Consider the following 138,630-nt stretch of genomic DNA (forward strand, 5'->3'; position numbering starts at 1 on the left):
TGACTCATAAACGCCTTTAAGATCAGACCATTCATTAGACAAGTCAGCTCAAAAGGTTATTTTTTAATACATAAATGTCTAGTTTACCAGACCAACTAATATGGACATCATAAATATATCCTTTTTGAGCAAATTGTATGACTCTGACAAAACAAAGATTTGAATCAATATAATTGAAATATGTGCAAAGCTTTTGTTTTAATGATACCTATTTAAAACACATATCTACAAGACTAACAAATATTTTAAAATACGACTTTAAAAATGTTTTTTATATGCTTGAAGTGATGATTTTGTATTACAATTAAAGGTAGCAGAATTATGTTAGCTAACAAAATAAAACATATACATCACAAATATGTTTTCTGCGTTCATAATAAACAAAGCAAGAGCAGTTTGTCTCTCGTTGCATCTACAGCAATTCACTTTCTACCGATTGAAAGTTTTACAAATAAGGTTATTATTAGGATCAAAACCTGTGATACTGCCTTCAACGCCTTTCTGCGCAGGCATGGCTGTTGAATGTGTTGCCCCAGTCCCAGTCCTGTGTGTACGGCGTAAGGTAGCGCATGCCAGCCGCTGCGCCGGGGTATCCAGCAACAACAACGGTATCGTACAGTCGGTGTTATGGTCGGACACTGTGTGTGCGGTCTCCGTGGCGACTCAACAATGGGACATAACGCCGCTGCCTTATAGATCGTTTGGGCAGGAGGTTAGTAGTCACTTTAAAATTTGACAATATCCTGATTTTAACGCCAATTTCAGGAGTTCGGCCCTCTAAATTGTATTATCAATCTAGGTGTGCTGAGTCGAAACATTAATTTATTAATTTGTGAACTTTAAGAGATCTTAAAACAAATTAATTCATTAATTAATCTTAATAAGGTCATTGATCTGCTCAAACGTAATTAATCTGTATTTTCCTTAACATAAGGAGCTCCATCAAAATCTTGATTCTAGTAAAGCCCAAAGAAAATTAATATATTTTAGTTTAATTTAGAACAATTAAAATTATATGAAATATATGATGTTTAGAAAAATGACATTAATTGATGTCCAGATTGTACCTGGAATAGATGAAGACATATTCTTGAACTAAGTAAAACTCAGCGAAAGCCCATAGGCTCTTGTGCTTTCGCCCCTTATTTTCCGTTCAACAGTTTTGAAGGAGTTGAAATAAAAACAAATTCCGTTCCGTTTAATGCAACGTTTTAAATACAGTTAGAAATCAAATAATTGTAAACATTTATCAATTTTTATAGGAGTACTTGTTTAATTTAATGATACAAACATCAAGGCAATGGTAATTATTTAGGAAAAATCCAAATCCAAATTGTATTAGACTGTAAGCTGGTACCCGCGATTTCGCACATGTATTTGACAATCGAAATCCTTATACTACTTATGAAAATCGCTTAATGTTATATAATGGTGTCCTATGACATTTTTCAAACGTAATTAAGCATACATCAGGTTTATATTATTTTAATAATCATGGTTAAGAAGAGAATCATAGTTTAACCTTATTCTGATATCATGTTTTGCAAGTATAGGAGCATTTCTGGTTAGAAGTAATTATATTTCCGTCGCTATAGCTGAATCCTTATTACCCCGACCAAGAAAATACAAATACATAAGTCTCGAAATTTACTTCGAATAAAAAGCATTTAATTCAAAATGCTTGGGGCATTTTGCCCTTGTCATATTCTAATCTAAGATATTTCCAGTGTTATAGTTCAGTTTGCCTCGTTGTCTCGACAAAGAAAAAAATCTATACAAACTTAAGTTTGAGAAGCCTACTTAGGTTAAAAGGTGTCCGGCCGTTGTGTCATCCACAGTTGTTTCAGTGGGTGCCTTATTGCCCCGATCAAAAAACTATATACTTATGTAGCTCTCGGAAATCTACTTCGGCCAGAAAGCGTCTACTTCCTGCCCTTGTATCTACTTACGGTCTAAGATATTTCAAGTGCCACGGTTGAGTTTACATTTTTATCCTGATGAAGAAAATACGATACATACATAGGCTACTTAGGACTGAACAGCCTAGTTCAGTCTGGAGGTAAATCCTTCATAACGCCTATCTGTTTTCTGTATAAGGGGGAAATCCTTATTAAGTTCATGTAACGTTTTAAAATAATCGCTTATAAGGGTTTTTATGAGGTAGAAGTTTTGTTTTTTTCCGAACTGTAGTCTGGGACTGAATGGATCGTTGAGGCATTTCTATTTTTTCTTTAAGTCACTGTTAATATGTCATATCACAATTTCAAAGAAGTCCACCACTTGGGAGTATCTTATGTGAAAACATTCATAGCTTTGCTTATTGAGATTTATAACAGCGTTTATAATAGTATTTGCAATTCATTAGATGTTTTTAATTCGTCACTGGCTCTATCTGAAGTAAAAGTTAAAAATTATCTTTAACTTTGTTATTTGCATTAAAGCTATGTTAACAGCTGTTTAGGGTCAGTTAGATTTGGATTATGGAACATAAATATTGTTATTTTTTCCAAATTCCGATAAAGATTTCAACAATAATTTACTAAAATAATTAGCCGAATTGGATGGACATCCGTTCTCAATATTAGCGCTTAGGAACACATTTTATATCACATTTAGCAATTAATTTGTATTTATAAGAAGACAGATTGGAAGGATAAGATTTATGTTGCATCTTTCAAATCCGAAACACGCTTAAACTGCCTCACAAGTGATTTATAATCACCACCATGCTGCTTTAAACTGTCCTATTGCTCTATTAATATTATTGCAGTAAAATAGTTAATTGGTCCTCATATATTGCATATAACTATCAATAATAACAATAATTGTATGCAATGCTGTATTCTATGACTGCCGGTTCTGACAGAGTGCAGGAATCATAGGTTACGCATAATACCTTGCGCACACATAATAGTATATTGGAATAAGTGATATATTTATATTTCCTCTAACGTCAATTCAGCAAATACTCATGGAATTAGTAAAGAATTTTGAGTTGATATATTACTATGAATAGGAAACTCTACGTTCTCTTTACTTAGATCCACAAAAGATGTAGTATCGCAGGTAACACTCGAGCACTCAACAATTTAAATTCAGTTATACCTACTTTTGAACTTTAATGGAATCCTTCCAATTTTCACATTCTATATTTACCTTTATTCTTCGTAAACATAACCTATATGACTTTCGCAAATTCCTGTTTTTGTTTCCTTACATTTCAAATTGTACACAGATTTACGGAAGTCTACATCTGTTTAGGACTTTCCGCAGCGAGGATCTCTGCTTTTGAGTTTTAAAAGGGCCACTCAAAGGAAAAAGGGCTAAAGAACATAAGTGGGACATCGTCAACCTACTGATAGTCCCCCCTAATGTATACAGGAGAGTCACTAAACTCGGGAGTTGTATCAGTTGGTGTCTGTCGGACCAGACAATACTACGACAGTCGATACCTACCCGCGACCCGCGTCCTGGTAATTGGCACTTGAATAGGTAATGAGTGAATGACAATCATACTAATTGACTCTGTGCTATACACCTGTAATTTAACGAGTTGGCTATTAATTTTACAACTTCACTACTGAATACTCTTCGTTACCTATGGTGATGAGTCGTAATGAACTGACCTTGAGTTTGTCCTTTAAGAATTATATGGAGCCTTAAATCATTTTATTCCTCTTTTTGTAGTAAGACTTTGTGAGATGTTTAACTTTAGGTGCAACTTAAACTGCATGCAGTTTTTTCTGGGAATTTGTTACGTATTTTCACAATCGATAAAATTAAAAGACACAAAAGATACATATTTGAATTTTGAATTTTGACAATATTTTGTTGTATAACCAATCATAATACAGAGAAAACTGAGATTCAAACTTCTAACATATTTTGTTTTCTTAACTAACGTATTAACTTCATAAAATTGTTATAGAGGTCGTAAAAAGCTTAAAATTTATTGAAATGAAAAAATAATTTTAAATTTATCTCCAACATTTCCAGGCGTGAATACAACTTTTTAAATAATACAAATGTTATTGTAACATGTTAGTTAAAAATTTATCATTAGAAAAATTACTTAATAGGTAATATGTTTCCGTCTGAAAAGCTATGATATGGTAAATTTTATAATTATACAATAGTGTATAAAGAATTTAGTTGTTTTTTTTAAGACAAGTGAATTTCGAATTGGTCCTAAGTCGTTGGTCACTATTTTATATTATTTTTTAATATATAACGTTTTTATAAGCAACTAAGTTCTTCTTTACAAAACCTATTTTAATAATTTGAGTCTTGAATATATTGTTAAATTCAAAGCACATTCGGCAATAGCTTTACTAATATTAGTTTAAGTAACAGTTTAAGTTCTCTATTACAATTATTAGAAGATGATAATAAGTAAGACGAACTCCTCCAACAAGAAATTAGTTCCCTATTTCTGGGTTCTATAATACTTTTGTTTAAAATTAAATTAAATTTTAATGAATTCCTAAAACAATATGGTTTGTAAAGCGTTTGATATTAATTGGTAGTTTATTACATATTCCAGCAAATATTTTGCATTTTTTCTGTAAGAATTAGCTAGAGGATGGGTTGTTGTGCAATATTAAATGTTATTATTAGTCTCGAAAGTGACCTACTGCGGGGTGGGATTTAATTTACGCGCGTTGTGAAGTCGAGCGTGGGAAATGCTATCGATCCCCGTAATAGAACTTTCCAGACAAGTATCAAACAATAATTTACATCACGATGAAAAAATCACACGTAATCTTTTAAAAATATTATCTGAAATTTTATAGCCTACTAATAACATAAGCCCATAAGGAAATGCAACGCTATTTTATATCTCATTTTGGTATTAAATCAGGAGTTTGAACTTGGAACTGTCAAAACAAATAACTGAATCACACTGATATTTATACAGGGAAGGAGACGTTTACATAAGGAAAGAATAATGTTTGGGAGAGGGTAAATCAGTATTGGAATGTGGTCCGTTACCGTACAGAGTGATGAAAAGAGTATATATCTGGATGGGTATGTGTATGAGTTTCCCCCCTATCAGAATTGTCTCTATCCTCATTATCCTAAGAATATAAAAGTGTCAAGGAAAGATTTAAGACCAAAAACTGCATAAAAAGCGAATTCAAGTGAGCGAATTATCCCACTATAGAATTGGCATAGCGATTACGACTGCTGCTCTTCCAAGAGTAGCCTATTACTATAAATAGTACTAATACCGTTTGTACTAAATATTATTTTCAAAACACCGAATAACTTCATCCTCCTCCTAATTCATAAAATTCTACTCCATGTGAACTATAAAACAGATTTTTGCACTGTTAACAAAGTGGCTTGATCCAACAATGAAGAAAACGTTCGTAAAATTAAACTAGCTGTCAGTCAACTTCGATTTCATCTTCTCGCTGGGAGAATTAAACAGTTACGATTGATTTTTGTGTTAAATTTGAAACAAAAGAACCTAGTTACGAAATCTTTCCTAATAAACAAAGTTTGAAAAAGTTAATGCTTCTGTATTTAGTTGTAATATTAGTAACTATAGAAAGTTTTATTTTGTTGAAGAGAGATCTTGAAATATTACTCTATTATGAAAAACATACATTTGTAACTGGATACTGCTGTTAGAAAGCTTATAATCCAAGTCTTTTGATAAACAACTGGAAGGAACGTGAACACATACTATACCATATGAACATTGTTTGGTGTGATAAACATGGCAACCTAGTAACTGATAAGAACAACTGATTATTGTCTTCAACATATCAGGCATGTTGTGGAATGCTTCTTCAGACAACGTATTTTACACCAAAATTGACAAAATCAGCAATGCACATCCAGTTGTGAGTACAAGAGGCTGAGCATTATCATGATTAGCCGAAAATTAACCGATAAATTTGACCAACTAGACTTGGATAATGAGAGAACCCTTAGAAATAGTTAAGAAGATAAATAACTAACAGAAAAGACACCGTTATATAATAGAAAATCTTGCAGACTATTACAAAAATATTGAAGGCTGATTAGTCAGATTGATTCAGCCAATCATAATGTAGCTCTGCAACCTTCCCTAACCAGTAGATGTGCATAACTGGTCCTACCTCTATTGGTTTAACAACTGTTAATAGAAAAAAGCTTTTCACAGTGAAAACAAAATATTAAAAGATTTCAATTTTGTGAGATATTTTCAAATCGGCGTGAACTGGAAATTTGATTGATTGTGTAATGTTTTATTCTTAGATGTCCACTAACAGGCATGAGCGTACAACTCCATCTCTGGATTATCTTCCACTAATTCACTGCTAGGGTACTATTGTGCTGCTCGATGTAATACATCGCTATGAGCGTATTGTACGTGTTGTTACCTAGATATACGCGGACACAGACAAGTCTATGATCATGCTGCAGGCTATTGATCACTTTGTACATGTTTAATGACGATCGGTGGCCTGATTCATGCACTGTACAGTGTACACCTCAGGAGACACGCGCTCACTCAAACTACTTAAGTCAAACATTGTTCAGTTTTCAAAAATGCACTATTCTTTATAATTCTATTAATATTATAGTGCGAATGTTTGTTATGATGTCTGCATATTTGGATGTTTATCATTTAACACCCAAAAATACTATTGGATAGATTTGGACGAAATTAGGCACGTATATTATTTAGGTTTAAGAATAAATTATAGCATTGTATCAATAACTATTCCAAATCAATTAGTTTATTCCAGACAATTCCAGATTTTGTGTTAATTAACAAAATTGTGAATGTGTACAGGTAGTGTACTCGAAATTGGTTTCCTTTGACGTGGTGGGACGGCATATTTACAATAACCGAAGGAACAAAAATCAGTGGGACCCTACGCTAACGTGATTCAATTAACCATTCGTTCCTTGAATACAATTTTAAGAAACAAGCGAGTGCAGTGAACCCAGCATTATACCAAACAGAATCACAAAACAATACATAGGCATTAAGTGCAATCTTCATGACAGAATACCGTCGAGGGTACATCGCGTTCGTTTTTTACGCATGAGGGATACGAAATGAATAGGGGTATAAATATTGATGTAATACCAAGACTAAACCAAGGAAATAGGTTGATAAACCGAACAGGGATTCGGAAGCAAGAGCATATACTAAATAAGGTTTACTGATATACGTACCTCAGAGAAAAACTAATATCGAGTGTACAGACATACATTTAATTTTAGAGAATTAAACTAATCGTAAATATTATTAGTATATTGGGACAGTTTGAGAAGTTCATGCCTTTGTGTGTATCCCTACGTAGGTTTTATACTCATTACATCGAAAACGGTTTTGTCTTACAGTGAAGATATATAGTACTAACCTACATAAATAATTTATACCATGATAAAGGTTGTAAGATAAAGGTTGGGCTGGCTATCTATTTTCAAATTCTGTGTGTGATTCTAAGCAAAACATGAAGAATAACTCTTTCCAAATTTACAATTTGTTTAGCAGCGAGCCGGTAGCCTGCGAAGTAGACATACATTTAATTTTAGAGAATTAAACTAATCGTAATAAATATTATTAGTATATTGGGACAGTTTGAGAAGTTCATGCCTTTGTGTGTATCCCTACGTAGGTTTTATACTCATTACATCGAAAACGGTTTGTCTTACAGTGAAGATATATAGTACTAACCTACATAAATAATTTATACCATGATAAAGGTTGTAAGATAAAGGTTGGGCTGGCTATCTATTTTCAAATTCTGTGTGTGATTCTAAGCAAAACATGAAGAATAACTCTTTCCAAATTTACACTTTGTTTAGCAGCTAGCCGCCATTTTGTATGTTTATTAACAAATTATTAATTTAGTAAAGCTAAAGATACCAAATTGGACACTTAGCTTTGAATAGGTAGGAGAAAATTAAAAAAATAATTGTGTTATTTTCTTCAATATTTACAAAATTGCGTCTGAGTATAAAATAAATAACTAAGGTACTTCTTTATTGTCTTTGTCGAAATTTACAAATATTCTACATAACAGCCGATGGCACGTTTGTTGTTTATGACATTCATTAGTTTACTATTATAATTGTCTACATAATTTGTTAAGTTTGAGTTCTGTTTAATATTCTTTTATTCGGCGGCAAATTTTGTTTAAAGTAATTTATTATTACTTTTAATGTAGGGAATCGGCTAAAGAATTGTTTAGATCCTTTAATATGCTATAAGTGGACTACGTGGATTGTTATGAGATATGTGTTATAAAATTATGTAAGAATGTTATGTTATATTGAAGACTAAGAATATGATAACAACGATTATAAAATAAATTTATGGTTATAAATTATGACAATCTACATTGAAACAACTATGTTTGGTAATATAATATAATTTATTTGGCCAATCACAAAAAGTACTGCTCTTAGAGATTTTCAATTTTGCTCTTTCTTTGGCGAGTAAGTAATCAGATAAGGTTCGAAACAATGACACTGTAATGTTATGTAAAAAAACGTTAACTTTCAGAAACAAATAACGTAAAACAAATACAGCCAGACAACCTATAGCCTACCATGTCAAAAACAAACAATCATACAATGATATAAACGAACAATCATACTATGGCATAAATAAACAATGGAGACTATGGCTCAAGGAGACAACCGACTCCATGCTACAAGCAAATAACCGAGACTATGGCACAGGCAGACAGAGTTTTCAGTAACAAAATTGTTTGTTTAACTTTTGTAGTCGAGCAGCCATAAAAGTAAAAGGGATTGCGTCCATAAAAGTAAAAGCCACCAAACAAGAATAATTTTAACAACTTAACCTTCATAGTTTCTTGGTAGAATATGTAAGAGATTTGATGTAACATTTCATCGGCAACAGATTAGTGTTAAGCCGAGTGAAAATCACGGGTAACGTAAATGTTTTTATTTCGCTCTCTTCAATTAATGGTTAGTTAATGGGATAATATAATTTTTTATGTCTATAGGTAGCATTGTACTATAACTGTCAAAACAGTTGCAATATCAAGAATAGTTACAATTAGAAAAGAAACAACATTTTTCTTATCTTTTAATAACTAAGGACAGGTAAATGAATCGCTGTAAAATGTTTAATTATAAAAACATGAAAGTGGGGTACATTGTCAAGTGTCAGAATGATGTCTCTTGGTCAACTTTGAAGTCCAGAAGCGGAGTTTAAATTACAAGCATTGTGAAATACTTGTTACAGTTATATGGCGCTTATATTAATGAGACTTAAAACACGCAAAGAAAACTGAAACACTCGCTTGAAGCGTTGCGGTGCCCAAAACATTTTGGAGAGTACCATTTATATTATAAAACACAAAATTGTTAGTAATAATGTCACTTTCTTTTAATCAGGGAAAAATTTAATAAGTATTTTATTTTTTAGCGTACGGTTACATAACATACTTGTTTTGTATGTTTTACTGCTGTGTTAAGTTATTAGAATGGTAATCAGTTAGAATATGTATCAATTTTAGTGCTCAACCTCTCCATTTTACCACGGTATAATAAACAAAAATTCATCTAATTTAACTAACCGTTAGGATGTTCTGTTTAAATAAAATTACCAAAATAGTACACGAATAACCGTTGTCTAACTGTATGAGATGTTTCGCTACTGAAAAACATAAAACCGTAAACAACTAAAGAATTATTGATTATACGAGTGCACCTTCAAAATACAAAATATTAACTGCAATATAGTTTAAACACTGTATTGTACTAATAAACAAAGACATACTCGTCTTTGAATTACACCAACATGTGTTAGCAAGGAGGAGGAGGATGAAACTATGTAATACTTATTGACCGATTAAAATAGACCACTGTGATTGACGCTCCTTGCAGGAAGAAGGAAGGTAGTAGGCTCTCCCCGGGAGTGGCAAAGGTTCAATGGTAGAGTTGCAAGATTGATGGTGCCTCGCGAAGGCAATTACAGTTCAGGGTCGGGGGAGGGTTGAAGGTTGTGTGCGGCGCTTGGTATTTGGCGAACGAGTGACTGGTCAAGCGTCGCTTGGCAACTCAGTTATGATATTGCCGTGTTTCATACATTGATTAATTGAACGGGAAATGGACACGAAGAGTTGCGTGCTGAAGCACTGTCCATTTATCTAATACAGGACATCAGCATTTTGTAGAGTATCTATAGAAATGGCGTTGTATAATCATAGCCTAATATCAACTCATATGTTTGCATAGCGTGACGATAACTACAATGTGCAGTTCCTACTATTGGATTTCCTAATAGGACAAGAGAATTCGGCTGCATAAACACACTTAACAATTTAAATTGTATTTTAAACAATTTAAAAATACTAAGATTAGGTTAATTTATATGATAGCTGGATTGGTGGTCCTGACGTAACGGATAAAATGTTACATTGTAATAATTTTAGCTAGTTTAGATGTTAGGAATACTCTCATTCTTCCTGTAACAGGACGACTGAAAGTATAATAAACCATAAAGCATTAATAAACCTACATAAGTTAATAACCAGTTTGGTTTGTTGCCCATAAGCACATTACACAATGCAGTGTACTTTTAAATTTTAATAAAAAATTATGAAAACCCATACTACATAAATACGAGTTATAATACAATTTATGCACTATTGATTGAGAGCATTGAAAATTGCATTTTCATGGAACAACCTGTTTATATGATTTATAAAGTGATAACGTTATGTAGTTAAACGATCTTAATCTACTATTAAGATTAATCTTCGAAAATACGTTTATATAACTCACTGTGAACATAAAGTATTAAAACTTTTATGAGTCACTTAGTAAACACTATGTAAAATATAGTACAACTGGCAATCTTCAAAATGACACCAGTTTCATATTTTTGTATGGACAAGAACCGAAGCACATGGAGTTTACAGTTGTGATATGTAACAAGATGCTATTGGTTTAAAGTCTTCCTATAGTAAAACAGTATATTGGAGTAAATAGTAACAGTAAATAGCAACCTTTAAAATCCCATTCAATACACGTTTATGTGTTAATAGAAACAAAATAAAGTTTTTTTGTAAAGAAAACATATATCTTGGGTTTATTGTTAGTTAGTTAAATAGTAGGCAATGAATAACTCGTCCAAAACTTACCATTAATAAATGTAAATGTAGTTTATTCCCGACTAATTTCAAATTATTAAGTCTCAACATTATTAATTATGGTAATTCAGTTTTCTAGCATCGTGGTGGACCGCCTAGTATAATCTTGAATTAAAGGGGGAAACGACCCCATAATCTTTGAAGTTATGGAGATTTCTTTAAATATATGGTTATTTAGAGACATCTCAGTTTGTGCACTGTGTCATGTTCAGATGCTCAAGAACATATTCAACATAAACTCATAAATTGTGGTGTCATACCGAAACCTAAAATAGTGAGTAATTCCTTAGCACAAGACAAGTGTGGAAAGTCGAGCCCATTCTAAGAAAAGCACATCTCTGCGCTCTGTCTGATTTTCTACGTTGGTTTAAGTTTCCAAAAATGGAACATCATCTATAATTGTGAAATGCACGGCTAATTGAGCCCTAACTAGTAGGCTATTACTTCCCAGTCCAGTGCTGATAACTCACAGAAACTGTTCTCTTCTCTGATTCACTGCTCTAGGACAGAATGCAAATATGTAGTACCCATTCCATGAGTCACGTAATTTGGTACCTTATATTGAAAAGCATCTTTTCCCAGAAAACCTCACCTCTAGACTCTCTTTCCTTGTTAGTAATTGGTAGAAATTTCTAAAAGTCCTCCAAGAGGAACTTTGCTTAAATCCTAACCAGAATCGCGAAATGTCCACATTCTCACATAATCAATTACTTTCAACATTCTTTCATTTAGATGTATTTGTTAGATTTTATGGAATAAAGTACCGGTATGTAGTTTTAAATTTTTATGTCAAAGTATATTTTGACGTAAAATATATTTTGCTACGTAAAAGAATATTATTATAATTAGAGATATAGATTGGTCAATGTTTAATTCACTTAGTTTCTTTTAATTTACGCGTCACTCAATACTACAAATAAAAAGTATTATGCTCTCTACTGGTTTTCTAGGACATTTTCTATTCTAGGAATTTATATATATACTAGACAATAGTAATATTTTAAAACAGAACTATTCATTTTTAAATTATGTGATATTTGTGTACAAGAGTACTACAATATAGCTTAAGTTCTGAGCATCTCATTATAGGAGAATTAGAGAGTACCAGAAACCTCAGGTGGTTTCCTCACATCAAAATTATGAAAAAGTTCATATAAACATATAAACGCTTTGCTAGCAGTTACGGCTAACGAAGAATTTCGCCTGATTTTCTAGGACGGAAGTAAAGCGAAACTGATGCGTTTAGGGCTTATTGAATAAAATACGTCTCAGACCTGTAAGATCACCCATTTCTGAGATATACGAGGTATGGCTATTAAATAACGGGACTGACGCTGCAGTGGAACGAGTGCGCATGCGCCATCCAACAATGACCAACAGCTGTGTAGTTTGAGACTTCCTCTTCAGAATGCAGTTAGTCTCGTTTCTGTAAACAACATCGTTGTGTCATAACCTTCATTTATGTGAGTGTTGTTATTTTGTTTTGCCGGAAAACTGGTTAGCGTAATAATAGAGCAACGAATTGTTATTAAATTTCACGTTAAACTTGGAAAAACCGCTACCGAAACCTATAATTTACTAAAAGAAGTGTATGTCAGTGAATGTTTATCGCGGACGCGTGTTTTTTGAATGGTTTAAGCGTTTTCAAGATGGTTGACAAGACGTGGAAGATGATTCGCGGCCAGGTCGTCCTTCAACATCAAAAACGGAAGACAATGTCGAAAAAGTTGCTAATTTGATTCGGTCTGACCGACGATTAAGCATTCGTGCAGTTGCTGAATCTGTAGGCATTGATAAAGAATGTGTACGGCAAATTTTACATGACAATTTGAACATGCGAAAAGTGTGTGCAAAAATAGTACAAAAAATTCTTACGATTGATCAACAAGCAGCTCGTAAAAATGTTTGTACTGACACTTTGAATGCCATTCCCAAATTTATTGGAAAGAATAATAACATGTGATGAATCGTGGTTTTTTTACTTATGATCCGGAAACGAAGCGCTAATCCATGCATTGGAAGACCTCAACTTCACCGAGAGCCAAAAAAGCAAGAATGAGCAAGTCAAAATTTAAAGCAATGATGATTGTTTTTTTTTTTTCGACATTCGTGGGATTGTGTACCTTCACTGGATTCCTGAAGGTCAAACAATTAATCAAAATTACTATCTTGAGGTACTTAATAAACTACGTGAAAGAGTAAGAAAAAAACGACCCGAAATGTGGAATGACAAATCATGGATTTTGCACCAAGACAATGCGCCAGCTCATTCCACGTTATCTGTCAAGCGGTTCCTGACCAAGTATAGCATCCCAGTGTTAGAACATCCACCTTACTCGCCAGACCTAGCACCATGCGACTTTTATCTTTTCCCTAAGGTGAAATCTGCATTGAAAGGTACGAGATTTGAATCCGTAGAAGCTGTTGAAGAAAAAGCGGCAAGACTCCTGAAAGAGTTGACAGAAGATGACTTTCAGCATTGTTTTCAACAATGGAAAATTCGCATGGAGCGTTGCAGGGATAGAGAAGGGATGTATATTGAAGGTGATAATAAGTAATTATGTTTAAAATGAAAATAAATTTTTTTACAATATCAGTCCCGTTATTTAATAGCCATACCTCGTAAGACAAAATATGCAAAATTCGGTGTCGAAAAAACATGCTTTGTTTAGATTTGTAGTACATTAAATTCATAAAATAGGTAATAAACACGTAAACTTTTTAGCAAAAACTTTTAGAGAAATTAATTCTAAAGAGAATGATGTAAAATAGGCCAATAAAAAACAAACAAAAACTTTAAAAACTCATGCTTAATTAAATCAAAACATACCAAAACTAAGACAGAAAATGCAATATCTGTTTATTAAATGAACGTTCTTCATAAAAACCAAAAATTTTGATTGCTGATTTTTGCTAATCTTTTATTCCAATTTCCATACCTTATAAATGTTGTTCAAAATGATTTCCTTAATAATTTATTCACAGTCTAGTGCGTTTAACTAAACCACGTGTATAGCTTTTCTGGTAGCATCTCGGTCTTTCTTAAGTAAACGTTTCTTTCGGCGTTCATTTTTTAAACTTTGTGTTTATTTATTATTAACCTATATTAACATCATTCTCTTTAGAATTAATTTCTCTAAAAGTTTTGACTAAGAAGTTTGCGTGTTTATTACCTATTTAATGAAGTTAATGTACTGCAAATCTAAACAAAGCATGTTTTTTCGAGACCGAATTTTGCATATTTTGTCTGGCATTTCAGAAATGTGTGGTCTAACAGGTTTGGGACGTATTTTATTCAATTTTTCAGTTCTTTTACATAAAAACCTATTGATTTTAACAATACATAATAATATAATGAATAATAATACCAAAAATGATAAGTGTGGGAAAAACAGGGTGTCGGACTTTAGCTATTTTTGTATATTGTAAGGATAAAACACAACACGTACGAGTGTTATACCTCGTATAACATGACGATCTCAAATTTTTGAAATCCTGTTAAATTTTTAAATAAACAATAGTCAATAATATATATTTCAAAGAAGTAAGTCTTTAATGACATTACATGGCTAGATATTTTACGTAAAGTGAACCAACACTTTTCAAGCCCCCAATGTATTATCTCACATTAGTAGCTTACGTTTGGCTAAAACGTAAAACCGAGTTGCAACAAGCACGCGAGGGGTTTCTATTATTCACATACTCTATTTGAGAACTAAAAAGGACTATTTTTATTTTTCTAATAATCAATTAAATTAAAAAATATTAAATGTACATATATTCTCTCTATACAACATTTCGTCTACTCCAAACTTGGTCTGTTGGCAGTTTTAAAATAATAATGTAAAGTAAGGCTAAAGTAATAAGAGTTCACTCCCTGGCAACAGTAAGAGGGATGGAGAGTCAGCATTGGCAGTTGGCACAGGTCATACAATGAATAATGCGTGTAGTATTGACGTCTTGAAGTGATTGGTTGCGTGGAAACTAAGTGAGGATGGTCACAACCGGAAACACTCGGACTTTCACCTATTGATTCGGCAATTTGCGCTGATGGCATACATTACACCGAATTCAGGTCGCCTGTGTTATTCATATACAAATAGATTTGGACGACTGGTAATCAATAGACAACAATGCTACATGTTTATTAATGCTTAAGTTTAGGCTAATATTATGTTTTTATAAAACCAAGCGCAAGTATACCTTATATGGTTTTGAGAATAAATAATTAAATTTCAGTAAAACGTAACATATATTCAGATTGGGTACGATATTCTACACATAATTAAGATAAGACACAAACTTACATTTTTAGGCGAAATTTTTGTATTTCAAGTGTTGGTTGCCTTTAATTTTATATACTTAGTAAGTAAGATATGTCTTACTAACATTAATAAACATTAATCTCATTCTGCCAATTGCAAGTTTTATTCCGTATATAAAAAAATATATCATAGCTTAATCAAGTTAAATTATTCTTGATCTTAAGAGGTCTCATTGATACAGTCAGCCAGGAAGGGTATGGGCTGCCCGTGTATAAAATCTACCCCACGGTGAATTTTGATATCATGTAGCAAATTGGATGACTTAAACTGCTAATAGTTCCTCCTTTCATCCAATTGCCAGGAGGAAAATCATTTGGATTTATACTGCCGCCTTTAATGTTATACCTCAGGTGATATACATATATCCTGTTTTATTTATTCTGCTTTTAATTCTTTATTATCAGTTGTGTCTAGAGACGTAATATACTCACGAAGTGGAAGAGAGGTTTTAGATTAGCGATGTATTTTTAGCAAACTTGATCACTTCTTTAACCGGAAGCGCTATACCTATAACAAATTCGAGAGGTCTGTAATTGTTATGAACTATGTTCTAGTCCAAAATGAGAGGTAACAGTGAAACTGGATCGCTTTGTAAGAGATGATACTATAAATCAAACTCTTGAAAGTTTTTTAATAGATTTTGGGAGTATATCTTTCGATCACAACATCCCATTTAAGCATTCCATCATACTAGGTGTCAATATTCTCAGTGAGGTTGTTAGTGAAGCTGCTATGCAGACTTGAAGGTTTGGGGAGCACGTGAAGAGTATCCACGTCAATTTAAAAAAAGCTTTTTTAATTTTCTGTACTTTAGTTAAATTTTTGTTATAATGTGATTTGAAGGAAGGAAGGAAGGAACCATGTTATCAAACATTTTTAATTGAAGGGGTCTGTATGCAGTTTTCTTTTTGGGAGAGCTGGTTATCGTATAAATTATTTCTCAAAGTCAACAAAGATTTTACAAACAACAACTTTGATTTTAAATACCATTGTCAGTTACAGTTTTTAAATTAAACAAAGAATTTCAGAAAATCCTACAAAATGGAACTAATTTATGAGTTAATCCTATAACATATTGAAGATCTATTATTCATCAATGAAAACAATGAGACAACTTACAAGTGTTAGTACAATAAAGTATACAGCAAATATATGTCCCTATATACATATCTGGGAATCACATATTTTGTATCTGTAACAGTAAAAATATTATCTAATACAATTTTACAGATCCAAAGATGGCGGAAGCGGTGAAGGTAATCGTGAGGTGCCGGCCCATGAACAGCCGAGAGATCCAAATGAAGAGCAAGGTGAGTTCAGGCATATTTATGTGGTTCACTTTTATTTTGAAACATTTGCTTTTACCATTATATTTAGGATATGCTGTAAATAACACTGTTCTTTTTCAAACCAAGAATGTGCAATGCAAAAAGTTAGCAATGAACGATTTAGATTCCCGTGGTTTTAAATTATTGTACAAGGTTGGCGCCATGAGGCAGGAATTCACACCACATTTGCGATGTTTAAATATAGATACAAATACAATATAAAGCAACTTTTCAACAAAAGGTTTTGTGTTTTAAATAAATATTTATTAGTATTTTTTTTATAACAGTAGTCCTAAATCCGAAAGTTAATTTGTTTCTGAATTTTAATGCTCTACCAAGTCCTTCATAGACTTAAAGAACGGAACCGTTTAAGTTAATTGAATGCTTATAAAAGTTTGAATTAATTTAAAGACAGTGTGAACAGATAATTTGTTCCGTTAGAGAAAAAAAAACACATTACAAACAATTCCGAGCAGGGAGAAAGCCTTTAGAATAAGTACAAATTAGAATAAGAAACTTAAATACTTTCTTATTTATCTCAGTTCAATGCCACTAAAAAGTGGTAAAAATCAGGCCGCGCAGAAAGGTATAAAGGATACGTTAAACAAATAATTTAAACACAAGAATTTTCCAAAGAAGCTCTCTTTCTCAAATAAAGTCAATTTTTACATATGCACAGTAAAGTTGTAGGATATCTTGTTTAATGAGAACTCTGTATTAAACAAAAATTACTACATTAGTAAGTTATAAAAAGTATTATGTTAAGGAATTATTTATGATGTCAGTATTCTATGATTTTAGAGATCATTAGTACTAGTTTTGTCCTCTTTCAATTCTCTAGCCAGTAATAAAATGGTCAGGAAAAAGTCAGTATAATTGCTGAAATTATTAGATACTGTAATAGGATCATTAGACAAATGAATTAATTTTACAAATAATAAGACTAAACGTTATTTCTGTCAGCACATTATTTTTCACGTCAAACAATGTCAAAGCTACTGAAGGATCATTGTAATTATATTAATGATAGTAATTTCTATTTTTTATTGTGGATTTTTATTATGGCAGTCTTAACGTGTATATCCTTTTACAGGATAAAATTCCACCATAAAAGTATTTATAATTCAAGGACCTCCATCTCCCATTTCGAGTATGAGGTTGTATACAAAAGTTAGGAAACCACTTAGTATGGTTCTCCTTGCTCCAAATTGTTGCATAAAGCCATGCTGGGATATGGCAATAGAATGCTGCCAAAAATTAACTTATTTCGAGAAATATAAAGAATTAAGTCGTTAATATGTTATAGGGGTAATATTGCTAATTTGTATGATGAGGAATTGTTTTGGTCGGCTTAGTAACGGGTCCAGTGTAAGTCGAGGTATGTGGTCAGTGAATCGATCGAATACCTAGTAGTCCAGTGACGTCACGGTGGACTATGGACCTCTGAGTCAGTCTCTTATCTGATCCGGTAAGGTCAAGGCGCCTTTATCGCGTGACCGGCCATACTGCTGTACAGCTTGCCCCCGTTTATCAACCCTGACCCCGAAAAGCAATCACTTGTAACGCCGTGTTGTCCACTTACATGGTCATATTTACACCTAAAGAAATAAGAGCTAATTTAGAGAGCTTTAAACGTTTGAAGTAATGTAAAGTAACTTATTTATGTTATAAAGCTATATTTGAATACCTAAAACCATTTCTTATATTCTGCAAAGTCAATTTATGTTGAACAGAACGTTTTCGTCTAAAAATCTAGATTTATTCACAAAACGTGCATGGTACGCTAGGATGCGAACTCGTATCTTTCACTTTCCGAGTAGCGTGGTACTATTACATTATAATATGGAATCCGCTTTATTTTTATTCAACTGCAAACAAGTTTTTGCCAATAGGATAATTATATGTTTCAGTAATTTAGTTAAATCGTAGTAATTTTTAATATTAAGTGGTAACACTGGACCTCAACACAGTGGATCAACATTATTTGCAACTGATTACCTAAGCCAAAAATGTATTAAGTTTTTAAGATATACATTTTAATTTAATTCCAATGGATACTAAAAGTAATAGATCTGTATATATTTAAAAAAAAGATGAAGGTTTGTTTGTTCAATAAGAATGTTAAAATTTTTTATTTAGTTGTTCAGTAAACATATTTTGTGTTCCTACTTTACAAATGTATGTTTTGATATTGAAAATAGGTTGGATTTTCTATTAATATGTTATTTTAACGAAATAGAATAATTTCTGTTTGTAATTAAAGTGGTTTGTATTTTTATTCTGCTATTGTAAAACAGACTTGCTGCTTAGTTTTCAATTAAGAAGTTCATGATGCCCTTCCAAGTGCAATATTTTTTTGGTTTGGTATATTTTTTCCCCTTTAAGCTGAATATTATTGTATACTCTATTTACATGTATTTAAATGATAAAAATAAATGCATTATTTATTCACAAAAAATATATATGATTTTGATTTTTCTGTCACATATAACCAAACTAAATGCGATAAGTCCAAATATCTAAAAACAATCTCATTCAATATATGTGTAACTTAAAAACAAATTTTGTTCTTTTCTTGCTCGCTTAATATTGTAAGTTAAACCAGATACATTGAAACAACACAGGATACCAGTAAGGCTTTATTTAGAAACCAAGTGAGAGGTACAATGAACAACTAGTGTTGGAGATTAATCATGAGGGAAGTAACGGCATCCGAGCTTCTTATTCTTATGTAGCACGATGAATACCATAAGATAATGGAATGCCTGACACCGATCTTTACACCTGGTCTCCTCTTCGCATCAATTCTCATACATATTAGGCTTATGAATCGATTAGCTTCTTCAGCTCCACATAATCCATGACTGTTGTCTGTAGAACGTAGTGCTGATGGACTCTGAGCGATGCACCTGCTCGCTGATAAACCCCAGGGACAGCTCCGCGCCGCCAAAGACCTTCACCTTCGATGGTGTCTACTACATCAACTCTACCACCGAGCAGATCTACAACGAGATCGCGTATCCTCTGGTAGAGGTGAGTGTAACTTTGTAGATTATCTCCGATTTGGAAATTGGGTATGATACTGATAATCGTCTTTGTCAAAGGCTGTAGATGTATTCACCGAGAGTTGAGAGTAAAGTGCCGCCCATCACTACCCATCAGACGTGGAGACAGGCCGGTTTACATGAGGTCAACGCGCCAAGTCTACCAGGCCAGGGATAACTTAAAACACACACACACACACACACACACACACACACACACACACACACACACACACACACACACACACACACACACACACACACAAGTTGAAAGTGACCACTTGTGATCTCACGTATCAAATTTCTGGAAATCTGGTCAGCTCAGTTGGGCTTTTCCAGGTTTCTTTCTCCAATTCCCACAAGACTTTAGCTACTATGTTGTCAAGTTTTAGTTATAATTCACAAGTGAAGTCTGTAATTGAGTATATATATATATATATATATATATATATATATATATATATATATATATATATATATATATATATATATATATATATATATATATATATATATATAATGGTATAAACTTTGTAGTTTTCAAGTACTCCATCCCAATAAAATTGGATCATTGGGGATGGATAATTCGTCACAGAAGTTTTGTAACGTATGCACATGCTGAAACAAGAACCACAGTTATTAAAGAATCTCTCCTCTCGTATAATTTTGTGGATATTTTTGACTCACTTAAAGGTTTTGTGTAAGTAGAAATGATCAAAGACGTTTTGAAATATAACGACAGAGGTTTTAAATCATAGCCTAATTTATCAGAGCACATTGTCTACTTTGAAGACGAAAGGTTTAAAGGAGTTGTCTGAAATTTCTTTATATTATTATTTACAGTTTTAGGAAATGGGTCACTATAAAATATAAAATTCAGTATCAATTCACTGGTTAGTGCTAGTTAAAATTATCATACTTTTTATACATATGCTAAGGACTATAAATATGGTTTTATTCAACACTTTTACACATATTCTCTACAATACTACTAATAATTGTTTCTCATATACAGAATGTCCCAAAAATGAGTGTAAAGCAAAAGTTCAGAGACAGAGCACCGCTAAAGGTACTCAAATAACCTAAAACAAATTATCCGATTTAAATTTATATTTATTTGTGAACTTCGAAGAATAAACAGTATTGAAATACATGTCGTTATTAAGATAATTTTGCCATTTTTGGAACTTTAAGTGAATAATAATTTGTGAGTAAGTAACTATACTGTACGCCTTTTTTACCTAGAGATTGTGCAGAAATGTACCACGATCATGGGTATGCAAGAGGTAATGCTTCTGAAGCCGCCAGATTATACACGCAGCTTGTAGTCCGCCGCGGAGATCCTCAGCCTGATACATTCCCCGATCATCGTATGATCTTAAGAGTGCATAATGTTTACCTGGAAGAACGGGTGCCTGGAGAAGGAGCCGATCGTCCTTTAGAAATCATGATATCGTCGATTCTGTGCTTGAACAATTGAGAGTAGAGTTAGTGTCAGCGCATAGAACACCAAACTGGTACTCCAAAGTCAGTAGTTCATCGCATACTCCAGCAGGAAGATTTTCATCCATACCACATTAAAAAGGCTCATCAACTAAAAAAGAGTCCAACAGCTAAATGCGAGAAGGTTCTCATTTTGTCAAGAAATGTTACAGCACTAAAACTGAATATCATTTTTCCAGATAACTTTTATATTTCTTACAAATATATTGCTACAGTACTGTAGAACCATTTAGGGAATATTATAGTCAAGCTGTCAGATAAAACCCATTGTTAAAACTAAAGAGTTTTATCGTTGTATGGATATTTCTATTCCAATTGTTTGTAGTATTGATTGTAACACCAGGGTTTTGTAATATTAAAGTTCCTAGTATTGTTTAGAAGAATTTGTATTTGTATAGTTAGTATTTGAAAGTATTTAATAGTGTAATTAATTTACTCTTTTATTTACTGTGTTGTCACACAGAACTTATACTTGTATTTGACAACTAAAACATAACATTAAATATTTTAGGAACCATGATTACGTTAATTACGACATTTTGTTGTTTTTGACGTTATAAATAATTTGCTAATTTTCCAATAAAACTGGAATTGTCGGCTCTATGCGTTTTGAGTGGAATTTGAGATATTGTACCGTTTTACTGGCACATGAGGGGTTAGCTTTGAAATTTAAATTTTTGTGAAGGTTCAAAAAAGGAAAAGAAATAAATCAAATCATCTGAAATAAATCAATTTTAAACTAAAATAAAACTTCTTATTGAAAATAATTACTGGATTTAAAATTAAAACAAAAACTTCTTGATGACTTTTAAATTCAAACTTGTAATATATTCGTCACTCAAAAAATGTACAAAGTTCTTACAGCTTGTCTTTTATTCAATTTTCAAAATTCAAAACTTTCATACTCTAATCTGATCTGGCAATTCTTCACTTTAATTTATCTTCAAAATTCAATTTTATTTTGTTACTAATTTTCTTTACTTTACTTTAAATATTACTTCTTTTCAGTGTTAGAATTTTTATTGCCGAAAGCATCTGTAACAACCACAAAACTCTTTTAGTATTTTTACATAAAATTTTATATACATGTGCTCACTGTACCAACAAGTTTTATATTGCACAGATCAAAAGGAAAAGTTCCTAAATTCCCATTAAATTTAATTTTTACAATATTTCTTTCCCCAAAATTATTCAAAATAACTAAGAATGAATATTGACTGGACTCCAGTTAAAAGGTTCACTTGCCCGCAGGTTCGATGACGATTAGCAAAAAGATTAACTCTAAGCACTTTCAAAGACTACTCGTTATTACTACTTCCGATCAACTGAGACGGGAGGTACGGCACGTCTACCTCACCCCACCTCTCAATTTCGTTATCAAACACTGCCATCTGTGATGCGCGCCTCGCTGATAGCAGTCTCTTTTGTACTCTCCAGTCCTTATCATTCTTCTGGGCCTACTCCTTCCACCTGTAATCTAGTTACCCCAGAATTACAATTTAATACAATCGGTACAATATGATATAATTAGGATAGCACTGCCATATTTTTAGGATAAATAGCTAGCAAAATGTACATTAAAAAAACTAAGATTGAGAAAAAAATAATAAAATTTTTTACTTTAATTTTCTTTAAATATATTTATTGTTAGAAATTTCACGTTTTCTAACATTTAATTATTTTTCAAAACACCATGGATAGATGTATGGTGACAAATTTATATCCGTCAGATACAATTCACCAGTCAGGTAGTTTTGAAAAAATTCAAGCTATTATCTTAACTGTTTACATGGCTTTAGCCAAGAACGCTACATAACAGTAAAGAGTTAAGTAAAAAAGTACAACAAAAGCAATAACTCGAAAATTAAAAAAGCAGACAACATTTTAGGTTTTTTGAATACCTTTAGGGTTTTTTTATCCCTGGGCATTTGCTTAAGACAACCTGTATATATTAATTATGACCATTAAGCTATTACAATTCTTCTTTACAGTGTCTTTAGGTAGAAAATTAACGTTACTTTAAAGGCTTACGTTTAATCAAACAACTCAAAACTGTTGTGTTAACTGAAATTACCAACAGTGCAGACTGATCTTGTTCACATTGTACAGGGAGTGTTAGAAGGCTACAACAGTACTGTTTTCGCCTACGGGCAGACCGGCTGTGGCAAGAGTTTCTCGATGCAAGGAGTAGAGAGCCCGCCAGCCCAGAGGGGGATCATTCCGCGGGCATTCGAGCACGTGTTTGAGGCTATCTCCCTGGTGGAGGACGTCAAGTATCTCGTACTAGCCTCCTACCTGGAGATATACAACGAGGAGATCAGAGACCTGCTGGGCAACGACACCAAGAAACGCCTTGACCTTAAAGAGAATCCGGACCGTGGTGTTTACGTCTGTGGTATGTTATTAAGTTGTAATAACCCCTGTATTAATACATTATTACAATTTTTAATATCTTTTAATCAGATACAATCATCACTATCATAAATAATAAAGTTGTTATTGTAGATGGTAGAAATATTACACATCATTATAATAATGTGTAAGGAAGTGTAATTTTTTATTTTTAATGTAAGCTGTTTTCTTAGAATATCTAAAGTATTTTTATTTATTCTTCTTATTTTTGCAAGTATGATTGAGGATGCGCAGTTAGTTTATTATTTTTGGATGCGTAATAGTGTTTCCTTTCGTGTATAGGTCAAAATTACACGTAAAGAGAATTTTTTACGTATTGTTTTATTACATGCATTAAATACTTTAAGTTTAAACATTTTCTTGTTTATCTAATAACTAAATTGATAAACGTTTTCATTAATATTTTTTATTTTAAATTGATCAGGCTATCAACACTACATTGACGTTTTCCACAGCGCTACCTATTTATCGTATTACGTTTTGAGTATGGCTAAGAGCAAACCATTGATTTAGACTGAGTATTTCACATTAGTTAAATCTTGAGTAGTGTTCTGGCGAGGATGTAAGATTGACTGGTGATATGAGGGAATGATAGCTATTACATAAATTAGGTAATTTTTACTGATAAATTAAGATTTTTTTTCGTTGAGTAAACTAATAACTAAATGTACTATTTCATTATGTTATACTTGTAGCGAGTAATTTAGAAACAAAAAGATTGTTTAATACGATTTTTTGTTGGTGCAAAAGAAAAAATTGTGTTTACTATGTGTACCTGATTTGAAAGTGAATAGGATAGGAAAGATAATTCTATCATTTATCAGTGATTTAAGACGCCTAAATCGTAAATAAAGGATATTTTATTTTTCAAATCCCTATCACAGACAAAATGGTACTATAATGAATGGAAGAACGTAACGAAAGAGCTGTCACATAGACGGACAGAGAGACAGGCGGACTGTCCTTTGATATTTTGACTCAATAAAGTCCTTCCTTATACCAAGAGGTACCTATATACCTAGATTCAAATTCCTGGGACCCTTAAATAGACAGTTATCGCATATAAAAACAGAAGAGTGGAAACGACAAGGTTAAGCAATAAGACCTTGTCGAGTCCTTAATGATAACTGTCATTTAAACTATTACTATCGTTGAGAGTATGATCATTTTGTTTAAACAAAGAATTAACATTGTAGATAGTTATAGTGTAATGTTTATTTTCAGCCTATCATCTGTTTTGAAGAGTTGTCAGATCACACAGTGGGTTTTGTGGTGGACTGTGAGGAATTCATGGGAAATTAATAGAAAAACCGCTCCGCGGTGGTATCATTGAACTCTGACAGCTCCAGAAGTCTCTCTCTCTCTCTCTCTCTCTCTCTCTCTCTCTCTCTCTCTCTCTCTCTCTCTCACAGTGTGTGCGTGCGTGCGTGTGCGTGTGCGTGTGTGTGTGTGTGTGTGTGTGTGTGTGTGTGTGTGTGTGTGTGTGTGTGTGTGTGTGTGTGTGTGTGTTGTGTGTGTGTGTGTGTGTGTGTGTGTGTGTGTTGTAGAGTTATCACATACCCACACCGTGGCGTGAGTGGCGGACTGTCAAGTCTGATGGGTCGAGGATGGAGAAACCGCTCCACGGGGACAACCTTGATGAACGCTGACAGCTCCAGAAGTCACTCCATCTTGATTGAGCGTGTTTGTGTCTGTGTTGTAGAGTTATCACATCACACCGTGGCGTGTGATGCGGACTGTCAGGATCTGATGGAACGAGGATGGAGAAACCGCTCCACGGGGACAACCTTGATGAACGCTGACAGCTCCAGAAGTCACTCCATCTTGATTGAGCGTGTCTGTGTCTGTGTTGTAGAGTTATCACATCACACCGTGGCGTGTGTGGCGGACTGTCAGGATCTGATGGAACGAGGATGGAAAAACCGCTCCACGGGGGCAACCTTGATGAACGCTGACAGCTCCAGAAGTCACTCCATCTTGATTGAGCGTGTCTGTGTCTGTGTTGTAGAGTTATCACATCACACCGTGGCGTGTGTGGCGGACTGTCAGGATCTGATGGAACGAGGATGGAGGAACCGCTCCACGGGGGCAACCTTGATGAACGCTGACAGCTCCAGAAGTCACTCCATCTTGATTGAGCGTGTCTGTGTCTGTGTTGTAGAGTTATCACATCACACCGTGGCGTGTGTGGCGGACTGTCAGGATCTGATGGAACGAGGATGGAGGAACCGCTCCACGGGGGCAACCTTGATGAACGCTGACAGCTCCAGAAGTCACTCCATCTTGATTGAGCGTGTCTGTGTCTGTGTTGTAGAGTTATCACATCACACCGTGGCGTGTGTGGCGGACTGTCAGGATCTGATGGAACGAGGATGGAGGAACCGCTCCACGGGGGCAACCTTGATGAACGCTGACAGCTCCAGAAGTCATTCCATATTCAGCGTGTCTGTGGAGATGATGCCCATGTCCGAGTGTCTTGAAGCGGGTCCCATTAGGCGAGGCAAACTGAGTCTCGTGGACCTGGCTGGCAGCGAGCGCCAAGCAAAAACCGGTGAGAGGACCCGAGTATCACTCTTTAATTATACCTGCTTGTGTGATTACATATTCAGTGTGTAGTCAGTATATATGTTTATTTTTTTTTAGTTTATTGATAACTTTCTTAATCAGTTAATACTAAAAATGACTTCATTCAGACTTTAAATATGTGGGTTAGAAATTTATCAACTGCTTTATCTACTTTCTTATGTAACTAACTCAAACCCCGCTAACTTTAGTGGAAATTACGTAAATGTTTTGAGAATTAAACATGGTAGAGAGGTCAACTGTGTAAGACTTTGAAAAGCGTGAAATAATTCTCTAACATAAAAAAGACCGTTCAGTTTTGAACCTTTTGTAGAAGAAAATATTCAAAATTTGAATATACTATAAAAAATTGTGAGATGCAAATTAAAATAACCTAAAGACGTTATACATAACGTTTCTAGTTATGTAGCTATCCGCATACGAATTCATTTTCCTGTTTAGTGTTCCTAATCTTGTCACAGAAACATGTTAAATGTAATAGGAAACGAAAAGAGACGATATAAAGTTTAAGAAATCGTTAAAAACGTTTACGTTTATTATCTTTGTTAAAACCTAACAAATGTTTCACTACTCTAATCCGTAATGACGAATAAATTATTCTATTTACTAACACATTCGATTTAGAGTAAAATTAATATGACTTGAATTGTATTATTAGATAGTGCGGATGTTTCAATATTATTACTACGAATAATGAATTATAGAAAACATTATTAGAACTGAAATCAAAAGAAATTAACTTTATTCCAAATCTGGACCGAGGTACGCCCAATAGTAGGACACCATGCAGAAACGTTATTACCTCAAAATTCAAAACGCTTGACCTACAATTTCAGAATTAGCTATTTTAAAATAGCTTTCATATTTCCAGTGTCATTTACTCGGACATTGCTGAGCTTTAGCGAAACCTATCACTCGTGGGGCAGGAGAAATTCAATTTCTGTCCGTCCGCACGATATCTCGTAAACGAATTGACCTATAAACATGAAATTGTGCATGAAGCAACATTTTGAATTGAGTTTGGAAATTTGGCAGAACGTTAGTGAATATTTTTATATTCTTCTTATGAGTAACCATGATAGTAACATGAAAATAAAATAATTAATAAATATGTAAATAAACTTAATACACCTGTAAGAGCTTCAAACGTGTGACATACTAACACATTTAGTCTAACTATCCCAACAGATACAATATTATTTTGTAGTGATGTTTTGTATGAACTTTTATTGTTTAAACACTGATATGAAACCGACTTTAATTGACAAATCTCTAAATGTATCATGTGGTAAGATAAGTCAAGAAACATTTTATTCGTAGACTAAATTTTGCAATAAGCTGTATTTCTACAAAAATGAGTTATATGGTGTCAACGCCCTTTTCGTGTCAACATTTTTGTATGATTGTCTCTTTGCAGGACATCTCGAGAATAAAATAAGATATAGATTTAAACATTTTTATGCAATATGAGTGAAGTCAGTTAAGACAAGTGGCGTGGCATACTTCTTCCTCGCTTTTTAATATATTTCTCACATTTTAATAAGATAAAATAATCTTTTGAAGTGGATACGTTAAAAGGCTACTCTTTTATTTAATATTGTTATATGACTGCAAAGGTGCTTCTGGGGATAGACTGAAGGAGGCCACCAAGATTAACCTGTCACTGTCAGCACTTGGAAATGTAATATCCGCGCTGGTGGACGGCAAGGCGAAGCACATTCCATACAGAGACTCCAAGCTGACTAGGCTACTGCAGGTTGGACTAGAAGTCACTTAGCATGTACATCTTAGCCTTGCTAAGGATAGAATTCCACTGTTTGTAATCTCGTCTTCTCCTACAAAATCAGGATTCTCTGGGAGGCAACACCAAGACACTGATGGTCGCCTGCCTTTCCCCGGCTGACAACAACTACGACGAGACACTGTCTACGCTGCGCTACGCTAATCGAGCTAAGAACATCACCAACCAGCCCCATATCAACGAGGATCCCAAGGACACCATGCTGAGAGAATATCAGGAAGAGATCAGGAAGCTAAGATCTCTTCTGGAGGCCAATGTAACGACACTACCCGTCACTACAGGTGGGAGTAATTTACTTCTGTTTTTAATGTTACTCTGTTCAAAATTCTCAACAGTAAAGTGTTTCAAAATGCAAAAAGGTTTATTTTATCTTTAGCTTTTAGTTTAGTAGTGAATATAGTATATAATGTGTCAAGATCCTAAAGGCATGGCGTCAAATTTCAACGTTACTTGTCCAGCTATAAAGATTTTTATCAACAAGATGGGGTTTATGTAAATACAATGTACAGCGATATAATGTTTTCAGATTGTTTTTATGAAGAATATTTTGAAATACTATTTTGACATTTTTATAGAATTGGTCTTTTCAATTCTAATTAAGTACAGTATCTACAATATTTTCATTTAGTGTTCTATGCTACATTTTTATTCTGTATTTTATTTTAAAATATTTGTGGCTTTACACTCTGTTCGATGATGGTGCATGCCACTTCATGAGACTTAAGGCTGAGTGACAGCGAATATTTTTAAATTGTATGATACGTAACTATAGTGCCAAGGATAAAATAGCTGAATAAATAAATTTGTAAACAAACTAAGTTCAGTTACATGATCTTTTAATGAGTATTTTCAATCATACAGTACAAAGACAATGTTAAAAGAAGGTGACACGATTTGGGTTCAGCACATTCTTGAATTGTAGTACCCTCTCTAGCTCACCGGAACTTGTATATTTGAACAATGCTCTGAAACCTCAGGTAACAAGAAGAAGGAATATTATTTCCATATCTACAGTTGTTAAAAGGGTATAAAGAACCAAAACATCTCTGTTGATCGTGAAGTGACCGAAGGTTTATTAAGATATTAGTTACAATGAACTAATAATTGTGTTGAATTTTAATTTGAGTTTTGAATTTGAATTTGATAGATGAACTAATTTTGTCTCCACTTCTGGCTGTGAGTGCAGTGGTGGAGGAGGATGACAACTTGCAGACAGAGAGGGACAAGATGAGGAGAGAGTACGAGAAGGAAATGTCTGCTCTGAGGGAGCAGTTCCAGGCCATGCATCTGTCCAAGTGTCAAGTACAAAACGATCTCCTGGCACTGAAGGAGCAATATGACCGAGATCTCGCCAGGATAAATTCACAGGTCATACAAAAGTTAATTTGCTCAGTTTAATTTTCAAAATAAGAAATTTCTACTATATTTTGTTCTGGAATCATATACAACCAATGAATAATTTAATCTGTCAAGTATTGTTTACCAAAGTATGCAAAGTAATATAAACCATGCTGTAACGGGAAGACATGGCTTACTTAACACGATTAAAAATGATAATCCAATACCATTACTATGTAGACCATGTACTAACATGCGCCAGAGCTACCTGACAGAATAAAAAATCACTAATACCGATGTATGCTCGGTTTCACCCAATTTACTGATGAAGAACTCCTCCTAGAGTTCACCCATATTGTCATATATGACGATCATTTAGGTTCTCTCAAATAATACATACATTTTGTTTCTAATGTCAAATATGACAATCGCATTATTATACTGTTAACTCAATCAACAGTGCTAGAAAAAAAATTGAATTTACTAATGCCTTTGGGTTTTTCTACTATTGTGATCAACTATCTTGAATTTCTCTGAAGTCCGAGTCTCCTTCACTAATCTGACGATAGCGGCAGACATCTTTACTTACCAGTAGAGTTCCATATTATTATCTTGATTGGAATTCCAAATATTCCAAATCAGTAAATATTCAGACAGGACTTTCCATTACCTATAATCTCAATTAGCATAAACCTGTGTAGTTCTGAAATCTCTGCTACTTCCCTGTCTTTTGTGGAGGTTGCCACTGAGGAAGGTTGCAGTACACAAAGTTCTTATCAGCCTACTAATCTCCAATACAGCTCATCTCAATATTCTTTAAATCTACTCCATGTCTTTAAAATATTTGAATCATGACAATTTAAAACTAAAATAGCTAAAAGGAAGTAGGTTAATTTGTTTGTTACGTATATGTTGTGACACGAAGAATCACCTATATCTAAGTTAATATTTTGTTGTATTCATAGCTGTGTTGTTAATTATCATTATGACTATATTAAGATGTGTATAACATTTATTAGTGTAAGATCTTTAGTCTTTATAGTTATTCAAACACTTTAAAAGGTAAATGATGGAAGCATTTATAAAATAAAAATTATTTCTTATATTATTAGTTATGTAAATTTATTCATATTCGTTTTCCTCGGTTTTCAGTCTCAAAATAAGCACCATTTACTTCCTGTCACTCCAACTCAAAAAATCGTCGACGAAGTACTCAACAGGTTAGTAAAAAATTAATAATAACGTTTGATTACCTACCACCTACATAAACTGTATATTTTTCTACATAATAGCTGCAAAAAAAAATACCAGAAATGTATAATAAATCTCATAGCTTCTAAGTACAGAAAAACATTCCCCCAATTATAGTAAAATTATTATTATTATTATTATATATTTTAACTCAGAGCTCTTGTAATAAAACTTACTCAACACCTCAGAGACAACTATATATTTCTTTGTTATAGTGACAACGTGAAGCTCACTGCTGCTCAACAAGAGATTTTGAAGAGGTATGGTTAGCATAACACACGTCAGTCTATTATAAATATGTATATATATATAACATGTTCTACTATACAGTTGTGTAATTTTAATATTTATAACAATGTAATTAGTAAACTAAAGCGTTTTAGCTGAAAATCAGAGTTTTAATTTCACAAAGAAACACGGCTTAAAGTAGTTGTATAGTACTAAAATTATGAATGACAGATAATTACGCATAAAGTGACAGTAAGGAAATATCATAAATATCGCTGTTTAGATTAATTAGTTTAAAATTTATTATTTTAATCAAAGGTAAAACAGTATTAATATAATTTTCTGCCAATAAATGTAGGCATAGACACCTTTCTTAGTAAGTAATCATTGGTAAAATAAAAGTAGTTAATAAATCAGTATAATGGTGGCATTTGTACAATTGGCCATTTTTATCATGGATTGGAGTTAGGTTATTATAATACTCTGACAGTCAAATTAGAGCAATAAAAATAATCTTCTTATGTTTCAAAATATACAGATTACAAAACTCTTTTTATTCTATTTGAGTATACATTAAGAGCCTCTGGGAGGATGGAAATTCAAAATCGACAGCTCAAGTCCAAGTGAAATAATGTGAATACATACCATTCAGATCAGAAGAAAATGACAGACCATTAATTTTAGTTCTAAAGATCGATAAGCACTTCTCCCTCCCGTATCTGGATTTTATTAAGTTGCTAATATATAACCACAATGGTTCTCTTTCTCCTATGGAAATTCAAAAACAAAGAATAAAGGAGAAAACATATTAATATGAATTCACTATTAATACAAGATGTAGTAAAGAAATAGAAGTAACACTAGTATGTATGTAACACATTTCTGAACTAGAAACTGAGTAATAAATAGTTACGAACCTGAAAACCCTACTAACACAGAAAGGTGGATTTCGTGTTCGGTTGTATTTTTGAGTTATTAGATTTGGTTTGAAGGTTAAACCTCTGTTTTTCTTTGTCATGTGTCATGTTGAAGGATTTGACGTTTGTTATCTTGAATGTTTACACGGTATTTCCTACCGTTGCAAGTCGTAAAAGATTAAACTTTGTTTCAAGAATTGGTATCTATCTCCTTCTCTAGGACAGTAGATACAAAAACCAGTTACATAATGTTGAAAAATGCTTGAGTATCATCACTCAAAGACAAGGAAAGATACAAGTTTACTAACCGTAGTTATTTAGTTTTTGGAAGAAAGGAAATCCTTTCTATCCTTTTAAATCATCTATCGCCAATAATGAACTTTAAACAATGAATTCAGAATAATTAATTTATAACATCATAAGTAGTTTATAAACGTTCAAAATTTTAAAACTTTATTTCTCCTACTTGGACCCACAATATCGATGAAAATATTGCATGATTTAAAAATCCTTACAAATTGAATTATGCAAGTTATCCATTAATCACACTCCGCCACTTGATTTTTGTAGTCAAAATAAGTAATAAATGCCATATAGTCTCATATTGCTTAATTTAGCGCCTGTCTGTCTATTTGTGTATTTTATGGAAGATAATATCTTTAAATTGAATAATGGTATAAAGTTCAAACTTAGCGAAATGCTTAGACTAATTAAGATCTGTTTAGAAAAAATATGTTTAAAAATGGCATACCAAGTTTCAAAATCGCGGCTATATTTTCTAACTGTAATAACTCAAAAATGAAATTTTATGAAATTTTTATAAGAATAGTAAAATATGGGTTACGTTTAGATGAACATTTTGATGCAACATTGATTTTGCTACGAGAAATAATAATGACCGAATAGAAAAGGTACAAGCGCCACCTGGAAAATACATTAATCCAGTTATTAACCGCTGATTAATTTACTTAGTGTTGCTATTGTTATGAGATCTCGTTCATTGAACAGGTTATTGTGCCTAGTTTAATGCTGATTAATAACCAGCTAACTGTTGCATTTAACATATGGGATTTAGTGTTATCATTTTGTACAGTTTATATGAAGTTTGTTTAGATGTACTACAAGTTGTTTTCTGGATTGATATTTAAATCTTGTTTTATTTGTTTATATATTGTAAAGACCAAGCATTTTGTAAAATATGAGATATCATAGGAAAAGATTAACAGCATAATTCGCAAACATAACTCTAAGATGGCTTTGGTAGATTACAGAAGCTGCAGGCCAGCATGGTTGGGGGCGAGCGAGCAGACGACAAGGAGCTGAAGGAAAGGCGGCTAGGAAGGAAGCGAGCGGCCGAGCGCAGACTGCAGGCTCTGGCGAGAGTCTTGGCGAGAGTTGAGGACGAGGACAAGTCAGGGTTGATGCTCGGGGTTTATGATGACATCCAGGAAGAGATGAAGGGCATCATTCGCAAACACAAGACTAAGGTGGTTAAGTAGTACTTAACTTAATATAATAGCATTACTAGTTTTTCGTCAGAATTTAAAATAATCGAAAAGCAAAACATACTCTTGAATGCCTCTTCTCTCATAGTGACACATTTGCATGTATATTATAAGCATATGTTGATTTATTTAAATAAAATGTACAGCGATATTTTTCAGATTGTTGTGATGTAGTTTACCTTATTGTGTACACTAGCAACAAAATAAAGAACAGAAATAAGAACTCTTTATTGCTAAGAATTACAAACATGTTACTTTTATTATAAGTAAAAGTTTGGTTTGTATTGCCATCATAAACAATTCCAAAAAGTGTGACTTGAGCCGTTATATAAATTTATTTTAAACACTGGAGTAACATATAACCTTATTACGTGTTTTAATTACTCCACCCCCCACTTACATTTAAATGTTTCAAATACTTGTTTGGAAATATAGTGAAAAAGTCTAAGAGACGAAGTGGTCACGCAAAGGGTATTATACCATGCACAAAGAGCCATTCTCTTTTAAACTACAGCCCAAGGAAACAAGGGAGCAGTATTCCTTTGCACATAGAATAATTCACCAGACATAAAGTATAATATGCATACAAAAATACAATTAAAGATATCAGAACATGTTAGATGACAGAGTATCTTGGTGTTCAGTTATGGTCACCTTTTCAAACACAATTAATTAAAAACATAACCGGTTGAAAAAACAAACATCATAATAAGATAATGTAGACAAATTACACACTATATGTTTTACTAATTATATTAGTAAAAAATATTTAGGCTACATAACATGTATGCTATGTAGGCTATTTATTAACAAGTAGTTTAATACGAATCTAAAAGAAACATTCAGTGTTTGTATTTCTCAACATTCAACTGAATCTTCATTTTCACCACATGAGTTATGTGATGTGTCATCACTATCACCTAAGTTTATCATATGCATCAAAACATGTTTAAGATAATAACTCTTGAAATATTTCGTCCTCATTTTAGATTGGCATCTTGAACAGATGTAATACCGCAATACTACGGTATCGAACTAATTATCGAACACTATTTTTAAGTTTGTAAAAAATACTTCCAGTCAAATGCAGAAACATGTAAAATATGGAAAAATCTAAAACTCACTCTTATAATATTCATTAAGCCCTTAATCAAATCGTACAGCTACAATATTAAATATAAATAAATACCTTAAGCCTTAATGATAAATGAATAAATTTTATTCCTAAATTCAAAAACAGTTTTTTTATGCTAAAGTTTCCAATTATTAAAGTATCTTGTATAGTATGTAAGCTCATCAGAAGTTCAAATAAATAATTATTATAATTGTATTTTAATATATCGGATAAAATATGTTTATGGACAATAAAGGAATTTATAAATTTTGCTTTGCAGCTGAGAGCTCTAGAAAGAGAAATCACAGATTTACAGAGCGAGTTTGAGAACGAGCGGACTGACTACCTGGAGACTATCCGTAAACAGGAGCGTCAGTGCACGTTCTACCAGCAGGTCCTGGACAAGGTTCTGCCCACCTTGAGAAAAGACTGCAACTACTGGTGAGGGGTTTGACTAGACTACGGCTTATATTATTATAAATAAATATGAATCGCTAAATGTGTTGCTAAGCGCTAATATCAAGACCTGCTGGATTCGGCTTTTTTTAATATATCCGTTGAGGTCAAAGAAAGGTTTTGATGAACAGAAAAATAGGACGCTGAATAGGGTTTAGACGCTGTATTTAAATAGATGTACTTAAACATCATGAAAAACTATAATAACGATATATAAGTAAAACAACGTTAGAGAATTAAGGGAAACACTACATATTTTGAGATTTTCTATTTAAAATTGTATAGAACAACATTTCGGATTTCGTAATTTTTCATTTTTCAATATAAAATAAAACTGCATTTTTTAGGCAAGTGTAGCTAATGAATCTATAACTATATATAATTATACTAGGTAATTATATAGTAGCCTAGCATTTAAGTTTAAGATTACATAGTTAATAGTTTTATATATATATACATATATATCATGCATATTTTTTATATATATATATATATATATATATATAATATGCATATATGTCAAAGAATACTTGAATAGTTTATATATATATATACATATATATCATGCATATTTTATATATATATATATATAATATGCATATATGTCAAAGAATACTTGAATAGTTTATATATATATATATATATATACATATATATCATGCATATTTTATATATATAATATATATATATATATATATATATATATAATATGCATATATGTCAAAGAATCCTTGAATAGTTTTTATTCATTTCGCTATATTCACTTCTACAATTATTTTTTAAATACTTTGCAATATTTGTGGCTCTTCTTTACTCCACTAAAAGTTTAAATCCACAAAAATCACTCCCGTGCCCTCATTTTCCGTTCGAACGAGCATCAATCTTGTAGCTTCTATATAAACCACGACACATGGGTGCGCTGTGTAACATCCATTCATTCACTGCCAACTTATCGGCCTCATATCCAATTTCACTCAGTAACCAATGCCATGATAACATTCTTGTCACAGTAACCTGGAGGCTGTGAGAGCGGAAGCTGTGTGGAGCGAGGACACCAAGTCCTGGACACTACCAGATCTGTCGACGGTGCCCACAAAACTACCACCGGCTGCTGGTGAGTTGAGCTCTATTCCAAAACACTATTACAGAGCATAGGTTAAAAAGTTAAGTGTTAGAATGGTGTACTATTAGCTCACTAATCCTGTTAAAGTTATGATGCCAAACAGATATTACATTGGAAATATTAGGAAACAAGAACGCTTTTAAAGTTAAACAGTGTAATATCTACATGTTTCCAATGTAGATATTAGATTGGATAGATCAGGAAGGTCAGCAACGCTGTTAAAACTATGTTTCTAAGGTAGATATTAGATTGGAGGGATTAGAAATTCATCAATTCTATTAATAGGTATAATAATAGCCTTTATTGTAGGAACCAATTAACAATAACTGTATTGCAAGCCTCACGACCTTTTAAAAATAAAAGGCTTAATCTAAATAACTAATACAATATAATTTTAAGGCAATAAATAAATAAATCAGTTTAAAATTACATTTCGACTACGTGCCACCTGTTGTCGGTTCCTCGAATATGGCCGATTTTAGAAAAGCCGAAGTCAGAAAAATATTTTTTAATTGTTACTAAAGACTATCCTAGCGGCCTATCGCAAACTCGCCAACTGAGTAAAATGCCCTAGAGACCATGAAGTGTTTTAGTCACGATTTAATTTTGTTGTGGTTATTGACGCTTTTGATCTCTACAGGGAGCTTATTGATTAGCCTGACGCCACCTAGAGATGGCAATCAAAAGCAGTAGTTATGTTCTGTGTTATGCGAAAGTTGTGAATATATATATATATATATATATATATATATATATATATATATATATAGAAAATTTAACTATGACTTCAGAGAACGATATACTTTTATTCATAAAAAGTTACCCTCCTTAACACAACATTATTTGTAACATAACTATTAAAGTTATATTTTATTAAGAAATATGCTTTTGTTATATTATAAATCAATAAAATACAAATCATCCCCTAAACCTATAATCCATGTACATACTGTAACAGTTCAAATTTTTATCTTCATTTTGTTTACGTGGACATGATTAAAAAATTGCCTAAATTTTGTACTTTAAAGTTCTGTGATTTCATGTAAAGTGATAAAATATCGATTCTAGTTTTTCTGTCTATAGGAAAATTATATTAAAAGGCTACGTTTTAAAAATTTAACAAAATAAAAAATTATTCCAACTAAAAAACCTATTGCGCGACCTTAATGTGCACGAACAGAATGGTATTGCTATAGGTCATAAGATAAATGGGCTTGCATAGAATATCAACCACACCACTAATGTATCTGCCAAATAACTCGCATGAAATCATTAAGCACTTCCATGTATACCTTTGAAGGGCCTTAACGAGCCAATAAATGCTTAATGGTTTTCAAATTATGTTCCTAGAAGACACCAGCTATGCCAACTCTACAGTTTGCCTACATAAGGAATAGATGCCCAGAAATATTTAGCAACGATGTGACTGTACTTTGTGTTTAGCACATAGGTGAATAAACAACCAGCGACCCAGTGGAACCATTCTAATCCAATTAGCCATTTGATGTTCAGTCCATGTTCCCGTTAGTTCGTAATGCAATTCGACCAATATTTAAATAATCATATTGTTAATCTGCGTGTAAATTTCTTTTGTATTTGCGATCGAAACACAGTTAAGAAGTTTAAATTATCAACTTGGTGAAAAGTATAGTGAATAGTTAATATGAATAGTATAATTGTGAAATTGAAACCCCGCCATGTTACTAGAGTTTATAACATTAACAATACTTACTTCATAAATAGTCATAGAAGCATTATAGTAAAATATCTTAAGTTCAATATAAAATTATAGTTTTTACTGTTTTAAGTGGATAAGAGTATTTTGGAATTTTAAGTGATAAACAACAACTATGCTAGTATTATTTTATAATAACTGGCATCATAACGAATTCAAACAAAACATTCCCTAAAACCTATCTGAAACAGTTCGAAATCATTGGCAGAATTACGAATGATTGACATTAATTGCTCAAATTTGATTGCCTCGAAAACTACCAAATTAAAATCTGGTGTTCTGAAAGAACTAAAATTTCGCAACCAGTCCACTTTATCGCCACTCTAATAACATAAACATAACTTTGTATAGAGTGTGACTTGTAATAGACTACGGAACGGGGTGGTCATTTCCAAAGGCCTTGTACGAGCATTTAGAAGTTCCAGCAGGTCCCAACTGGGGGATGACGTTCCAGTCGCAGACGGCTCCAGGGCGGCTGGAGAGCGACGTATCGTACTCTCCTGTCCAGCTGGACGGCAGGACTCTGAGGCGAAACTCCCCTGACGACCTGAAGCCCGTGGTGGACGCCTGGCGCAAGGTTGTACTGGTACTGACAGTAACGTGTCGCATGTACGTGTCTGTTGCATGTGGAGGTATTGCATGGAGCGGCGGCAGCGACAAAAGCGGTGCAAGTCCCGTGACGTCACCTGAGGCCGACTCTGTGTCTCCCTTGCAGGTACAAGTACACACATACTCCAGCACTTAGGCACTTAGACACCACGTTCTGCTTATTGCTTATGCTTGTACTGTGTGGGACTTTGGACAGCTCTGACAGTGTAATTTAATGCATGGGTTGGGTATTGCATATATATATACATATATATATATATATACATACATATATATATATATATATATATATATATACATTTGCCTGGAACCTTGAAGGAAATAGGTGTATTGTGTATTTGTTGCTCACATTTAAAATAAAATTTCAATTTTTGTAACAAAATTTTGTATACAAGTATAAATATATTTTGTACAAAGAAAGAACTGTGGTACTTAACAATAATTAGGTAGATAAATGAACCTAATATTTAAAATTTCAACTTTTATAAAACACAAAAAACTTACCAAGCTCAAGTAAATAATGTAAAACATTTCACGTTTCTAAATTTCTGAGTTATTGCATGGTTGTGTGGATATTCTGCTTCTTAAACATTTTTCTAATCTCATAGCTAGTGTTTTATTCTAACGACACTTATTTAGTTTTCTTTATTTCACTTTACCACTTTATTTATTTAAACCCCACCCAATTGTTATAAAATTTCACATTTTAAATGTTTTCATTGAATCATACTGTTAGCCCATTAACTCTAATTCTAAGTTACCCCACCTGACAAAAGTCGTTTATGACACGAGACCAAATAATGGACATAGATCTAATTTTTGAAACCCCAATGAAGACATTTAGAGAACAGTTAGTAACAGTCAGAGCACTAAAGAAATATTCTTTCTTTGCTTTATTACAACTGTTTGTAATTTCCTGTGGTTAATAAGTCATCCACATCAAGGCATCCTGTCGTTAGATATAATCACGAATATTCCCTTCATAGGTTACATGGGAAAATAATTGGATGACTTTTAATAAGTTCACACAATACAATTGACATACAATTCCAATATATGTACTTATACTCCACTTTATGCATTGTATACCCTACAAGTAGGTCCTATTAGTTTAATTGTATACGGAGTAGTTAACGTTGACTTCATACTTTTTTGCCTCACGAGGGACAAAAGGTAAAATAGGAGTAACTGGAAACTTATGTATGGCATTAAGAAAAGATTGAGATCGGACATACACTTTATTTCTCGACGATCATACATTTTTCTCTAAGATCTAAATCCTTTCCTATGGCCGTCATAAAACAAAGTGATCGATCTTAAAACAGCGTTGGTCCTAAAACAATATTAAAGACAATGGTCTTGATAGGCTTTTTCATAAACAGAAACAATTATCGGTTAGTAATAGAAACACTCGGGTGGCATTCGTGGCTTGGTATCGGCCCCAGGTACTTGGAGCCAAATGTTGGAGAAAATGTAAAAAGAAGAGGTTTGGAGAACGCATAGTTTTGAACAAGTCCCGTGACGTCACCTGAGGCTGACTCTGTGTCTCCCTTGCAGGTATAAGTACACATACTGCAGCACTTATAGCATTGTGATTATGTCTACATGACTTTCAGCCAACATAGGCACTTCTAAGGACACCAGTATGATAGGGTCGTCTAGGGAACATTATAATAGTCTTGAAAGTCAGATTATAATCAATAATGCAGCCAGATCAATAGCAAGTGGTTCATAACACACGTTCAACTGTAGTTCTTTTAGTTTCCGAGAAATTTTAATTATTATTAAATACCCTTTCTTATTATCAGCCGATCCTAAATAACAGAATACAGGTACATCATTCATTCTAATACTGATTCGCCTATAACTTGATACCTTAGGAAATAGATAAGAAAATATTCAGAGCAATTTTGTCTAACGGAGTTATTGGTTAACAGAAGCTGCAGAAGAGTGACGAGGAAGATTTTGCTGGCAACTATTTTAAACCTAAGCGAGCCACAGAGCTGCTGATTCGAGCCAAGGAGGAAGCGGGCCGAGCAGTTAATAACTGGAGAGGTACAATATTCTTTTATTTCTTGTACACGCAGTGAAGTAATTGGAGAAATTCAATGTTTACGTGAGACTTAAACTGGTAGTTCCCCTCTTTTGGAAGTTGCCAGAGTTCTTTATACTTCACATAATATCAGATTGGACAGGATTGCTATTAAATCCTTGCTACTGTGCATAACAAAATTATTTCAGTATAAATATGATGTAAAGACTATTTGTTGTATTTTACATGGCGTCAATTTTATTACTATCGTCTTTCTTAGTGTACTGCTGTTTCAGGCAATCCTTGGAAAAATATAAGAGTAGTTACTACAGACTCAATTAACGGCTGAAAGTTATAATAGGTTAAAAATATCGGGACATTATTATCCATCACTGCGCATGAACATAACTGTTCCATCTAATTCTGTTCATCTCTGGATCAGTTTCTTCACTCACCTCAAGACCGGTAGTGTGAGCACACAACGAAGTTATCTTAGTATACCTTGTCTACCTCCCTTTTAACAATGACTCATTTAGCAACATTGGAGACGTTTTGGGTAGAATTTCTTTATTTGTCCAAAATCTTAGAACTTTTGTTTATAAATTAAAGGTGTTATATGCAGTTTTTTATAAAAAAATACTCTACTTACTACTTGTATACTAATACGATCTAATATTGCAAAATGGATCTCGAAACCCATTAGAATGGTATCTGTATTTCCTGGCATGGCAATGAGCGGGAAAGTGTTTGTTTTAAAAATCAAAAGTGTCGTATGTACATGAACCACTCAGTTATGTTATAAGTTAGTACTAAGTTAGTACTGTGATAACTATTTTCCATATATAATTTTATTAATGTTTTAGACTCTGTCAGTAAACCAGTGCCAGGAACCACGATCCCGCCAGTGCCCGGAGGGTTCTCGGTGACGGCTCCTCTCAATCCTCTGCCTGGCCAAGCTTTCCTCAACAGCTCCTGGGGCGCTGGACAGATGAGCACCTCCTGGTCAAGTCAGTTAGCTATTATATTTTGTCATATGAGTATTTCTTTGTATTAAGATGGAGATATTGGATGATTAACACGATTGTAAACATTTACCACAATTATGTTTTTCAAGAAGTCTAAAAATGACGTTTCCCATTCTGGTATCTGTGAACTTCTTTATGAGTCGATTCATCCAAGAAATATGATACTGGTGACAAATTAAAGTGCATAAAAAATTGTATTCTTCCGTTTAAAATTAAGTACATAAAAATGAACACAAACAGAATTCTGCAGCACAACACGGAACATTAAACACATAGCACAAAGGACAAGCAATGGCAGTACTTAGTTATTTGTTCCTATCATTTATCTTGATTTGTTAACTTTCTTCCATGTTTAACTTTTGATTCAACTGATAATTTCAATTAGCTGGACGGTAAATATGATGTGTTTCATATCAAAGCGTATGTTGTAAATTGGGGTTGACCCTTCATAATCAATAAATTATCATAACTTAAACTAATAATATGCTTTTAAAACAATGCATGATGTAACTGACTCTTTAAAATACTTTAACATTAAAATCCACAAGATCAAAATAATTTAAGTATCCAAATGATCGTATAACGTTCAAAATACCACACTCAGCTGCTACTTCCATTGAAGCGGCAAAAAAACTGTGCTTGATGCTATGCCTTCAACTTAAACACTGACACATAACACTCCCATTCTAAAATAAATATGTAGTTTTAAAATATATTTTGGATAAGAATTTTTATATCAGTATTAAATAACAAGTCATTTAATTCAAGCAAAATATCGATACAGGTGGTATATAAAACACTTCGCACCACAATGCTATGAACCGTGTTATACATTTTTGTAATGAGGAAAACAGCTTTTAATTTTGAAGGAGGAGAAATCATTAAATAATAAAAAGACATTAAACTAAATATTTCGCTGTTTGGTATATTTTAGTATATTCGTATTATGTTACTTTTCAAATTATACGAACTGTAAATTTATTATTACGAGTTAATATATTATTGCATATTATTGTAATAGACCAGAACTGATGATTATTACCGATGTCTACTCTAGATGGTGGCCACAACAGTTTCCGGATGTCTCCGGAACTGGTCCGGCGACCTGCCAAACTTGAGGCCCTCCCAATCACATCCAAGAAGCCGGCCAGAGTACGGGGGCTCAACACACTCGATACTATTTGATAGCAGCACAAAGGCTGTGTATATCCTCTACTCTCATGTGCCTAACCTTTTATATTATATTTGTAACATTTGAACAAAGATTTTATAGTGTATATTTTCTTATGGTAGAAGAGAGAGCACTGTTATAATGACAAGGGACAGAAGTCTCTACATTACTGGGCGAATAAATAAGTAACTGGATCAAGATACAGGACCTCAAAACAATGAAATAACTTAATTGAAACATATATTTGATATCCTATTATTTTATTGTATGTAAATATTTTGTTATTTATCGAAGGTTTGAAACAAGGCGCTCAAAATAGGGTTCACATACCATTAGATTAGTTACCCTTTACAAAACATCAATTTCTTTAAACCCTTTAAAAATTGTGGCATGACGGTTCATTCAAAATATTATATTTTTTCTCTTATGATGAAAAATTTATTAAAATTAGTTTTTTATTATTAGGAAAGCATTAAAAATATAAATGGAAGATACATTAAAAATCGAGTATACGCTTTTCGATCAATTTCATGTTCTGGTGATATAAACACCATTCAATGTTTCTTACAAAGTTTTTAAAAACTATTGGTATACCAAATCCAAATTTTAACATGTTTTTTGTGGTAGTTATTCTTTCCTGGATTATTGGGGTCAATCTTTGTGCACATATATTTCAATTATATGAATGTAATAAACTGTTTACAATGACAGGCTTCTTCTATAAACAGATTGAATTCGAAAAACTAAGTATTAAACTATTAACCTTTCGTTTAGCATACAATGTTCAATGTTGGTTATATGTTAGTTACTTGTGCATAAATGTATAGATTGGGAGTTTCTAACAATTACATTGTGTTTAGACTAATTAAGCGTATAAAATGGCGCCGAATTAATCAAACCATTGAGATGATTATTTTGTGTAGGAAATTCATTGTTGGTTACAGTGTTTATATTTCAGATCTTATAAAAATGTAAATCGAGGAAATGTTTTCCTTAAACATATTATATTGTTAAAGTTTTAAAATTGTTTTCGTGTACATTTTATAACGTTGTGTGAAAAACTACACAAAACAGTTTATGTTTGTTAAATAATTCAATATTTATTAAACAAATACATCTATATACGTTTTAAAGTGATTGGACCTTTGCGTGGCACTCATAATAAGCTTTACTATGATTTGATACTTGTCATTGTTTTTGTTGTTTACCACATTGATTTTGTTTTGGAATTGTTACCAACTGGAGAATATTATACGTGTTTGTCAGACTAAGTTTAATGAGATATATGATAATAAACAATTTCCAGTTCTTTATTCAGGCATGTGGATTTGTTTTGTAAGTAACTAGTCAAACGATTTTTTTTTTAATCTTTCATTAAGTACTTGTATTTTTTTATACATTCCAATTGTAGAAATATAATCTGTGCACTTATTATTTATGAAGTTTTGCCTAAATACCTGACAGGTTTTGAACTACTTGTTACACTTACTTTTTTAATTGATTTCTGCTTAACTGGCATGTACAAAACGTCCAATTTAGTTATAAGAATGACTCTGTATTGTGATAAAAGAGAGTTTGTAGTTTATAAATTTGAAATAAATTTATATTTGCTGTTTATTGTCTTATTTATTTTATCTCTGTAATCATAATTAATATTTTTTGTTTCTATTCCCTAAGAATGGTGATTAGTTACAATCTGTATGAACTCTAAACCATCGTTGTATATATGCACAAACGCAAACATTAAAATGTGTTCAATCAGTCTTTTGTTCAATCAGAATGAGAGTTCATGTCTTATTGCTTATTTCTTTATTAATAAAATTGAATTTCATATTATATTCTTACCTAAAAGATAATTCGGTAAACTTAGTAGTTTTCCGGTGTTTTATTTCATGATGAACAAAAGTTGAAATCAAAATCAATGAAAATATCTTAACTAGTGGCATCATGATGAAGCACATACCTATTCACTGTTATCAACTTAAAAGATACTTTCGTAACTACATACAGAACGTTATGTTAGAACTTAGCGTTAGCAGGTATTAAAGAAGAACAAACACTTCTTCCACATCTACATGTTCACACTACATTAATTTTTATTTCCATAAGTTCGTATGTATTCCAATATGTGTAAATGAATTTAGTAACTCTGTTTTATTCAGTTTTCAGACATTTTTAACTCACATCACACTCTATCACGAACAAGATGTAATATCCGAAAGATCTGTCCCGGACTATGACGATGTATCGGCCTCCGATTAATATTATACTATTAATCCATTGCCCATATTAAATATGTTTGTTTAACTATAAATAACTATAATATAATTAAAACTTAAATTTTAAATTTAGTCTATGTACTAAAAAATATAAGTTAAAAAACTTGTTATTATAGTTTTATTTGGTCCCAAACTATTTGGAAAAACATATAATTGATTTAGCATTATCAATGTCAAAAGTGTTCTTTTTAGAATAAAATACATCAGTGCGCTGAGCTGATTTGTCTCCTCGAGGCGCCTATTGAAGCGAAACGCTTCATATTTATAATATATTATATAACCATTCATTATTAGGTACTCTATTGCTGTATTTAGTTCACTAGGTTAGTTTCAATGTTTCAGAAGCATTTCCTAGCTCTATTTTATTTTTTTTTAATAAACGTAATTAAATAAATGGCCCACGATTAAACGCGTCTAAAAGGTTGGTTACGTTCGCTGCTGCTGAGTTATAGGACTTCTAGGCTATCCTAGAATATAACTTTGGCAAAAAAGCTCAATCACTTGTAATGAATGCTTCAACAGTATCATCAAGTAGGTCATCAGATAAAATTATGAGAAACAAACAAAAGAGGAGTATTTTAGTCAAAAAAATACTAAGCTTAAAATACAAGAAATACCGCCAGCAAATCAAAATGAAAAGTTGAAAAGGAAAGAAAATAAATTTTAAAATGAGGTGTTACCTAGGAGGCTGGCCTCTTTTAATTGTTAAAAGCTGTGAAAAAATGTAAAACACCAATACAAATTACGTGACGTAAAAGTCATACGTTTCAGCACAAATAAACATCCGAGGTTTTTACGATTTTCCGTAAATTAGTTTTCCATGTTTACCACCACGTTTACATCATGCCTTTTTTATTTTTTTTAGCTAGAGAGCTCAAATTTTTGTACATATGATCTTAAATATATTGTGCAAAAGTTATATGGGTATTACAATATTTTTAACCATACTCCTAATATAATTTTTTGCATTTATCGAACAATTTTAATTTTGTCAAAAAAAATAAAACCTCCCTTATCTGTTTATAATAACACATCAAAATCGATGCTACACTTTTTATGTTAGCTTTAAAATATTTAAAAAATTGGAACAGGTGCAATACAAAAGGAGTTGTGCTGTAAAACAAGAATATCGATTTCTACCCTCTCCTTTCAACCGTGACAAATACCGCATTTATTTTAGGATTGTACTAGGATACACTTAAATTACAAAAAATATTTGTTAGGGACAACGATAAATAGTATTTTTTTGGTTACACTCTCCTTTTAGCTGTACTTTTCGCAAAACTCAGTTGAAAACTTTGTACCTAAACGTTTAGTCCAATTAAACTACTAGCGATGTTATACTTCTAAGATTTTTAACGATTTTTTATACACAAAATATTTTAAAATACTACTTTTAATATAAAATTACGCTATATCGACTTCTTTAAAGTTCCCAAGTTTCTAAAACTACGTCAGATTAGAGGGACAATTACTGTAAAATAAAGTTACATGGTTCTGCCTTCCCAAAGTCAAATACTTAATAGTTTCAAATGACTCACTAAGTAATCTACTAGGAAACAATACTATTAATAGCTTCTAAACAACCACCACCAATGTTTGCAGTACGATTAATGAAACGTACCTGCACCGTCTGCAAGACTCAAACGTCTTAAATCTTATCTCAGTATCAAGATGGAATTATTATAGTACTAGGTCTAATTGATGATACTTAACTAGTTTACAGAAAAAAATGCCGAAGTAAAAATAATGAAACCCTGTCCCGTTTATTTTAGTTTAGAATAACAGTTACAAGTAAGTGTGTTTCTACCTACGCTGCAATTTTCGTAATAGGTATAAGCAGGAAATAATAAATCCATCTACTATTATGGGCTGGCATACTCACTCCGGAATATATACTGAAAAATTGTAATAGATGACTTTATTAATGCAAATCACATTTGTTAAACTAGTAATAATTCACCCCAATCAGTTTGTACCCACACAGAACGACTGTACGTCTTAAAAATGAGTTGATATGAAAAATCGTTCCGCACTTACGGAAGTAATAAGGATCAATAACGACACGAATGCTGGTAAAAATGGTAACTGTGTCTATTGATCACCAAAGTATACATTTGTCGGTGGGGTTCATACGAGAGCCTGGGCGGCAGTTCCAGATGCTGGCAAACTCTGGGGAGTTGGAAAGACTGCCGAGTACGCGGAACTTGTTGGGACTGTGAGAGTCGGAGAGACTCAAGACCTCGTGTTGGGGAGTAGTGGCCTCACACCAGACCTGCAACACGACAGAAGGATCAACGAACCATAAAACTTCGTCTCTGAGCATAAATTAAAACTTTCAACGTTCTTCAGTGCACTTCGGTTTTGCTGATGTTGGAGCACTGTGCTATCATGTATAAATTACCATGCTGCTTCTAAATGATGATAACACCAGCAGTCTGCTTTTATAACTGGTTAGTAAAATATGCAGTGCACTGTAACTATGTATCACTATTGAATGAGAGACATTTTAATATAATGTACAGCCCTCATATCCTTTGTTGTAAATCACAGTGACTGTAAAGAAATTGCGAAAAGGAGCTGGAGGGTTTCTATTTGCTTACTAACCATCAGGGTTGTTACGATAAAAGAAGGTCTGTGTACTTTACATAATATGAGACTTTATAAATAAACAACAACAAAAACAAAAAACAATAAGTAATTAATATTATTATCAAATAAGCAATGAATTGAGGACTTCTTATATTATATATATAGAAGCATTAAATTTCCCAGTACTTTCGACTCAGACGTTCTTTGGGTTTTTGAGTGATTTAGCATATATCCATTAACTTAATGTGCCATGATAAATGATAATAAGGTGAACCTCATCGCTTATTCTCTTCTCCTTTCTGGTTTATCCTGTTAAAATAAGACATTTAAAAGGTTAAAATATTTTACATTCACTGCGTATTTCATTAGTACAGTTTATCAGGTAAATGACAAAAATATGGACCACAGAAATATTAAGTCACTTAAAAAATATGCTGACGTCAAAAGGACAACCAAGGAGTCAAATTAGTTGGTCATAAAAATCCCTAAAACTATCAGATATCAGAGTAAAGTAGCTCGCCATTAAACAGGCCCAGTTGTGGAACAATTAACACTCCAAGAGAGGGTGTCTTTAAAACAATATATACAGAGTGTATAAGACCACCACTGTGGTTTGTTTAGTAGACAAGTTCGGACTTTTATCGGTGTTTAAGTATACGATATTCCACAAATAAGAGTAATTGGTTAAATCTTCATAAGTGTCAAACATGGGTAATGTTGTGAATAATTTTAAAGGTCTATGTGTACAGAGATGTATTTCAATTACTGCATATTTCTTCATTTGAAAATTATGTCTAAAAACTAGTGAACATTTGTATTTTGACGTTTTTCTGTAACTACCTTCTAAAATAATTATTGTATCCAAACACAAAAAGTACATGAGTTTTAACCGCAAAACAAGCTTTTAAACAATACCATACACAATTTTCACTTCTCCGACTCATCTTCTTTACAACATCTAGAGGTACTAGATCACAGGAACTCTTTGAAAGGAGGCATTATTTTTATTTCTAAGTCTACGATAGTCAGGGTCCAGAGACTAAGTAATTTGGTTTGCAAACATAAATTTCTTCTTTGACAGGCGAGATGCGATTGTCACCACCGAGGTTTCTCCAGACCTGCGCGTTAACATTACCGTCTTGCACCATAAAACACAGACACATACACACATCCGCAATGTTATGTGATGTGGCGAAGCTACTTTCCGCAGTAGAGGTACACCGTCACATGAGATACTGGGATGTTGAAAGTTCACACGGGTTGTGTCAAATAATTACTCAAAGTTTACTGAAGTTTCAATACTTGGTGCGGAAAACTTGGCAATGAAATCACGGGACCTTACGTTTTTGACAGAAATCTAAATGGAATTATGTGCAATGAATTTTAGTTAAATTCCTGAACAATTCATTTGTAAATTCCAACTGAAATTATGCAGAACATGTAGATTGTGCAAGATGGCGATCTGCTGTACACAGTATAATAACGTTCGGGAAACCCTCAACCAACATTATCCCAGTAGACAGTTTGAAAGATATGGTCCAGTGAATTTCTCAGCAAGATATCTAGACTTTACCTCCATGGGTATTTATTTATGTGATGGACTCAAATATGTTGTCTATACGACAAACTCGACGAATATAGATGAAATGATACTCAGAATAAGAAATACGTACTGTGGCGGCAATTAGTGAGAAGGAAGTGTTGCGGATTTATTTCAAACAAGAATAGATCTTTGGGTAGAAAAGAATGCAATGCATTTTTGAACATCTGTAAACAGTTTCAACGTGAGATGCACTCCTTGAAAAGTTATCTAACTATGAATGAAGGTAAGGTTCAAGACCGTGCCGTGAAGTGTACAAACGATAACCATGAATAGTATTCTTGAAACATCTGTTGTCAGCGATGTTCTCTGCCAGATTTATAGCTATATTTTCTCTAAGTGTTATGTGATACTCACGTGGGCGAAGGCCAGGAAGAGTAACTGCTCATGCGAGTAATGCTGTAATCCGGGAAGGTAAGGCTCAGGACCGTGCCTTGAGGTGTACAGACGATAACCGTGGATAGCTTCCCGGATACCTCCATTGTCAGCGATGTTTTCTGCCAGAGTCAATGTTCCATTTACCTAACAGTTAGGACTACTTTAGTATAACAACTAACTTCAGGATTATAGAGAACGAACTAATATAATTGCATAGAGGAGGCAATAACGTTAGCAACCATCAGTTATCGCTTGTTTCAGATGTCATTTCAGTCCGATTGATTGATCATAGGCTGTTCTGCCAAAAATATCGACATACAATTAATGTTACATTCCGTATTTATTTTTTACCAACACTAAAAATAAATTACGTTGATATGACATCAATAATAACTTATATCCGGTAACCATCCTCTCAATATATAGGTTTTTTTGGATAACTATAATTAGAGTTCTACTAAAAAACTTGTTCTTCTTTGTTTCCCACAATTCAGCAAATGTTGGAATATTACGATGTTTAAATATTACGTTTTGAAACTGTTTTGGTGTTGTTTGCAAGAAAACTGCAATACTGTTTCGGAACAATGCACTGATATAATTATTCAAATAATGCAAAATACTGTCTTGCGGTTAGTTTTTATGTGTAAATAAAAAGAATATAACTGTTTAATACACGCTGCAGGTTTGATGCCATCATTTAAATTTTCTTGTACAAATATTCTACTTTTTATTGTGCTTTAAATTTGTTTACACACTTTCAGATAATATTAGACATAGTAATAAAATTAATAAGTTTAAATATGGAGTAAGGACTTCATAGGAGAGAAAAGGGGCAGCACGGCTACTGGTATATCGTACATAACTGTATTACTTGAATATGCTATGAGTGATACTTACTTATAGTATTAGTACTATACTATATAGTACGGTAGAGTACTATGCCGTTTACTCTTGTCCAAACTGACATTAAATGACAATTTTATAAATACTTTGACATGGATAAACGACCTAATATTCGCATCGTACAAATATAAAATTCTTATTTTATTTCCTCTTGTAATACTTACTAAACTAATGCGTATTATTTTCCGAGAGTTCATCTCGAAATTACAAGGACAGATTACAGCTATTTTGGATTAACATTTATTGATGTTCATTTTAGTGTCACATTTAACTTATAGACTAAAATCTATTCTATCTGTCATGGATTCAAAAGAAGTCAGAAGTTGACTTTTAAAATGATTCCTACACGTTGACGTTTCTCTTTAGCGTATTTTACAACAGTTTTGTTGTTTCTTTGAAAATGTAAACTATATCTATTTTATATCGTTGGTATAATTTAGTTTTATAAGTAATAAATTTAAATAAACATATTGTATAACAAACATTTTATCGTAATAAGACTTTCTCTTGAAACATTCACGGTGATCAACAATATTTAGCATACTCTTAGTTCATCTGTGTTCCCGAAGGAGAACCGGCTGTACTGGTCAACAAAACATTCAGCTTTCCGGTTGTAGATGTTAGTAATCTTGCTGTTCCACCAGGATATCCGCTCCCCAGTCTTGTCGTAGTCCTTTCCTGCAAACATAGGAATAGATATAAAATACTATTTATTTGCACGGCTACGGGTACCCCATGCACTACTGTAGTAGTATGCAGTGGTACTGTATGTGTAGTGCGCAAACGGAAGACTTTTATTCCGTTCGTTTTGCTACGTTAATACTTTAGATACATCGAGATTTATGAATCCCTGATATCAATATTATATATCCTATAACTATTTAATAACAAAATAAATCAGAGGGAATGTGTAATTTTTAAGAGTGATTTGTCTACCAAATAACTAAATTGTCTACTATCTTATACTTCACCGAAGAAGCGGACTCTATAAAGGATCATACATTCCTACCACTCTCTTACACTTTACACAAACTATCGCAGCTGTCTGCCCAACACGACTTCTTGGATGTTGTGTCTCAACTGAGAAAATGGTGTATAAATCTATATTTTTGTTTGTTAATGTATTAAAATATCTTACATCCATACGAAATGAGGACAGTGGGTGTAAATACAGCAAAAGTGTGACACATTAAAATGGCTGGATGATAATAAATTTAATATGTTTTTAATTGCTAGCTATGTTGAATTATGAGGAATATTACATATGTACCTGTTGCAATTGTACCTGTTATTATTTTTAATAGTATCACACTTCAACAACAAGTTTATTATAAAGTACCTTCGATATCAAAGCCATGAGTGAGTTCATGCCCCAGAATGCTTCCAATTGCTCCATAATTCAATGCCCTGTAACAAACCTCAATAGTTCACAAAACTTACACAAAAAATGAAATCCTCTTAAGTAACTCAAATATGTCAGCATTTACAAATAAACATTTTGAACTTAACAAGCACAATTTAAGATACATGTCTTCATAATTAATTTAAACAACCATCATTACTAATAATAGAACACTAAATTATGTTTTATCACAAAAGCTTAATGCGTACTAATATTAGACTGTACTCTGAGTAAAGTCTTGTCGCTAAACTATAAAATCTACAGCTGTTCTCTAATGATACTAATTGCAATAAAACCTCAATGATCATCCAACGTTAACAAAGAATAACACGATGAAGTAAAAATCTCAATTTAAGTAAAACGAATTCCATCAAATAAATATTTATTTGTTTTTAATGTATTTAATTATATAAGATACTTACTCGAGGCCTAGGAAGTAAAATGGCATTTGTAGAATTCCGGCAGGAATGGCTGCATGCACAAAATTTCCCTGAGTGAAAAAGTATACTCCCTGGTAATAACTTTAGAATGTGCACATTCGTTTTTGTTTTGTTAAAGATTCATTGTATTTACATAAGTACGCCGTAAATAACATATCTTAAAGTATAAATAATTAATCAGCCTCTCCGTTTCACGGGACAACCACACGTCGATATAATCACATTCGTATGTGCTAAAAAGTAAAATAGGAGTAGGCGTAACAGTATTGTAATTGTAAATGCATGATGATTGGCAATTCTAGAACAATATAAAAAAACGAAAAATGTTCTTGTAGATATTAATTTATTATGAAGCCAAAGGTTAGAGCAAAATAATTAATTTTGTAGAAAAATTGCTAAGTATGTCAGCCACCTTACGGCTGGACACGTTAATTCAGGAAATGGACAGTATTTTACAACAGGACATTCGCGTTTTCCGCAGTCAAAGTAAATTCATATCGTGTGATTTTGATCTTTTTACTCTTCTTCAATTATTTTCCGCAAGTAGATTTGCAATTAGATAAATTGTGTACTATAACGTTGTTAACACTTTCAGTTTAATCACATTTGTTCTCTTACATGACATTGAAACGATTTATGACGCCTTTATTTGTGATATTGTGATAATTTAAACGTAACCTTTTTAAATGTGCAGTTATTGAAATGTATCGTAAAACTTATTTTGAAGATAAGTATTACAAGATTAAATTATGTAGTCCTTTTTTATGAAATATACATTTAAAAAATAGTTTTTATTTTGACACTATTTATGAACTTTTAAATTATACTTTAATAATTACACGCTTACGTTGAGACACTATTATTATAGTTAGCTAAGTAAAAATTCAAATATAAGTTGATACTAACTGAGTAAATAAGTTGCATCACTCATTTTTAGTATTCATTTCCCACAATATCTTTGTTCTCGATTTAATAATCTTCAATATCAAATTTAAATTTTGAGAACTAAACAAAAACAAGTAACAAAGGCTGATTTGCCATTGAATATATTCTAAACAAGGTTTCGGTATAGCATTTAACAGTTAAATGAAATAATCGAACACATACGCGGGTAACTGCTAGTTATTTTACATAATAACAATGAACTAATTATAATTCCTGTAAAAAATATTAATATAAAATGGACTTAATATAAATGACACTTCTTGTTGTGGAGGTCTAATCTTGAATAAAATCTTTATCACTTAGAATCTTCCGTTTTTTATATAAAATAGCCAACAATAATAAATACGTAGATATTGTATTTGAAAAAATTAGTGTTAGTTTTAAATCTATATTTATATATATTCTACTGACAAATTTAAATTCAATATCTTGTTAAATTTAAATTGTTATCCCTATTGGTAATGCTCAAAAATACATGATTTACTTACATATTGCATTTATAGTTCTACTGTAGTAAGCATTAACTTCCAGAGGATCGCTGTCCCATCTGCAAGTAAACATGAAATATGTGACGATAAATAATCTGAAGTATTCTATGAAATACATTTTATGACGGTGTTTGTAAAAATTATAAAAATTTTAATGATTATTTATTAAATACGATGTTTTAACTTACTTGTTGTAGTACGAATATTATGACATTATAAGCGTTAAATGCATTTAACTTATACTGAACCACTAATTAACAGTAATGATTTAAGACCAGGTCACAAGCTCTTTTTGACTTATTTATTTCAGCAAATGCATTTCAATTTATAATTGTTTTAAATATTTATACTCTATTAATATTACAAGCAATAAACTTAAATTAAATACAGTATGAGTTAAAAATTATGGATACACTTTGTTTTTTTATGGATAAAGATGGAGGTATGGAACTCGGAACACCTTTATAGGAAATAGAAATGAACTTTTTAACTTCTTATTGTTTCGTAACATATTTTTCGTTGATTTTGGGCTTGCAGCCACGTTTGCCAACTCTTTATGGCTCATAATTCAAGTTCAGATCATAGGCCAACAACATCCTACTCAATGACTTTTGTGAAATTGCCACACACTAAACACTTTTCATTCTAAAGAAGCCTTACTACTTCCTCTTCTGTCTATACAGCGATGGTAAAAATATGGTTTTGGAGAAATGGACAAAGTTGTAACAGTGACTAAAAAGTTCACTTCTATTTCTTAGAAAGGTGTCCCGAGTTTCATCCCTCCATATTTATCCATCAAAAGCTAAATAGAGTGTGTCCATACTTTTAACTCACACTGTATATTCATTTGGTATTGTGGTTCAATGTTTTAAGGTCTTTATGAATTTCTCCTACAACCTTTTGCACATTGGGACTAAAACATTGTTACACTTAAATGTACTTGTATAATTGTATATAATGTTTAATACAATGTGATATACGAGGTGTGTTCAAAAAGTGTGTTTTTAATTTCACTCATTTAGAAAGTCCGATTGTTAAGACGTTTTTATTATGTTTGGTAATCATGTTCCTGAAGCATAATAAAATTTATACAGTATACATACTTGTTAATCCACCTGTATAGAGATAATTAAGATATTGGAATATTTAAAAACTTATATAAATATAAAATGACATTATTTCAAATAATCATATTCAAATCGGTGGTATATCACTAAGAAAACTACTTTAGATATACTTGAATATATACTCTATTTAGCTTTTGATGGATAAATATGGAGGTATGAAACTAGAGACACCTTTCTAGTAACAGAACAGAACTTTTTAGTCACTGTTACAACTTTGACCATTTCCCCAAAACCATATTTTTACCATCGCTGGATAGACAGAAGAGGAAGTATCGAGTGGCTTCCAGATTGCCAGATATACGAGTATGTCAATTTGACTACTTTATGTGGTCAACTAACATTAAAAACAACGTCTATAAAGCGAAACCCCAGTGCATAGGAACGGAATAGTAGCGGAAATTCAAAAACTCCCGGGTGAATCCATTCAGCGTGCTGTTTCAAATTTCCACAACAGACTTGGACATTGTCAAACTCTCCTAGGACAGAAGTTTGAAAATATGGTATAAAAACACAGGTTAGTAAGTTTCAACCTTTTTTTTCTTGCCGTAATTTAATTACTAGTGTCACTGAAACTTTAAATTTTAAAATTTTAAACTACCACCCCAAAAGCCTACTTTAGTAAAGCTTATATTGAATTAAAAGTGTCTAGTGTGTAGCTATTTCACAAAAGTCATTGAGTAGGATGTTGTTAGTCTATGATCTCAACTTAAAGTATGAGCCATAAGGAGTTGGCAAATATGGCCGCAAGCCCAAAATTAATGTGTTAAGAAAGTAAATAATATAAAAAATTATTTTAAAAAAACAGATGAAATACGAACACAAATTAATGATTAACCAGATAAACGGGTATGGAGCTAATATTTCCCCCAGAAGAGTGTAGAACAGATAAGGCCTTAAAGGTATCCAACAGTTTGTGAAGCATTTATCATCAGTTGTGTAGTGGAGTGTAATGTCGTACATGGGAAAAGAAGGTTATATAGAAAGTTGGAAATCCCAATGAGAATAAATATTTAAATGTTTTGCAAGGAGGCTATTTCCAAAAGTAAAAGAAATGTTTCCCAATGGGCAGTACATTATTTATGCTCAATGGTGTTCCATTCTATAAGGAAAATACAGTGACAAGATTCCTCCATAAAACAAAGATTAGTGTACTTCCTTGGTCAGGCAATAACTCTAACATGAATCCAATCGGAAATTTGATAAGAGAAAATACGAAAGCAAAAAGTAACTGCCCGTCAAGAATTGTTGATATTTTTGGCACCATGACAAAGAAATAGACGAAAATTGTAAAAAGATTGTTGGCTAGCCAACCAAATAGGCTTAAAATTATAATAAAGAGCAAGGGTATGCACACCAAGTATTGGTAATAAGATTTTATGTTTCCTGTGATGTACAAATGCTTAAATTAGATAAAGAGTGCTAGTCTAAAATATAGCCTCCTTCTGTATTTGTTCCCATAAAATAAAGCATACAAACAAAAATACACAGGTAATAAACATGTAGGAAATAAATTAGGCACAAGATAAAAACTGAGTTAAAAATTGGTGTGATTTTTAGGTATATATAAAGCAATAATCTATACCTGTAATGTAAATGGTATAATTGCAACTAATATGGTAATACAAATTAAATACAGTGGTTTAAATATAACAACAATTGATAAAACATTAGATATGAAGAATTCGTAATTAAACAAGTACAGGTTAATATACAAATATATAAATATTAATAATTATAAAAGTCTTTCACAAATTGGTTTTATACTCTCAACAAGAGAGTTCCACACAGAAAGTGTGAGCAACGACCAGATAGATACTGGGTAATTAAATACAAATATAAGAACTACCTCTTAAAATAACTCACAATAGAACATCTAATCTGAATAAATAAATCCAGTAAATGCAACAAATTGCTTTAATATATTCGTTTACTTGTTAAATAATAATCGATGAAAACCCATACAAAACAATGCAATTTAACATGAAGAGTTACAAAGCCCTTTAAATCTTAAACCGCAGGAGCTGAAGGAACCAAGACGCATGCGTAGTGCACTGCTGTCCAATGAAAAGCAAACAAATGACAGGTTGATGTTCTCCATTAACTCAAAACTCTGAGCCTTTTACCATAACTGCGACATAGAAAACAGCCATAGACATATTTCTTTACTTAAAATTATCATAAACATTACCATACTTACCATACCTAAAGTCAGTCTGGTTGGGTGGCGAATTGCCTAGCTGGCTCAACACTTCTGTCACCTCCTTGCCCTTGATGCCCAACATGTTCCACAAGTATTTGTCTTTGGCCACGGTCACCTAATTTACAATATGACTACCTAAGCTTTTAAATATAATTTAATATACGATGGTATTATTATTTTACATAAAATATTACAAATATATATATATATATATGATATGTATAATAATATATATAATATAATTATATATATATATATATATATATATATATACAGTTTTAAGTTTATATTTGTGTTTAATTATATTTTAGTTAATATTACTTAAGTTAGGTTAAAAGTTGTTTTCGATTTGTTTTATTTCCTGTCAATACACCACAATAAAGTTTTTATGGTGTATTCTATATGAAATATTTGACAGAATTATTCCGTGTATATCAAAATCAATTGAGCTAAATATTCTTACATTTTTTAATAAATACTCGGATATTTAAAGAAAGTTTAAGATTTTAAGTATTTCTAACTTATCTTTTTAACGTTACTTTGATAAGTCTTCATTGATATATAAATAGTAGTTAATACGCATGGACAGGAGGTTAGATGTAAGATCTGATATTTTGATGGACGTGACACTCTCCTCCATCAACCCAATGATCTTGTAAGTGCTCGTCCTGGGATTCTTGCACATCACTGAGATGAGGTATTTTTAGTAGAAGTCCCTGATTTTATTAGAAATTCACATAAATGTATCGTAATATGCTACAATGTTTGCTTTGGCACACAGCATTTTGTATATAATTTTAATCCGAATTACGTTTGTTGTGTTTTTGTTTCGTATCACAAAACACGAAACTCACAGACGATGTCCAATAATTCTTTTTAGTATTTCCCGGAGATAAAAAATCTTATTCAGTGAATACTGCAATTCCATGACAATTTGTGTTATTTTAATGTTTTCCAAAGTAATATTATTTCTTGTTAAAGAAATTACTCTTTTTCTGGGAACGAATACATGTTATTCAAAAGGTAGATTACGTTTTACGTTGGCATTGTGAAGTATGTGTTTAAATTTTAAACAACCTTGGTAAGACATCTTACCATTTGCAGTAAAATTTACAAAAGAGCGCCGTCATGCTTTCACGAAGCAATAATTTATCTTTGGAGACCCTCCATATAATAGTTATAACATCACATACAGTATATAATATCAATAATAACAAAATGATCTGACGCTTACATTAGAATACAATTTGTCCAGTTCGTCCGGTTTGAACAGCCACTCCGGGTAGCCGATGTAACGTCTGATGGCAGCAGCCTTGCCCAGGGTGGCGGCCTTGGTGTCAGGATCCATCCAGTCGAGGGAATGTACGAGACCACTGAACGCTGACGTTATATCCATCAGCATCCCTTGTACCTGGTGGCGACAATACATTGTCACTACTAGTAAAATGTATGTCGTATTGTGTATTAAACATAACCTGTGGTAGAGCTAAAATTTAATAAACTGTAAATGACACAAAAATTTTTCCATTCCGCTTAAATATGTCTAAACCGTTATTTCTACTACAAACAACTACATGGAATCTTCGCCAATAGCCATATCATATCTATTACCAACCCTAAAGAATTATTAGACATACATTAATATTATTATGAATGAGTCCAGCAAAACTCGTAGCTTTGCAAAAGAAATTGCCTTTACCGAAAAGTTCACCTCATTCGTCCACCTTGTGGCGGTGCTATTAATTACGGCTTTTCTTTCAACTTATCTCACTATTCTATATCCACCATACGTTAAAAGTATATCTAATCTTTTTTTATTAGATATAATATTACTTTTATAATATGGTTAATATAGATATCACAATTCCATTTTGTTCTAAAATAAAATAGTATTCATAACTTTTGAACAAGATTCATTTTTATTCACTTCTAGTATTCTAACAACAGGGGTAAAATTATATTCAATTTTAAAATAAATATCTGGAAAAGGAGTAGCCGTAAATATTTACAATTTAAGCATCCTTGCTTAATATCACCAAAAATAGTACCATTTGTCTGAGCTCTACTATGCATTTTAAATGACAATTTTTAATATCAAGTTAAAAAAGTCAATCTTCTTATACATTTTTACTAAATCAGAAAAAACAAAATATATAAAATTTAAAAACTATTTAGGGATATTGACACTTTAGATCTATGAAGAAAATTTATTAGGTGAGTATTTTTATATGTACCACATATCACAAATGCTAAATTAATCTTAAGGTGATTAATGAATAAGTGATAGTTTATTAGTGGATTGACAACAACTGTTTCAGCAACACATGTGTTATAGTAATAAGCTGATTTAAATAAAATACTCTCTTAAAACTAACATTGAAACTTTATGAGATTTTTGGGGCAGAGTCAGATGTACTTTAAATCCACAAATAGCACATCTCAAGTGTAAACTATTTGGATTGGTACAGTTATGTAAATAAAATAATCGTTTTGTATAATTAGACCCACTGTGATAAAATCAAAATATTATTTTAATTGGCTGAACGTTACAGAAGCCTATCACTATAGGTTAAACCTTCTAAAAGGTTAAACCATTGTCATTACCGTCTCCTTCTGACCGCATGGTATCTCGGGTACAAGGAAAATATTGCAACATTTTTGTTGTTCGTTCTGCACACATGTAGTGTCTTGAAGAGGGGCTGTCAATCCTGCAAAGATAGTTGTAGTTCTCTTCACCAGGAATAAGAACCTTTAGCCTCTTTCTCTATTGAAGCTGGATGTCGGAGTCAGTTAAATAATTAGGGCTAACCCTAGATTGCGTCCAAATAATGTGCTACGCCAGCCAGGATGGACCCTCATGACTTCAGACGTTTCATTGGCACGAACTGAGGCATAAAATCACACATGTCTGATGGTAAGACCTCGAATAACCTATGGCTCGCTAGTCTGGCGAATATTAAGAGCTTATAGAAGCAGCTGTAGATGCACTTGAAGTTCTTCTACAACTTCTACCACTAGACTTATAGACCATGACGGAAGCATACAAATCTGTCTATTGAATGAAAATTGCGGGTCACTGGAGGAAAAGCTCGATTAAACTCGGGCCACTGCACTATTGCCAAAGCGGTTTGAGGTCCAATATGACATCGGACACTATGATAAAAGAGTCTGTATTTAGCAAATCCCCTTGTCCAACATCCGAACCCGGGAGGACTGGAGAAGAAAGAAGTGAAGTGAATAAAGTTAAATAAAGGTTATCTAGTTTAGTACACAGATGGCTCCTTGCTGGAGTGCACATCTGATTCTGGGGCGTGGAATTCATCTTTCAGGACTGTTCTCAGTGAAAGTCTAGGAGAGCATTGCATAGTCTTTCAGGCTGAATTGTACGCTATTCTAGCTTGAGCTAGTATAGGATTGATAAGGAATTACGTGGACCAACGTGGATAGAGAAACTACTCGTATATGATATTCGAACCCCTCTTACGGTCCTTAACTCGATAGATTTCACTTCAAGGCTGGTATGGGAATGGTATAATCCTACCAGTTCTAGCTAGTTGTAAATCACTATATCTCAACTGGGTTCCTAGACATGCCGGTTTTAGGGACAATGAACTTACTGATGAATTAGCGAGAAATGCCTCAAAGGAGCACTTTCTTGGACCTAAACACTTTATGGTATAAGCAAGTCAACTGCTTACCAATCTATTAGGAAATGTTTCAGAGATAATCTCTATCATTGATGGCAGAGATTCTCTAGGCAATAATTTGGCAAGCTCATAAGAGGCATGACCTTCTAGATGCAATATTAGATGCATTTTAGTATTTAGTTTACAAACTGTCTGATGAAGCTAAACAACAGATCTTATCATACAGTCAATTTCCCTTATTACTGGACTCGATTATTCAGAAAGCACTTGCACCCCTTAGGACTCACTACTGATGCCCTAGGTGTAGACGATGTAATCAGCCGAAGGAGACTGCTAAACACATTATTTTGGATTGTGAGAGGCTTGACGTTAAGAGAAGAACTCTATCTGGAACCTCACAGCTAGGTGATGAATTAAACGTCAGCATTAGGCAGAACCTCTTGGATCTCGTTGAATAACATAACTGTAAATACGCAATATAAGCTTAGGTTGATGGGTTGTGAACTAAGAATCCTCTATAACCGCCTTTTAATCTAATTTCTAGTGAAAATGTTTACATTGGTCTTATGGGTAACCATGATGCCAACGAGAAAATTGCAGAATGTATCAATTTTTAAAGAAACTGAGTACAGTCATATGACATTTAAATATGTGACATAGCCACAGATTTATATTCTATGCAACTTCAGCGAAGCTTGTTACGCGAGACGCGATGTGACGTAGGCTATTCCTACTTGTAATATAGATGTTTTCTCTTTATTCTATTCATTTGAGAAAGTATTACTAATTGCTTACCTTTTTTGTAGTCTCTTCCAAATTGTTCTGAGTAGCCAAAACGTAACTGATTGCGTAGTTGAAGAAAGACTTAGTGATTTTTCCACACCTCTTGGATCTAAAACGACAAAGGAATCGAATAAACCTTTACGTATTAACAGGAATAGGTATTGTTCAATAAGAAGAATCCAGTGAGACAAATTTTTAACTAGAACACACAAATCGTATCTAGGACCATACCATTGAATTTGTTGAACTGCAGATTTTTAAATAATCGTCTAATCACTTCTTATTTATTTAATTAATTATTTATGAATAACGTAACATTTTAAGGTTGGATTACCCTAACAACTGTAAATCCAAACTAGCAAGGATTCAGAAAACGAAGATTAAAATAAATATTTCAAATTTGTTTCACTATTTACAACACTGCACAATAGTTGTAATATACATATATTTAGTATTCCAGAACCCTCTACGAATATTTTCAGTTATATATCGACCAAATACAAAACAAAATACCATATTAAAACTTTCGAAAACTCAATATTTTGTACCATTTCATACATCCACCATTGGCCAAGAGAGAAGATAATGTAACTCACCTTGTAATCCTCGTGGATACACCAAACAATGCTTCGATAAAAGTATCCCTGATCCGCCTCATTGTGGTTGTAGTGTGAGGGGCCATGGACTCCACCACCTTCCACCACACAAAACGCTCTGATCAGAGAAAAACAGTTTCGTTCACTTTTCAAGAAAACATTGATTAAACATAAGGATTTTTGTCAGTGTGTTATTCACAACAGCTGAATTTTGCTCACTGCCCGAAATTATTACCCGCAACTTGTTTTGAAGGAGCCAAAAAACGTGTAACAAGCCAAGCTGACTCTGGCTTTAGAAAACGGCCACATAACATGAATACATCTTGTTATACAACACACAACAGAAAAGGTTGTTGGAAAAGAAAATTGATGTTGGTTATTGAACGAACGAATTGTCCATGACCATGTGTAGACTCTTTCAGAACAAGTTTCAGGTAAGACTTTTAGCCGTATGTGGATTCACCTATTGCAAACCATATATTATTCTTCTTGTATTCATAAACCTGGCTCTAAAATTGAAATTAAGGAACGTATTGTGGTTTTAATTTATGAACCATACTTTTCATCACACATCACATCATTTTGGTTTATATTTCCGAATTTGAACTCAAATTGAACATAATTCAGAAAAACATTTAATTTATGTTAATATACTCTCATAGATTTTAAACGAATTGTTAAATTATGTTTTAAGCATATTTTAATGCATATAAATCTCAAAAATGTCTAAATAGCATTAACTTTACATTAGATTATATACAGCAAAGACGCTGTATTATAATAATATATATTTTTATTTGGGTAGTTCTGAAACATTAGGTCTTTTGATTATTGATGATTTACTAAAACTTGACTAAATTATAGTGGAATTGTATATCTAATAAAATCAGATTATATTAAATTAGTTACAGTTATTGCATTTCTATAAAATACCCCAAAATATACTGGAATAAAATTAAGGAATTTAATGAGGCGTTCTACTCGTATTTTAATTTCATTTTTAACACCATAATATTATATATACAAAAACGTGTCTTAAGGAGTATATATAAATATTTATTCTATAAACATTAAAATTAATTGAAAACCAAATAAAGGAAAATGCTGCAGTCACATTTATAAAAGTAATTCAAAAGATGACTTCCCAAACTTCCCCAGAATCTTTGACAGTGAGATACTAACGTATTGTTTGAGGCTTAGAGTTAGACAGCCTCCGGGCTAAGGCCTCCATGTAAGCTGGACTCTGGACCGCTACTGGAGAGTCGATGTTGAGGGAAACGTTGATACCTTTCATCAGCGTGGAGAGGTACTCTGCCCAATCCAGCTGTAAACCATAACAACTCAGTGTAGATTTATTTTTTGTTTCATAGCTAAAGAGTATCTAAGAAGTGGTCTTCACGTAAGCAAAATACTATCAGAGATTCGCCCTATTTGAGATTCGATGTGGATAAATACCTACTCTAAATACCCCAAAACCTGGAATGTATAGTAAAGGACAGGTGGTAACCTAAAATTACAACAATTAATAATAATTAAAACTAAGAAAAAGATTCTTTATGGTTGTTTGAACAAGATTTTAAAGTATGTATAGTTTCCAAATGGTCGTAAGTGCGGGCTACACAGCACCATCGGTAAAGGAAATATTTCCTTCCACAGTACCTACTACGTAACAGAATACAATTTTTTAGGGTTTGTATTACGCGTATAATAATGTATGAAAATGGTAAACATCTTTATTTGTATGTATTTGAGTGAATGGAGAGTTACTATATCTAGTTAACATGTGAACAATTAGTATATATATATATATATATATATATATATATAAATTATTAATGCTTTATTTCCTGTTTGTAATAAGTTCAGTTATATAAAGGTTAAACGTTTTGAAATATTTGAGATGATAGTATAGGATTCCTTCTGTAGTCTATCTACATGAGTTCTACTCTTTTAGAACGTTAGTTTCTATTATTTATAATATAATAACTACACTGGTCGAATCGGGGAAAGATGGTGGAGGACTAGGATACCCAGCACAACCTAATAAACATATCTCTAAAACAGGACTTGTACAACCACTGTACTTCATATGCAGCCAATTTATTTGTTTCAACGGTTTCCCATTACACAGACTAGATGCAATATTGTGAGGTAAATAAACGTAATATAGTAGTTAAAGACAATAAAAGTTTAAAATAGCAAACAGGTAGGGTTAATTTAATTAAAACTACTTCATGGAAAAAAGGTTAAAATGAGTGTAATACATTAATTAAAGAACAGCAAAAGTATTCTAACAACAAACAATAAACCAAACACGGGAAACAAAAACAACAAACAAAACAAATCCAACAGGTAAAAAGTCAGTGTTGAATACGTTTTTCACTCTAACAGAAAGAACAATTTAGAGACTAAACAAGGGAAAGAGAAAAAAGGAAAGTTAAATTTATTAATTTTCGTTATTTTTTAAGTTTATATAATATTTTTTCTTTTCCTTTTGGAATTGTTGATGATATTTACCCTGAGGGAGCTGGAAGTAGAGTTCCTGGCATTGTCCATCGTATCCTGCAGCCCTCTGTAGGTAGTCACTAGAGGAGGATCCTCAGTCTCAGACCGTCTTATATCCTACAAACATCATGCAGCTTCTCAGTTCCTCTGGGGTAATGGACAGTGTTTAGGCCTATTACCAATTATTTGATACATGTATACGCAAATAAGTATTTAAAAGTAAACATAATGAAGAATGGTGTATTGTGTCATTACTCTTAACAGAAAGTAACCTGTAAAGTAATATTTTTGTAATTTGTCGGTAATTACCCACCAGTTAACTGCAATTTATACATCCAGAAAGATAGTAAGAACTTGAACAAAGTTAAGAAAGTCGTAAAGTTTTTACTGAATATATAAGCTGCTTAAACACAGTTTCCACTTCCAAACATACACCTCTTCTCCACCAAAATTTCCCATGTAAAAATTCTAGTCCCGATGGAAAAATTTTGAATTCGTAAATTTTTTATATTAAAATTATTTTCACATGGTTTCAAAAAGCAATGTTTCTATTTTGAAGAAACTTTTAAATTAGGACATGTAAATTATTACAATCCATAGTCACGTCGTTATAAAATACCTTTCCATATCTTTTTTTATGCCGTACATATTTAATAATTTTCTACTATTACAGTATCAACTTTTTTTCCTTTATTTCATCTTTCCGACACCTGTGATCATCACAAATGTTATTAACTTTTCAACACGTTCAATAAACTTAACCTATATTTATAGTAAATATATAATTATAGTATATTTAATATCAATAGTAAAAAACTTTTGTTGATACAGTAGTAGTAAATAATTACCACATGTTTAAAAAAACCGTGCGTAAAAAACTACATTTTTAAATAGAGAGCAAGTTGCTTATAATTTTTCTTAAATAAGTAAATCATCTCATGAAGAAACGTCAATTATCACTATTTAGCCGATATATTAAGAACATTGTCTGAAAAAAAAGAACTCTTATGCATTCGGTGAACCGTATACGAGTATGAAGTTTATATCGTATCCCAAAACGCATATTTATTTGTTTTTAAACAACTATTTTAATAGAATATACATTCCGGAGCAGTATATAATGCTTGTTTAAAGATTAGTACTATTGAATTATTATCCTAAAGAAAAAATACTACAAAGAATACAAAGTTTCACCTGAGTGACAAACCGTTTTAAAGTGAGCGTCAGTGAAGAGCAAGCGCAGGGCGATGGTGACCAGCCCGGTGTTGTTAGAGACTGGAGAGATCTCCCTCAGCACCTCGGAGATGTAAGCCAACCGTAGCTTGAACAGTTGGTTCCCTGTGAGCCGAGAGTGAGGCTCCTCTGACGTCACCACCTCGGGTAGTGAGGAGTAGCTGAAGCTGGGAGATACCTGCAACCGGTAGGGAAATCTCTTGTCTTACTCTTAAAATTACGTTCCTATGGCATTTCAAGTAACTAATAATTGTTCATAATAATAATACTTTTAGTACTTCAATAGCTTAGAAAACTATTTGCGTAATCTCTATTAACACATACGCATTGTTTAGTGAGTTTAAAACTGTGTGATCCTCATAATAAGTACATCTTGGAAAGTAATTTTAACTTTTATTCCTTGCAATGTCTCAGTTTAAGAATTATTAAAGTGTATGGGATGACACTCCAGCTGATACAATACCAAGATGTGATGGAACGTAATGTTGTATAAAACTCTTTGCAGCCAAATTCAAAGTTTCAGTGCACCTGCTGTTATACAAGGTCATTCACAAAGATATGCATAAACTGGGGAGGTCATTCTACATAGGAGAATAATGAAAAACGTTTATATAAACATGGTTTCGGAAATGCCTCGTTAGTAAATTACGGCTAGTGAAAAATTTCACCCGGATTTCAGCTCATCATATAAAACGAGATCTTCCTGAAATTATGGTACGGTAAATTAAGAGGCGAAATAAATAATTTCTTATGGTTGTTTATAAAAACTTAATAAAACAGGTCCTAGTATTGTAAGTTAAGTAATTTTTGAGAAAACCCGTGTTAAATGACCCGTGACTAAAATATTCTGGATAGATAAGGGATGGACAACAGAATCCCATTTTACATGTAATATGAGAAGGAATAGTGAGCACTCTCTCAGCCAGTCAACAATCTACTTCTGTATACCGACATTTGGAGTAGTGATGGACCGCTCCTGGATATCTACTGGATTGCACATATGTAAAGAACAAATCGCATTTCACAGAACTCATACTATATTATACTGGCAGGTATAGACTAGCCAGAAATTATCTCTACTAGGGACTGCATGATCATACATTATTTCTTAAAATATCGAGCTGCAAAAAAACACTAACCTAATAATTTAATAGAATGATTGAATTCCATTGTAATAACATCTACCTGTATACTGAAATGAATCGAATTTTTTACTTCTGAATTTTATCACTGAGTTTCAAAAATATCAATTTTCAAACATTAGAACAAAACTAATACACACAAAATATTCATTTTCTCAGACATCAGGACTTAGGTCGTTTAAATTTATGCCATATGCTTGTGATGTAGCGTGTAATGTACGATAGGCGCATCTCAATAAGGCATCCCCAAAGTAAAGTAGAGATTTGTACTATACCAGCAGGATGGTGCGGTTGGTGGTGGGGTCGAGGTGAGTACTCAGCTGCACCAGGACGTCACTGTTGAGTATTCGCTGGATGGCAGCAAGAGTATGACCCAAAGCGAGGCTGCTGGCAGTCGTGGCGTTGGGCAGCGATCGCGGCAGCCCTACCTTGTCCAACACCTCGAACATTGGCTCCAGACCCAACTCGTCCAAAGTGTCTTTGAAATTGAACGACTTTACATTACTTTCTATTTTCACTTTTAAGATAATTTTGGAAATATGTTTATATGGCAATAATATTAATAAATTCTGTTGAATAAAATCTCTTTAATTTTAAATTTTACAATTCACAGTAGAGTCAAATAAATTTTAATTTAACTTAAATACTACAATCAAAATTTAATGTTACATGCAATGTAATGTGACTTATTACTCTTAGTAAAACACATATATTCAAACCCAACCTTAATCGATCTTGTCTGCAAGAAATGATCGTGAAGAAACCCAACATAAAATATTATTGTGGTATGTAAATCATTAAGAATTTAGTTGAAAATGGGGATGATATTTCAAATTTGAAATACATCTTCAACAAAAGATCTTAGATGATGTTGAAAGCCACAGCCATTAATGGATATATGGGTGTTGACATAGGTTCATTGCTCGAGAATAATACTATTAAATCAGCAAAAAATATGATTTTAAATTCAAGTCGAAAAGCATTTTATTAATGAAATGTTTAAACTTCAAATTAAAACTGCTTTGGAACCTGTGAATTATTAAAAATATGGAATTGAATGTTCATATGTGTTGAAGTTAATGGTAAAGGACATTATATTAATCTCATCGAGGTATTGACCATTCAGTTTAGCCTTCGACGCTGTTAATGTACAAACATTTGAAAGAGATGAGGCACAAAATTCAAGAAGATAAAACTTCATAGTATTATTTCCACAGAATGCGAAGAAAGTGATCACTACAGCAAAATTTTGCCAAAAATTTCTTGTATTCATTTGATATTAACTAAGGAGGTTAAATTATTTCGTACAAATTTCAATTCATAAAACTGTATTATTATTAGAATAATTAAATTAATTATTATATTATGCATGTATGTGTTCTTCCTCACCAGTGTCTGTGCAGGACCTGTAGAACGTGCGCGCCTGCTTCACCGGTTTCGGATCAGTACTACTGCTGTTCATTTGAAGAATATCTGGAAAAATTATTTGTTAAGAAGACATATTATTAGCTGCAGAAAAGAGTGTCAAAATATTTTACACCCTCCATATTGTATTATCCCATTAAACTAAACTCTGTAAATTTAAGAAGGGTAGCATATTGTGAACCATGATTCCAACTAATTTTTACTTGTTGAACATTTGCTTATAAAACATTTTTCTTTACTACATTTTCATATCCCATTTTAAACCGTTTCTATAGAACTGTGCGACGTAGCCAAAAACATAATGTTTGGATGAAAACCAAAGTTTATTAACTTTTCAATATTAAAATTTAAATAAATTTCAAAGTTCTCTGAACATATTTATAAATTTAATCCATTCTCAGGATTTCATATAAATAAATTAAATGCCCTATTTAATTTGTGGTCTATATGGTTTCAATTGCATTTTATCAAAAATAATAATCAATCTTGTTATATATACAGTCTTATAAACAGACGTTCTTATAAATATGTAATAGAATATAGCAAAACGTTATTTGAGCGGTTTTAAACAGTTTCAGTTTTCTATTAAGATTTATTTTAAATATGAAAATAAAACACTACAAAACTTACTACGGGTTACCGATGAACGCGGCTGATTATAAATCACGAAATTTTGTCAATACTGGTCTGTTCGTGTAATTATAACAGATGTTAGTATTTATGATACTTATAACTTTAAAATCACCTTGCCACCTTTGAGTGGCAGTCCACTGGCGCACTTTTTAGTTTTGAGTTTTTAATGTTTCAGGATTTTTATAGCCGAAGAATAGGGTAGATTTCAATCCTCAAAAAGTAGTTTTATACGTTTGGTACCATATAACGATGGTAAATGTCCGAAACCCCTTTACTCTTTCAAATCATCCTTAGTCAATAAAAAAATTTGTACAAAGTAAAACATTACACGAAGAGTGAGCGCGGTCAGACGGACTTTCTGACTCATACCATTTTATTAGCCTATGTCAATAGGTCTCAAAGTTTTTGAAACCCCTAATTTGATATTTTGTACGCCACAATACATGTCAAACATGGAAAATAGACAAGAGAACCAATAAATATCGCAATGGTTTGCCTACCGACAATCCACTGTTGTAAATGTTTAGTCCGTTCAGAGAACCAAGAACTGGGAGAATCCTCTGCCACAAGCCTGGTCGCGGCCCAGTTGCCACACGTGAACTGATAGAAGTCCTCACAAGGGTCTACCCGCGTGTCCATGGACTGCAGGTAGCATTGATGCTGAAATAGGTAAATAATACAAAACTTCAGCCATGAAGATTTCCTTTCGTAAATATTTTTGGTTATACTCGTAAATATACAAGCATTCGGTTTAATTATTTCACTTATTTTATTTAACTATTGATTCATTTATTTTGTTTAACTATTGATTCACTTATTTTGTTTAACCCTCAGTAAAGCATGATAATAGATATTTACTTTACACCTTTATATCGAAGACATTCACACCTTTTGCAGTATCATCGATAACACATCAAAAGGAGTAATGCACGCTTGGAATGTTGTGATGATTGTTTCGCAAATATAAAGTCAAATTAAAACTAACACAAATCAATAGTTACATTAAACATGTGATAGCATTGCTAAATGATCGTAGAAAAAATATTAACTTATTCAACTGGAAGTTTAATACGAGATTAACTCTCCATAAAATACGCAAGTTAACTGGACATAGACCACTCGGTGCAGCAACTCGGTGACTGTTCATCTCATACAGCCATGTGCTACTAGTCATACTGGTTTCATTTATGTTTCCTGGTAAATACGAGTAAACGCAAACTCCCAATAAATATGAAAGAAAGTGAATCGTGGAAGAGAGTTGGTATGCACAGTACTGACAGATTTATTCACGCGGATTGATTATAACAATTCTTTTTCTAACTCTTTAAGTTCATATGACCAAATCCAGAGTAAATGATCGTACACAATGAATGGACAAAGTTAGTTTCCGCACTATTTTAATTCTGAAACAAATGCGATCATCCATTTTTTTATACTTTTAGCATGTTTCTTTGTCATCAAGTTGAATAATGCATGTGTCAAACATGTTCTTAATATATTTAGAAAATGGGCTATGGTATTGGTATGCGTTCAGTAACTACACCAGCTTTTATTTATGTACTTATAAATACTTATAAAAGGGGAGTAGTGAGTTTAGTTCCAGCATTATAGTATTAGCAAAAAGGATTTCGGCTGAGCCCAGGTAGTTTCACACCCACACACACGGAGAGCCCACTCACACAAATACAGGAGATAAGGACCGGCCGCATTTCCGATCTATTAGCCACCTGGTGCACGTATTACTTGTTATTTGTAATTTTACCCTGACGTGTATTAGTATAATTGTATAGATTGTAACAAGAATAATGATACCAAACAACAGGGATGATGAGACTGATAGTGAATGGAATTGCTGCACCGAGTGGTCTATAAGCCACGTGGCCAATTATCACAATAACCATTAATTAATTGAGGCTATATAGCAATTTATTATCCATTCATAGCAATGAATACAGTATTGTTTCTAATAGTACCATCGTTCAGTAATGAACGATCAACTTGGCGTTGAATCAAGTCGTCATATAGCATAGATTTTAAGTTTAGGTATCTCATATAAGAATATTATTATTCAACGTTCATAAAGCATTCACACCTTTTCACACTCATGGATTATGGGACCACGTGTGACCTTTATTATGCTGTAGGGTTAAGGCTAAAGCTCTCTGACCGAGAGGTCAAGGGGTTCGATTCTCGAGGAGTCCAATAAAAAATGTTAAACGGGTTTTTACAGTTTCCCCTTAAAACCGTTTAGTCTAATCGTTTAAAATCCCCTTAGGATATAAATAACCCTCTTATAACATAAATAAGTAAAATAATCGTGACTAGGATTCTTCTAGCTGCCATAAGAACCTTGTAGATTGGAAGGTAGGGAAGACAAATGAGTTGACTCAGATCTTCAGGAACTGCGCAAGGTTAGATAATCCGTCCCTTGCTACATGTGTGTTGTACTAACTAATATGTATAACTATTGTAATATATCTGTTGTTATTAAAAATGCAGTAACAGTTGTATGCTATAAGTATTTATTTGCCACGTGTAAATAAGAGGCATACTAACCTGTACCAATGCACTCCCTACTTTCACACGCCTTGCTCTTGTCTCTTGATCTGCGATCTGTAATACCATGTAATTAAAAATTAGCTCAATCCTTTTTATGCAAACAATTTCTAAAAAGAAGCTGTCTGCTTAAATGTGTTAAACATATTTATTCAACAACTTAAGCTTATTCCGATAGTACACATTTCTTGTAGGTATATTTTGTAAATTTGTATCAATGATTTTATGGTTAAAAGGATCATAAACCATGAGTGTTGAACAGTATTCACTCCATCTCATGTTGACTGAGACCTATATTAGTGCAATTAAGTAGTGATACAGTAGTCCAATATTTACTGTTTGTTGTAACGTTGAAGGTTACATCTAGTTTATCATGGCAACAAATATTTTAAATGTCTGTGAGAACAGACGATGTAGAATAGCTTTTTCTAAACTGGTTTATTATAAATTGTTGTAGTTTCCACATGTTTCTCAAATTCCAGTTTTACACGGAGAGTTTTAATTGGATTTTATTTGTTATTACTACATTACTAACACAATACTTATTAAGGTAAAAATAAAACGTTTAAATTTTTGTCATAACACCTTGTAAACGCCACATATTCGTGTACATTAACCCTTTACGTAGTATGCATCCTTTTAGATACGTCACCCTACTCTCATGCATGTGTCTTCCACACTATACACTGCCAATAAGAGAGAGAATTGCTGGAATTACGAGGGTTCGTTTGGAAAGTGTTGCCGAGGCCTTTGATTGCAGAACGGGTGAGGGTAGCGCTACGATCTGTGTGAAGCTGTGTAGCTACATTCAGTAAACGTCTGCTAGTGTCATGGTGAATGTAGTTATGCCATTCTAAGCGCTCTAAACTAGTATTCAAAAGGACCGCCACAATCAAATTTTCCGCTGACTGCGAAGTACTTAACCTCTTTAGATTTCTTTTGGTAAACAAAATGCAACCGATGAGAATTCTTCGTGGACTATGTTCTGTATATGGTGAAGACATTATAAGCTAGACTGCATTTAAATTGTTCCAATTGTTTCATGAAGAACAAACTGATGTTCACGTTGAAACACGAAGTGTCCGACCACCTGTGGTTACCGATGAACTTGCTGAACAAATCAATCATAACGATAAAGAAAATTGTAGGTTAACAAACACGGATCTGGTGAATGAAATTGTGACTGAGACACAATTGTAGTGGGTACCCACTCTTGACTGATGAACTGTAAACAAAGAGAATAGGACAATCTCTCAAGTTTTTATCCGGGAGCATAAATAAGGTGACGAAGTATTTTAAACCATGTAGACACTGGTGATTTTAAATTGGTGTTTTATGTCAATGTTGAACAAATAAGACCATCAATGGAGTGAGATCACATCTTGTCGTGAAAACCGTTGCGGTCAGTTAATATATAGGTGACAGAATGTTATTCAGTTGGTATTGAAAATCTTGTACCTAGAAACGATAAGTTCTTAAATATAAATGTTATATATATTGTGTGTGTGTGTGTGTGTGTGTGTGTGTGTGTGTGTGTGTGTGTGTGTGTGTGTGTGTGTGTGTGTGTGTGTGTGTGTGTGTGTGTGTGTGTGTGTGTGTGTGTGTGTGTGTGTGTGTGTGTGTGTGTGTGTGTGTGTGTGTGTGTAAAAAATGTTTGAAGTATTGTTCTTTCAAATAAATATAATAAAAAAATGCATAGTTAAATGTAATGTTTTATATGGTAAAGCAACTTAGTTTCCGAACAACTCTCGTAAATTCAGTCGAGTTAATATTAACTTAGGGATAATATAAACTCTGAGTACAAGCTGATAAATGTGTATATATATATATATATATATATATATATATATATAAAATATTTATTTATAATTATATTTACATAAGTTATTTATATGTATTTATATATATATATATATATATATATTTGTAGTATGAAATGCTTTAAAATGTTACGATTTTTTTATTTTTAGCCTGTAGCGCTTTATAAGTGATACATTAATGAATGTCAATATCATGTTCATTATACAATTTCGGCATCCATGGTTATCAGTTCTTCCATCAGCTTTCACCTTGTTTAAATTCATAGTTCAGGGACGTGGTCAGAGATTGCATGTAAGATAACAGTTCTGTGATGAAGCCAAATAATAGTCCATGGCTCCCATTTCCACCACTTTCATTGCATAAACTTGCCAGCCCAGTACTTCTATTGTGTTTAATGTAAGTTAAATTGTTATTCCATCTGATAATAGCACGCTTTCCCTGTGGCCTTGAAAGTAGCAAAGTATGGTAATAAATCTTACTAGGCATTTATGGAAATACATTTTGCTCAAACCGAGCATTAAACCCTCTTTTGTTAAAAAGAAGTCTCGTGCTAAACTTTATTTTTAATTCAAAATACAAACTCATTATTTTTAATAAATTTCGATTTATAAATTTCGTGATGGGGTTTATTCCTCGTATCCCTATAATCTTCCATGGGACAATCATGAGAGAAGAACGCCACGCAACAATCGGTCAGGAACACTGTTTTGCCGGTGTATTAAATCGATAATTTTGATCTATTAGAAATTTTGACGTTTAAGTAGGAGGATTACGGTATGTGATTCCAGATTAATCACATACTTAATTTTTAAGACTTACTCACAGATTATTCTTATTTAGAGTTTATTCATTAACAAATTATTTTTATTGTGTTTATTAACGAGTATGTTAGAGAGGTTGCTTCAGTTTCTTCTTCTTGAACCATGGCATCCCCATTGAATATGAGTGTACTACCCACTGTTAAAAGTTAAAATGCAAACACGTATATTACGTAAATTTATTTATCAGTATACGTTAATTTTAATATGTTGAAGCCGTGACCAAAGTAAAGCTTACTGTAAATTGATAGCGGGTTCCTGCGCTAGTCCAAAAGCCATTTGTATTGTACAAGGGTAGTATGAAAAGTTACCGACCTCAACGTAAAGATGGCAGCAACGAAATTAAAAAAAGGCTACTGAATTTCGTTGTTTATATGTTGACTCACCGAAGTTTCAGCCATTTTGGACGCGTATTTTTTACGTAACAGTCGTTTGAGTGAGCTGATGTGAGTTTTTTTTTTTTGTGGAAAATAGACAAAATCGAGTATCAAGCTGTCATTTAATTTTTTTTAAAAAGGTAATACGCCTTCGAAAATAAAATATGAGTTGAACTCTGTGTATGGGGTTCTGTATAACAAAAATACAGTCCAAACAGTTGATTGCAAACGGGCAACCAACTCAGAAAAAGCAAAAACTGTTTTTCGGCTCGGAAAGTGGTGGCGACTGTTTTTGGGATAGTCATAGAACTCGTATTTTAATCGGTTATCATCAAAAAGGAAAAGCCTTGACAAGCTGGAGGCAGAACTTATGAAAAAACGGGCACATTTACATTAAAAGAAAATCATATTTCACTAATTCCACGCACCGTCTCCCACCTCAGCGGTTGCCATGGCGAAAATCCACGAATTACGATTTGAACTGCTTGACCATCCGCCTGTTGTGGAGACCATCCGCCTGTTGTGGATGGTCACAAGCACACATTTTAGTGCTTGGTGGTATCGTTATATAAGTACCATTAGCCGCAGTTGTCTTTGTTGTAGTCGAAATGTGAGTTTGTAACTAATGACTGAAAGATAAATAAAGGATAAATATTCACATCACGTTTTATTTAATTTTATACAAATCAGCGTCAGACAAGGATAACAAAAGAGACTATTAAAAATTTGTCTTTCACCCCTTTTATCTCAATAGCTAAGTGTATTATAACCATAATATACCATTATAAAATTAATTGGTGGAAATATCCATTTAAACATCAGTAAATATCTTGAGTATACACGTATTTATGAATGATTTTGTGCTCATGCCTATAGTATATACATAACAAACCATAATATGATGGTTCCGTAAAGTAGAATAACACAAGTGTCACGTTATGGAATACATCATTCACGTACATGTCACGTGATAGCTTTGTACATCATTAAACATACGATAAGTCCCTCGTCGTATCCTGTATCCGCCTAAGTGACATCTCTTGATAGAAAGGTCCTAAAGACATGAAAACGTCGGATATTTCAGTTCTCCGTTGTATTTTAGGTAGAATATTCCAAATTCTATTTTGCTACACATATTAATTAATAAATATTTTCAAGGAGACTGTTATCAGTTAAATAACCCTAGTGGAAGGCAGAAGAACAGGTTTTTTTTGTAGCACCTATAAAAAGAATGTGAAGTGACTCTTAATACACATATTGACAGACTGTTCTTTTTCGTGTATAGGCTAAAATATTTAACCGAATAGCAACGTCTGTGTTTGTGGTTACATCACGCTATTCGTACGTTTGATCTGTTACCAGGAGTTGAACGTGCTGTAATACGAGGTCTCGCGTGTCAACCTACACATCGGGCTGATATCAATCAGGCGGCTCACTTGTACGAGTTGATAGCGGCTCGTACCTCGATAGCTAATGGCTATGTTCACAATTGGCCGGCTGCGTCACGAACATCACAGCAGATGCTAACATTACTGAATAGAAGAGTTTAGTTATTTATCGTGGCCACTGTACATCAAACGTTTAATTCATTCAGATGACAAATTACACTTTCAAAGAGCTGTTTGCTCATGTGTTGTTTATTCTTTTCGGATTTTGTATATTTTATCGCAATTTATTTAGAAACGGTTCAATATTCCAAATAATGTAATGTATTTATTTCCTTTAAATAAGTAATACTTTTTTGTTAAAAACGTCAAGCAAAATCAAAAATTGAGAGAATAATGACGCCAAACCACCCATTAGAAATTTATATAGATTCTTATATTTGATTAATCTCTAATATGCATTTATGATCAGCTCATCTAGACTTGTATTCTGTTACGAGATAGGCACTATCTCAAGGAATGTTTTTTTCTTTTTGCTGCCATCAGTGTGAGACAGTTCTTCTCGCATTTATGGCCGGAGGTATTGATATATAAAAAGAACGCAATCATATTCTTGTAAAACAACTTAAGTTATACTTCCGCAGAATATAAACTATTATTATTTGATGTTCTGTATATTACTTAACACTTTCCAAGATATGGGATAACAAAAGTAGACCCCGAATTCATACGTCCAAGCCCTGTATAAAAGAAGAAATATCAATTTAAATGAATAATTGCAGACTCGGGTTGGAATAAGTATTTCCACTATTGCAGTTTTTATTCATTCATTATAACCGTTTAATAAATAATCTACAAGTTCAATAAGTAACAAATATACCGTATAATAGATGATATTTGAAAACCTTCAACAATTATAATTATGTGGAACCACAAAATTGGGTAGGATTAAAATGCCTCAACGCACATCCCGTGGTAGGAGCGTCTTATAAAACAAGTAAAATAGTCTTCCATATGAGTCTACTGTAATTTTATAGATCCCTTTTCAAAATTCAAACGAAAATTTATCATATAGATTTAACGGTGGTACAGCAAGCTACTGTAAAACAGTAGGTATATTTCATAATACTATAACTAGGCGTATTCCTGAAAAGTGCAAAATTAATTAATCATTTAACAATATTTCAAGATTTCTACAATATACTTATATTATTGATAGTAAGGCCACTAGATGTAATCCATTCCATCTATTGAAATATTTCTCTCTGATATGTTTTGTGTATTATTCAGAATATGGAAAGTATATCCCTACAAAGAAATATAAAGCCTCCTTGTCTATAAACCTTTACCTCTGAACTTTCCAACTATGTTTAAATATCATCCATTATGTCATTATAAGTAAAAATGGAAATATTTTTTTCAGTGAACCCTCTTAGAGCTTTTAGTAGTTTTAGTAGCGGATATGGTAATATACCCCTTTTCTTAAATAGGCGATAAATTCAAAAATATTATGTATATAACAGCAATATTTTATATTTTTAAGATCTTGATGAGTGAAGAATGGACATTTTGAGGTCTCTATAATTAATTAATTAACCAATAGTCTTATTTATATATCAGTTAAATTACTTAATAGATACTAAAAATGCCTTTACGGTGAACTCCGTACATTTGTTTTAGTTATTTAAAAGATAGACATTATCAAGATGTTTAAATCATATGAATGTTCATCAAATTCTGATTAAGACAATTACATGTGCAGGATGGTAAATGGAACCATTTTTATATCTGGTTGAAATAAAATTGAGTACCATTAGAAATCATTCATAATGGTACGTTAATCTTGTAATTTGTTAATTAATTTTCCCAATAATTAAACAATAATTATAATTGCAAATAAAACAAACTTTAATAAACAGTTAAACGTTCAATGTGTGCAATCACTCGAACGTTCAGAAGGGTACCCTTAATATAATATATGTAAAGTAAAGACAATTTACATACACGAAGCAAAGATGATGAGAGCGATGAGAAGAGCGAGGGCGATGACAAGCAGTGCGAGTGTGGCCAGCAGCAGCCGTCTCTCGAGAACACTGGAGTTGGACAGCGCTCGGACCAGGTGTCTGCAGTCATTGACAGTAGTGTGTACGATTTATATTATCAGGTAAACACAATGTACTTACAAAAACAGCGATAAAAAAGAATCATTAGAATTAATCAAGAAATCAAATAACTTCAAAAAAGAGGATATTTGATTATAAAAAGGTAGCTTCTTTGAAGAGAATATGTTGAGGTTGATTTGTCATATCGATTGCTATTTAAGCTCCAGCCAATCACAGTACAGCTCCGCTCATTACTCATTCTAATGAGAGGATGTGCATTACTGGCTTTGCCAGTTTCTTTTGACTGATTATATTAGAAATGAGATTCTCTACATTATAAATTACAAGATACCTCAATATTTTAATTTGTTAGAAATGCTTCTACGCTGTTTGAATTGGAGAACTTTAGATTAAATTTAAAATTTACCACAGATTAAAACAGGTAAAATGGGTCTCTGGAACAAAATGTGCATCCTGGAAGTCTTATACCTCGGTTTTCAGCTATTGAGCTGCTGCCAAACAGCAAAGTACACTTAGTAGTTGCACGTCTGACAAAACAGACTCAGGCAGATAGGTTTTTACTGAACAAGGTTCACTTTCAAAAAAATTGAATGTACTTTTATAAGAGAGGGAATGACTGCTGTTTTAAAATATAAATAGAATAATTTGGTCATCAAACTAATATTATTCGATGATTCTTTTGCTCAGAGGTGTTAAATGATTTGACAAACATCTTCCTAAAATAAAGGGCAACAGACACTAAATGAAATTAATTAATCATTAAAAAATCTTGGTAGCTGCTCTACTGGTTGCGTCAAATTGGAGAAAAGCAATATGTTTTGACCATGTGTCTCCTTGAATCTCATATACTTAGCTTGCTTTACAACCTCATTGTTACAAATATTGCATGCATGGTCTTCAGACTGTTTTGTACCATTGAATCTTAATTATTTCTAATGATTGGCTGTTATTATTGGAAGGCTTAGTGAGGTGTAGGAATGAGTGAGAGTCCCACAAAAATAACTTAGATTTAAAATAAAGTACCTTTTCTTCCTGGAAAGCACGCTGACGAAGTTCTGCTGATCTCCGAGGACAGACACGGAAGCAGATTGCATATTCCTGCTCCTGTTATAAAAATGAAACAAATTCAAACACTTTCAAAAGAAAGAACTTTAGCAGACATTTCATGGACAGTAATTAATCTTTGTAAAAATCTCAAACAACAATAATATTTCTCTAATCCCAACATGTTGTCCATCATATTCTAAAATTAATATATTCAACTCCACTACATAACTTGTGATGTATTCAGTAAATTATTCTATTGGCAGTTAAGAAAATCTAATGGTGATATGAGAGTTTATGAAGACATTTGGATGATTGGATGTTTGATACACATTTACACAAAACCAAGTGGACATCTGAACCTAACTTTTGAACTAGCTGAATGTGACGATCGGCTATCACCACAATCATCCCGTATTTTCCGTATTTAGAAATCAGTTATACCAGTTATATCAACAAGTAGGTGAGACTTCTTCACTCACGTCTTTGTCTTTGTTGAAGTTTGGGTATCACAACTTCTCGTGTAAAGTTAGCGCTTCATCAGTTCACAGTGTTCTCCAAACTCCGAATCATAACTTAACTGTTCTTCAACATTAAGAACAGGTCCTTATGCAGGTGCAAGATGTCGAGTAGACACTATAGACTCTTTGCCATCGAGATGTCTTTCATGAGCACAATCAGAATTTGCTCCAACCAGGACAACTTCTACAACCTAGGGTCGTATTCAGATTTTTTTCTTGAACTTCTTCAAGGCGTCTGGTCCAGGCTTTGTCATCGAAGTTGGCATAGAATTACCATTGAAGATTAACGCGGATGATGGAACATGCATTCATGAGCTGTATCATTTGTCGCAGTAGATAAAAGAGATTGTATACAGTGAAGACTGGTGTCTAGAACACATTCCAATTGATTTGAATCCATATTGTTTGAGTTTAGGGCTGACATCACGGTCTTCCATGTGACTACATTTTATCTTGCACACTAACAATGTCCTTGTGGGTTGTATGGAGTGGTTCTGTTTGTAGCAATACCACTTGATGAAGGAAAAAATTAACAGCATAAATCTCTATCTGAATGAACGTAAGCAGGTGTACAAAACAGTGCGAAAAGATTCTTGAGATGTCTGATGGCAGTTTGTGTTAATATGACTGTACAGGGAAAGACGAAAGGGAAACTAGAATACTAGTCCATCAGAATGAGAATGTATTCGTTTCTGGATTTTGTAGGGAGAGGCCTCTTGAAGTCCAATTTCATCTTTCAAAAAGGATATGTAGCTTTAAGTATCTTTGATGCTTGAAAAATAATGGTTTAAATTCTGAACACACAGGGAAAGCATTGCTGACTCGTTTCAACTCTTTCACCACCAGAAGTGGTAGAGCTTCACTGCAGCTTTAAAAGAAGTGAACAGCTTTTCTGCATTCAGAATGGGGACTTGGTAATGGGCACTTTTCATGTCAATTATAACTTTACGCGTTATTTTGAGACACGTTTTGAGGCTATGCCATCAATGCGACGGAGTGGGTAAGCATCTACTAGAGTATATTCATTTATTATCCTCGAATAATCCACTACCATGCGTAGTTTGTGTTTTCCATCAGCTGGGCTCTATTATTCCTTGTTCAAGCAAGTTCTTCATTTCAGAATAAATAAACAAAGAATCTTCTCGTGAATAGCTTCTGAACATTGAGGTAACTGTTAGCAACCACAATTTGAAAACAAGGGGAGACATTACTGGTTTCACTTTCACTGCTGCCAAGCTGCAAATGTTGAGCGGTGGATTTGATCTGTCGAATATAATTTCCAAGGTATAATGGTTTTCTAATACATCATAAACAATTAATTATGTCTGAACAGAGATTACTCATGATAAAGCTCTGTGCGTGTGTGCTTGCATTAAACTTCAACCATTGCACACAAGGAAGCATTTGCCATTTAAATTGATCCTCTGTAGGTCCGAACTTTTGTATTACACTTCCTGACGAGACTTACATGTTTGACACTATTTTAAAAGAATAAAAAGGCCTTTGAAGGCGAAGGTACAGCTACAGTGTCAATACTAGGTTGTGTGGAAGCAACTTCAGTGTTGTTGTGATAATTTAGATATGAAGCAGATTTGCTGCTGCTCTAGCACAAGGGATCCTACTTCATCAAGTATGAGAGTTTTATTCTCTTATAGTCTTTCCCGTACCTAGTTGTTAACCACACCATTAAAAGAAAGCATAACGGACATACTAATGTTTGTATTCAGTAGTTGAAACCGCTTCAAACTTGCAGACTTTACTAATTTGCTTCCAGATTTGCATATATTGATTTACTTTTCAGACTGTTGCGTTCTTGGAATCAAACAGTGGCGGCCAAAAACCACATTCTTTAGTTTCACGTACAATGGCTTCAAGAGAAAATCTGGCGTTAGAGAAAGCATCTCCGCAGATAGTACCCTCAGAAATGTAGTAGTACATATTTGGAGTTACGTGATAAGTCAGGATTTGTAACTTTATCTGCCGTCTTGACGTCTGGGACGTATGACAGAGTGTTTTCTTGCAGTATAGCTATTCCTGAACTTCCTGTTTCAAATAGTTGTCCATGTTGTAGAGTTTTCAAAGTTCTAGGGTTTTTATTTTAATCAGTTGTAGTAAAAACAAACAACTATTTGTGTAGTAAAAACACTATTAAAACTTGGGTTAAACTTAAAGCTTTATTTAACTACAATAAAAACAGTATGAAACAAAATTAGATTAAAACTGAGCAAACAAGAATATTTTGATGTCTCAAAAAACTTTCTTTTGTAACTAGCTAAATGTGACTGGTTCAGCTGATGACACCACAATTTACATGAATATATATATCTGCTGTCGTTGTGTTATGCAAAAAGTAATGACAAATTTGATGTAATTAGGTCTATCTAATTTATATTATACTTGGAAGCAATAACGAATTTAAACCTCATTACTTTAGTGTAAACTTTTAAGTAGTGAACAAAATTGTACATTTTTAGATGTAAAGTATTCGAAAGTAGTTCCTTTGACATAGTAGGATAGTGTATTTACAGTAGCTAAAGGAAGCAAAACGTAAAGTCTAGGCATTAACGTGATTTAACGTACCATTCACTACGTGACTACAATTTGAAGAAACGAACGAAAGCAGTGAGCCTCAGCAAATAGAATCAAATGGTAATACACCAGACACTAAATGCAATTTGCTATGGCCGAAAATTGTCGAGAGCTGAAATTACACCATGTCCGTTTTTTACTGATGTAAGATACGATACTGATTAGTTATATAAACACTAATAAATTACTAGACTAAACCAAGAAAATATGATAATATAACAAACAGAGATTGGGAAGCAAGGGCATACATTTATACAGTATCAGATTTACAATATTGTATGAATATTCAATTCAATTCAATTCAATTCAACTTTATTCAAGACTCATACAATGTACACATACAGTATAAATACAGAATAGCGTCAACCATTACATTACAATATCCATTTATTGATTACATAAATCATTAAATAAAGCAGTTTGCCTCAAAATGTTATTGAAATGATTTTACAATTCTGCTACTATTTACAATATGTCATATCAACTACTAAATTGTTGGATGAACTAAGTTACCTCAAAGTATTCTTTAAATGAGTATACTGATTTTTCAATTAAAAATGATTTTAACTTTGTTTTAAATATGCTAATTTGTGAAATTTTTAGAAATGTTTTTGGAAGAAATAACAAGAATTTGGATCGTATAGCAGTGGGGTTTTTATTAAAAAGTTCTAAGTTATGTTTTGGGATTGATGGATAATTTCTATGGCGAGTGTTATAATCATGATTTGCTCCTAATTTAGGTATACTATCTTCATTTGATTTCACAAGCATTATAGTTTGAAAAATATATAGACCATATACAGTAAGGATTCTTAATTTAGAAAAATGCTGTTTGACAGATTCATTTCGTTCCAAATTTAACATTATTCTAATAGCTTTTTTTTGTTGGTGAAGAATTCGGTCTAGATTTTTTGTTGTTGTAGCTCCATACATGCTTATACCATAAGACATGTGTGAATTGATTAGTGCAAAATAAATAGTTTTCAAGGTTTCAATATTACATACCCTTGACATTTGTCGTAGAGCGTATAGACCAGAGGACATTTTATTTACTACATGGTCAACATGTTTATCCCAACTTAAGTGTTGGTCCAATATTAGTCCAAGAAATTTTGAATTTTCTACTTGATTCAGTTTTGAATTTTCTAGATAGATATTTGGCTTTAATTTTGATCTAGTTTGTTTTGTACAGAATGAAATAAAATTCGATTTATTTATATTTATTAGGAGATTTTTAGTGTCTGAATATTTTTTTACAGTTGTAAGACTTAGAGATGATTTAAGCTCAATTTCTTCTTGACTTTTACCTGAAATTGTGATGTTGGTATCATCAGCGTAGAGGCACACTGACCCATCCACCTGTATCACACCCGGCAACCCCCTTAAATAGCAAAGAAATAGAAGAGGGCCAAGTATAGATCCCTGTGGGACACCATGTTTTATAGTTTGAAGATTTGAATAAAAATTTTGTGTACCGAATATATTTTCGGTAACTATACTTACGAAAAACTAATACCGACGATACGAACAAAAACAGCGAGCCGAGTTACCTGCAAGTTACGCATACATTTTCTTTTAGGAATTTAATCTAATCGTAGATATTATTACTAAGCCCCCGTAGCTTTGTCCAAACATTTTGAACACAGTTGAGAGATTTAGCACCCAAGTAAATCTATTGAATAGTGCACTGCCGAAAGTTATGATTTTTCACCCTACCTCTTATACCCAAAGCGGAATACAAGCGGAAGTTATTTTACAGTAGTAGGCTCCTCAGTCCAACGCATGTATGTGTATATACCTGTGCGTTTTGTCCTAAAGATTATATTATCAAAACAATAACTCTTTTAAATGTAAGAATAACTAACAATTGGTTTGACATTATTTACCAAATTCTGAGAGCCAATTAACTGCACATAACTGTAACCTGAAAGGAATTAATTATTTAGAATAAATTCCTGAACCAACTTTAAAAGTTCATTTAAATCTAAAATATTTAAGGAATGTTGAAATCGCACATTAGCTAATTTTAAAATCTAGGCAACCAAGTGGTTTCAATATAATGTCAATCCCTATTCCTCCGTTTTAAACACCTCCGTTGTATTTCTTTATCGAAACACAAATATTCTACATAACAATTCATGGAAAACTTTTTGTTAGGATATTTGTTTTATTATTATTTGTTAACTAATTTGTTGAGTTTGAGTTCTGTTTAATTTTATTCAGCGATTTTCTAAACAGGGGTCTTGACAGGAAATTGCGTGCGAACTGGTGGGTGCTAGGTGATACCTAAATTTTAAAATTAAGTCTGAAGAAATATCTCCACTTACATCTATCTGTATCAAACCACCGATAACAAATTTTAAAGATAAACCTGGGTAAAATGTAAAATCAACAGAATTAAGGTAATATTCTAATTCAATAAAAAAGAATAGCGCAACAAAAATATCTACTCCATTATTTCATCATCTGCTCTGAAAATACGAATGAAGACAGTTTATTAGTTTTCTGATCAATGTAAGATAAATTAATAAATAAATAAAAATGCCTTCATTTACAAGCGTTTCTCAGTACAGTTACTGTTTTTCAGAACACCTCAAGTCACTGAATCCCTTAAAAACTAGATACAAAAACTAAACTAAACTTAAATTAAACAGGTACAATAAAATCTAGTGACTAATTTAAAATAATGCAGTGGTAAAAACTGTAACATTTCTTATTCTTACATACTAATAGCTTAACTAAGTTAATTGTCAACAATCAAAAAGTCTTTAAGTTTCCTTTTAAATGAGGAACAACTGCATTCTTTTAGGCTTTTAGGGGAGGTCATTGTACAACTTAGGGTCGAAGTATGAGAAACTCCTTCTTCCGACTTCATAACTGACTCTACGAAAGTTTAGCAGATAGCCATGGCGGGTGCTACGTTGCGAGACCTCCTCCCGGAACAACAACCGCTCACTCAGGTACCGTGGTTCCTTGTGTGATAGGATTTTGTGGACCATGCAGCACGTCAGCATCCTGCAGACGGATTCCATTGGCAGAAACTTAGCAGCATACCGAAAGGGGGATACGTGATCAAATCGTCTCAAATTGAAAATGAAACGCATAGCAGAGTTTTGAAGTCTCTGAATGCGATCGACGTCACTCCGCGAGATGTTGTTACCGTAAGCAGGATAGCAGTAGTAAATGGCAGAAAATACCATCGACTGCATAAGCTGAAGCTTGGCGAATTCCGGCAGCAGACTTCTGAATCTGTACAGACCTCTTAATCTGCTAAGAGCACGCTGGATAGCATGAGTGACGTGATCAGAGAAAGTTAGGTCGCTATCAAGCAAGATGCCGAGAGTTTTGACCTGGTCACACATTGCCAACAACTCACCATCAAGAGCGATCCCCACACCTCTATCCGTCAAGGCCCGTACCAGATTTTGTGGGATGACATGAAGGACAGTGCACTTGCCTACATTGAGCTTTAACCCATTGTCAACAGACCATTTACTTATGTTCTCAAGGTCTGAGTTTATATGGGTAAAGGCCTCAGGCACTGAACCACGATCATAGGCCAAGTGCAACTGGCAGTCATCGGCATACAAATGTGCCGTACAATGTTTGATACACGTGGGGAAGTCAGAAGTGTACAGATTAAACAGTTCAGGACCAAGACAACTTCCCTGAGGTACACCTCGCCTTCTGACTAGAGAGGCAGATGTCTCATTCTCAATCTTTGTTACCTGGCTTCTTCCTCCAATACAAGACTTCACCCACTCAATAGCATTTACACCAAAACCATAAAAGTGCATTTTAGCCAGCAACATCCTATGACTTATTTAGTCGAAAGCCTGCGAACAATCCAGCATGACAACTGAACTATACTTTCCGCTGTCTTTAGCATCAATCAAATCACAAAACAGATTTGTCAAGGCAGTGCAGGTGCCGTGGTTGTGTCTGAAACCAGATTGAGTTTTTGGTAAAATATTCTCATCATACATATGTTTCATCAGTTGTCGAGTTGCTATTTTCTCTAATTTTTTTACACAGCAGACAAAATTGAAATTGGTCTAAATTGATTAACACTATGAGGGGTGGTTACCTTAGGTAGGGGGTAAACTATACTTTCTTCCCATCTCTGAGGAAATAACCCTTCAGTCAGAGAATCATTTATCAGATGCGTAATGGCACCTAAAGCATAAGGGCTCACTGCTTTAATCATTTGTATGGATATTTTATCAATTCCTGCTGCTCTTGAATTTATTTTGTTCATTGCTGATTTTACGTCATCAAGAGTGACTGCATGAAAGTTAAAGACAGCGGTCGCATCATTCATCTTATTCACATTGAAGTAATCAATTATTCCATCGCTAGCATCACTTGCACTGCCCATTTCATCAAAATATCTATTCAACTCGTTCAAATCCAAGTTGTGCGGTATATTCTTATTAGTAGATTTTCCAACAACATTACACTTCTTTGTTAGAGAGGGCTTCTTAGCCCTAACTTCGCCTGGTAAAATAAGGCATTCTTTACTTTTTTACTTTACTTCTTAAGGCAAATCCTACCATCCAGTACGTCATGCCGAAAGTTTTGAAGAACCAAAACGTATTATCGTATTATCTTTGGAGTTACTTGAGGATGACAGCTTCTCTGTAAAACATGTTTTCTTTGCTTTCCACACCATTCGATTAAGTTCATTACGTGCTGTCTTATACAATTCCCAATCTTTGTATTCCCTGGTTTTTCCAATATTTTTCATGCAATTTATTTTTACTCTTAGTCTTTTTAATTATAGCATAATTTCTGCAGGGTGCCTTTTCCTTTGTCACTCTCTTGCAAACTAGAAGGGCCTGCTCATCAAACACCTTTCGAATATTCATTGTGATAAATTGCTCAATATTATCGATTCCCACTATATTCATTGCATTGTCCCAATCAATACCAGCAATATCAGCTACAGCACGCTCTTCATTAAACTTAGAAAAGTCTCTATAAGTAATCATTTTAGGAGCCCTTTCCATTTTGACTTCAAAGGAAAGATATGAAGATATGACTTCAAAGGAAAGGAACTGTAGAGCAAATGTTTGTAATGGTTAGATAAACACTGTACATACCTGGATTGGGTCACTCTAAGAGTTAATGATCTTACAACAAACTTTGATCATCCGGACAAATGTAAATACATTTTCGTGACTAACTGCAATAATAGGTGACATTATAACACAAAAGTTGAAAAACACATTGCAAACAGACTGTTACTATTTGATACACATCCTAATCCTAATCCTAATAATATTATAAATGCGAAAGTGCCTTTGTATCTTTGTTTTGCTTTCACGTATAAATTATTTAACCGATTGTCTCTGGGATAAATATAGGCAATTTTTATTTCGAAAATCTCTCAGGGCTACGCCTCACTGGTCTCTAAAGCATTTAAAAATCCCATCTTGCTCTCTACATTTGCGAAGTATTAATTGAAAGATCCTGTTAAATGTAATCAACTGTTCTGTTAAACATTGTTTTATGACAACTCGACCAAAAGTTTAGTTAATTTAACCACTATTTCAATTTGTTACTTTTATAGGGTGAAATCGTTGAGTAAACATGTTAGTAACAACATTTCTTGTTTCAGCATCTTGATAACAAGGCAAACCAATTAATTTATTCTCGATTTTACTAAATGAACAAAATGTTTAATGTGTACATTAAAGTATAGGAATTTGATTTCCTTAGTGGTACCGGCATATTTACAGTAGCTGAAGGAACAAAAAACGAGCTACTGAGCATTAGCATGATTCAACAAAGCATTTGCTACGATTTAAGGCAACAAGCGTACGTAGTGAGTCCGTGATTAGAGCAAATAGAATTACAAAGCAATGCACGAGTCTCTAAATGCAATTTTTATGACATAAAATCGTTAAGAGGACATCGCATCCATTTCTCACTGTTACGATATTATAATTATACGATATTGATTAGGTATATAAATGCTAATATAATTACTATACTGGAAATAATATGATATAGCAAACATGAATGGGAAGTAAGAGCATATATTGATACTGCATCAGGTTTTCAGTACTGTATGAATATATGTTCATGTACTTTTCTATATCATTTATCATCTTTACATATGAATGAGAACTGTCGTAATTATCGAAATGGGTTAGTATTATCAATGTTGACTTTACCTTATAATTTTCAATAATGTCTACATCCATAAAATATAGAAAACTGAAGGCCTACTGTTTTGAATCCAACCCAATAAAAATAATATAAATATTGTTTCTCAGGGCAAAATAGCAAACTTCAATTTTACTTTGGAACTAGAAGTGCAAACCCTGAAATAAGAATTACTCGCAATTTTGCTTAACCTCTGATCCTCTTTAATCATGAACACTGTACCCGATGCATGACATATGACTATTCCATGTTTAAAATATCATAGGAACCTATCGTACTACATCACAAGCGGTTTTACTAAAAAAAAACTATGAACTTCGACTTTGGAGCTCGTCTAGATTGGTTTAAAATAGTTCAGGTGTTACTGAAATCGTGGGAGCTACTCAATCAAATGCACGGATGTTGCATAGAAATTGCAGGCGAAGCTATAGGATGTACTAGTATAAGATATATTTAACCATAAAAAAAATACTTCACTTATAAAAAGCCTATTAATACTTTTGAAACTAAATTGATTTACTATGCTCCTTTTGTCTGTGTGTTTTTATTTCTATATCTGTAATTCGAATGGTGGATATATTTCAATTTGCCAATTCATGAATATTTTGAGTACAAAGACATCGGAAAAATTCCAAAGGCTTATAATACTATTAATGTAAATGTTTATTTTTTGCAAAGGCATAAGGGAGAAGGGAAAATTTGTTTATATTTCTCGAAACATAAACAAATTCAAATTTAGTATTTTCCAATTTGATTTGAATTTAAATCTATAACAGTTTTCATAATAATATGAACCATGTACACGAATATAAATTATTTTTCACGTATTTCCCATATTTGCCTTTTATAAGCATACTTTATAATCTAGAATCTAAAGTTCTACAGAAGTCTCAAAGAAAATAAACAACTTGTATTGAATTAACATTTTTACCGCCACAAGTCATCTTCTCAAAAAGTAAACGAAAAGTTAACTTAGTTATAAAATTGTTTAAAATACTTAACTTGTATAACAATGATTATCATTGCCTTTGAGACGGAGAAAATTCTAACGGAATATCTTTTTAGATTTGTTACCGTGAAAACAATATATTATTCAACCTAACCGTCAAAACCTGCATTAGTACAGCATAGTGTGACGTATTATGTCATACAGCTTGAAATCGGCCCCTACAGAACTCATACTGTCAGGGTGAAACTTATTCTTCTATCAACTCTAGCAGTTACCATAAACACAAAATACGTGAAGTTGTCCACCATTAACCGGTTTTTTGTTTGTTGAGAATATAGTATTCATTGTCAGCTGACATTGTCTAATTCATTGTCTCAGGTTCCTCCTTCCCCAGTCTCTTCTTCTTGGCAGTGGACGCTTCTTCTTCTCCAGTGACACTCTACAGTTGCCACAGTCCAGGGCTTGCTATAGTACATCTTTGACCCCTCAATCCGGAACCAGCATTTTAAAATTGTAACTAATGAAAACTAATTTTAATATCATAATATCAGACCTTCAAATTGTACATAATCGGAATAAACCGAGTGCCTCTAGGTCTCCATTGTACTTTTTAATAGAAGTTTAAACTTTCTTTGAGTATATTACAAATTCATTTAATGTTGTGGGAAACATAACTGTGTATGATAAAGTCAATGATACAATTATCTGTAAACTAATCTATAGTAATAAAACTAAACTTAAACTTAAAAAAACTAAAACTTAGAAGTTTTAAAATAAACAGATTTGAAAAATCTTTTTCAAATATAAAATGTGCATATTCACAAATTGAAAGAAATCTTTGATACAAAAGAAGTCAGATAACAACAAAAAACGATAAATATCTAATCTACTCTCTAACAACTGCCAAACCGTGTAAACACCCTCTAACCAAGAACTTTTTCAGTTAACTTTTAAATCTTTTTAACCCATTAGCATTCTAATGGCTTCATTTCTTATATTTCGGGGTAACGAAGATAAGAACCTCGCTCAGCAATGCGTGGTAAATTGCCAGCTAAAGCTAAATGATGAGGGGTCTGACCTAAATTAATTCAATCTTTAGTGTTGTGTTCATGAATTTAATTATCTGTTAATGTATTTTTGCTTCTGACAATTGAAAAAACAATGGTTTCATAAGTGTACAAAAAAGAAAATTCCATTATCTTTAAACCCGCAAATACGTTTCTATATTAACTTCTTCTCCTGAATCCAGCTATCAGCCAAAGCGCACGTTTCTGAAGCACAAACACTCTTTTAACAGTACCTGAGACATTGAGCCCCAGACTATCAGGCGCTATCATCCGAGACACGATCAGTGCGTGGTAAATAAGTTTCATCAGATATTGATTACTTTGTTTTGCATACTGCGAGGGCAAAAATATTGAAGAAGCCAACGAGTTATAGATAACATGTATATGAGCCTCCCACTTTAAACATTCATCAATTTGAATACCAAGATAGTGTAAAACAGGAGCCTCAGTTACCATTTCATCATAGATATACATGGATAATCTGAATTTTTAATATGAGAGAACTCAATATAACAAGTTTTGTTTAAGTTAAAATTGTTTCTATAATCTAAGCATCAAAATATGTCTAACAAAACTAAATTAGTGTTAACTTCGATATTCGTTAATATTTTTCTTGAAAAAAAAACTACAGAAATGTCATGTGCGTACATTGTGAATCCCAATCAGTCTTGTGGTACTTCATGTGAGATTGGTTGCCAGTCCGAATGTTGGTTCATAGCCTCCACTCACTACTCTCGCTGAGACAGATATGAGCTCAGCCATCTCACAGCTTACCTAGCCCCCAAAAATTCCAGCAATTTGGAATAGCTAACTTTAATGGCTTTGGAGATGTGTATTATCACGCCAACCACACTGATCAGTAATTATTGTTTGATATATTTCAAAATTACCTATCTCACCCTCAAAATGGTGGATAGTGAACAACTCAATCATTTAAAAATGCAATAACATGTATCCATTAGAGATCTCAACATGCTAACAAAATTAAGAAAAATCTTTTTTACCACTCTATCTAAAATCGGTACCGTTTTAACACAGGTAAAATCCTAAATTTTATTTTTGGTTAGAAGGCATATGTGGGATACAAGCCCGCTATGACGGAGAGGGGAGGGGAGGCAACCCCCACCCAGGGAACCCGGAAGCTTTGGGGTGTACTTACCGCTAGTATAGAATGAATATATTTTGACACATATTTAATAATTCAAATCTCGTTTTTTTTTTTTTTTTTTTTTTTTTTTTGAAAGAATAAGAGTTTTTTATTACTTTAAAGCTTACAGTGACAAAAATAATTATAACTTTGTGAAACAAAGGTAGTTATTCTGATCAGCTGGTGAATGAAAATATAAAAGCTAAAGTCTATGTGTAGCCGGAAGATATTATAGATGACCATTAATCATGATTAGTTAATAGGTAAAAAAGTATATTACAATATGTGGAGGAGCCCTTGCTAATGTTTTGCCGTTGGGTCCACCGTGGCTTTCTGCGGCTCTGGGCGGTTGGAGGGGTATTTTCACACAAAAAACGTGCTCAGGTGATGTCATTGCATAATTCCAAAGACATTTTAAAACCCCTAAGCCATTTTAGGTAGATGGAAAATTCTCACCTATTAAAAAGTTGTAGGAGACTTTAAGGACAACCGGAACCTATGATGAAAAGTAATCACAGTCACAATGTAACACCAACTGCAGAATGACACTGCAGCTCTCATTAGAACACGATCTAAATTTCACCAGAGATGTTCAGAAATGTAGCATTGATTGCAAGTGAAGGCCGATGGTTGGACAAAGTTGAAAAGTGATGACAATATAAACCATCACCTCTTGTTCTGTTATATTGATGATTTTTCATCTTTACCTAAACATTACGTCCCAATTAGTCTTAATGAGGTGAAGACTGGTTGTGAATTGGTATAAATATTATTGTAGCCAATGAAACTCAAATCGTGTTTCAAACATACTTGTAGTTATTTTCATGATTCATACGTTTGAGTTAGCGGGAAGTGATTTACTATTCGTGTTACTCAACAAATACGTTGCAGTAGTAGTATCGTTGGAGTATTTAAATGTCTATTATCTTCTATGTATAACACAATATAAATAAACCTTTTAACACTTTTTTTTGTAAACTTTTATTTTTGTTACAATGTACATTTCGAAATCTGTGATTTCATCTTCAGGTACTAACTAAGGTTAAGTTATGAAATAAATAATTAAAACCAATTTGTCATGTTTTTTCACTACCTTGGTGGCTAAATTTGTTGTGTTTAATTTTATGTGTGATCAATTATATTGTTTAAAAGTCTATCGAATAATACATTTTTTGTTAGAAAATCTTTGTCATTTAATAATATATTATGATTAATTTTGGCACTTTTGTAGATTTCAAAATGTTCTAAAGTAGATAATAAACGACTTTTGTTTGCTTTTTTTATTATCTACTTTAGAACATTTTGAAATCTACAAAAGTGCCAAAATTAATCATAATATATTATTAAATGACAAAGATTTTCTAACAAAAAATCTATTATTCGATAGACTTTTAAACAATATACATTGATCACACATAAAATTAAATACAACAAATTTAGCCACCAAGGTAGTGAAAAAACACATGACAAATTGGTTTTAATTATTTATTTCATAACTTAACCTTAGTTAGTACCTGAAGATGAAATCACAGATTTCGAAATGTACATTGTAACAAAAATAAAAGTTTACAAAAAAAGTGTTAAAAGGTTTATTTATATTGTGTTATACATATTTATAAAACACTTTTCAAGGCTACATCTCTAACATGGATCTATTATCTTCATTTATCATCTGGGCCTACAGACATTCACTGCCACGCAACCCTTGAATTGTATTTGTGTCGCGGAATTTGTGATTCCAAATATCAAGTTCATTGTGTAAGCTTACGTCAAGGGACAATTAAAAAGAGTTCCAAGGATGCGTTATGTAAGAATAATAAAATATTCGTGTGTTATTATTCAATAAAAATGTACAAACATTAATTGTGTCTTTTACGTTATATTTGGTTTTTTCTGTTGAGTTATACCCCATTGTGATTACTGCTATAATAAACTGGTATAGTAATTTTTATATAGGGCATTAACTTGCAAAGTACTTGCTAAAGTATTGTTTGTCACTAGTACAAATGCAGTTTCTCACGTGAGACGGAAATACTTTATTTTTTATGTGATTCGTTCTGCAAATGCCATAATTTATATTTCGGTTGTTCGAAGAATTATAGAGTAATGTGCAAAACAACACACTTTGAATGAAGATGCAATATCAGCATTATGCACAGCAAATAAATAAGTCAAAAGGAAAATTTATTTAGAGCTATTCTATCCAACCTTTATACTATATATTTGAACCCGAAAGAAGGTGTTGGATCGTTGCGAGTGTTATTGTTATATATTTATTATTAAGACTATCCGTAGGTAGCCTACATTGGCTGTCAGAATTGCTTCTGATTTCTTTGAAATCCTAACGTTTTATTTGTACACACAAGACATTACGATTTACAACGTTAACGAAAGTTGTTACGCAGAAGCAGAGTAGTGCGCGTCGACATGGATTAACATCAACAAGTCTTTTTCACGAAAGAAATGTATTATTACATAAAGAACGATTTGTTCACCGGAGTGATTGGGTTAAAGTAACCTATTCGGGTTCTGAATAAACTCTACACAGTACATAGACATCGTTCTTCAGAAACATTACATTATGATCGTTATTATGTGAACAGCCACATTGGATATGCTGATATAGTTATATATTGGGTTAGGTATGTATTAGCGTCTATTAGGCTACGGTATAACCACCGACCGACTTACCCCTGTTGAGTCGCGCCGAAGGTAGCACTGCCACTGCCACTTGCCAACGTCTGCACCTGAACCGAGGTTTGTTTGTTGTGGCGGTTGCCACGCTGCCGGCTTGCGGTCATTCACATGCCAACAATCGATTATCAGCTGCTCCAACCCTATTGTTGCCACCGATTATCTCCTCTTTTCCAATTAAAATCTGACTAGCGGAGGTATGCAAAGCCGCCTTTTCAATCACGCAATCTATAAATCTGTTGGGACGTCCGGTTTGTTGGAGAACATCCATACATAGTACTTTCCGATACTGCAGACCATTTTGTCAAAGCAGGAATTAATTTTTATTCTCTTACTTCCTTAACAAATCTCACAAGTAAATAACTTACAATTAGTTATAGGCCTACACAGCATGTAGCAGGAATGAGAAAATGAAAGAATGTCTTAAATTTATTTTATCCTGTATTGCTGTTATGTGTTTGATTAGTTATTCGCCTAAGGAACCTATCAGATAATAGGTCTGCAATAAATGTAAGAAACGTAGAGTTATTATTTCTTGCATCGCTAAGCGTTAGCAAATACATGGAAAACTCTTGTCACCTTCACTCAAGGTCGTCAAAAACAAACTTTAAATAAAATATTTAAGGATGGTGTTCCTACTCTTCCTAGTCAGATTGTAGTACAACTTTGTAGTATCCACCTGTAAGCCTAATCATTCCAATGAGTGAAAAATTAAAGACTTCTTATTATCATTCAAACTACACTTTGAACGGTCTTTGAAGTTCTTGTACTGAGCTAGTTATTTTCCTCTTTCAAGAACCGACTTTTGCCAAGGAGAGCCACTGTCAACAACCATGTCTCTACGTGAATTTTACATCAATTCCATAAAACACTCACAGGTACAAATACCATGATGCACCAAGGCATTCAACAGCATCAACCATGATCGCCGTCTTCATAATCTACACTACATAGGTATAGATAGGATAGAGGGACTCCTCTTGTGCTGGTTTTGTTCATATCTCGTTGAAAAGTCACGTGGTTAAATTTGACCATATCAAAACCTTAGCTGGCGTAATCGGGTGTGCCGCAAAGACCCCACTTTGGTTATTTTCTTGTTAATATCTTTTTTAATTACATTATTCATATCACTGGATTAATCGTGTTGATTTTCGTTAGATGCTCAATCAATCAATCTTTACTGCGGGGACTAACGTGTATAGCAATCCTTTGCCAATTACCCAACTACAGTACCAAAGTCACTCCCCTGATTGGGCGATCTCCCAGTCAATTGTCAAAAACTCGGTAACATTATAAAATGCTTGTGACACTAAAAACACGTTTTAAACGAGTTTTTTTGTAGATTGAGTGTTGCAGCATTCTTTATCCCATTGGGCAGCTTGTTGGTGAAGTGAACACCTGCCTGTGAGTGCAGATGTTCGTAAACCACTGTTCTGTATCTACCATTTCGATAGTTTCCTCTGCCTCTGGTCTCATACGAATGAATTTCTTGGCCAATTGTCATAGCACATTTAGACATACAGAACAGAGTTGTTTCGAAAATGTAGAGACGGCAGAGTCAACAGCTGGAATTTTGTGAAGGTTTCTCTACAAGACTAATACAAGGCACTTGACAAGGCCTTCCCAAAATCCACAAATTTAGCATGTGATAGCTTTAGCTCTCTTTATTTACGCTGTAGGTGTTTGTTTAAAGTCATTTTGGACTCTTTAACTCCACTGGTAGGAAAAACAGATTCACGTTAAATATTCTAATGACCTTGTAGAGAAGTCAAAATTCCTGAAGTTGACTTCAGCCTACCAATAGGCTAGTAAGTTTTGACGTTGAAAGTCTCTTCACAAATGGAATACCTACTTCCAGAAACTATCGTGATCACTGAAACCCTTTTCAAAGAAGGTCATAATTTTTCCACACCATTAATTATGCAACTGCTGGAACTGTGTATGCACTTATTCTTAAAAAAGTTACACGCCTGTTGATATTCACAAATTGTGCACAAGGGTGGACAGGTCTATTTAAAATTGTACCATTTTCTGTCTTATGTCTGTCCGTGTCATAACTCTTGGTAGAAAGCTCATATAAACTTAAAACTCTGTACATAGGTTCAAAGATACAATTGTATTGGTTTTGGAGTCAAAAGAAAGAATGGCAGTCCTTCTATTCCGTCTGTCCGTAAATATTTACAGTATTTTTAGTCAGATATAATTAAACCATTCGAAAGTTTGGGACTGTGTAAACAGAAACGTATACGTGTCCTTAGTATTGTTTCTTTATTATTCTTGATAGTATACATATGCTTGTAAATCGTGGATTAATTCTGCCTTTCCCTCTGAAATAAATTTCTGGATACACTCTTTGCTATTTGCTGATATACTAGGTATGTTCAATTAATAATAGAAATTGTCATTTTTTCTAAAAATTTATTTATTTGTTTACATTAGTTGTCGGCTTTAAAATAGTTCCCATGAGATATTAAGCAGTTGTGCCTGTGTTTCTTCCAGCCCTCAAAACACTTCTCAAACTCGATCTATGCGAGAGCCTTTACCTCTTTCACCGATGTATTTATAATGTCGTCCATGCTCGTAAAACAATAGCCTTTTAAGATGTTCTTTATTTTGCTATAATAAAAAAGTCACACGGAGCCATGTTTAGAGAATATGAAAGCTACTATTGGGCCAAAAATCCATGAACATGCAATGAATGGTGACCAGGTGCATTGCATGGTGCAAAAGCCATGAATTATTTTGCCACAAATCCAGGTGTTTTTTTCGGATTGCTTCACGCAAACAGTGTTAAACTTGCATAGTACTCCAGAAAGCTACATCGTGAAAGTACTATTTTGGGCCAAAAATTCATGAACAAGCAATGAATGGTGACCAGGTGCGTTGCATGGTGCAAAAGCCATGAATTGTTTTCCACAAATACAGGTGTTTTTTCAGATTGCTTCATGCAAACGGTGTTAAACTTGCAGATAGTACTCCTAAATGACCATTTAACCTTGTGACGAGAATTCATTATACACTTTCTCATTATAATCAAAGAACACAGTGAGCATAATCTTTACGTTTGGCTGCAGTTTTCGAGCCTTTATCGGTCTTAGCAATTCAGAATGTGTCCACTGGGATGGATTGCTGGAATGACTTAGTTTCAATGCCATATCCATAAACCCAAATTTGAAACATTACCCTGTTCATACTCATCCATAAACCCTGTTTTTACTCATAACAGACTTGCCATGGGCCTTTGTTATTAACATTTCCCACATTTTGTTACACTTTATTTCAATTTTCACACAAAATTTGATACAAGTTCTTTGATTCTTTTTTTTAAGAAACCAAAATTGCTCAGTTCATAAAACACTTAGCAGTTGCCACTTAAAAAGCAAACAATTAATAAGTAAAATGTTATCATACTTCAGGTGCATGATTACTAACATAATAAAAAAAATAACAATCAATCGGACTCTCCAAAACCGCGAAATTTAAAAAATACTTTTTGAACACACCTCGTATATCACATTGTATGCAATTATACAAGTACATTTGAGTGTAACGATGTCTTAGTCCCAATGTGCAAGAGGTTTTAGGAGAATTTCATAAAGACCTTTAAACATTGAACCACCACACAAAATGAATATACAGTGTGAGTTAAAAGTATGGACACACTCTATTTATTTTTGATGGATGAAGAGGATAGAACTCGGGACACCTTTCTAAGAAATAGAAGTGAACTTTTTAGTCGCTGTTACAACTTTGCCCATTTCCCAAAAATGGGATTTTGGGGGAGCTTAAATTTAAAGACCCATTAAGTGAAACCTCATTTGAAATGTCTTAATAAAAGAAGAAGAAGAGTAGGAACTAGAGCTTTCTATCTCAGTCAAGTACAAAATGGCATCTATTTTGAAATTAAGTTAAAAGCATGTTGATCCTGCTTTGCCAATGGACAAAGATAGAAAAATGAAACCCAGGACACCACTCTAGGAAACAAAAGTATTTCCCCAAAATGAGCGTTTTGGGGGGCAGTTTAAAATATTTTAATGTAAAGTTACAGTAGCAGTAGTAATTAAATTACATAGAGCAATAAAACAGCTAAAACTTACTAATCTGTAGTTTTTATATCATATGTTAAAACTGCTGTCCTAGAACAGTTTGACAATATCCAAGCCTGTTGTAAAAACTTGAAACGGCATGCTGTATGGAATTTGTTGAATTTCCGTTACTATTTCTGTCCCAAAAGTCATTAATTCACTGGGGTTTTGTTTTATAGATGTTTTTAATGTCAACCCACACAAATTAGTCAAGTGGAGATAGATCTGGCAATTTTTGTGGCAATTCAATACTTCCTCTTCTGCCTATTCAGTTATGGTAAAAATATAGTTTAAATACTCACGGAAATGCAGGCCATAGTGAGGAGGTGCACATCCTGCTGGAATCAAACTTCATTACAGTTGTTGGTTGCTACTTGGATAGCTGAATAAACCTGTAATTTTGTAACATTTTCCTGGTATACCTCGATATTAAGGTTTTCTTCAATAAAAAAGGACCCAACAAACTGATCCCACACAATGTCAAGCCAAACGTTTAAATTTTCAGGTTGCTGGGTATGTTGCTGGGTATGTTGCTCTCTCATCCAATGAGGGTTAACATCAGATCAATAACGAACATTTTGTCTGTTAACCTTACCATTTAACATGAAAGTTACTTCTGAGAAAGCAATGTTGTTTAATCTAATTGTATTAGTAATCAATGTTCCACATCATTATTTCACAAAATTCTACTCGACGATCAAACTCATCCTCACTTTAGCTCATGAACTATACGAACTCATTACGCTTTATAACTACTGTCATGTAAAACTTTACAAACAGATGTTTGAGATATATCTAATATTTTAGAAACATTTCTAGTTAAAGGAATGAGGATCTTCTACAACATACTGTAAAACATCAAGTGACAATGCTTCGTTAGTAGCAGATTTTGGTCGTTCAGTTTTTGGGCATTCTTTAACACTGCCTGGTTTCTGGAAACTTTGGATTGTTTTTTGAACTCCTGGTATAGATACAGGGTTTTGATTGGGATAAGTGTCATTAAACACATTTCTAACTTTATCATAAGATCTCACCCAGTCTCCGTAGTCTCACATCATTAGGATCATAATACGCCCTTGTTCCCTTAAACACTCCATTTGAACGTAAAGTATCAAAAAATATGTCAACTTTATTCCAGTTAGAAACTGAACATGATACTGGACTTCCTCAAAACTGATAAGATAAAGGAGGTCTGCCCTGCAGCAGTTAATAACTGCAAGACAGGTTTGAGTTAGTAAGGAAAGTTTTTGTCTATTGAAGTGATTTATCTTCTGAATGTGGACGTTCATTTTTTGCCTCAATTAGTTTTTAACTAATTTCAATGAGCTACCATTTTGTACTGTGTTGAGATAGAAATCTCTAGTTTCCCCTCTACTTCTTCTTTCATCAAGACCTTTCAAATGAGGTGTCACTTAATAGGTCTTTATTTAAAAATATTTTGAGTCGCATCCCAAAACCCCATTTTGGTGAAATGGGAAAAGTAGTAACAGTGACTAAAAAGATTGCATTCGATAAATGATTGCACCAAAAAAGACATCGGTCAATTTATTGGACAAGCATAAATTTTATTGACTGCAAAGAAGAAAGAATCGCTTGAAAACTGTTGGTTGGAAACATACTGTCTATGGTTAGCCTATTCCAGGCACCAAAAAGGAGCCTTTTGTAAATATTGTACATTGTTCCTGCCAAATCCAAATTCTTTTAAAGGTGTATTAGAGTCATTTACCATAAGGCCATTTTGTAAGTTCATAGATATTTACAAGCACTGCAAAAGCACATGGAAAAAGGTGGCACTGGAAGCTGCTAAATCATTTCTTTGCAGTGTGCCTGTACATTTACAACTCACCAAATACTCCCAGAGCATTATTAAAGAGAATTTGATTATTATAACATTATTATAATTATCTATTATATCCTGCATTATGTTTTGCAGGTTAAACAACTTAGCTCTGAGAGGAAAACATTATGGCGAAGGTATTTTGGAGGACTTATACAACCCACGAATTGACGCGGGAGATTTGGTTTTGAAGTAACACATACAGCATGGGAAAAAAAGCTATCGATTGGTTGATATTCAAAATAAAATTATTTGAATTTGTGGAGATGTTATTAAGGCAGATATTGTGAAAAAAGTAAAAGAAGCATAAGCTTATAGTGTATTAGCAGACGAAAAAGCTAATATTTCTGGTATTACCAGAATTATAGAAAGGGCTGCGATATTTTGACGATGAAGCAAATGAAGTCCAAGAAATGTTTGTTGGGTTTGTTGAAATGGAAGGTCTGGATGCGGAATATATTGCATATTGAATCGATGAGTTTCTGACAAAAGAAGAACTTAATCCTACTAATAAATATGTTGGTTTTGGATTTGATGGTTGTTTGAAACTGTCAAGAAAATACAGTGGAGTACAAGCGATCTTACACAAAAAATATACCAAAGCATTGTTTTTAGATTGCTCATCCCATAAACTGAATCTGGTAATAAATTATCTCAACAATCTTCCTGAAATTTGAAAAGCCATGGGAACCACCAAAGATATTATTAATTTCTTTTGGGAATCTGTTTTGAGACAAAAACTGGTACCTAACATTTCCAGGCTCTGCGAAACAAGATGGAGATGGATGGAGTGAGAAACACAAAACTATCACAGTTTTTAAGGAGAATTTTCATATTATATTGGAAGCTTTAGAAACCTTATCGCGTGAAGGAAACAGTGCGACTGGAAAGAACGCCTTTTAACTTCATACGGCTGCTTCCAAATTATTATAGTATTAACTTGATAGCCAAATACTCTGCTTTGATAGAACCTGTTATCAAAGCACTCCAATCCAGAGCTTTAGACGAGGTCCACCATTTTGCAATTGCTTAAGAGCCACCGTGACAATCCCGAAAGAGTCACAGATGAAATTACAAAGGATGCTACTATTGTTGCGATGTCAGTTGAAAATCTCACAGAAACTTGTGAAAATATTGCTCAATTTTATAATTTACCAAACATTCAAATTGAAGTCGGGCTTTGGCTGTATTTCTAGCATAATAGACCAAACCTAACAGATCGAACCGTTGTTGATGTCCTAAAAGAGGTTAAAACATTCTTTCCTGACACGGAAAAGGTGTTGAAAATTTCGATCGCTCTTTTGTGCACATCGTGTAGGGTAGAGCGATCGTTTAGCGGTCTCAGGAAACTAAAAACCTGGCTAAGAAGTACTATGGGCGAAAATCGCCTTAATGGTCTCGCCATGATGAGTGTGCACAGAAAACTTATTCATGGAAATTTACAAGATTTTCATAATAAAGTGGTCGAGAAGTTTACAAAAGACCCGCAAAAGTTATGTTTAAATTAACCGAATCAAAAAAGAATTTGTAGACTTCTGTCATACTTTTCTCATTCTCCATATCAGCTTGCCTCCCCCCCTCCTGGGCCATCGGCTGGCGACGCCCGTGGCAGGGAACTTTAATAAAATATTACGAGTTTAATAAACAAATTGATTCTTCTTCAAGATTTATTAACATACAATAGAATAGAATACAATTCATTTTCTCAGTTACATTAACTGCATTACTTGATATCCCTGCCTTATACTATGTCTTATTTATATTACTATGCTTTAATTATAACATCAGTTATTATATTTCACAAAATATAGTCTTTTCTTCTCAGGTATGACTTCTTAACATTTTACTGCTGCAAATGCTTATTGGCATTTAATGATTTTATATATATTTTATCCTTATATCCCTGATCTGGAACAATACTAAACCTTGTCTAGCAATGATCAGGATTTGAGACATAAGCTTGAACATGTTGTTTCCATACTTTATATTTCAAATTAAATCATAATTTGATGTAAGTTCTTTTTATTTTAATTGACCATTTTTTAATTTAAACATTGAATTACATAATAATAAATGTTGTACAATACAATTTTTTAAACATTCAATTGCTTTAATTTTATCAAAGCATGCAAAGCATCATTTGACATTAACCAAATGATGTATTGCAATAACCCTATACATTAATTACATCAATTGATATTATTTAATCTATATACCAGTACATAAAACCAAATACCACTGACTGACTCACGAAATCTCTGAAACTACAAAACAACATGAAACTTAATACACATGTTCATCTTACCTCTTAATTCCGTGCTTGCTAAAGAAACAGGTTTGAAAACTTCTCAGCCAAGCTACGGAAATCCATTTAAAAATCACAATACTTTTAATAGAAATTTGTATCACATTCAGATTTTGTTTGAAACATTCAAATTACCATTTGAGTCCCATGTGAGTCCTATAGATATTTTCAAGATAAAGTTTTTGCCCATTTTTATCACCAATCATGAGAACTTGTGAAACACCTTAATAATACTCACATATTCCCCTCTATACCAGTTCTCTGATGCCTAAATAGTTCATTTCTCAGTGCAAGAAGAGCTCATTGTACATGTTTGAGTTGAGATACATGCACGATACATAGCTAGCCATGGTATGAAATGCTACTACATATTAATACTTAGCTGACACTTGCTCCATATTAATATTTTTGTGTGAAACACTCCATTTAATATCATTGAGAGATACATCCAAAACGTCTAACTAAAACGTCAACAAAGTATTAATAAGTACAGTGTGAAAATGTCTTAATATAAGCTAAGAAGGCTTGAAATATGCTGGACAGTAACAATATTTTAACCCATGAGGTTACAGGCCAGGTGCAGTGAGGGTAGTCAGGGTGCAAAAACGGTGGCTTATTCTAATGACTATCACAGAGTTTAGCAGTGTTTTGGAACGGATCGACAGCAATGGAAAGGTTCCTGCCAATCCTTCAGTTTAAACTACAACCAACCCTTGTTTTCTTATAAAAATTACATTAAGTATATAAAATACACTTCTTTAAATATGTTTAAGAAAAATACAACATAATCTAAAAGCAAGATACGTCCCACATATGTCATACAATCACGTATTTTTAGCAGTGAACATTTTAACTACAAAACTAATATGAAAATTAAAAACATATATATAACAATGAACAAAGAATACATACAATAAATCTGTATTATTCTTTGTTACATTAAGTAAATAAAACTGGTACAAAAGTAAAGAGAAAATATCAGTGTTTCTATTTACTTGTTGTGTATACATACTGCAATAGAAGATTCTATATAAATTTAAATTAAATTTATAATCAAAGTCTTATTTTGTGTAAGTAGTTAATCACAAAAATCTTTAAACATATATCTTACAACATTATTAAAAATCATTATTTCATGGATATATTAATACAACAAAAACAAATTAAAATTAATAATAATGAAATAACAAAAAATAAATAATTTTTAAAGACAGAAAAACTATTATTATCAATATTCTTACACTTAGTTGTAATTTCATTCTTTATTTATTAAATAACAATTTTAAGCCTTTTTAAAGGTTTACGTTATAAGTAACTTTTCTCAATACTATTCTAATAAATAACATCAAAGTTTTCTGGTTCACACTACGTCGAAAAATTGGTTACACAAGTAATTTCTTCAGATATTTTGGCATTGCTGTGGAGAGCTATCTTCAGTCAACATACTGTATGTTAAACCGAAAATGGCTCTTCACAGTGAGGTTGTAATATCATAAGAAGTTAAATGTGTAACCAATGTTTGGACGGGAGGTGAACCAGAAGACTGATTTAGGACTATTTCTAATTTTATTTTCTCAAATAACTTAAGTGCAATAGAAATCATTTATTCAAGAATAAATATGTAACTAGGCTAAAACACTACCAAAGGAACGGAATTTCTAATATTAATAAAGTATTTTTCTAATATGTAATAATGATATTGTGACTTTTACTTATATTTTATTGTAACAAAGTAAGGACTTCATTAATAAATAGGTTAAAATGTCAGTTTTCAATTTATCAGTCATAAATTGCTTTTGTTATAAATCAATTAAACTTATACTGATTTTACATGTACCTTCCCAGAGAAATTGTTCATAACATAATTTATACTGAAATATATACAAAATACTGTCGTGTTTGTCGTTTATTTCTAAATCCTTCAAGTTTATTTCATTATCTAAATGTATGCCCAAATGTTTCCCATTACGCCCAGTTGGTCAGTTTACTATTAAAATGAGTGTCTGTCTTGCAAGGAAAAAGTTATTGATATGGTGGTCGGACATTCAGAATCCTTACACACGGTTGGACGTCATAATGCAGCTCTACCCGGGTACCAAGGATTCGCCTTGAAGGTGCCAAAAAGTAGTTTCATTTTTGAATCCAAGAATACAAGGCTTTGCCACCTTTGGCAGGTCTTCTTGACTAATTTTTTACAAAAAAATAAAAGAATCGGTTCTGATCTTTTAAACTGTATAATGTGTGTTGTTTGCTTATTATGTACAACTATAGATTTCTTCATCCATTAAACAGCTGTAAAACATAATTTCCCTGGAAAATAAGGACATCATTTATTTACTTTAAATTAATCTTTATCTAATATTGTGTAATAGCAACAACTATGACTGATAGAGGTGGAAGAATAATGTCCCAATCCCCCCTCCTTACTCTCCCTCTTGTACCATCTCTAAAACCATCATAGGTAATTCTCATTAATCTATTACAGTGATTAAGGAAGTATACGTTTTTAGTATTGTAAAGATCAGTATTTTGTATATCAGTAAAGATATTTATATCAAAATCAAACAAAAGTCTTCATTAGATCCTTAATTTCTAATCCCTGGCCACAAAACTCAATTAATTGAGCACTGTAGTATTCCACATTTGGAACTTATAATACAATTATTAAGTAAACATTAATACTAATAATAATATACTAATGAAGCGTACAGTATTCAGTTTCACTTGGTGGAACCTTTAATAATATATAACAACAAAACGATGTTCAAATGCCACTGATACAGTGCAAATGTTAATTCCATTTCAGATGCCTTTAGTCCGGCCAGTAGCAGGGCTTGGTAAAGGTCTCTGAGGAGACAATAGACTGTAGAGCACTGTATGTGGAGACAGCTCCCCCCACCAGACCGATGCCTATCAGCTCCCACATGTACACTCTGATATACAGAGGAATCTTCCTAAAGACAGATAAAAACAGGATTATAGATTACTAGCAGTTATCCATGACCTCGCATGCGATTTTATTTTGAAAAACAGGGTTACCATGAACATATTTTCTAAGCATTCCAAACAGTTCTGAGATAAGTGATAGTCACTAAAAGATATTCCAGTCTCTTCTCCATTTTATATTTAAGTTTAAAGATGAGACCCTGAAGTCCAAGAGTGAAACTATTTTTATAAGTAAGTACCTCTGAAATTTTACGAATTTCTCTTTAATTACTTCATTATATTTTATTGAATAGTAATTTCAGTAACAATTGAACTATTTTAGGCCACTGTGGAGAAATCAAAAATTTATTGTGTAATAAACAATGTCATTTTAGTGTTTTTGATTAAAGTCCCAATAAAATAAAACCCAAACAAAGAAAAGTTTCAGCAGATAATAAATTTGTAAAGTATAATTGACTTTAAAAATGAATAACAATATATATTTACTATCACCTGATTTAAATGTGTATTAATTATTATACTTATTATTTTTGAACAGGTGATTAAAAAAACATTTATCTGTTGATAAGGCCACCGTAAAGATAATAGAAAAATGAAGTGTTAAGGAAACTTTCAAGATCAGTGGGGCATATCCCGGAGGGATACAATAGGAGTATATGTTAAAAAAAGCAACATTAAGAATGTTTATGTAAAATTTCAGTACAATTGGTCCAGTAGTTTTTAAGTCATTGAGTAATACACACACGTTTATACACAGAGAAGCACCATTAGGTTTTATCAGTAAAGATAGATTTATCGTAATAGTATAGATTTGTGTTCTTGTGTACATAAAATTGATCATACTTAATAGACCTATTCTTACGAGGTACATATGTTCAAAAAGTAATGGAAATTTTCATTTTTGAAAAGATATTTATTTCCCTAAATTTATGCTACCACCTTTAAAATAGTCTTTATTAGACATTAGCACTTGTGCCAACGCTTCTTCCAATCCTTATAACACTTATGAAGCAGTATCTTTAGCTTTGAGCTTTTTCAGAGATGCATATCTAATATCATCTATATTTATAAAGTTATGGCCCTTTAAGGTTTTTTTATTTTTGGAAATAAAAAAAGCCACATGAAACCATTTCTGAAGAATATGGAGACGGGGCTTCATTACAATAATGTTTTGGCAAAAAATTCACGAACAAGCAAAGAATTGTGACCAGGTACATCGTCATGGTGAAAAAGCCATGAACGGTTTTGTCACAAATCAAGCATTTTTTCGGATTGCTTCACGCAAACGGCATTGTACTTGCATGGAGTACTCCTTATAGACCGTTTGATCTTGTGACAAGAATTCATGAAGCACTATGCCATTAAAATCGAAGAACATAACCTTCATGTTCAACTGCACTTGTTGAGCCTTTTCCAGTCTTGGCTATCCAGAATGCACTGGATAGACTGAGTCTTAGATTCTCTGTCATATCCATAAATCAATTTTTGTCACCTGTTATAACATATTTCAGTAATAATTCTGCATCGTCATTGACTTCTTTTAGTGACCTGTTTTTTTTTTTTTTCAAAATTCAACAATTAGACCATTCTGTCAGTTTTGTTCAATTAATCAGAATTTATATTACTTTATACTGAATAATCTCTTTACCTCATATATGCCCGTAGTTCCAACATTGGGGCAACAGGGAACTCCAGAAAGTAGTTATTGTTTTAGTTAAGTCATCTAATTCTTGGGTCTGTATAGGTTAGACATGCTAGTTTTTGAAAACAAAATATTGAGAAAGAATATGACCAACTTTCGATGATGGAGAATGGAGGATGAAGCACAATCGGGAAGTGAGAGAACTGTATATAGGCCTGTATATAGAGCCAAAGACAATTCTGGAGAACAATCTGGGAGGTAGAACTAAGGTGTTGGGATCAGGTGAAAAAGGACCTGAGAATATTGGGAAGATACAAGATGCAGAGAAATCTGGATAAAGTATGTTGGCAAGACTCAGTACCACCTGGAATGATAATGGTCACAGAAGTAAGTAAGCATGCTAGTATTCTATCACTTTAACTCTCAATCGTTTTGATAGTTCCAATATTGGAGCAGCAGAGAACGCCAGAAAGTTGATGGCATCTTTTAAAGTCTTATAGGTTCTGAAAAAAACTTCTAGATACTGAACTGCCTAGCCAATTTAATTATTCAATTCTGCCATGTACATAGTTTCATTTACCTCAAAATAATATATTTTGAAATTGTTTTATTTTTATTTATTTAATTTTCTTTAGTCAATCAATTGATTCAATTAATTTTAATTAGTTTAGTACGGTTACAAATTGCTCAACAGAAGCAGAATAACAGGACCACACAATCTTGTGGCAAACCAACTAAATACGTATTAATATTTCATTCTCGGCTTTGCCACTAAGTAGACCATCACTCGTCAAAAATGCAATAGATCAGCACATTTTTGTGCGACCAGATAGCTCGACAGTAGTCATTTATTATATATTTGGCAATATCAAGATAACTCGTCAAAAGCCTTTAAGGAAATAAATATAATACTTATATTATAAAGCTAACCTTTGTGGCCAGTTGGGACTTGTCTCATCGCAGAGTCTCATGTAGAAATAAGGTGGGAGAACAAACGTTGTGAGAGTTATAGTGGAGCTTCCCACTAATGATAAGATTTTGCCAAACTGAGGTATAGTTTCTCCCACGGCAACCATCAGCACCACCATCAGTGTACGCACAACAACCCTCTTCAAGCAGAACTCTGCAAGCAAGAAGTTTTTAGTTTACTTCACCACCAGTGATAAGATTTTATCAATCTGAAGAATAGTTTCCTGAACCGCAACCATCAGCACCACAATCAGTGTACGCACAACAATCCTCTTCAGTCAGAACCCTGTAAGCAAGAGTATTTTAGTCAACTTCACCACCAGTGAGAAAATTTGATCAAATTGAAGAATAGTTTCCCAAACTGCAACTAACGTCAAACGCATGTGACAACTTTGACGTGAAACTAATAAGTAAAATTGATTATATTTTCTATGGATTCCACTCCAGCAGTTATTGTGGATCTCCCTGGCAAAAAGCCATGCTGTTCTTTATTTAATAAATTATTTGTTTCTAAATATTTAAGAAGTTGGTTATAAACAAATCGTTCAAATATTTTTGAAAAAGAAGGAAGAATTGAAACCGGTCTACAGCTTGAAACATCTTTAGCGCGACGTTTCTTAAAAATAGGAATTACATTGGATATTTTAAATTTTTCTAAGTGAGCTAATGGTTTGATTATGGAGCTTCTTGAGTATTTCATCACTGTTACTGCTATGTCATTGATGCCTGAAGAACATTTATTTTAAGTGAGAGGATAATCCTCTTTACTTCTTTTTCAGACATGGGAATGAATGGGAATGTACTAATATTTAATATTGCCTTGAATGTACTATTGAGGTAATGAGTTTGTTGGTGTTTTGTGAATATTTGGAGTTATTATATCATCAACCATGTTTACAAAAAAATCTCACAAACTTTTAATGGATAATTAATTTCTGCTGTATTATGTTCTAAAGTTATATTAGTCATGGTCTTTATTGGTTTCCCTAATTTAGATCTTATTATATTCCAAGTACTTTTTACTCTATTCAAAAAACTTATAATATTTTCAATGATTTTCTCTTTTTGGTTTTCTATTTCTATTATGGACCAGCTCTGTACATATCAATAGATCCAGTGCAAGCAAATCTACTTTTTTCCGAAACTGAGAATTTTTGTTTGATTCGATAATAAGATCTAATCTGCTGGCACTCAACAATTTTCAAAGCCTAAATTTTGGAATGAGGTAAAAAGGAAATATAATAACTCACTGTGTGGAACATTGAATATCTGTTCGATGTGCTGGCTGACAGGGTTAATCACAATAAAGAAAGCACAGATCAGGTGAGTTGCGAGCAGGATATTAGCTCCAGTGGAGATCATACCCCCATGGAGAGAGAGCAGAATGTTGTCCTTGATGTTGTCTCCGAAAACAAAGTAGCCCCCAAGCACCACAGGCATGTATAAGCTCAACACAACTGGAACATTGGAAAATCCAATTTAATAATCCATGGTTTAATAATAATCTCTTTATGGTGTAAAAAATGTTGACTACAAATATCAATTATAAGCCATAAATTTAACCTAATGCTTGCAACACAATTTACTTACAATTATTTTGTTGCACTTTCCTATCATACTGTAAATCAAACAGACACATAAAAAGCCACACATTACATCATATCATGACAATGTCACATAATTTTATTGTCAATATTCCAATGGCTCATCATTAACTCGTCCTGAACTCATCAACAGAGTATTGATATTTATGAAAAGGATGTTGCATAACACATAGATTTTTTATATATGAGGGGGGAGGTGCATCCCTAAAAATTGGTAGATTCAGATCCTTTGATGACATAATCCGCAAACAGCCACCTAAATGTTTGCTTCTAAGCACAAAAACTAATTATATTAATTTTGAATAATTTGTTTTCACATTCATGGTAGTAAAATATTAAATACATGAATTCAGCTCAATAAATTATTTTATTTCCAACTCTGCGGTTGTTCGTTTGGAGCACAGTCATATCATAAAATCTTCGGGACTAAAAAAGGGCACCAAATAAAATTTATATATTCACTTTTTGATCTTAAGCATGCTAAGGACAATGGTATGGCACAAAGTGTGTGGAATTAGTAGGAATAAAGTGTAAGCTTTGACCAAACATAACCAATCTCAAACTGGTTCAGTTTTAAATTGTTTTAATTTTATATTTACAAGATTATTTACAAAACTATTGTTTGATACCAAGATATCCAAAATCACAAGTTTTAATATTTTAGTTAAATACAAGTAAAGTTTACCATAGTTTAAGTTTAACTTGTATTAAATATCAATCATTCTTTATGAAATATATTTTATTTATTATTTTCATATTCAAAAAAATATTGTTTTTGTCTTACTTCACCAAATTCTTCTTGTACTCTGCAAGATATATCAAGAACAAATTGAACTAGACATTAAAGTTTGCATGAAACTTCATTTCTAAATAAACAAGATCAAGTTTGATGATGGTGTTTCTCTACAGGATATATACAAACATAAAATGAAATAGAGATTTGAAATTTTGCAAGAAACTTCAGTGGAGCTTGTTATGAGACCCGTGGTCTGGTTTACTACTACTTAGTTATAAACTAAATTACAACGGTAGTGAAGACTACTAACTATTGTTACTCACTAGTGAATCCAATAGCAGCACTAATTGGAAACTTTTCTCTGTGGGCCATATCGTTCTGTATCGTCGGAAATGTGGCTGCCCCACCATAGGAAAACAGGATTGTACCAAAAGCATAGAAAAAGCCATTGATTGAGTGAGAGTTGTGTGGGACCGGCTCTGTGAGGTGGATGCCATCTATGACAGTCTGGCAAAAGATGAGAATACAACCGACAAATGTAGCCAGCACTGCTCCAAACCCAACAATCCTGCAACAGCAAGATATAATTTAAAACTTGTTTTTACTGGAAAGGATTGTGTACAACTGACTTTGTAAGGTGGATACCATATTGCCATTTGTGTTAGAATTTTACATATTTTTGGATAAATGCCCAAAACTCCTCATTGCACATTAGAATATTCCTTACTTCCTGAATTCCTTGAATAATGGATCTTTCCACAGAATTTAAGCTAATTACAGTACTAAGAGTACTTACTAAAACATAAAATTTTCATACACATGTAATCCTAATAATATTATAAATACAAATGTGCCTTTGTTTGTTTGTTTTGTTTTCACGTGTAAATTACTTGACCAGTTGTATTGAAATTTTACATGGATATTCTTGCAATTCCTGGGATGAATATAGGCCTATTCTTATTTTTAAAATCTCTCTATGCTATGCTCCATTAGTCCTTAAAGTAGTGAAAACCCCCATCTTGGTTTCTACAGTTATGTAATATTAATTGAATGAGTCTGTCAAATGTAATCAACTGTTTTGTGTAAACATTGTTTATGTTCGATTTGTTACATTTATAATGAGTACATTTCCTAAATGTAACCGTAATTTTTAACAGTGTTTTATATTTCAGCGATTAGGTAAGTACTAATCTACCTTAGAAATGTCCTGAAACATAAGAAGTTCAGAATTTGACTCCGAAGACTCCCTTTGAAGCAGTCAACAAGAACTATACTACATAAAATTTCACTGGACTGTTTGAACTAATGTACCAATTCTAGCTCTAAATGTTCTAGAATGTTTAAAAACTCTTATATAGAGTTAAAGACTGATATAAACCCCTCTTAGTTCCCTTTAGACAGAAGTAGGCTTCTCTGATCTGTTATATATTTTCTTGATCGGAAACAAAACAAAATCACCTAGAGAATAAAACACTAAATTGTGTGCAAAGTAATGGGTAACTGCTAGCAGTGCAGGTATGAGACAATGCAGTCTAAATTTTACTATACATATAAAGACTTATGAAACCTATCCAAGTTGTCTTTGGAAAAAAGTAGGCTTCTCAGAGCTGTGTATTTATATATGTTTTCTTGATTAGGGGAGAGGCAAAATCTGCTTTGGAACAAACACAAATTATTAAAACCAGATTAAATTAAAATTACCATAATACTTTCAACATATTTTCTTCATCATGGGAAGAAAGCAAACTCAACATTGGCATCAGAAAATAATTCACTCGAACCATAAGTGCTCATAAAGGTGCAAAACTTGTGAAATTGCCTGTGAAGTCATGTGTAAGTGCTAGTATGTAAATACTTAGCATTACTCGTTCTTGCTGAGGAAGGATTATGTCCTATAGTTAAAGTTGTAAGTAAACATTAAAAAAGGTAACTAACAGAACAATTTGATTTTGGTGATGTTTTGGAAAGTTTACTCAAAAGCTATTAAATCAATTCTGCTAATAAGATTATAAAGAATATATATATACAATCAGAGAAATCACCAGAAATCTTTTGGCGATCCGAGCCACATGGGTGGTGTGATTGCTGCTGCAAACAGCAAGAACCACTTGCAGTAACCAACTTGAGGTAGCACCTCTTTGAGTAGTTCCTGCACAATCTGAGCTGACATCAGCAGGAAGACCACAGATGCTCCAAACAGTGTGCACTGCATACAAATTGACACCAACAGGCTGAAACAGAGAAAACCTGATTAGCCCTGACAAAATTGAGACATTTCATGTATCATTTTTTTATAGCAGACATAATATAATAATTTTAATGCAATGTTCTTGCTTTATTTTAATATAATTACTGATCACTTTTTTATTATTGTATTTATTTCAATCAGTTTACTTAATTCATCATAAAACTATTCTTAATATTTAGCCCAGTAAAGTATCATAAATAGGCCTACTTATTATACTATATTATTACAACAAATGTAACTACATACTTTAAATTATCACTTTATTTAGTATAGTATTTATAATCATTTTTGACCAACCACTAAAAAGGCTGTGCAATGAACATTTTTGAGTGATTTTGACCAATCTTCTTAATATCCACATTTTCAAAGATTTGTCCTTCAAAAACTCATTTAACATCTGGAATAAAATGAACTGATTACAAGCCAACAACACGGCTTTCTTAAAGGCAGATATGTAATAACTGTCCTAATCCAGCTTACAGAACATGTCTTAGACCAACTAGAAGAAGGTTCTCTAGTCACTAGCTTATTTTTTGACTTCAATAACGCGTTTGACTGCCTCAACCACAATCAATTTCTCAAAAAGCTACAAACACTAGGCATTAAGGGGAAAATAGAAGCCCCCCCCCCCCCCCAAAGCACAAAACCATTGTTCTGTAGTTACTTAAACAACAGACAACAGCCTTTTGAAATAGTAGACACACAAAATGGCACATAAAACAGAGTACATTCTGAAAGAGCTCCTTTGAGAAGAGGAATGCCACAGGGCTCGGTGCTTGGCCCAGTACTGTTCCTTCTGCTCACAAATTACCTCCCATACCAACTAGGAAATTTATACAAAACTACCATATATGCATACCATATGTATACAGTTGATATAGTTATATAGTCAGGCAAATAGCTGACAAATCAATAGTCGCACTCAGACTACAAGTCAATACAGCCCTCACCAGAACAAAATATACTGCAAAAACATTGAGCTAGCACTTAATGAAAACAAAACTGTCCAAATAAATTATACCACCAAGAACAAAGATGTAAACTTAACTTCTCCAGGCATACAAGCTGAACCCAGCACCAAATATCTTGGTGCCATTGTAGATGCAAATCTCTCATGGGAGCAATATATAACAACCCTATGTAACAGATTGCTCTGGAATCTATGTAATCAGAATAGTAATGCATATAAGTTACCTATATGCAGCAAATTCTGTTTGTTACTCCCTCTTTGAAAGCCATCTTATGTATTGTATGAGATTGAACCTCCAATGCTAACTTGAGAGAGCCCTGGTACATAAAAAGGGCAATAAGATGCCTGGGCGGTATCAGAGTGCAAGAAACCTGTTGAGAAGCTTTAAGAGAATTGAAAAGTTCACTGTGATGTCACTCTACATACACAAGGCAATCCTCTACATAGTCTCCACCCTCTAATAAGGAATGAAAATCTACATCAACATCATACAAGAAACGCCTCCAACTTCGCTCTCCCGATACACTAATTCGCCCTGTATGAAGCTATCCTATAAGGGAGAACTCTTCTTCAACAAACTCCCAGGCAACATATAAAATAGGTACACCAAGTAGAAATCACCAGAAAAGAAAACCCTAACAACTTGGCTACAGCACAGACCTTACACAGAAAATAAAGTTATGTCACATCAACTTTAGCCACAATCTCGACGCATTGTACTGTTCTCCACGAATACATCAATAAAGATTATTGTCTATTTTCTACCTTTATAATCACAGTAAGAATGAATTGTATTTTTAAAGCTATTAAAGCTCATGAGTAAAAATTACAAATTGTAGTAGAAAAATTATTAATGGTATAACAGGGTCATTGTATAAATTCCCTTTTCGATTCACTCCTGCTTATTGTAAATATTTTTTATTCTGACCTTAGAATTGGAATTGGAAGTAATCAGTGCAAATCTATCACTGCTTAATCTAAGTCTGAAAGTATATTTAAAGTATAATTTAAAAACTGCTAGTATAGCTTCACACAGGACTTCGTTATTTGCATCAATCACTTAGGGCGAAGACACTCCTAGTGCCATTAATATACAACTGATAGTTTAACAAAAAATTTTAGCTCAAGGCCACTTGGGTTTTTACCCAAAGTACTTGATAATTTTACATATCCTACTTTCCCATATGTATATTTAAAAAAAGTATATTTTATTATTAACTGTTAGATAAACACCCAGTTCTTTATCCACTACCACAAATTAAGAAGAAGATGAGATGTGATGAACAAACTAACCTGCCCCATCTGCCCACAGCCTTGTATGCAATAGTGGGGTATGGATCTCTGGTCCTGCCTTGCAGTTCATGTGGATATCGCTCCTCAATAATGGCCCAACATTCGCCCAGTCTCGTCCCACCGTAAGCTGCGTTCAGGCAAAACACTACCACCAAAACCATCCCAATCCAACCTGCACAACCAATAAGTATGTTTTTAACAAATAACATAATGCATATTTTTATGTCTTAATTGTGAGGCACTGAATTTTAAATTTTGCTAGGATTTTTAATATTTTTGGCAAAGGTATGGTCTCCTACTTATTAATTCTAGATTCTCAAAAGTCTTAAACCATCATGTCAAGTCTCATAGAGGATTCTCAAATTCCATTCAGTGCCTCTAATTCAACCAAAATCTTTGCTAAGATAAAATTATCAAGTGAGCAAGCATTTTTAACAAGAATTTGTATATGAGGAATAGCAGTAACACTCTACTATTACTTAAATGTTGTCAGTGAAATGAAACCCTGAAGATAAAGACTAAAAACATTTCATATAGAGAACTTTAACACACTGTCTACGGCAGATGCCTTAAGAGTCAGATTAAGAGTAGCCAGTCTCATTCAGTGTACTCTAGCATTGAAGGTGTCAACTACATGTATTATAAGTAGTTATGTATTTAAACTACAATAGTTTAGAGTAATATAGAACTGTGTGTAGAATCCTTAAAATTTCTTACTTTTTCTGATTGAAGTAATTTTAAAATTATGTTAAAAGCACTCACTGAGGTTTTAGAGCAAGACGGTTTGTTACTGAGTACTTAAGAGGAAACAAATGTATATTCAAAACATAATGGCATCTTGTTTAAAACTTTTTGACATAATGTGTTAATTGTAGTAAGGAAATGCTCCATGGTTGTACAGTTTTTCATGGATGTTATTAGTTAAATTCAAATTTAAAAGAAATTTTTTTCATGAAACCCATATGAATCAAGCAGGCCCAAAGATAAAATTTCAAGTCTCAGATACTAATAGCTGTTAAGTTTTATCTTCAAACAATTATGGGTTTTCAAAGATGTTTACTCATTGAATTCAACCTTGTAACCATTGCCATTGAACAAAACAGAGTTAATAACACGTACATACCAAATTTTACACAAATCTGTGTGGTAGTTCAAGATTTTGTGAACAATATGAGTGAATGGTATGTATTTTAAATATGCTGATTATCACAAAAAATATTAACACATTGTAAATAAAAATAATAAATTATGGTTAATTTAAAGCAAAAGTAATGTGTTTAAGAAAATTTGACAGATTTCTTATTTAATTTTTTTAATGTAACCAAAAATTTCAGTTATTACAGATTTACAGGTATTTGATACAGGTTACTTGTTGAGTTTTTTATTATAATATTTGCAAAGCAATTAGTAACCAATTGAAATTAAACTATAGTACTCTATATAATTAATTATTATTTTCTAATTTATTATGAAAACCAATATTAATATATTTATTAATTTTCGATCTGTTACAATGTGATTTCTAACACAGAACAGTAACTAATCTTTGTATGTAAATTTAAATATGTTGTTTTATTTTAATATCACACACATGAGCATCCGTACAACAGGATTTCTCATTTCTGGAGTTAAAAAATTAGGCCTTTTCTTAGTTTTTGCAGTCTCAGATTTCAACACTATAGTAAGAAAGGGAAAATCAATTACAAAAATAAAGATCTCTGTTGTGGCTCTGGGTTTTTTAGAATTAAATTCTATTATAATATTGTTTAATCGATTGATTTATGATGGCACCTATTTTTATGACATTTAAACTGTTTTATTGGCAAATGTTAGTTTAAATTTTGGATTATTTTTATCTATAAATCTATGTACCACTTAATGAAAACGTGATACTGCATTGAAATTCATGGACAGATTTATGAAGAAGAATTGAGAAATTGTTTAAACATTTATTACCTAATCACTTAATGAAACAGTGATTCCACAATGCAATTCATGGACTGTAGTTCCATAGACTTATTTATTAAGACGAATTGAGAAATTGTTGTAATCTTTAGTATCTATCCACTTAATGCACTTAATACAAGTGTTTTGTTGAACATGAGTAATACTTAAGTTAGTTCAGTTGTTAAGAGTTTTATCTTATTTTAGTCTACACATCCTAGACATATAAGCTGAATGCAATAACAACACTAAAGAGCTTTATCACCATATTTATTTATAGGTCGATGTAATCTTAATTATAAATATGTTATTAATTAAACTAATTTAGAAATATTATAGTGTATTGTTAATTTCTGTTGTATTTAGTGCAACAATAATTATGTCCCATTTGTGCTTTTATTGTTTAAAACATGTAGAAGTAGTATATTTTATTCCAATGTTGCAAACATTAACAAATGTTGGTGATTCATTCATAACTGACACTGGCCCACTTATCAAGGCATTGACATACTGACCCACAATTCTCTATATAAAAGTAACCTCTCTGATATTGATTTTAAATTCAGGGACCTTGGCAAAATCAAAACAGTGTTATATAAAATTAATTCCTAAGTAGATCATTTATTTAGAAACACATTTATCAGTAAAAGAATTTAAGTCACAGCTAAATTCGCATAAGAATCACACTCTTATAAATGGTTAGAAAAATTTATGGACAGTGAAACAAATCTGTTTTAGCAAGACTTTCAATACATCAAATTGCCTATCCCATCTTACTAATATATGTAAAAATGTAACAAATAGTACACATAGACACATATTAGACAATTAGAAATTTAAATATTAGAAATATTTAAACATATTAGACAATTCCAATTTAAAATATTTTCATGAGTTAGTCTAGTCATGTTAATTGCCTGTGTAAAGATAGCAATATATATATATATATATATATATATATATATATATATATATATATATGCTTTTGTCTATATATGCTTTTATTATGCTAATCATGGCATGTATGTTTAGAGAGTTTAATACATCTTAAAATCATTTTTCATAATAAATAAAGTTAAAAGATAACAGCACTATTGGTACTAAGTAGTGGGTCACACAGAGCTTTTGTATAACAGAAGAAGGCATGAAATTCATGTAAGTGATATAGAATGTAAGTGACAACTTGTGCATTCCTGTTCTTAAAAAACTTAAGATGTCTGCTAATGTTTACCTATGTATTTCTTGTTAAAGGTAATGCACTATAATGCAAGTAAATACTATAATGTGCTAAATAAATTATATATAAAGTTAAAGAAAACTAAAAATAACCATGTATACATGACAATTCGACAGAAAATAATCTTTATTGTCATAAGATTTACAAGCATTAACAAATCTATAAACTGTAACAATTAAGTATTATTATTGCAAAATGTTTAGTTTTCTAGTTTAAATAATAAAATTGATTAACAACGCTCATTCAAATAGTCAATTAACTATATTATAACAGATTTAATTTAATTAAAGTGTCTTACAATTCTTTTGCATAACTTAATAATCATACATCACTATTGTGTAATATATTTTATTATTTAGTTCAGTCTCTTTGCTATAAACTTAATTTATATTTATATTTTAGCATATATTTATTGACAATGTAACTGTTCCGTATGAATGAATTTTAATGTGCAATAAAGATTACGTATGAATTGTTAGATTTCAATAAATAAATTATTCACATTATTTATTAATGATATAAAAAACCTGAAAATTTAAAATAATATTATGTTTAAACTGCTTCATGAATTACCTAAATATCCTAGTCTTAATACATGTAAAACTGTATACGCAATAGCTGAAATAATAGTGATTTTTTAGAATTGATAAGTAGCTGATATGTGATATTAGCAATTTAATTGTAATTCATATGTCAGAATACGGGCCAACATGTTGACATTGTTAATGTTGGTCGAATAATTGATAATGTGTCATTGATGCAAGGATGTGGTATTGTGATTACAACAGAATACAAACAAACAAGCAATTATCTCAAGTAAGGTGATAAGGCGCATGTGAGATAAAACTTGTAATGACATAGATTTCTCTGTCACTTGGATTTGTCATTCAAAATACATGTGTGGACAGGGCTGTACACAGACCACTTTTCTTGGGTCATTTGCCTGGACACTTGTCTTAACTTATTCTAGAGAAGAGCCTGGACCATTGCCAATAGATGGTATGTATGGTCTACACCATGCCATCTCTTGGCACATACAGAATCATATCCGTAACTTTGTGAGTTTTATCCCCTCTCTTCCCTTAATCTCAAGCTTTAAAATTATACTGTCCACTTATGGAGCTACCCCTAATATTAGTTAATATTAATTAATACAAGTACAAATTTACTACATATCATAAATAACCTATGATTTTATTTCAACTAAAATAGCTTCAACTATTTACCTTTACTTTTTATATTTTTTCAGTTTGTGATGTTCTTTTTTGTGGTTCACGTACAAATCATGTAAGAATAATTACTGTTACAACATAGAATGTTGTATTTAATTTTGTTATTGTAATATATTATTTTGAATGAATAATAGTTATTTGTTAATTTATGTTTGTTATTTAATTTGTATGTAAAGACAGATACTTGACACTATTTTATCAGAATCTGACGTATACCAGGTATTCCAAAAGTTCCACCCCTCTTCTCTCATAACATTTGAATAGAAAAATACTACCTATATTATTTTAGTCATTATAGGACTAAAACTCATGGTTTTTGGTATATATGAGAATTTCAACATCCAACCCCAAATGGCAAATGGGGGGGGCAAGTTAAAATTTGAAAATTTAGTTCACCAAATTTTAAATGTAAACCTCCATCAAGTAACGTCTCACTTTAACATCTTAACTGTTAGTCTATTACTGAGTGAGATCAACTACTCTCATTGTACTTCTGTGCTGTAAGGCATCCGTTGAAGTCAACATGTTAATGGCCCTTGTAAAAAGAACAATGCTGCAAACCAGAGGTCTCTATCTTAATCCAGTACAAAATAGGCGGTATGTCAAAGTGTTAATTTAAAAATATGCTAAAAATTAATATTTTTTCAACTGTGAAGTTGATTATTTTGTAATGTTACATTAAGAATAAGTATGCTGAGGACGCCTTATGCCGAAGGCAGCAACAATTATTTTACAGTTATTCTGAGAATATCAAACACTAAATTTATTTAAATCACCAAAAACAGACAGAATTCTATAAAGAGCCAAAAATTTCAGCAGTAGAACTCAAACACTAACAGAGTTTTATGAAATCATGAACTTTCTACTCCAAATTAGGTGTAGAATTTAATATTGTGTAGTGCATCAAGATTTCTCATGTCATTTTTTGCTTTAGTTTTATTGTTAGTGTTGGGCATAATAACTATTTTTATAGTATGAGACATATCATTGCAAGACTGAATGTTTGGCTTTACTTTTTCTTAATAATGTAGAGTAATGTCATTCAACAATTGTAATACTAGTATTATCACATGAAACTAATCTTTTATATCGTGTATATTTTTAACAATATATCTCAGGCCTAAGTGCGTTAAATAACAGTAAATTTGCGATAACCCAGTCTCGCAATGATATGTTTCATACTATATTATTATTGTTGTTTCCCTGATGCAAGTGCTTCTTAACGCACTATATGTTGACATTTTTTCTTAATAAATCAAAATAGAAGAGTGGTATACAATGCACTTACCACAGTCAACCACAGCCTTAGGTATTGTTAGTATCCCGCCCCCTGCCATCTCTGCAGCCACAAATATGGCTGCAGACAGGATGTTTAGGCCTCCAACCACACCTGTCTGCTTGGGTGGTAGTTGTTCACACTAGAGCAACACAGTTATCAAATAAAGAGTAAATGAATCAAGTTTGTTTAACTGATGTATAAAACTATAAAATAAATAGTGTTAATGAAAATGTATTTAAGAATGGAATGAGAGCCTAAATCTTCTTCTGTCCTGACAGCCATATTGGATTCCGGCTCATATGAGCAATATTCCATCTTAAGCCATTTCACACATTTACTATTAGAACTTTGTCAGGTATTATCAAGCTTTAAAAGCATAACAAATAATCATACATTGTTTTATAATATTATTTTTGTTGGTTTTTCGCCTTTAAAGCCCCAATATCTTTATTGAAACTTTATGTTATTAATATAATATACAAACTTTAAAAGAAACTGTTGTCAGTTTAAAATTGTGTGTATATATACACTCGGTGAAGTGCATAAAAAGTACCAGTCACAAAAACTACTACAAAGTAATTGCATTTTATTGAAACAGTGAATAATAAACTAATATTACTAGGTAGCTACTACTACAGGCAATCAGATGATAGTTGTTACTTCCTTGCAGTCAATTACACTGTAGTAATTACTCTGTTTTTGTGGACTCCTGATTCTCTCTCCCAAGCCAAATGATAGGATAAACATGTAAGCTCAGTTAATGATACACAATGCTCAAATAACCTTTTGGCAGTTTTGTCCAGTGATGAAAATGGAGAGCCTGATCATACTCTGGAAAAGAGCTGTGTGAACAGAACGCTGTTTTTCATCTTTTTCCAGAATACCCAGTCATTGAAAAGTCAAAAATTCCAAGTGTCATAGATTCTAATAAATCTTGGACTTCAGCAACCACAACCACTCCAACTTAAAATCTTGAATTAGCTACAGGGCGTGACAAAAAATAGGAAATTTTTTGTCATAGCTTCTTTTTTATCTTATCACTTTGAGGCAGAAACTCAGCAGTTAAAAAATGTATACATTCATCCTCAACATTTTTGTAGGTTTCATTATATTCAAAAACTTATTCAAAATAAAATATAACAGAATAAACATTACAGCCAAAATTTTAAACAAATAGTAAATACTGTATATAGGTCATGACATACAGTAGTTAATTACATAAAATATAGTTAATTACATATATATACACAAAGACTAATTTGGTTTATTAGGACAGATAATATTGTTAAAATAAACTTTTTACTCAGGAGGGAGTGGAGGATGCAAAAACAAATAGATTTATTTCTCAATGTGCATGTGGAAGTGAAAAAAACTATTTCTTAATTTGAAATAAACATACAGTTTTATATATATATATATATATATATATATATATATATATATATATATATATATTGATGCATATTACATATAGTAATATTGATTGAGCTTTCAATTCCAAACAATCATTGTTTGATTATATTTTGTAATTTTCTTGTAATGATGTAATTCAAATGGAGCCTGGTTAAATTAATGTTTTGATACAGAAAATGCATGAAACCAATACCGATATTGAGGAAGTTAATAATTACAAGGCAGGTGTGTGTCACACTACATGTTATGTAATAGGCTTCGGTTGAGGTCACTTTCAAAATTTCAATTCTACAGCTAATTTCAATGTTGTGTGAACAGATATGTAGACAGCCAGTAATACACAAAAGACATCTTTAGATCCTCCCGGCAGACAAAAGAGAAATTGTGTCAGCCTACTGAGTAATAGGCCTCAATGGTGCTCAGCCAAATTCCATGGTTGGACGTGCTTCATCACGAAACTCATTCTTGAAGTTTCATACAAATTTAAAGTTTACAGATAAAATGTTCCTCAACATTTCTAAACAAATGGACTCAATCTGTTTAAAGCTATTTTTATTCTACTATTTTTCTAATGGTTACCCAAAATGCCAATGTAACGCTTAGCCAAATTCTATGGAGTAACATGCACCATCATCAAACTTGCCCATAAGAAAATGAAATTTCATCCAAAACATTAAGTCTATAGACTTGTTCTTCAGATATCACACGGAAAGATAGACAGACAGAAATGAAATTTTCCAGCCCCTTAAGTGACAGGCTTTGCTAACGCTCAGCCAATAAACTTACCTTCTGTTAACCAAGCCCCAACAGATTCTTGTGGATTTGTTATACATCATGGAATGAAAACGCTATCTTGCACCTCAATCATCTTACATGTTTCTGACACTTTTAAATGTAAATTGTCCATCAGTTTGCATGAACGAAATGAGGACAAAGAAGCTAGTACGAGTAAATTCAGTGAGCTGAAGTGCATAACCATAATGCAGGCAGGAATGATCTTTTTAGTAACATTTATTTGCTCTAGAAACTATAAAAAAACTATAGCAAAAAAGCATGTCTTTTATCTTGACATATATGTTTACATATCCTTTGCATGTATGTTTTTGCAATATAATATAACAAAATATTATTAAATTCAAACCATTTTAAAATATCTCTGCAGTTTAAAAATTACTATTTCCTTAACAAAATACTGTTTTTATGTTTGATATTTCATAACAATAATATTTCTCTAAACAAAACATTACTTTTTTAACATTATTTAAAAGTAATGTTTTGTTTCTGTCCTCAATAAATTGAGGACAGAAAATCAAGACTTTTACATAAAAATTAAAATGTATTTCAATGTTTAATAATCAAGTTTTTTAATATAACTTGTTAAGGTCTAAAAATGGGCTATAGATAATAAACAACTTTTGCATATGATTGTCAAATTGATTTTTTAGGAAAAATTTAATGTATGTATTACATTTTTTGTAACCTAAAAATTTAGTTTTAAAAATGAAAACCACATTTAGGTACTTAATAAATACAACAAATTCTAAATTTGGTTGAAAACATTACAGAAAATGCTTATATACAAACACCCATATAGACAGACAATTTTATTAACCTCCTTTTGGATTGAGTAATTATAAAATAGAAATTTAACTGAGAGCAAAACTTTACATATTCAAAATTGTTTTATTGTATATGTATATAAAATAATAGTAGAGTGTCTAGGAGTAGGTATTTAGCTGTCCCAAACCATACTACCAACAGCTAAAAATTCAAAGTGAATATAAATAAATGGTAACTTACACATAACTTCAACTCCCTATTCTTTTAACTGAATACCAGATATATAAATCAGTCTAAGAACATTCCTAGAATGTCTTTATCAAATTCTTCTAAGATTTACTAAATCAAGTATATAGCTATCTGTCTATAATCACTTTAAGGCATTACCGGATGTATAAAGTTTTTGGTGGCAAACCTATCTTACTAGTTTTAAAATAGCATTGTCGGAAATTTCTAAAGTAACGAATATTTAATTAAAATAATTAAATATCTTTTAAGGAAAGCACTTTTCTATTTAATAGATAACATATTTTGTTTTACGTAAAAATCATAGTTATAATTTATTAAGTGGTTTGAAGGTGTTAGCTTAATTACATCCGAATCAGGTAATTGTATTACTTATATCTCAGTCATGATATGAATTTTATTTAAACAAAAATATACAAAAAGCTATAAGACAATTTTGATATTTTTACAAAAATTCTTATTGAAGATCTAAGGAAGAATCTACATAAAAAAAACAACATAGAATTATCTGTTTTATAGTAATTACATAAGCATGCTATGTTTAATAAAAATTTATGTATTCATATGGTCATTAGGGATATTAAAAAAAACATACACACACATACACATATACATGCACATACAGATGGTTCATACAATCCAGTCCAGTACAAAACGATATCCACTTTTACTGACTTTGAAGTCTTAAAAATGGATATTCCCCGTTTCGAGATTCACTTCTCTGACTGTTTATAACTGGAACCAAACAATAATATAAACTTGAAATCTACAATTTTGTAAATAATTTTTCTTTAGAATATAGTGTAAAACAAAATGTGTTGCATTTATATTATACATGCATTTATATTGTGTTGCATTATACTATCCTTGGATTTGATAAAATTCCATTTAAGGTGGATTTCACAACTATTCCTGCATAAGGAAGTATCTTATATAATTGTTTATATATAATTTAATACTTTGATAATGTTGACAATATACTTACAGGCTCTTTGGTCGTACCATTAGAAGCCATGGTGGGTGGAGTGCTGGGTGGTGAACAGTTAGTGGACATGACACAAGCTCTACTGAGGTTCGTGAGTTGTTACTAATACTCCTGATTACACACAACAATCTTTGTTTATCTCTCGAGTAGCCAGTCAAGGCTTTCTGACTGTCACAGCTGTCCAATGCTCTTCTGACAGGCGTAAATTCCCATTTTCTTTCAGCACGTACGCATTGGTCTACTTCTAAACTAAAGTATGGTGTAATCCACTTCACTCTTTCTTTAAAAAATTTGTGTTACGCTCAAGTTTGACAGCATAGCTATATTTAGATAATTACCCTCATCTCGGGAGATTCCCAGAACCCAAACCATCACTATCCGAATATTTCTATAGTATATATGGGGTCATGCGATACAGTATAATGTGGGTCTATGTACACTATGATTGCTATACTATTTAATTGATTCAAACTAATCTTGGAACATAAAAAGTACTTATACTACATTTGGGTGAGTTAGTCTTGAGGAACAAGGGGGTCCTCCTCAGAAATAATTTTTTAATTTGGACACCAATACAGAGGATTTTTAAAGAATTTAAATTAATAAATGTATTAGTTAATTTTTTGCTGCTTAAACATTTATATTATACATGTATATATTAATAAACAAAACTCTTTCCTTATTAAATTATTATTTTTTCTATATTGCTTGTAGGAAATAATTTGTAACTAATATAAAAAAAAGGTTTTCAACAATGTAATAACAACACAAGATTTCTCAAAGACATCACAACATGAAATATTGTTTTCGTCAGCGCAAAAGTTTTGAGTAGAGGAAAAACGTTTCATAAATCATCAAAAACAGTACTACTTTACCATTGAAATAGATCTTGTGCATAAAAAGTCTTATCAAGAAGATAAGAGTTCAAGGAATTTAAAAGTTTTATAAAGAAATTTGGTTGTTGGGGTACTTAAATCAAGGTGCGAATGAATCATTTAAAAAGAATAAAAACATTTAATAACATTTAAAAACTTTTAGCTTTGCCTTCCAATGATAAGATTGGGCCTCTTGATGTACATAAGAACAAACTATTAAAATTCTGCTAGAAACTTGTATGAATAAGAAAGGTACAGTAAAAAATATTACGATTCTAGCAGTTAAATAGATAATGAAAATAAAAAATAGTACCGAAAGTAATGGTAGCAATAATATAGTGTTAATAGTATTTAATGGGACCACTTATGAAATGCCTTTATAAAACTTTATATTACATGCTTACTAGCCTATTCAAACATGTAGGACAATAAAGGAGCAGATGGCAATACAGCACTGTGGGTTAGTCTGCGATGTACCAATTCTTGATCCCGAGATAGTTTTTGAATCCATTCGATTTGGTACAACCAAAAAACTTTCATCTGAACTCTATTTTAAAATTTGCTTATCACTTTGAAAAATGAAAAAAAACTCAAATTCACTAAAATAAAGTAAAGTAAGTATTGTTTGCTGCTTCTGGCTTGTGCACGAGTACCTTTAAAATGGTTGTGCTCGCTTATGCCTTGACAGATTTCGTTGTAACTAGTACCATTGAAATTCTAATAAAATTTCCAAATAGCTGATACCTAGCACATTTTTTATAACCATACTGTTTTTTTTTTTTGTTATTTGACTTTTAAAATTTTCAACAGATGCCATTTTGTTAATATTAAAGAAAATAACACAATTATTTGTTTTATTTTCCTCTCACCTATTAAAACCTATGTGCCAAATTTGGTTTCTTTAGCTTTACTAGTTATAGAGATAATAATTTATTAATAAAAATTACAAAATGGCGGCTAGCGGCTAAACAAAGTGGAAATTGGAAAAAATTTATTCTTTATATTTAGCTTAGAATTACACATAAAATCGGAAAATGCATAGCCAGCCCAACCTTTTTGTTACACCTTGTATACTGTTATAGACAATATATTTATATAACTAATAAAGTACAGCGTAAAATAAAAAGTAGTGATATCTTTTTACTGCTGTACAGCTGTTTTCTGTGCATAGAGCCAGCAGAAACACTTGCATTGCAAGAACATGAATGAGAAATCAAGCCAAATACTAGTGTAAAACTTGATATTCCCATACTTTGGTTATCCACCTTCATTTTTTTCAGACATTTGAAATAAAATGTTACAAAATAAATGTAAATCAATTATTACATAGCTTCTGATATACCAGAATTTCTCCTTTATGCTACAATTACGCCCTCTTACCAAATTCCAACACTGAATGTTTGCCACCGAAAGGTTAAGAAACTGAAGTTACACTTGTACATGTGGAAAAATAGCATAAGACATACGGAGAAATAAATCCGTTAAAAGCAACACAAGCTAACTTTTTAAAACAATGTAAGCATTTTCTTGTCACAGAGTTAATAACAGAATTTAAGAGTTTAGTTCATAATAGAATAATTATTAGTTCCAACAGTGTTTCTGTGGTGACTCTTATGGTTTCTGGTTTTATGTCAAACATTGCATTACCACCATGTATCAGGACCGGTTGTTTCTCAACATAAACAGTATTCTAGTGTGGCTCTACAAAGTATTCTTGCCATTAACACAACTCTACCCAGCTATGATAAGTGAAGATAGGGCCATCCAGGACTTTCTCTATATGTTTCCTATCAGTTGCAAAAAAAATTAAATATAGCTATTGTATAATTTTTCAATGTAAATGAAAGTCTTACTACTTGCTAAAATAATATTAAATTGAGAGGAGCCCTTTACTAAAGACATTTTAACCATACACATATTTTTAATTATTGCAATGATAATTTCTGTATGGACTTTCATCCAAATTTCTTAATGAATACATATATTTCTTTGGTTCTCATAAATGAACAAGTGTGTTATATGGTGCAATTTACTTGTTATAAGACTAGTGCTGTTGACTGGTTGAATGAAAGAAGCAGAAAAGCGGACATAACAGTTCTCAAGATAACTCCACTGACTCCTCTAAACCCACCCAACATAGTATAGGTTTATCTAACTCACCCAATACAACCAGTGGTTCACTTGCAAGACATACAAGTAAAACAATGAAACAGATTTTTGGGGAGGTGTAGTCAATATAATAATATTAAATGCAAGAAATGAGTTTTGAGTCAGTTGGACAATATGGTTACATAAATTTATATGTCCATATGTATGTATGTATGTTATGTTGTATGTATGTGTTTTATTTATATGTTTATTTATTTATGTCCAAACAATTGTGGACCCATTGATAGCTCAAGCACTGAAATGCCTGTTGGATTTGGATAGTTTATTTGTGGATCCTGAATTTATAAAACCAATGAAAACCAAGACTAAGGATTTAGAAACACATGTCAATCCCCAAGATCAAACCAACTACAATTTTCTAGACATGCTGGTGATTTTAGTGAGGTTAATCAAATTGACTGTGAGAAAGTACAAGGTGGCTTTCAAACTACTGGTGAGGAGAGCAATGGCTGGGTACAGGTTTATTCCATGAAGAAAACTGTTGGCTTCAGCGCAAAAATTACAACAGCAGAGTTCTAAAAGTCTCTAACATTCTAACTCAGGAAAAGTGGCTGAGCTTCTGTTGATACAAAAAAAGTACTGAGTATCATCAATGAAGCTGAATACAATTCACATTGTAAACCTTTATTTATTAAATCTGAAATTTTAATAGTTATTAATTTATATATATTTAATTTATTGTTATTTATTTATAGAACAAAAAAATCTTATCAATGTAGAACTGTAATGCATTCATTGAATACTCACAATTGTAATTTACTGGACATTTCTTTCACTAGACTGGATATGTAAAGTCCAGCCACATCATAAGTCTCTACAATAGATTATCTGTAAGAATAAAAGAACTCAAGTTTAAGTGGTGTAAGAGTAAAATTTATAAGTGGTTGGTTTTAAATCCTTTTTACAGTATACACAAATTTTTAAATGTACCTGTGTCAGACTTGTTTCTTGGTTAGTTCTAAGAATTCTTGTTGTGTATTGCATTGATTTATTTATTTTAGTACTTGTTATATACCACCTATTTAATCTGTCTTACAAATTAAGTTATGAACTTAATGATTTTAACTAAGTTTTAAAGTACCTATCTTCTTTAGTTTGAACATTTCATGTTATTTTATCCTGTTATTATCTTATTATTTATTTTAATGTTACATTATGGTCAGATTGTTATGCCTTTTATGTTTATTATAAGTTGTTGCATTTGTGTTATTTGGCTGTTTTTTATATGTTTAAGGCTTAAGTCATTATGAATTGTTATTGTTGGTAAAGATATTATGGTTTTATTAAGATGTTCTCTAATTTTACATTGTAAATAATTGTGACATAACACATAATTAAATGTATTATTTATATATTATAAATGTTGACAACATGTATTGCATGTATAATGCTTAATGATGAAAAAAGAATTATGATGGTTATCTATCCATTCATACCAGTAACAATTTAGGCTTATAACAATGAAAAACCTTACTATGGAGAGAAACAAATGACTTAGAGTTCAATTATCAAACAAAATAATATAATTTGAAATAACTTTTATACAAGATATTAAAAGTTGTTAAACAAAAAGTAAGACACAAAAATAAAAAAATACCACATAGCTTAGCTGGTCACTACAAAAACTAATATAATTCTTACCAGTTATAAACATTTAAAGACAGAGATTTCAAAAACCTATTCCTTGCAATTTAAAACCACATTAAAGAAAGGAGACTGGTCTTAACTTTACTCTATAACTCAGGAAAATTCTGAAAACTTTGTAAATAAAATTTATAAAGGTTTATATTCTACTACTTCATTTAAACTCTATACGCATAAAAACATCTTCCCATAAGACAAAACCACTTAAAAAAGTAACAAAAACCATTGTTCACCAAACATTTTTCTGAAAATAACCATGGCATGAATGACATTGATAATAGGTTTTGCATGTATGCAATATGAGTCAGAAACTTGACACCCTAGAAGAATATGAAATCTATAAACATTCTAAAAACGAAGACCCAAATTGTGAACTATCAACATAACTGTTTTTAACTCTGTTTTCATTCTTTGTGACTGATGTCACAATAATTATTATCTGTTTAGTTTATTTTCTTATTATGCTTTTTTTTGTTTGTTTTTAAAAAAGCTCCAATACAGCTCCCATAATATTTTTAACATGATCCTCAGTAACAAGAATACTTTATTAACTACTGATAAGACTCCAGTAGAATAAGAACAGACCAGGAAGTAGGGAAAGAGGAGTGATATAAACTTCAGCCCTCAGTGTCTGCACTGCCGACCAGCCTGTTTGTGTCCGCAGTTGCGTGGGTGCGGTAGGCCTTATTTATTGAATTGTACAGTATGTTTTATTATGTTGTATTACGTGTTGTTTTTAATTATTTAATTAATTATTCCGGGTTTTATACACCTGACGATAAGACGTTCGTCCCGAAACATGTAGTGAGAATCTACAAAAGTAAATTTTGGAGCTGTTGACAAGTAAAGTACCATATATTTGAATATAAAACATGTAAAATAGACTAAAAACAGATTTTTAAAATGAATTAATACACACTACTGAACAAATAAAAAAATCCTAAAATTTTTTCAATAACATCATGGAAGATCGTAAACCATGACTTTGAAAAATGAAAGAAAACAATTTATCATTGTTAGATTAAATAGGACAGAACTTGTATTTGGGGATTGTGTGTTCGAGTGAGCCTCATTGAAGGTAAATACTTAATGAACATTTTGCTAATGTAGCAAATGGTATTAACTTGGATCCAAAATGTATTACAAATGTTCTGGTTGGCTACTTCCTATTGTAACAATGTTGGGCTATTCCTCTATTAATTTAAAGTCTGTAAATACAGGAAAATTATTTACAATAATAAAATTAACAAAGAATAAAATGACTTCCAGTTGGGATGAGATCCCTAAGTTTCTGGTTAAATCATCATCAAGTATTATAGCAACTAATTTAGTCTACATTTTTAGCCATTGAATACCTTTTTGGATTTTTTCAGATCTACTGAAACATTTAATTGTAACCTTCAATACACTTCTTCTGATGAAATTTAATTATAGTCAATAGGCGGTAAATTGGGGATGTTTAGAGTATAATCAAATTGTTCCTAGCTGTGATGCTGTGATGAGATCTTGAGTATATTTTACTGTATGCGACACAATCATACATAAAAACAAGTTTTTCAATAAAAAATATCATTAACAATTCTTAAAACTTGAAGAAACTCTTCTGATAATGAAAAAATGGTGAAATTTCTGTTCATTTTCACTTTATTATTCACTTTCTGCAACAAATCGTTTTCATTGAGGGTCATCCAATCTGTTTCTCATCATGAACATTGTTTCGGCTATCTTATAAACCATTTATCCATTTGAATGTCATTCCATCACTCATAATGTTTTGACCATACACTTCATAATTATCATGGTGAATTTCAACTGATTTATCACCTTAGCCCAAGAAAACAAATATCAGCAAGTCTTCATAGTCATTGGGATTCTCAATTGTCAGGGGAATTTGAAATATGCATTAATAGACGTAAATGCAATTGATTTGTGCTATAAGTGCATCTATGGCTTGCTAACATGAATTTATATAGCTCACAAGTGTAGGACACAATTGCAGTGCTGCAGTGGTGGAATTTTAAAATAGTTACTTAAAAAACATGCCTCATATATGTCCTGTTGCTAAGACATCATAAAATATAAAATAGAATAACAAAAAATGTTAAACAACAGAAATGATTGTGTTATCTGATTGCAAGGCTCCATTCTATCCTTAAGTGTTTAAGCAGCAACTACTGGAATTTTAGGAATTAATAAACCAAATATCGAGAGATTTTGCATAGACTTTTATGTTATTTTACAGCTGCTTACTGAGAAACTGTTTGGCTTTCCAGCCTTTAAACTATCTACTGCTTTTTCAACTTAGGACACTAAATTAATTTTAAAATAAATTGAGCAATTTTCTAATTAACACAATTACTTCAAGATAGCTTGAGATACCATTTATAAAGGTATTAACTATGACACCCTTGTTATATTGAAAGTTATTTAAAATTTAAAGGTAATAGCACGAATGTTTTAAACAACAATCTAGTACTAAAATGTTTTTAATGCATGACAATGTTACAAGCCATTGAATTCCAAGTAAGAATATAATTTCTAAGTTCAGAAACTATTTAGATTTTCTGTTATGAAAAAGTTGCATTAAAATCCTTTTTATACAACAAAAAAGAAAGTGCCTTTAACACACAAGTGACATTATTGGTTCCATGATGACTGATGTCATCTTATTCCTGAAATTTTTAAACTATAATCTAAATAACACTAAATATATAAATGTTTTAAATAAAGTTTTATAAAATAATTATTTTGTTTTTTCTTTGTACATTAATAAAAGGAAGTTTTTAAAATCTTATTTTCTTTCCTAAAAATAATTATATGCTTTTTATTGTAATTACTGTATGTTATATTTGAAATTAAAATATACATTAGAGACATAAATTGATAGAAACTATAATCTTTTTATTGTAATTAAATTTAATCAGGTTAAAACTAGAATGTTTTTATTTTAAAAATCATGAATATATAATGCTGTTTTTTATTTAAGAAAATTTTCTAAATATTTAAATCTTGATAAAGATAATGAAAATAAAGGCCTAACTAATATTCCACACATGTATATGAAAAAGAGAGAACAACACACATTGAATTCACAATGTTTATTTCCATTATGGATGACGCAATGAAAACATAATTTTAAATTTATTATCACTAAAGAAAACAACACGTAGCTGTAGACATAAAACTTTTATCCTTTTAAAAACTATAAACGATAAGCTTAATAATCTCAATAAACATTGTTATAACACAATACACATATTTAGTATCATTTGTTATTTTTAATAATAGTAATACATTTATACTAAGGAATGCAGTAAACATTGATTTATGTGTCTTCACCAAAAATAGAGACATTATGAAATATACAATTTTTAACTGAAGCAGAATAACATAATATTATTATAGTGTTATAAGAAAATAAACTACAACCGAATACAATTACAATTAATAGTACAATATATACAAAATAAACCAAGCTTTAAAACAACGATTGATTGCTTTAGGAATATCTTCAATGTAAACTGTCAAATAATTCAAACATATTAATGTTTTCATTTAACTAATGACAGCCAACTCACTTCAGCAAGCTTTCAAAATATCTGTATTTCACACTGTATTTCAATTAACTTTTATTGATACATACAAATATGTTACAACACAAAACCTTTTATGAAGGGATTGGCATAAAGATGTTGGAATTATTCATATAATAATGTATTAGTAAAACAGTTTATAATTAACTCTGTTTTCATTCTTTGTGACTGATGTTCTATGAAAGGCTTATTTTATTCTTTCTTCTCTAGTGCTTCCCATCAGGTAAAATGTAATGTGATCTAACGCACAAATTAAAAATTTAGTCAAAAACATGACTGGTCCCACTATGAGATATTTTGTTTATTATGAATCTAATATAGATTATTTCAAAAATGTACTTTTATTTCATTTGATACTTTGAAATTTACAAATCACTAAACAAAAATTTGTTTAACAAAATTTGAATTAATTTAGAATCTTTATTTACTCTCAATTACATTTTCTATGTATACTAAACATTTGAAATAAATATGTAAAAATCCAAATAGAACTATAAACACATACTCTTTTAGTAAAAAAAATTTTTAATAAAGTAAAGACTCAAATAAAATACATAAACTACATAAATGTGTAAAACGTTCAAACAAAAAACATGACATAACTCGAAGATGGCTCAGAAATAAATACATTCTTAGATACGATTATTGACAAACAGTGGCGAGTCAATAGATGTCATGAGTTCTTTGGCAGATAGTACACAATCGGCCAGCCGATTGCCATTCTGCAGCTCCCATAATGGATTTGATCTTTTTACAAATGAGCTCTTGATATTATATTCTACATCACATTTCTATCAATATTGATGGTGAATGCAAAGTTCTACAGAGGAATAAAAAATATATATATATAATATATAATCTTACCTACTGACGTTGATGCTAAACACAACTTTATGTCTGGTGTCTTTAATCGTCTATGGCTAGTTAACGGTTAAATGTAGTTTTTGAAGTGTGCTTATAATTCCAGTTTTAAATATTACCATTCTATCCTCTTTTTGTGAGTATTAAGTTATACTCTGCATTTCATGCTGTGCCTAATATTGTACAAATAACAAACGTTTTACAAAAACTTTGAAAACACTAAAGTTCTTAAAAAGTATTCTCACTCTTTGGTTTGGGCTACAACATTAAAACAAATGTTTACATTTCTAAATCTTATAAATAAAAATGAATAGAGAAATATGTTGGTAAGCGCTAATCTCGATGACGGCTGGACCAAATCAGTTAATTCTTTTTGTAAAATGTCCATTGAAATCCGAGGAAGGTTTTTATGAAGAAAAAGTTAAGGAAAGTTACCTGGAATATTTTAGAATTCAGAAAAAATGTAGTTTTTACGTTTCATAATTCATATTAAACTGACACTAAACAGCTGTTGACAGCTATATAGTTCGACACACTTTCTGAAACATCTATTTACAATTAAATGTTATCCATAATAAGTAAACAGTGCTTGATCAGTAGTGTAATGCAGATATTAAATAAAACAATAATATATAAAATTTTACTCCAGATTGCGCCAGTGACGAATTAAAATCATCTAATGTATTAAAATAATAATGTTATAAAACTAACCTTAATAACAAAGTTATGAATGTTTTCACATAAGTTACTTTAAACTGGTGGGCTTCCTTGACATTATGATATTACATTTTAACAATGGCTTATGGAAAAACAGAGAAATGAATACTAACACGCCTCAACGATTCATTCTTTCCCTGGCTACAGTCCAAAAACAAGTGTAACGCAAAACTTTAATAATGATTATTTTGGAATGTTGCATAACCTTAATAAGGATTTTCCCCTTATACCGAAAGTACATAAGAAGTAGGTAGGACTTCCCCCTAGGTCGTAATAGGCTTTTCAGCCCTACTTATGTGTGTATTTTCTTCATCAGGACAAGGCAAACTCAACTATGTCAACACGATTTTGACCCAAGTAGATTTACGAGAACTAGATAATCGAACGTATATAGTATTTTGATCGAGATAATATGACAAGCTAAACCGTAACACAGGTAAATGAATTTAAAACCGTCTTAAGTAGGCACTTTTTAACCGAAGTAGGCATCTCGGTCCTACGTAAGTATATATATTTTTTCTTTGTCAGAACAACAAAGCAAACTCTACTATGGTACTGGAAATATCTTAGAGATGAAATATATGACAAGGACTGGAATATACGCTTTTTGATCGAAGTGAGTTTCCGAGACCTGTGTGATCCGAGGTTTGTGTTTTCTTGATCAGGATAACATGGCAGATTCAGCTGTGACGTTACAGTATGTATATAATTAATTAGAACCAGAAATGCTCCTAAAGTGCCAAACATGATGTAACAATTAAGTTAAACTCTGATACTATTTACCATGAACTTAAATAATATCTACCTGATGTATGCCTACGTTTTAAAATTTTTATAGGACTCCCATTATATTAAATCATAACTGCTTTTACTAGGTAATATTAAGACTTCGGTTCTAAAGATTGCGTGCGAAGCCGCGGGTAGCAGCTAGTACCTTATAAAAGTCAATGCAAAGAAACCACTTTATTCTCAGTTGTCCTAAAACTGGTGATAATAAAAGATCCAAAGAAGTAATAAAGTTAATCTAAGTGTTTAATATCAATCTAAAAATCATATTTTTCTACTTCCTTTTCATTTAATTTTCATTATTTAGGCTCGATCGGGTCTTTTAGTACTTGGGGGTTAAATGGTTGACAATTCTCAAGAAAGAGCTGTTTTAAATTTGGTGTCATAAAAATTATTAATTAGGGATTGGTGTCAGGATCAACACAATTTACCTTGGTATTTCAGCAAGATTTTCAAATCCTTATTTGTACTGTTTAATAAATACAATTAACTTACATTGATTAATAAATAAGTCACAGTGGTCACACACTAAGATGATGCATATGTACAAAGCTGATAAGAAACTAAGTTTTATTTGTATAAACACTACATCAGAATACACAACCAACAAATACAATTAAACACCCATAACAATATTTATAGTATAATGTAATTTATAATAAAACTTAAATTTCCAGTAATGAAATTAGATTCTTTGAGTACAGAAAAACCTCATTAAGACATCCATATTTTTTTGGACCAAGGTAAGTTATATTGTACTATTAGTCAAGTATTTGTGACTTTTTATATGTAAATGTACACCATTTAGGTGAGTTTTGCATTATGTTCATCATTGGGTGCTTAACCCTTTGCACGCCAGCCTATTTTCCAAAAGTACTACCCAGAAACGCCAAGGGCATTTTCAGCAGTTTTGCAAGCTTTCACAAAATGTATCATATAACTTTTTTATTTTTGAACAGATATTGATGATTTCTTTACCATTATTTTGCTTACGAAAAGCTTTTGTTCAGTTGGTAAATTGTAGTTGCATAAAAGTAATTTAAACTTATACAAAAATAAAAAATTTAGAAAAAAAATTTAAAATGTTCAAAAAAGTTTTTTTTAGCACAAATAAGTGGTTTCAAAAAAATATTTTTGCTGATTTCCTGTTATATCCTAGTCAATTATATTACCCCTTAACCTAATTACAAAATTTCAAAAGCCTATCTTATATAGAAATCCAGTTGTGATTTTTTTCACTAAATGTGACACGGGCACAGTTTTTGTAAGTTGCATGGATGTTGTATGTAATGTTACACTATATTCACAAATCAATATGTGACACTATACTAAAATAAATCGGTACTTTGGGATTATACTGACCACACCAGTATGAAGAACACAAAAATATCAATTTATAGAAACAAACATGATACAACGAAAAAACAACTCTTTAATTACAAAATTACAAACTTACAACGCAATTTGTTAATGGGGTCAGATTCCGTTATATGCCCCCAACGCTTAAACTTTTTTCAATAAACTTAGAACGTTATAAAACGATGTAGTTGAGTAACAGAACTAACATTCCATCATTCAACAAGCATTTCCAGGTATTGTGATCGGCATTGTTGTCGCTGTTATCTTATCTTTCTCGAGAATCCCGATTACGGCAGGCCGCACGGCATGATTATTTAAGTTTTTTGCACGGTACATAATTGCCTTTCCATTACAATTCAATTTATATTTCTGATCAGCCCCTCTAGAATTTGATATTTTACTGATAGGTACTATCTCGAGGGATGTTTTTCTTTCGTTGACATCAGCGCGGGCTTCGGCAGCACCTTCGATCGGAGGCACTCGCATTTTGGGTAGCGGAGTGTGATCAAGAATAAAAACAAGTTTTGTGTGTTTTTTTCAATAAAGAGTTTAGATTTTGTTTGGTAATGTTTGTTTTTGTTGAATTTTTGTGTTTGGAGAAATCTAGGGGTAAAACACGGAAGTACAACAAAGCGACGCACCAGCTGAACGGGCGGCGAGACTCTGCAATCACGTTATCTACTAGACCGCTCGACTTTGACCTCTGTCTGAGGATGGGGAGGGGTTTGCGATAAGACAATTCCTGTTTTATATTGACGAAATATTGTTCTACGCTAATCTAGTAATCAGTAGAAGCAAAATGTCAAATAACGATTCATGTCTGGGTGTGGTCGGTATAATTCCAAAGTACCAATAAGGTACGAGTGTGGTCGGTATAATCCCAAAGTACCAATAAATCTAATAAAAGGGGCATAATAAAAACGCCCTAGCAACAAAAGTAATGAGAGAAATACAAACGTAAACAACGCACAGCAACACGAACGTAAACTCACTCTCGACCAAACAATCCAACAGCTGCGAAGCTCAAATACGACCAAACAAACAGTTCATAAAGGAATAAACAATTTTGTGGTTACAAAGCAACTAATCGACTATCGATTAGTCAAAATTTCGCGGCAATCAGATGAACTATAAGAAAATTACAGGCGAAAAATGTGACGTACCTATATTACGGCCGTTGGAGATTTTCAGTTGAGTAGCCGACGGCCGTAATATAGGTACGTTGGCGTGCAAAGGGTTAAGAATTATAAAAATAAGTGTTCCTACAAGTTAGAATCAACAGTATTTTTTAATTTCTAAAACAATTGGTGAGAATGAATAGGAAAAGACAAAGCAAGCAAAATATAGAGAAAGTGATAAATATCAACAAGGGAAAATAATGTAATGGCCAAACAATTCATTTAAATTGAGAGGCAATACAGAACATACAATTCACAAATATATAAAGCATCGCTTAAATTCCTATTTTCTTCTCTATACACGTAGTATGCTTAATTTTGTTATAATACAATTTAGAAAGTTCTAGATGGAAATGTAGTAACCAAAGTAGACAGAAACTTAATATTCTGCTCAATTTTATATGAATGACAGTTTGCTTGCTTTGCTGATGACTATTGTGTTTTTGTCTCGATATAAATGTATTGTATATACAGAAACATGCACAATAACAATATGTGAGAATTTCCATTTTAAAATTAACAGTTATTTTTATAGTGGTGAGTTAACAGTTTTTTTCTGTAGCTTGATACTTGCACATTTACTAGATACAATACTTTACAAAACTGAAACCTGTTATGATATAATCAATATTTTTGGTCTCTGTATTATACAGTAGGTTGTTTTTTTAACCCAGACACTCTTTAACATGGGCAACTTTA

The 138,630-nt window shown here is 32.3% G+C and overlaps 3 protein-coding genes across 8 annotated transcripts; 1 reads left to right on the forward strand and 2 right to left on the reverse strand.

Moving 5' to 3' along the window:
- The first annotated feature begins 547 nt into the window (after positions 1–547).
- LOC124366009 (osmotic avoidance abnormal protein 3) lies at positions 548–44,253 on the forward strand. Of its 6 annotated transcripts, none has more exons than XM_046822204.1 (17): positions 548–712; positions 16,694–16,773; positions 19,669–19,824; positions 23,448–23,733; positions 25,606–26,301; positions 27,950–28,089; positions 28,181–28,415; positions 29,282–29,502; positions 30,625–30,692; positions 30,939–30,983; positions 33,133–33,355; positions 34,768–34,928; positions 35,954–36,057; positions 38,221–38,378; positions 40,348–40,465; positions 41,306–41,449; positions 42,525–44,253. In XM_046822204.1, exons 2-17 carry the CDS (start codon positions 16,702–16,704, stop codon positions 42,650–42,652), a joined length of 2,955 nt encoding a protein of 984 aa, XP_046678160.1. In that variant the 5' UTR covers positions 548–712; positions 16,694–16,701; the 3' UTR covers positions 42,653–44,253. The 6 variants fall into 6 exon arrangements, with proteins under 6 accessions (XP_046678160.1, XP_046678169.1, XP_046678178.1 ...); XM_046822213.1 differs by having other exon boundaries at positions 38,227–38,378; XM_046822222.1 differs by having other exon boundaries at positions 38,230–38,378.
- A 2,740-nt stretch (positions 44,254–46,993) lies between these two features.
- LOC124366040 (endothelin-converting enzyme homolog) lies at positions 46,994–71,563 on the reverse strand. Its single transcript, XM_046822252.1, has 17 exons — positions 71,513–71,563; positions 69,457–69,616; positions 68,288–68,371; positions 67,174–67,376; positions 65,731–65,934; positions 64,536–64,640; positions 63,201–63,342; positions 62,019–62,136; positions 61,435–61,531; positions 58,227–58,403; positions 56,995–57,107; positions 53,666–53,724; positions 52,215–52,263; positions 51,730–51,797; positions 50,935–51,068; positions 49,467–49,631; positions 46,994–47,192 (listed from the first exon to the last, which is right to left on the reverse strand). The coding sequence occupies exons 2-17, from the start codon at positions 69,593–69,595 to the stop codon at positions 47,019–47,021; spliced, it is 2,031 nt and encodes a 676-aa protein (XP_046678208.1). The 5' UTR covers positions 69,596–69,616; positions 71,513–71,563; the 3' UTR covers positions 46,994–47,018.
- Positions 71,564–103,634: 32,071 nt separating this feature from the next.
- LOC124366051 (amino acid transporter AVT1C-like) lies at positions 103,635–125,316 on the reverse strand. The gene is made up of 8 exons (XM_046822262.1): positions 124,750–125,316; positions 120,555–120,684; positions 114,854–115,025; positions 112,385–112,573; positions 110,666–110,910; positions 109,253–109,459; positions 107,964–108,156; positions 103,635–105,399 (listed from the first exon to the last, which is right to left on the reverse strand). The coding sequence occupies exons 1-8, from the start codon at positions 124,816–124,818 to the stop codon at positions 105,258–105,260; spliced, it is 1,347 nt and encodes a 448-aa protein (XP_046678218.1). The 5' UTR covers positions 124,819–125,316; the 3' UTR covers positions 103,635–105,257.
- Between the last annotated feature and the right edge of the window lie 13,314 nt (positions 125,317–138,630).

Source organism: Homalodisca vitripennis, chromosome 1, assembly GCF_021130785.1.
Source record: "Homalodisca vitripennis isolate AUS2020 chromosome 1, UT_GWSS_2.1, whole genome shotgun sequence".
NCBI classification, from domain to species: Eukaryota; Metazoa; Arthropoda; class Insecta; order Hemiptera; family Cicadellidae; genus Homalodisca; species Homalodisca vitripennis.

What these genes read in the sequence shown, in the direction of transcription:
- LOC124366051 (XM_046822262.1), bottom strand. Translation starts at nt 124,818, where the DNA reads ATGTCCACTAACTGTTCACCACCCAGCACTCCACCCACCATGGCTTCT. An exon ending in GCTGTGGGCAGATGGGGCAG is followed by an intron (nt 112,574 to 114,853) that starts GTTAGTTTGTTC and finishes TCTCTGTTTCAG; the next exon opens with CCTGTTGGTGTCAATTTGTA. An exon ending in TGCTGCTATTGGATTCACTA is followed by an intron (nt 109,460 to 110,665) that starts GTGAGTAACAAT and finishes CCAATGTTCCAG; the next exon opens with TTGTGTTGAGCTTATACATG.
- LOC124366040 (XM_046822252.1), bottom strand. Translation starts at nt 69,595, where the DNA reads ATGGACACGCGGGTAGACCCTTGTGAGGACTTCTATCAGTTCACGTGT. An exon ending in CCAACCGCACCATCCTGCTG is followed by an intron (nt 65,935 to 67,173) that starts GTATAGTACAAA and finishes TACCGGTTGCAG; the next exon opens with GTATCTCCCAGCTTCAGCTA. An exon ending in GTATCCACGAGGATTACAAG is followed by an intron (nt 61,532 to 62,018) that starts GTGAGTTACATT and finishes TTGTCGTTTTAG; the next exon opens with ATCCAAGAGGTGTGGAAAAA.
- LOC124366009 (XM_046822204.1), top strand. Translation starts at nt 16,702, where the DNA reads ATGGCGGAAGCGGTGAAGGTAATCGTGAGGTGCCGGCCCATGAACAGC. An exon ending in CGAGCGCCAAGCAAAAACCG is followed by an intron (nt 26,302 to 27,949) that starts GTGAGAGGACCC and finishes ATGACTGCAAAG; the next exon opens with GTGCTTCTGGGGATAGACTG. An exon ending in GACACTACCCGTCACTACAG is followed by an intron (nt 28,416 to 29,281) that starts GTGGGAGTAATT and finishes TGAATTTGATAG; the next exon opens with ATGAACTAATTTTGTCTCCA.